General features: G+C 38.5%; 2 protein-coding genes across 7 annotated transcripts; one reads left to right on the top strand and one right to left on the bottom strand.

Moving 5' to 3' along the window:
- Positions 1 to 42,620: 42,620 nt before the first annotated feature.
- Positions 42,621 to 43,163, bottom strand: LOC131422972 (small ribosomal subunit protein eS17-like). Its single transcript, XM_058570592.1, has one exon. It carries the CDS (start codon positions 43,161 to 43,163, stop codon positions 42,756 to 42,758), a length of 408 nt encoding a protein of 135 aa, XP_058426575.1. The 3' UTR covers positions 42,621 to 42,755.
- Positions 43,164 to 73,627: 30,464 nt separating this feature from the next.
- ATF7IP2 (activating transcription factor 7 interacting protein 2) lies at positions 73,628 to 131,492 on the top strand. 6 transcript variants are annotated; one of them, XM_058570074.1, is made up of 12 exons: positions 74,376 to 75,237; positions 75,331 to 75,434; positions 90,430 to 91,277; positions 92,556 to 92,680; positions 96,908 to 97,042; positions 97,620 to 97,718; positions 102,692 to 102,852; positions 118,767 to 118,840; positions 119,947 to 120,008; positions 120,454 to 120,523; positions 129,261 to 129,346; positions 129,947 to 131,492. In XM_058570074.1, exons 3-12 carry the CDS (start codon positions 90,440 to 90,442, stop codon positions 130,358 to 130,360), a joined length of 2,064 nt encoding a protein of 687 aa, XP_058426057.1. In that variant the 5' UTR covers positions 74,376 to 75,237; positions 75,331 to 75,434; positions 90,430 to 90,439; the 3' UTR covers positions 130,361 to 131,492. The 6 variants fall into 6 exon arrangements, with proteins under 6 accessions (XP_058426058.1, XP_058426057.1, XP_058426055.1 ...); XM_058570072.1 differs by having other exon boundaries at positions 75,319 to 75,434; XM_058570075.1 differs by lacking the exons at positions 74,376 to 75,237; positions 75,331 to 75,434 and adding an exon at positions 73,628 to 73,691.
- The last annotated feature ends 12,687 nt before the right edge of the window (positions 131,493 to 144,179 follow it).

Genomic DNA, 144,179 nt, shown 5'->3' with positions numbered 1-144,179 from the left:
TTTTGGGAGCCCACCTGTATCACTGCCTTCTAAAATGAATTTAACTGGACTGACCTATCGTCAGGACTAAGAGACTGGTTCAATGAGAGGGAACAATCTCAACTTCTGGATTGTGAAACTTCTTCAAGTTACAAAGGCAAGACTTCAGGGGATCAGAATTGCCCACCCAAAATTTGTCTCTTTGGCTTGATTATTTTTAAGGACAAAAGACTTTGAGAGAAACTTTGATCTTCTCCCTAACCCTGTAAAAGACTTTAAGATAGAAGGCCTGTTCCAGGAAGGAGATAATAGTGTAAGATATGTATAGTATAATATAAAATAGTTGTGATAGACAAGGAGGAATCTATCAATGACTTTTTAATCAAAGTCCTCCCCATCTCTCATTGTCTTTGCAAGGTATAGTCAACATTCATTTATTGAACCTTTACTGTTCCATCTCCTTGTAAGTTGCCTTCCTCCCTTTTCAAGTCCCAAGCCACTACCAACATCCTCCTTGTTCTTTAGCAGAAGATGGTATTTAAGGTGGTGCCTCCAGCCATTTTGGCAAGTCACTCAGTTTTCCTGGGTTTCTCTCATGTATACATGTTATTAAACTTTGTTTGATTTTCTCCTATTATTCTGTATCATGCCAATTTAATTCTTAGATGAGCCATAAGGACCTAGAAGATAGAGGAATAGTTCTTCCTCTCCTATACTGTACTGTGAGGCAGCCATGCAGGCCATCTTCAGCCTGTGTCAAAATGACCTTGCAACCCAACACCTCAGGACTGAAATCACCAGCTGGAGACATCAGCTACGGGAAAAGATAAAGGGTACCTAGGTCCTGCACACCCAGATGCATTTCTTAGAGATTGAGGAATAATTAACAACCCTGGTTCCTGCTTTCCTCTGCTCATAGATAACATCGGCATCCCTGAACGTCTTTGATGTATAACCAAGGAATTCTTGTTTATGTTGCCTTTAATGCATAATCTAGAGAAAAACCAGATGTACCCTATCTCTTTCTGACATATATGAAATCTAGTTATAAGGTTTTTTTTTCCTCTTCCCTGCATGTGTGCTAATTTGTGAAAGAGATATAAGCTGCACTTAAACTCACACACTTAAGAGTAGTTTCATCAGAGCACTCTGTTAAACTATTTTCTCAAGGTTTGAACTCCTCACACTGATTATTGAATAAACTCCATCACTAATATCACCTAGATTCTTTATTTCAGCCAACAAAAGTATAATTCTCTTTCCCCCCAAAATGTAAGAAGTTTTGGTGGTTCTGCTTTGCAAAGCTGCCAGGAGTCCAGAAGTCTGTTATTTTACTGTGTTTTCATATCTAAGGTGTTGTCCTTGTTCCCATGGTCCAAGGCCCACAATCCAACCAGTAGAAAGGGGAAAATGACAAAAGGAAGGATCACAGGTATAACCTGGTAGCTGTCCACAGCTCTTCCTCTCACAGCTCATTGGATAAAATGTAGTCACTTGGACATACTTTACCACAAAGGAGGCTGGGAAGTATAGTTTTCGTTATGGGCAGGCTGTCTCGAAAAAAACTGGTGAACTTCTTAACAGAGAATAGGAGAATGGCAAGCAGTTTTTGCCATGGCTAGGGTGAATATTTGACAATTTACAGATCTGATTGATAATTTCTGATTTGCTAGGGACTTCTGTAAGAGAAATTTACCCAAGACAAAGTTGTTAAATGCTTGGAATCCTTTTATTGAGTTAGATAACGAGTGAAAAAGGTGAGTTCCTTTTGTGGATGTGTGTCTGTGTGTGTGTGTGTACATATATATTTATCTACTTAAATATATATATATTTATTCACCCTGGAAATTTCTGAAAGGATACTCAGGAGACTGTTAAAAATGGTTAACTTGTGAAAGTGGAACAGACTGTGAAGAGGAGGGAGGCTTTACGTTTCATTTTATTCCCTTCTCTACTGTTAAATACATTTACCATGTATATGTATCTCCTTTATAATAATGATAACTGATTAATAAACATAAGTGAGCTTCTGGCTTTGATTCAGAAGGATACAATTTAAAGTTGGAAAGGAATTTGGAGGAAACTCAAGTCAAGATATACTATCAAATGGAGGAAAAAAGCAGTTGAAGTTTCCTTTGACTACTATGATCCTGTTTGGTATTTTTAATTATATATAGGATATAAATATACATATGTAGGTGTGTATATAGATAGATTTAGCTACCTAAAAAGAGAAACAAGTTGGAGGAGTACACATCAAATTGTGAACTGTTCTTATCTCTAGAAGTTAGGAATGTGGAGGAGTTTCACTTCCTATTTTATTTATTTCTGTAATGATTTAGTATTATATTGACTCATATTTTAATAAGCAGAAAAAAACCAACATAGATAAAAATGGAAAGATCCCAAGGAGTTTTTTATTGCCTTCTGCAACAGTTCTAACATCCAGGCTCTGATTGTAAATAATTTCAATACAGGAGAACTCATTCATTCATAACAGAAAAATGTACTGAATATGGCCCACTGGGCTGGGCCCTAAGAATACAAAGATGGTATAAATCCAGAAAGGTCTTTTTATTGGAGTCCCAGGTAGTGAAATGAGGGTAAGGATGGAAGAGGAGGTGGACCAGGAGGAAGACAGTGATGAAACCGGGGGCCAACTTGCTTTAGCTATACTTACCTAGATGTCGGTTTGCAAAAGTAGTTACATTTTTAGTAGTAGTAGTAGTTAGGTGCGCATTACTAAAGCCCACCCTATAGATAACATCTCTGATACTTGGGTCACCATGGTAATGGATGGGGAGTTCAAGTTTTTCAGGAAATGAGACTCCTTGTCCAGTTTGGGCCAGTTGAGACCACCAACTCATCAACTAGGCCTGATAAATGAGCCTTTGATGTCAGGGAACTGAAAACTTCACCCTCAGATCATGGGAATGCCACCATTTTGTGAACATGCATCCTATGAAGAGCCATCAAGCTGGACTATGCTTGCGCAGGTCATCAATTACCTCATTTCTCCTTACCTCCAATCATCTATACCCACACTTCAGACCACCTTGCCCGCTACCCCATAAATATCGCTGAGTCCACATTTTTGGGGAGGTGGGTCTGAGATTGATTCTCCCACCTCCTCACTTGGCTGCTTTGTGATAAAACCCTTTCTCTTTGCAAACCCATTGTCTTGGTGATTGGTGTAACTGTTTGGCGGGCCAAAAAAAACTTAGTTCGGTAACAGTGAAGAGAAGAGCATTGTTAGGATGCATCACACCTGTCTTGTTCCGGGTGGCGTCCCAGCTCCTAGACTAGTGACTGGCACATGAGAGGTGCTAGTAAATATTTGTTGAACAAATGAGTACCAGGAGAGGAAGAAATGGCGAGTAATCTGATTTGTCAGATGGAATGGTCCTTCAACCAGCGGTGTAAAGAAGAATCAGAGATAGGATAAACTAAGGCAGTAGTGATGGTCAGTTGGTGGTGGGGTGCAGAGAATGTGGAACTGAATCTCTGAGAAGAGAAATGGAAAAGAGAAGGGGTGACCTCTAATTCTTAGGTTGCATCTTCCTCCTTGTACCTTCCACTCATTGGTATTTTGCTATATAAATGAAGGTGTTCTGCTGGTGTGGTGATTAGAAAGTTAATGATAATTATAATTGCTTCCTTTGGTTCTCTTGCAATTAGTCTAGATATGATATTTCATTTGGTATACATTTTATTCAATTATACTGAGCTGGCTTTGATGATGGAAAAATACAAAAGGATTTACTGTTAATTTTAACAGGATATTTACATAATTTCCTAGCAGTCTCAAATTAGTTCATCCTTTTAGAGTGAACCTCCAAGGGTGATTTTGAGTTCCCTTACAATTTTCTTTACTTCCGCAATTTCTTTACAGTGAAATCGCACTACCTTTATAATAATACTTTTTTGAAAAAACTAGACTGAAAAATAAAACCCCATAAATTTTATTTTTCTGTTCTAATCACTCCAAAAGTTTTGGGGGCATTGGGCATTGAGAGAAAAAAGAATTTTCTAGGCTGCTGAAATGGAAAGAGACCATTTTCCCCCTCCCCTTGCCAGAACATTTCCATGAGAAACCTAGTGGTTGTAAATCCTTTCTCTAACCTTTTGGTATGTCTATAAATCTCTTCAGAGGTAAGTAAGCCTCTTGCCAGTTTTACAACCCAGAAATGTTTTTCAAAGGTCTGGGATTCATCCCTTTTGAAATGTAAACTTCTGAGAAGATAATACCCCAGTCCCCCTGTCACTGTGGGCACCTTTCTCTGAGCTAGCAGGGGAGTGAAAGAAGTTTTACTATAACTTTTCAGCCCACTCAGGTGAGAAACCCAGTGTCTTCACCACCCATCCAAATAAAAGAAGAACTCTTCAGTTCCTCAACACACTGTCAAACTCTCGTATACGCAGTGCCATTTGGATACGGACAAGATTCTCCACTTTACATTGAGATGTTGGACCTTCCTGGCAAAACCAGGGAAGCCCTTCCCTTGGGATTTCCTAAATCTGAACTGGGAACAGGAGTATTAAATTGTTGTCTTGGCTGAACCACTGACAAGCAGTGGAAAAAGTCTCTCAAGGATTACCTAAAGGTCTTCAACTTCATCCTCCATAAAAGGGGCATTGGTTAATCCTTCCCATTTAAATTACCACGAGATGGGCCGGCCCCGTGGCTTAGCGGTTAAGTGCGTGCGCTCTGCTGCTGGCGCCCGGTTCGATCCTGGGCACGCACCGACGCACTGCTTCTCTGGCCATGCTGAAGCCGCGTCCCACATACAGCAACTAGAAGGATGTGCAGCTATGACATACAACTATCTACTGGGGCTTTGGGGGAATAAATAAATAAATAAATAAAATTTAAAAAAATAAATAAATAAATAAATAAATTACCATGAGCTTCATTCAGCCTTCAATGGGCAGTGTGTCTGGTATCTTTTCCTCCCACTTCAAGAAGACAATGGATCGAATCCCTAACCAACGTTAATATCCTACAAGCCTCTGCCAAGAATTTGATTAATGTCTGCCCCAAAGCACCACAGACAACTGGTGCTAAAAGTGTGCCTTGGAGTGTTTGAACAACTCTAATGAGTCCTCCTACTCTGGGTAATGTCTTTTTGAACACTCTGGGAAAATGAGGGCTTTATGCCAAATAAGATGGTAGTTATCCTTTCTTGTCCAAAACCCGAGACAGTAATTATGGGCCAAAGGACTCAGAGAGAAAGAGTGAAGGGTAGTATCATGCAGACAGATCCCTGTAGAGCCAGCACTTAGTGATAAGTGAGCTGGTTAATGCTGTTATAAATGTTCAGCGTGTTTCTGGAAAATTCAATCTAGGAGAAATACAAAAAAAGAAACCACACACAGTTTCTTAATTTCTTGTCTCATATCTAATTTTAGTGGTCTTTGTAAATAAAGAGAGTAACTTGGCAAAAGGAATAAACTCCAATACAAAGAGTGAGGTAAGATGCATCTTAACCAAAGAGGAAGACTCAGGTGTTCTGGGATGGGGACCAAATCAGGCCTCTGATGTCATTGGATGGTGTTATTTGGAATAATGTAAAAGAAACACGAGGTCTGTAAGACTCAGAGTTAACTTGCTTTGGCCAAAATTCACACACTCAACAAATGTTTATTGAGGATGTATTATGTGCCAGACATGGCATTTGTTGCTGGAGTGAAACTGGACACGATCCCTGTCCTCACAGAGCTTATTGTCAGATAAGGGAGAGAGACATTAATGAGACACACAAACAAATGTTTCATCTCATATGTACTGAATAAAAGGATCTCAAATAGGTGGTTTTAACCCAAACAGTGAGAGCAGAGGAGTCTCCCCTGAGGAAATGATGCTTAAGAAGGATGAGAGTTAGCTGGGTGCAGACAGGAAGGAAAAGGGATTAGGAGGAGAGAAATGGCAGGCAAGAAAAGTCTTGGCCTGAGAGAGAGGGGCAAGTATACAGAACAGAGGAACGCAGGCATGCGGGGAGGACAATGATAGCTGATTTGCATTTTTAAAAGAAATCTCAAATGAGCTATAAAGGCATGAAAAACCATGGAGGTAACTGAAAGTCTAAATGGAAGCAGCCAATTGAAAAAGGCTATACCACTGTATGATTCTAACTATGTGACATGATGGAAAAGGCACAACTATATGGAGCCAGTAAAAAGGATTAGTGGTTGCCAGGGCTTAGGAGGAAGGAGGGATGAGTAGGCAGAGCACAGAGGATTTTTAGAGCAGTGAAATTATTCTGTGTGATACCTTAATGGTAGACACGTGTCATTATACATTTGTCCAAATCCATAGAATGTACCACACCAGGAATGAACCCTAATGCAAACTACGGACATCAGGTGATGATGATGTGTCCACGTAGGTTCACGGATTGTAATAAATATACCACTCTGGTGGGGATGTTGATAAGGAGGGAGGCTGTGCATGTGTGGAGGCAGGGAGTATATAGGAAATCTCTGTACTTTCTGCTCAGTTTTGCTGTGAACCTAAAACTGGTCTAAAAAATAAGGTCTATTAAAAAAAAAGATACCTCTAGCTTCACAAGAAGAAAAGGATGGTGGGTTGGGGAGGAAGCATGTGCAAAATGAAGGTTAGAAGGGTGTCTACAGCAATCCAGGTAGGAGATGGCCACATCTTAGACCAGGAAGGTGGCAATGAAGATGGAGAGAAGAGAACTGATTAAAGGAGATGTTTAGGAGATAAAATCAATAGGACTGGGTGATTAACTGGACATGGAGGTGAGGGAGAGGAAGGTGTCATAAGCAATAGTGCTGGAGCCGATTCAAACTGGCTTACAAGAGCTGAGTGTTAAATTTTCAGAGATTTTGCAAGCTGTTTGTTAAACATAGTCACTATTAGAAATTATAATATTATAAACCTTACATGTCATATTAAAAAACAAAGGTAATACTCAAAATGTATCACTTTTGTTACTTCACTACATTTTAGCGGGAAAAACCCAGTCTTCCCTACTATATCTTTCTTTCCTGTAAGTCACCTGTACAACTGAAGGAGAAGAAGAAATATTCCTCTACACTCGAGGTCCTTCTGGCTGGTCTAAGAATTAAATTGACATGAGACAGAATAACAGAAAATCAAACAAAGTTTAATAACATGTATGCATGGGAGAAACCCAGGAAAACTGAGCAACTCTCCAAAACGGCTGAAGACACCACCTTAAATACTATCTTCAGCTAAAGACAAAGGAGGATGTTGGGGATAGTGACTTTGGACTTCAAAGAGGAGGAAGGCAATTTACACAGAGATGGAAAATATTTGTTTCATAAACAAATATTTGCTGGGCCATCTACAGACAATGAGACCCAAGAGACAACTTTGATAAAAATGGGCTTGCTAGTGCCTTCCTGTCTACCACACCTAGTTTATATTATACTAAATTATCTTACGGTATTAGCTCCTTCCTGGGACGGGCCTTCTATCTTAAATTCTTTTAAGCAGATGGGGGAAGGTCAAAGTTTCTTTCAGAGTCTTTTGTTCTTAAAAATAATCAAGCCAAAGAGACGCATTTTGGGGTGGCAAGTTCTGATCCCCCACACTACACACACGAAACACTTCACTTCTGATCACCAAATGTATGTAGATTTTTCCCCCCACACCATGAAGGAATTCTCTGACACCAGGAAGGTGTCCAAGAGTTCAACTCAATTCTGACACCATCTACCCAGAGATACCATTAGATTCCATAGGTTAAGGGTTCGGTCCAACAAGACTGCCCCCCTTTAGAAGCCAGTTGCAAGCCCAGGTTACCACTTGTGCTTCTGACTAACCAGCTATAGATTGTGGGTTCCAACGACCCCCTCCTTGGGTTCAATTAATTTGCTAAAGCAGTTCACAGAACTCAGAGAGACATTTTACTTACTAAATCGTCAGTTTATTATTGTCAATGCAAATAATCAATAATCATTCTATTATAAAGAAAAGAGGAGAGATTTATTCGAGCCAAACTGAGGACTATACCCGGGAGTCACCACCTTCACAAGGGAAGAAAGTGCTCTGGATAAGAGTGACTTTTAGCACAGTTATATACCACTTCAAAGCAAAGATACATACATCAAGCATGACAGGGGTATATTCCTTCAAGGGTTCAAGGAGATGTTTGTTACAGATTAGCATGTACACAGCAGGTCAACATGACCCTGGTGTCATGGAGAGACTTATCTTCAAAGAGCGCTGGAGTCATAAGGGAAGCATTAATTAATAAGATAATCTTATCTTCAAAAGAGCACATTCTTTACTTTAGGATAATGATTAAAACAGATGTACAATGTATGTTTGACAGGCAGTAAGTCAGGCTTCTTTTGTTCAAATAAAGTTCAGGCCAAATCAAATTCAAACTGGAATGGCTTCCCCATATACTTCAATATATAAAAAATTTCTCATATCATTATAAAAGGATATAACTCAGGAAAAGCCAAACAGAAGAGATGCATAGCACAAGGTATGGAGAAAGGCTGCAGAGCTTCCATGCCCTCTCCAGATGCAACACTCTCCCCAAATCTCCACGTGTTCACCAACCCAGAAGCTCCCTGAACTCCATAATTTTGGGATTTTATGGCGGCTTCATCACACAGGCATGATCAATCATTAACTCCATTTTTAGACCTTCTCCCTTCTCAAGAGATTGGGGGGAGGGGAGGCTGAAAATTCAGAGCTTCTAATCATGACTTGGTCTTTCTGATGAGTAGCCTCCATCCAGGAGCCATCTAGGAGCCCACTCAGAGTCACCGTATTCAAACAAGACACTCCTATTACCCAGAAAATTACAAGAGTTTCAGGAGCTCTGTGTCAGGAACAGAGGCCAAAGACCAATATTAGAACAAGAGATGCTCCTAGTGTTCTTATCACTTAGGAAATTAAAAGGGTTTTAGGAGATTTGTGACAGGAATGGGGGGCAGAGACCAAGATATATTTTCTATTATCTCACAATGTCTATAGTATCTGTGTGGTGGAAATATATAATGGGTTGCTATTGCATATTTCTTCTCAACTCCATGTTCCATTACATCATGTCAGTAGCTTGAAATTGGCTGTGGTGGAAATAATTACAGCACAGAAATTGGCAAATGATACAAATCAAGGCTTTATTTTCCCTAGAGAGCAAGTTATTAAACACTCACTGGCAGAGCCAGCCCTGATGGCCTAGTGGTTAAAGTTTGGGTCTCACTGCTTCAGCGGCCCGGGTTTGCTTCCCAGTCGTGGAACCTCACCACTCATCTGTCAGTTGCCACGCTGTGGTGGCAACTCACATAGAAGAACTAGAACCACTTACAACTAGGATATACAACCATGTGCTGTTGCTTTGGGGAGGAAAAAAAAAGAGGAAGATTGGCAACAGGTGTTAGCTCAAGGTGACTCTTTCCCTGCCAGAAATAAATATTTACCGGCAAACCACTTGTCATAGGTTTGCCATAAGAATAAAACAGCAACTAGGTTTTCTACAAGTTCTCAAGACAAAAGATCGTTACAGAGGTCTATTTACCAGAAACAAATTAGCATTACTATTATGAATTATGATTATGCTACCACCAAACATTTACCAAGCTTTTGTTTTTTTTAATTTTTTGTTTATTGCAGTAACATTGGTTTACAACATTGTATAAATTTCAGGTGTACATCATTATACTTCTATTTCTGCATAGATTACATCATGTTCACCACCCAAATACTAATTACAACCCATCACCACACACATGTGACCAATTATCCCTTTCGCCCTCCTCCCTCCCCCCGTCCCCTCTGGTAACCACCAATCCAATCTCTGTCTCTATGTGTTTGTTTATTGTTGTTATTATCTACTACCTAATGAAGGAAATCATACGGTATTTGACCTTCTCCCTCTGACTTATTTCACTTTGCATTATACCCTCAATGTCCATCCATGTTGATACAAATGGCTGGATTTCATCGTTTCTTATGGCTGAGTAGTATTCCATTGTGTATATATACCACATCTTCTTTATCCATTCGTCCCTTGGGTGGGCACTTAGGTTGCTTCCAAGTCTTGGCTATTGTGAATAACGCTGCAATGAACACAGGGGTGCGTGTATCTTTACGCAGTGGCGTTTTCAAGTTCTTTGGATAAATACCCAGCAGTGGAATAGCTGGATCATATGGTAGTTCTATCCTTGATTTTTTGAGGAATCTCCATACTGTTTTCCATAGTGGCTGCACCAGTTTGCACTCCCACCAGCAGTGTATGAGAATTCCCTTCTCTCCACATCCTCTCCAACACATGTTGTTTCCTGTCTTGTTAATTATAGCCCTTCTGACGGGTGTGAGGTGATATCTCATTGTAGTTTTAATTTGCATTTCCCTGAAAGTTAATGATTTTGAACATCTTTTCATGTGTCTGTTGGCCATCTGTATATCTTCTTTGGAGAAATGTCTGTTCAGGTCTTTTGCCCATTTTTTAATTGGGTTGGTAGTTTTTTTGTTGTTGAGATGCTTGAGTTCTTTATATATTTTGGAGATTAAGCCCTTATCAGATGTATGGTTTGCAAATAACTTCTCCCAATTGTTAGGTTGTTTTTTCGTTTTTTGATGGTTTCCTTTGCTGTGCAGAAGCTTTTTAGTTTGATGTAGTCCCATTTCTTTATTTTTTCTATTGTTTCTCTTGCCCGGTCAGACATGGTGCTTGAAAATATGTTGCTAAGACCGATGTCGAAGAGCGTACTGCCTATGTTTTCTTCTAGAAGTTTCATAGTTTCCGGTCTTACATTCAAGTCTTTAATCCATTTGGAGTTAATTTTTGTGTATGGTGTAAGGTAAGGGTCTACTTTCATTTTTTTGCATGTGGCTGTCCAGTTTTCCCAACACCACTTGTTGAAGAGACTTTCTTTTCTCCATTGTATGTTCTTGGCTCCTTTGTCAAAGATTAGCTGTCCATAGATGTGTGGGTTTATTTCTGGGCTTTCGATTCTATTCCATTGATCTGTGTGTCTGTTTTTGTGCCAGTACCATGCTGTTTTGGTTTCTATAGCTTTGTAGTATACTTTGAAATCAGGGAGTGTGATACCTCTAGCTTTGTTCTTTTTTCTCCGGATTCCTTTAGCTATTCGGGGTCTTTTGTTGTTCCACATAAATTTTAGGATTCTTTGCTCTATTTCTGTGAAAACTGTTGTTGGAACTTTGATAGGGATTGCACTGAATCTATAGATTGCTTTAGGAAGTATGGACATCTTAACTATGTTAATTCTTCCAATCCAAGAGCACGGAATATCTTTCCATTTCTTTGTGTCTTCTTCAATTTCATTCAACAACGTTTTATAGTTTTCCGTGTACAGCTCTTTCACCTCTTTGGTTAAGTTTATTCCTAGGTATTTTATTCTTTTTGTTGCAATTGTAAATGGGATGGTATTCTTAATTTCTCTTTCTGCTACTTCGTTGTTAGTGTATAGAAATGCAACTGATTTTTTTTTTATTGATGTTTTAATGGTTTCTAACATTGTGAAATTTTGGGTTGTACATTTTTGTTTGTCCATCACCCCATATATGACTCCCTTCACCCCTTGTGCCCACCCCCCACCCCCACTGCCCGGGTAACCACAGTCCAGTTTTCTCTGTCCATGTGTTGGTTTATATTCCACATATGAGTGAGATCATACAGTGTTTGTCTTTCTCTTTCTGGCTTATTTCACTTAACATAATACACTCCAGGCCCATCCATGTTGTTGCAAATGGGACGATTTTGTCTTTTTTTATGGCTGAGTAGTATTCCATTGTATATATATATACCACATTTTCTTAATCCAATCGTCAGTCGAGGGACACTTAGGTTGCTTCCACTTCTTGGCTATGGTGAATAATGCTGCAATGAACATAGGGGTGCATAAGCCTCTTTGGATTGTTGATTTCAGGTGCGTTGGATAGATTCCCAGTAGTGGGATGGCTGGATCATAGGGCATCTCTATTTTTAATTCTTTGAGGAATCTCCATACCATTTTCCATAGAGGCTGCACCAATTTGCATTCCCACCAGCTGTGTATGAGGGTTCCTGTTTATCCACATCCTCTCCAACATTTGTTGTTTTTTGTCTTGGTGATTATAGCCATTCTAACGGGCGTGAGGTGGTATCTTAGTGTTGTTTTGATTTGTATTTCCCTGATGATTAGTGATGTTGAGCATCTTTTCATGTGCCTATTGGCCATCTGTATATCTTCCTTGGAGAAGTGTCTGTTCATTTCCTCTGCCCATTTTTTGATCGGGTTGTTTGTTTTTTTGTTGTTCAATTGTGTGAGTTCTTTATATATTATGGAGATCAACCCCTTGTCAGATATATGTTTTGCAAATATTCTCTCCCAGCTGGTTGGTTGTTTGTTCATCTTGATTCTGGTTTCATTTGTCTTATAAAAGCTCTTTAATCTGATAAAGTCCCACTTGTTTATTTTTTCTTTAGTTTCCCTAGTCTGGGTAGGCATGTCATCCGAAAAGATTCCTTTAAAACCAATGTCAAATAGTGTGTTGCCTATATTTTCTTCTATGAGTTTTATAGTTTCAGGTCTCACCTTCAGGTCTTTGATCCATTTTGAGTTAATTTTTGTGAATGGCGATAGCGGATGGTCCACTTTCATTCTTTTGCATGTGGCTGTCCAGTTTTCCCAACACCATTTATTGAAGAGACTTTCCTTTCTCCATTGCATGTTCTTAGCACCTTTGTCGAAAATTAGCTGTCCGTATATGTGTGGTTTTATTTCTGGGCTTTCAATTCTGTTCCATTGATCTGTGTGTCTGTTTTTGTACCAGTACCATGCTGTTTTGATTACTATTGCTTTGTAGTATGTTTTGAAGTCAGGAATTGTGATGCCTCCTGCTTTGTTCTTTTTCTTTAGGATTTCTTTAGCTATTCGGGGTCTTTTGTTGCCCCATATAAATTTTAGTATTCTTTTTTCTATTTCTGTGAAGAATGTCATTGGGATTCTGATTGGGATTTCATTGAATCTGTAGATTGCTTTAGGTAATATAGACATTTTAACTATGTTTATTCTTCCAATCCACGTGCATGGGATATCTTTCCATTTCTTTATGTCATCGTGGATTTCCCTCAATAATGTCTTGTAGTTCTCATTGTATAGGTCCTTCACCTCCTTGGTAAGATTTATTCCTAGGTATTTTATTCTTTTTGATGCAATTGTAAATGGTATTATCTTTTTGAGCTCTCTTTCTGTTAGTTCATTATTAGTATATAGAAATGCAACTGATTTTTGTAGATTGATTTTGTACCCTGCAACTTTGCTGTAGTTGTTGATTGTTTCTAACAGTTTTCCAACAGATTCTTTAGGGTTTTCTATATATACAATCATGTCATCTGCAAATAGTGAGAGTTTCACTTCTTCGTTACCTATTTGGATTCCTTTTATTCCTTTTTCTTGCCTAATTGCTCTGGCCAAAACCTCCAGTACTATGTTGAACAGGAGTGGTGAGAGTGGGCAGCCCTGCCTCATTCCTGTTCTCAGAGGAATGGCTTTCAGTCTTTCCCCGTTGAGTATGATGTTAGCTGTGGGTTTGTCATATATGGCCTTTATTATGTTGAGGTACTTTCCTTCTATTCCCATTTTATTGAGAGTTTTTATCATAAATGGATGTTGTATCTTGTCAAATGCCTTCTCTGCGTCTATTGAGACGATCATGTGGTTTTTATTCTTTGTTTTGTTGATGTGATGTATCACGTTGATTGATTTGCGGATGTTGAACCATCCCTGCATCTCTGGTATAAATCCCACTTGATCATGGTGTATGATCTTTTTAATATATTGTTGTATTCGGTTTGCCAATATTTTGTTGAGGATTTTTGCATCAATGTTCATCAGCGATATTGGCCTGTAATTTTCTTTCTTTGTATTGTTTTTGTCTGGTTTTGGTATCAGGGTGATGTTGGCCTCATAGAATGATTCAGGAAGTGTTCCATCTTCCTCTATTTTTTGGAATAGTTTGAGGAGGATGGGTATTAAATCTTCTTTGAATGTTTGGTAAAATTCACTGGAGAAGCCATCTGGTCCTGGACTTTTATTTTTTGGGAGGTTTTTGATTACTATTTCAATCTCTTTACTTGTTATTGGTCTATTCAGATTCTCCATTTCTTCTTGGTTCAATTTTGGGAGGTTGTATAAGTCTAAGAATTTATCCATTTCTTCTAGATTGTCCAATTTATTGGCATATAATTTCTCATAGTATTCTCTTATAATCCTCTGTATTTCCATGGTATCCGTTGTAATTTCTCCTCTTTCATTTCTAATTTTATTTACTTGAGCCTTTTCTCTTTTTTTCTTAGTAAGCCTGGCTAAGGGTTTGTCTATTTTGTTTATCTTCTCGAAGAACCAACTCTTTGTTTCATTAATCCTTTCTACTGTTTTTTTGGTCTCAATATCATTTATTTCTGCTCTGATTTTTATTATTTCTCTCCTTCTGCTGGCTTTGGGCTTTGTTTGTTCTTCTTTTTCTAGTTCTGTTAGGTGTAATTTAAGGTTGCCTATTAGGGCTTTTTCTTGTTTGTTAAGGTGGGCTTGTATCGCTATGAGTTTCCCTCTCAGGACCGCTTTTGCTGCATCCCATATGGTTTGATATGGCATGTTATCATTTTCGTTTGTTTCCAGATAGTTTTTGATTTCTCCTTTAATTTCATCAATGATCCATTGGTTGTTCAGTAGCATGTTGTTTAATCTCCACATTTTTGTCACTTTCCCAGGTTTTTTTTCCTGGTTCATTTCCAGTTTCATAGCCTTATGGTCTGAAGAGATGCTTGTTATGATTTCAATCTTCTTAAATTTATTGAGGCTTGCCTTGTTTCCCAACATATGGTCTATCCTAGAGAATGTTCCATGCACACTTGAGAAGAATGTGTAGTCAGCTGTTTTTGGGTGGAGTGCTCTGTATATGTCTACTAGGTCCATCTCGTCCAGTTTTTCATTTAAGTCTAATATTTCTTTATTAACTTTTTGTCTGGATGATCTATCCATTGCTGTAAGTGGGGTGTTAAGATCCCCTACTATTATTGTGTTGTTGTTGATTTCTCCTTTTAGGTTTGTTAATAGTTGTTTTATGTACATTGGTGCTCCTATGTTGGGTGCATATATATTTATAAGTGATATGTCTTCTTGATGGAGTGTCCCTTTTATCATTATATATTTCCCTTCTTTGTCTTTCTTAACCTGTTTTATCTTGAAGTCTACTTTGTCTGATATGAGTATGGCAACACCTGCTTTCTTTTGTTTGCCATTAGCTTGGAGTATTGTCTTCCATCCTTTCACTCTGAGCCTGTGCTTGTCTTTAGTGCTAAGATGTGTTTCCTGAAGGCAGCATATTGTTGGGTCTTGCTTTTTAATCCATCCTGCCACTCTGTGTCTTTTGATTGGAGAGTTCAATCCATTTACATTTAGGGTAATTATTGAAATATGAGGGCTGAATGTTGCTGTCTTGTCACTTATTTTCTGGTTCTTTTGCATTTCCTTTGTTTCTTGTCCCATTTGTTTTGGACTGCCAATTCAGTTTGGTTTTTCTGTCTTATGATTCTTCTAGTTTTCTCTTTGTTTATCATATGTGGTTTTAATTTGATTATTTGTTTAGTGGTTACCTTGAGGTTTGGGCAAAAAATCTTGTGTATGAGATAGTCCATTATCTGATAGCCTCCTATTTCCTTATACTAAGTCAATTCAGTCACTTTCCTCTTCCCCTTCTAAGTTGCTCTTGTTATACCTTATTCTATCTTGTGTTGTGGCTGTGTGTTTACAGTGATGAGGTTAAATTTATTTTTGGTGAATTTCTTCCTTTGATCTTTGAGTTTAGTATTTAAGTGGTTGCTAACCTATTCTGGTAAAGATCTACTATTTCTCTGATTTTGTCTACCTACTTTTCTCCTTACTCCAAGCTTTGTGTTCCCTTTCTCTTCTTTTTTTCAGGCCTGAGGGCCTTCTTTAGTATTTCTTGTAGTGGGGGTCTCGTGGCCATGAACTCCCTTAGCTTTTGTTTATCTGGGAGAGTTACTATTTCTCCATCATATTTGAAGGATATTTTTGCAGGATAGAGTATTCTTGGCTGAAAGTTTTTGTCTTTTAGTATTTTGAATATATCATTCCAGTCTCTTCTAGCCTGAAAAGTTTCTGTTGAGAAATCCGCTGAGAGCCTGATGGGAGTTCCTTTGTACGTTATTTTTTGTTTTTGTCTAGCTGCCCTTAATATTGTTTCTTTGTCGTTGACCCTGGCTAGCCTTACCACTAGGTGTCGTGGTGAAGGCCTTTGTCTGTTAATATATATAGGCGTCCTGTTGGCTTCACTTACTGGTATTTCCTGCTCCTTCCCCAGATTTGGGACATTTTCAGCTATTATTTCCTTGAATAGGCTCTCTGTTCCTCTTTCCCTCTCCTCTCCCTCAGGAATACCTATAATTCTTATGTTACATTTTCTAATAGAGTCAGATATTTCTCGGAGTCTTTCTTCATTTCTTTTTAGTCTTAGTTCTCTCTCTTCTTCCATCTGGAGTATATCTGTATTCCTATCCTCTAAAGTACTAATTCTTTCCTCCATATTGCCAGCTCTGTTCTTTAAAGATTCCAGATTCTCCTTTATCTCCTCCATTGTGTTCTTCATCTCCATCAGCACTGATTGGTTTTTCTTTATGATTTCAATCTCTTTTGTGAAGAAACTCCTAATCTCATTTAATTGTTTGTCTGTGTTGTCTCGTATTTCGTTGAGTGTTTTTATGATAGCTATTTTGAAATCTCTGTCATTTAGTTTATGGATTTCTGTGTCTTCGGGGTTGATTTCTGGGTGCTTGTCATTTTGTTTCTGGTCTGGTGATTTCATATATTTTTGCATTGTGGTTCCTGTGTTGGTTTTGATTTTCCTCATCCTGGAAGTCTCTGGTTGCAATTTCCACCTGCCGCCACTGTCTGGTGGTAAAGGGCTGTGTAGTCTAAGCCCCCTGCGCTCTGCCCCAGTTTTTCTGCTGCGATCCGCAGTTTTGTTTTGTTTTGTTTTGTTTTTTCCCTGCTGTGATCCACGGGTCTAGTCCAGTTTGTTCAGGTCTGCCTCGGATCGCTAGGTCTGGTCGAGCTGCAGACTCCGGGTTGCGGGGAGGGGGGAGCTCTCTCTTTTGCCCTCTGGGTCCCTGACATGGGAGGCTTCTCGTTTGCCCCTCTTTATCCGCTCTCTGGGGTGCTCAGATGTTGATGGTAGCCCTGTGGCTCCCCTGAGCCCTCTGTGCGGGAGTTTCCCACTGGCTGAGAGAGCCCGAAGAGCTACAGTTTCCCGCCGAGGGCCGCCCCTCCCCCCTCTCTGGGAGCCGCGCGGACTGGGATCGCTGATCTGATGGGGAGGGAGCGGAGTTCTCCTTACCTCTCCCCACTTCCTCCGGGGGCCCAGCACCTTCCGCTCTCAGATGTGTGGCAGTGTGGATCCCTCCACTCTAGGTTTTCACTGTCTGGGATTCCGGTGTTGGTCTGTGGCTGTTGCTTTTGTTGTATCTTGTGGGGGAAGAATTCACGGGAAAGCTCACTCTGCCATGATGCTGACGTCACTTCGCCATGTGATTTTTGATAGGACAATTAGTTGCTCTGAGCTTCAAGTTCGCTTCGTCCGGCAGCCGCTGCAGGCAGAGCGTGAGGTTCCTCCGCCAGCCCCGCATCCCGGTGGCCACCCTGCAACTGATTTTTGTATGTTGATTTTGTATCCTGCAACTTTACCATATTCATTTATTACTTCTAAAAGTTTTCTGGTGGATTCTTTAGGGTTTTCTATATATAAAATCATGTCATCTGCAAATAGTGACAGTTTCACTTCTTCCTTTCCAATTTGGATCGCTTTTATTTCGTTCTCTTGCCTGATTGCTCTCGCTAGGACTTCCAGTACTATGTTAAATAGGAGTGGTGAGAGTGGGCATCCTTGTCTGGTTCCTGTTCTTAGAGAGATAGCTTTCAGTTTTTCACCATTGAGGATGATATTAGCTGTGGGTTTCTCATATATGGTCTTTATTATGTTGGGGTACTTTCTTTCTATACCCATTTTATTCAGAGTTTTTATCATAAATGGATGCTGTATCTTGTGAAATTCTTTCTCTGCATCTATTGAGATGATCATGTGATTTTTATTCTTCATTTTATTAATGTGGTGTATCACGTTGATTGATTTGCAAATGTTAAACCATCCCTGCATACCTGGAAGAAATCCCACTTGATCATGGTGTATAATCTTTTTAACGTATTGTTGTATGCAATTTGCTAGTATTTTCTTGAGGATTTTTGCATCGATGTTCATCAGTGATATTGGCCTGTAATTTTCTTTTTTTGTGTGTTGTCCTTGTCTGGTTTTGGTATCAGGGTAATGTCGGCTTCGTAGAATGAGTTAGGGAGCTTCCTCCCCTCCTCAATTTTTTGGAAGAGTTTGAGAAGGATAGGTATTAAGTCTTCTTTGAATGTTTGGTAGAATTCACCAGGGAAGCCATCTGGTCCTGGACTTTTATTTTTGGGGAGGTTTTTGGGCACTGTTTCGATCTCCTTACTGGTGATTGGTCTATTCAAATTCTCTACTTCTTCTTGATCCAGTTTTGGAAGGTTGTATGGTTCTAAAAATTTATCCATTTCTTCCAGATTGTGGAATTGGTTGGCATATAGCTTTTCATAGGATTCTCTTATAATCTTTTGTATTTCTGAGGTGTCTATTGCAATTTCTCCTCTTTCATTTCTGATTTTACTTATTTGTGCCTTCTCTCTTTTTCTTGGTGAGTCTAACTAAAGGTTTGTCAATTTTGTTGATCTTTTCAAAGAACCAGCTCTTGGTTTTATTAATTTTTTCTATTCTTTTTTTTGGTGTCTATTTCATTTATTTCTGCTCTGATTTTTATTATTTCCCTTCTTCTACTGATTTTGGGCTTTGTTTGTTCTTCTTTTTCCAGTTCCTTTAGGTGCATTGTTAGATTGTTTATTTGAGATTTTTCTTGTTTGTTGAGATCAGCCTGTATTGCTATAAACCTCCCTCTTAGAACCGCTTTTGCTGTATCCCATAAATTCTGGCATGTCGTATTTTCATTTTCATTTGTCTCCAGGTATTTTTTTATTTCTTCTTTGATTTCTTCGTTGACCCAGTCGTTGTTCAGTAGCATTTTGTTTAGACTCCACGCATTTGTGGCTTTTCTGATTTTCTTCCTATAGTTGATTTCTAGTTTCATACCGTTGTGGTCAGAAAAGATACTTGGTATTATTTCAATCTTCTTAAATTTATGGAGACTTGTTTTGTGGCCTAATATGTGATCAATCCTGGAGAATGTTCCATGTGCATTTGAAAAGAACATGTATTCTTCAGTTTTTGGATGGAGTGCTCTGTATATATCTACTAGGTCCATCTGTTCTAGTGTATCATTTAAGGCCAATGTTTCCTTATTGATCTTCTGTTTGGATGATCTATCCGTTGGCGTAAGTGGAGTGTTCAAGTCCCCTACTATTATTGTGTTACTGTCTATTTCTGTTTTTATGTCTGTTAATAATTGCTTTATATATTTAGGTGCACCTACATTGGGTGCATAGATATTTACAAGTGTTATATCCTCTTGTTGGATTGTTCCCTGGATCGTTATGTAATGCCCTTCTTTGTCTCTTTTTACAGTTTTTGTTTTAAAGTCTATTTTGTCTGATATGAGTATTGCTACCCCAGCTTTCTTTTCATTGCCATTTGCATGGAGTATCTTTTTCCATCCCTTCACTTTCAGTTTGTGAGTGTCTTTAGGTCTGAAGTGTGTCTCTTGTATGCAGCATATGTATGGGTCTTGTTTTTTATCCAATCAGCCACTCTATCACTTTTAATTGGAGCATTAGTCCATTGACATTTAAAGTAGCTATTGATAAGTATGTACTTACTGCCATTTTTTAACCATTTTCTTCTCAGTGTTTTAGTAGTCCCTCTCTGTTCCTTTCTTCTTCTATACAGAATTGATGATCTCTTTAGTTTGACCTCTGTCTGAAAGCTCTACTCTTTAACTCCCCTCCTCCCTCCTTTTATGTTTTTGATATCATATCTAACCTCTTTTTACCCACTTATCATGGAAATAGATAATTTTTCCTATTTGTGGTCTTCTCTTTTCCCCTTAAATCAGTCCCTTTAACATTTCTTGTAGCAGTGGTTTCTTGGTGACAAACTCCTTTAATTTTTGCTTGTCTGGGAAATTTTTGATCTCTCCTTCCATTTTGAATGATAAGCTTGCTGGGTAGAGTATTCTTGGCTGTAAGTTTTTTCCTTTTAGCACTTTAAATATATCATGCCATTCTCTTCTAGCCTGTAAGGTTTCTGCTGAGAAGTCAGCTGATAGCCTTATGGGGTTTCCTTTGTATGTAACTTGACTTTCTCTTGCAGCTTTTAGGATTCTCTCTTTATCTTTAATTCTGGACATTTTGATTATGATGTGTCTTGGTGTGGGCCTCTTTGGGTTTATCTTGTTTGTGGCTCTCTGTGATTCCTGTACCTGGATGTCTGTTTCCTTCCTTAGGTTAGGGATGTTTTCATCTATTATTTCTTGAAATAGATTCTCTGCCCCTTTGTCTCGCTCTTCTCCTTCCGGGACACCTATAACACGGATGTTAGTGCACTTGATGTTTTCCCAGAGGTCCCTTAGACTGTCCTCACTCTTTTTAATTCTTTTCTCTTTTACCTGTTCAGCTTGGGTAATTTCTTCTAGTCTTTCATCTAGCTCACAGATCCGTTCTTCTGTATCCTCTACTCTGCTTTTGAGTCCCTCTAGTGAATTTTTCATTTCCAGTATTGTATTCTTCATTTCTGATTGGTTCTTTTTTATATCTTCCATTTCTTTGTTGACATTCTCACTGAGTTCATCTATTCTTCTCCCCACATCAGTGAGTATCCTTAGCACTCTTAGTTTGAACTCTCTGTCAGGTAGGTTTCTCATTTCTGTTTCAGTTAGTTCCTTTTCTGGGGTTTTGCCCTGTTCCCTTGCTTGGAATGTATTCCTTTGCCTCCTCATTTTGCCTTTCCCTATGCTTGTGTCTACGTATTAGGTAAGTCAGCTATGTCTCCTGCTCTTGGATAGGTGACCTTATGTAAGTGATGACTTAGGAGGCCTGCAGTGTGCTTCCCTCACAGCCCACGTATGTGGGCTATGTGTGTCCTTCTGTTGTGACATGTTTGCTCTCCCTGTAGGCGCCCAGGGTGGCCGAGTTATGCTCCTGGCCGGCTGTTGTAATGCTCAGCTGCTTGTAGTTGTTGTGGGCCCTTCAGTCTCTTTATCAGGTGTGGGGAGCCCCAGCACAGTTGGCTGCAAGTTCTCATACCACATTTTTGTTGCAGTATTTCTTTTAAGTGAGTAGGCCCCCAGTGTGGCATGTTGTTAGGCTCAGGGCCTTACAATTGCTATAAGCCTCCAGCCTTTAGGTCTCTTGTCAGCTCTCTGATGATTGCAGCTGGGTGGGGCTGGCCTCAGGCATGGGAGCACCCAATTGTTTCAGGCTTTGGAAGGTGGGGCAAACCCCCTATGTGGGTCTTTGAGAAGCACAAGTCTTCTGCAGCTGACAAGCCCTGCCGCCCACAGGTCCACACACACAGTCAACACAGTCCTGCCACGTATGTGCACCCTGACCTCCCAAAGCGGACCCAGTCTCTCCACGACGGGAGCCCCACGCACTCCACCCCCGCCCACACTCTCCACCCACTCCTTGTGCACGCCCTGCCCCACTGAAGTCGGTTCAGTGGCCAGGCTGCAGAGAATACAGTCACCAATCTATGCAGTCCCACGAGTTGCCTGAGGGCTTCTTGTTGGGTGGGGCCAGTCTCTAGGGTGGGCTGCCTGCCCTGGCTGAGCTGGATTAAATTGGTGCTCTAGCTGGTGGGGCAGACCTGGGCTAGCAGGCCTCAGGGAGAACTCCAATGGCGTCTATGTCAGCACGCCCACACCAGGCCACAACAATGGCTGCCGCCAATGTCCCAGTCCCTGGAGAGGTCTCACCTCTCACCGAGATGCACACAGGGCCTATTAGGTGAGTCTCTTTTCACCAAAGCACTGTGCACCTTTCTTTCTGGTGATTTTAGGTTACTTTCTTAAATGGGTGAGTTTGTGCTTGGGCCCTTTAAGAGCCGGTTTTAGTTTCTTTGTGAACCAGCTTTTCTGGGGGTACTCCCCAATGTTTTAGTAGCAGGCAAAGTCAGATATTATGCCACTCATCTCGATTGTGCTGGGTCCACGAAATGCCCACAGCAGGGGCCCTCCCCGGCTCAGGGCCCCACGCCTCCAGGGAGGGCTGCGTACCTGTGGGCTGCTCCCAGGCAGCAGTGAAGCTGGCGGCTTGTGAAGGCAGCGTTTTTCCTCTCCAGAAGGGAGTTTCTGCCTCTTCTACCTCAGTTAGGATTGTCCGTTGTTGCAAGAGTTCCTCTTATCCAGTTTTCAGTTCTGTCTCAGGGGTAATTTTTCCACGAGTAGTTGTAAATTGGCTGTGTCCGCGGGAGGAGGTGAGTTCAGAGTCTGCCTATGCCACCATCTTGACTTCCCTACCAAGCTCTTGCTATGTGGCAATATTGTGTTCAGTGCTCAACCTGGAGTCTCTCTTTTAATCCTCACAGCAATCCTATGAGATTGGTACTCTCAATATCTCCACTTCAGAGATGAGAAAACAGAGGTTCAAATAGGTTGCCAAAAGCAACCTAGGGAGTAAGCAGCAGAGCCAGGATTGGAGCCCATGTTTGTCTGCCTGAAGTCCTGTTCCTTCTCTTCTCAAAAAGAGAATTAGAACCACCAAGACTAACTTGGTCTGAGACATCTCCAAAGCTGATCTAGGGCTCTGTAAATCAGGGATACAATGAGTTCTAGGGTCTTCTACTTGCCCTCCCCTTCTCTCTCCCCACTCTGTGTCTTTCTTTCCTTTATTCCACTCTCTCCCTACTCCTTCTCCATCTTTCCCCCATTTCTATCTCTCTGCCTTACAAAATAGCTTACAATTTCCTCACAGAGTAACTAAAAAATAAATACTATCATTCTTCTATTCAATTAATAATGAATATTACAGCTATAAATTATCAATGCAAATAACACTGAGAACAACTAAACATCCCAGAGGGTCAAATTTACTGCCAGTTAAAAATCGACAAAGGAGGGGCTGGCCCCGTGGCTTAGCGGTTAAGTGCGCACGTTCCGCTACTGGCGGCCCGGGTTCGGATCCTAGGCGCGCACTGACGCAACGCTTGTCCGGCCATGCTGAGGCCACGTCCCACATACAGCAACTGGAAGGACGTGCAACTATGACGTACAACTATCTGCTGGGGCTTTGGGAGGAAAATAGGAGGAGGATTGGCAATAGATGTTAGCTCAGAGCCGGTCTTCCTCAGCAAAAAGAGGAGGATTAGCATGGATGGTAGCTCAGGGATGATCTTCCACACACAAAAAAAAATCGACAAAAGAATGAAATTTTTCTCCACAAAATATGTATCTTTGCTAAATTTATCCCAGGAAAATTAGACTTGGCAGAAATAACGGTCTCAAAATGAAATCAATAGTAAGCTATAATCAGTATATGCAATGTGGGAATAATAGTAGATTAAATACAATTTGTTGCAAAATTTAAGTGGAAAACAATTGATTCCTACGCCACTAATTTCAGCAAAATAAAAAATGAAAAGATTCAAGGAAAATTAGAATAGTTTAATTAACCCATGTAGATAATTGATCACGGAATTAAATTGGCTTAATAGAGTTCACTTTGGATAATGCTTTCTCATTGACAATTCATCAATGTTGATATCATTCTGATCCCTACATTTGTATTCAGAATGTCCTTTGCATCAGATTAGTGAGTGAAAGAGGGTAAAAACATTTTCCAGCCCCTGTGGTCAGCTCTACCCCTCACCATCCTTACTTTAGTTCTTAGTTTCTTTCATCCCAAAGTGTCCTGACTAACCCAGAAGATAATGAAGACCTTTCAGCTTCCTGTAAAGGAATATTTCCATGGACCTATGCTAAGCGGGAGTGGCAAACCACCCAGGGTCTTGGGAATCAACTCTGAACCGTTGGGCTTTTGCAAGTTGTTGACTGAATAAGATACTGTCCTTAAAACAAGTAGACAGAGGGTCAACATGACCCTGGCTTCAGGGGAAGGGAGACTTATCTTCAAAGGGTACTGGCATCACAAGAAGGGAGGCATTGACTCTTATCTTCAAAGAGTACATTCTTTACTTTAGGGTAATGATTAAAGCAGATATGCAATGCATGTTTGACAAGCTATAAATCAGGCCTTTGGTTCTAATAAAATTCAGGCCAAATCAAGTTCAAATCAGAATGGCTTCCTCATATACTTCAATATATAACTATTTTCTTGTATCAATAATAAGAAATATATATTTTGGTCTTCATCCCCATTTCTGGCACAGAGCTCCTAAGACTCTTGGAATTTCCTAAGTGACAAGAGCCATAAAGGTGTCTTTTGTTATTCATAATAAGCCCCTTTCACCACACCTGAGTTTATGTTAATGAAGTGACTTTTGGAAATCCCTAAGGATGGGGACTGGTTGCCAGGGAGACCAACCAGGATTTGAAGGTTAGAACTTTCAGCCCCAAACTCCAGAGAGGGATAGGAAGTTGAATCAATCACCAATGGCCAATGATTTAATGCATCATGCCTATGTGATGAAGCCTCCATAAAAATCCCTGAACTATACATACGGTTCACAGAGCTTCTGGATTGGTGAGCACATGGAGATGTGGCACACAGAGAGGGCATGGAAGCTCTAGGCCCCTTTCTATACCTTGCCTTATGCATCTCTTCCACCTGGCTGTTCCTGTGTTATGTCCTTTTATAATAACCTGGTACCCTAGTAAGTAAATTCTTTTCCTCAGTTCTGTGAGCCACTCTGGCAAATGAATCGTTAATGGGAACTTCTGATTTATAGCCAGCCGGTCAGAACAGGTAACAACCTGGACTTGTGATTAGTGTCTAGGGGGTGGGGAAGACGCAGAGTCTTGTAGGACTGAACCCTTTAACCTGTGGGATCTGATGCTATCTCCAGTAGACAAGTGTCAGAGTTGAGTTAAATTATAGGACACCCACTCAGTGTCAGCTGAGAACTGGAGAATTGCTTGGTGGTGTTGGAAAAACACGTCAGAAAAGATTTGAAAAGCACTTGCACACCCTCTTGCGGTTCTGTCATCACCTGAGAAGGTTTCACATGGATAGCTGTTGCCACTTCAGCCTGGGCCCCAGAATGAACACACATGAAGCAGACCTAAGCCCAAGTCTCAGCAAGGCACTAGGCCCAGCCAGACCAGTTCGCAGCCTGAAGCAGAGCCACCCAATCAAGCTCACCAACCCCCAGCCAAACATACAGATGCCTGAGAAATAAATGCTTACTGTTGTATGCAGAAATAAATGCATACTGTTGTATGAGACTTTGTGGCCGTTTGTTACTCAGCAATTGCAGACTGATACAAGCAACATCATCATCTTCTAATATTATCTTTGCCATGCATTGATTTTATTATCAGACACCACATAGATTGCTTTATCTTACTTAATCCTCACTTTAGGAGATGAGTATTACTATTTCCCCATTTTATAAATCAGGAAACTGAGGCTCAGAAGTTTCCCAGAGGTTTGAAGAACAAGGAAATAAATGCAGTTTTATCTGACTCCAAAGCTACCATCCTTTCCATTATGGTTTCAAATAACAGTAGTACAACTTATTTGCGTTAACCTAAAGAGAAAGAGCCAAAATGAGAGGCAGATGAGCATTTATTTGGGATCAAAGAATTGTAATTTGGGGAGCACAAATTCAGGCAGAAACCCAAATAGTGTCCCTCTAGGAAGTAAAAGTCAGGGGCTTTGAAAGGCAACCAAGGGAGGTTTGCATTAAAAAGAATTTTAATTGGAGTTGTAGGCAGAAAGCTAGTCTTGGCTAAACATGATTGATTGCTAAGGCAATCACTAGAGGGAGGTAAATGTCCATTATTGTGACAAATTGCAGGCGTTCTTGTGTTCTCAGAATATTTGTAGTTTGGCCCAGTTCAAAAGTTCATGTTTTATCTGGTGAGGACGTGTATAAGGCCCACGTCCTTAACTGCCTCCCGTCTACATTTTAAAACCACTTGACATAAGTGACTCCATTTTGTTTCACATTTTACAGGTTACTGATTCTATCTTCAGAAAGAAAGTCCATAATTATCAGTCCTTGTGATCAGGATGTCCATTCTCCTGCTGATTTCTCGAACAACAGTTTGTAAAACGACTGAGGTTTGGCCCAGTCCAAAGGATCAGAACAAGACGAACAAGGCAGTACCTCTGGCTTGAATGGCTCTCTGGCTCCATTTTAAAACAGCTCCATTTATCTATTTTTCACACTTGCTATCTAACATACTTAACCTTCTTGAGCCTCAACTTTCACATCTGAAAAACCCAGGTAACACACATTATAAACTTAGCATTCCTCCGGGGACTAAATGAGATAATGCCTATAAACCATTAATTTCATTATCTGGCACAAAGTAAGTGGTAAATGGAGCTGCTGTTGTCATGTGGAAATTATTTTTAATAGTAATAGTACTGTCTACAAGTATCGTCTACACTGCTTCCTTTCCCTGCAATACCCTTCTTCCACATTCTTGAGTGGAATAATCTATTACTTGCCCTTTAAGTTTCAAGTTCTCTGAGCTCTCCTGGCCTCCTGGCCTGCTCACCTCACAACTCTTATTCCCCAATGCACTTGTGCAAGATTCTTTCTGACACCAGCCAACTCTCTGACACCAACTGGGTGTCCAACAATTCAATTAACAAGCTAAAGGAGCTTGATCCCATAAGACTGCCCCCATTTCAGAAGCCAGTCACAAGTCTTGGGCTGCCTGTACTTCTGACCAGCTGGCTATAAATCAGAGGTTCCCACAACCCCTTCCTCTGATTTGATGACTTGCTAGAATGGCTCCCAGAACTCAGGAAAGCACTTTTACTCATGTTCACTAGTTTATTATAAAGGATACAACTCAGGAACAGCCAAATGGAAGAGATGCATAAGGCAAGATATAGGAGAGGGGTGCATGGAGCTTCCAGGACCTCTTGGGGCATCACCTTCCCAGCACCTCAATATGTTCACCAATCTGGAAGCTTCTTGAGCCTCATTGTTCAAGAGTTTTTATAGAGCTCAGTCTCCAGCTCTGCCTTCTCTTCTCAGCGTTTGGTGAGTGGGGTTGAAAGTTCCAACCTTCTAATCACTTGATCTTTCTGGTGATGGGTGACCAGCCCCATCCTGAGGCTATCTTGGGGCCCCATCCTGAATCACCTCATTAGCATAAACTCAGGCATGATGGTGAGGAGCTCGTTATGAATAACAGAAGACGGTCCTGTCACTCAGGAAATTCCAAGGGTTTTAAGACCTTTCTGTTAGCAACAGGGGCCAAAAACCAAATATATTTCTTATTATGCCACACTTTGTCTATTACGCCCACTAAATTTCAAATGCCTGAGGAATAGGTCCAGGCCCTTTGAAGTCCCGCTCCTTGGCACACAGTAAGAGTCAATGCACAATTGCTGGTTTTGTTAATCTTGCCATTGGGGTGGTTGTTTTATTAGTAGTATAATGCTTACCTCATAGATTACTTAGCTCATTCAGTGACATGAGCAATGTGAAGTCATTTAGTAGATGATTTAACGAATATTTTTTAGTATCTTCTCCACCCAAGTCCAGAGAAGGCTACTATCTTGGCCAAGGCACCCTAACTCTTCAGAATAAAATTCAAATTTCCTGACTCTGGAGTGCTCTTTCCATCTCATCCTCAAAGATACCCAAAGAACCTTTTAGCTTATTGGTGATTGAGACAAAAGAATTTCCAAGCCTAGAGACAGATTCCAACTCTGGCTCCCTGACTCCCTTTTTCATCTTGTCTTCCCAGGTCATCCTTTCCCCACGGCTGCATAAAATAGATTGAATCAAATGGACCCCATCACACCTGCTGCTTCTCTGCTGGGGCCAGGAGCAGCCCGGCCGTGTAGCGCCAGCTGAAGACAGAGCAGTCAGAGCACCATCCTTCTCCTTCCCAAATAAACAGCCACGCAAGGTCACAGAGAGACTCTATAGTGACCTTAAAGTGACCAGAGTAACTTTACAGTGAGAAACCTGACAAACACTACTTTGAGGTCATCATCAACAGTGATGTCAACATGTGATGAAAATCGCACTTTACCTCCACAGTCTTCCTTCCAAAAACCCATTACCCCAGTCTAATCATGAGAGAAACATGAGGCAAATCCCAATAGAGGGACTTTCTACAAAATGCCTGGCCAGTACTTCTCAAAACTGTCATCAAAAACAAAAGAAAGTCAGCTGATAGCCTTATGGGGTTTCCTTTGTATGTAACTTGACATTCTCTTGCGGCTTTTAGGATTCTCTCTTTATCTTTAATTCTGGACATTTTGATTATGATGCGTCTTGGTGTGGGCCTCTTTGGGTTTATCTTGTTTGGGGCTCTCTGTGCTTCCTGCACCTGGATGTCTGTTTCCTTCCTTAGGTTAGGGAAGTTTTCATCTATTATTTCTTGAAATAGATTCTCTGCCCCCTTGTCTCGCTCTACTACTTCCGGGAGGGTATAATGCAAAGTGAAATAAGTCAGAAGGAGAAGGTCAAATACCGTATGATTTCCTTCATTAAGTAGTAGATAATATCAACAATAAACAAACACATAGAGACAGAGATTGGATTGGTGGTTACCAGACGGGAAGGGGGGGAGGGAGGAGGGTGAAAGGGATAATTCGGTACATGTGTGTGGTGATGGGTTGTAATTAGTATTTGGGTGGTGAACATGATGTAATCTATGCAGAAATAGAAATATAATGATGTACACCTGAAATTTTTACAATGTTATAAACCAATGTTACTGCAATAAACAAAAAATTAAAAAACAAAACAAAACAAAAGAAAGTCTGAGAAATTGTCACAACCAAGAGGAGACATGACAACTAAATGTGATGGGGTGTCCTGGATGGGATCCTGGAACAGAAAAAGGACACTGGGTAAAAACTAGGACATCTGAATCAAGTATGGACTTTAATTAATAATAACGCATCAATGTTAGTTCATTAATTGTAACATATGCCATACTAATGTAAAATAACAACACAAGAAACTGAGTGCAGGGTATATGGGTACTCTCGGAACTATCTTCAACATTTTTCTTAAAACTATTCTTAAAAAGCTAAGTTTATTTAAAAAACCTAAACCAAAAAATTGACCATATTTTAATCTCTGAAAAATACGACATTAACATAAAATATTTCTGAAAATATTTGCATTCAAGAAGGAGCTTCAGTATAGACCGCATGAATAAAATATAGCAAAAGCTGCAGAGAAATTGATTTCTCTAGAGAGTAAGAAAATAATACCCAGCACCTATTCAATGATTCGAGGGATCAAAGGAGCAACATGCGGAGAGGAGGGAAATTATTCCAATCAGTCTCCTGCTGCAGACATATGCTATGACTCTCTCTTTGAGAAAAGGAAGGTGATCAATAGCTTACATCTAGTTTCACTGCCACACGGAGATGATACTGGTTCCAATGGGAACAAATAAGCTGCCAATGAGAAATCGCTCAGATGACTAAGAAAGACATCATCTCAGGAACTTCCAAATTGAGTTTGATTGTTAGTCGATGTGCCGAGCAGTTGTTATATGTCATTCTTCTCCAGAAGATGGAGCTTTAGTCCAAAATATGGATGCAAGACAAGTCGGCAAACAGGGCCCGGAATGATGGGCAAAGAAAATGCATGAAATTTGGTCTATATCAAGGAAGGTTTCAAAAGCATTTGACCTGATTCTCCTACCCAGTATCAACATCCATTGCTTCACCTGTTTTGATTCAGGCAAAAAAGAAAATTTCAGTGGGAGTCATAAAAATGATTATGTATCATCTTGTTTTAATACGGCATTTCTCTTCCCAGAAGTCCAAAGCCTCACTATTACTTGTTCAGTTTGTATGTTAAGGGAGGAAATGTTTAAATTCACTGTTTTGGTAAATTTATTGCACAGATATGAATTTTCTCGAAAATATTCAGATGTAAAATTCATCTCTCATGCTTTCTTCTAAAATGGATCAATCTGACTTAGCACCCATCTCAGTCATATTTTTCTCATTTCTAAAGCCCATATATAAAACCCTACTGAAGAATCCTGATTGACACACTGTTATGGAGTGAATGTTTATGTCCTCCCAAAATTCATATGTTGAGATCCTAACCTTGATGTAATTGTATTAGGAGGTGGGAACTGTGGGATGCGATTAGTGCCCTTAAGAAAGAGGCCCAGAGAGCACCCTCTCTCTTCTGCCATGTGAGGACATGGCCATCTATAAATGAGGGAGTGGACTTTCACCAGACACTGAATCTGCCAGCACCTTGATCTTGAACTTCCTGGCCTCCAGAACTATGAGAAATAAATGTTTGTTTTTTAAGCCACCCAGTCTATGGTATTCTGTTATAGGAACCCTAACAGACTAAGAAAGATATTTTGATTCACATGCTCATCCTGAGTCATAATGACAATAGGGATGAATGGCTCATGTTCCCATCTCTATTTGTATTCTATTTGTAGGATAATGTGATTGGCCATCGAATACCTTCTCTGAGGTCAAGGAATCTGAACAAAATTTACATTCTTTTAGCTAGGAAGAACAGAGGGAAATAGATGTTTTTTAGGCAATAAAAGTTTGCCATGCTATATGTATCATTTAGCTATTGCTACATAACAAACTACCCCAAAACTCAACAACTTAAAACAATAGGCATTTAGAGTCTATAGGTCAGCTGGGTGGTTCTGCTGGTCTCAGCTGGGTTCACACACACATGTGTGTTAGATGTGGTTTAGGTAGGTGCTCTGCTAATCTAGGCTGGGGTTTTTCACATGACAAGAGGTAGGCTCGCTATAGGCTGAGGTCCCTTGACTAATTTCCCAACGTGGTCTCTCATTCTCCAGCAGGCTAACTTGGGCTTGTTCATATGACAGAGTCAGGGTTCCAAGAGAAAGAACAAAAGCTGAAAGGTTCTATTGAGGCCTAGGCCCAAAACTGGAAAAGCCTCAATTCTGCTGCAAATGCAGAACTGGCCTGAGCAAGCCATTAGGCCAACAGATTGAAGGGCTGGGAAAACAACTCTATCTCTTGATGGCAGGAGCTGCAGAGTTACATTGTAAAGGGTGCTGTTAGAGGAAGAGATAAAAAATTATGATGGTTTTGGCAGTCAAACCACCATATAACGTTTTTGGCATGAAGTAAACTTTGAGCATGCTTGTAAGGCTTGATCACCTTAGTAAGTGCTGATGGATCACAACTGAGACGGAGAGATTGATCGTGCAAAAGTGAATTTCATTACCCTCACAATCACACAACCCACATTTTATGCAATCAGTTCATTTGGACCATTGCATTTTGGTGGGGGTTTTATTGCATTTACACACCATACACACACAGTACAGTCATGTACCGCATAACAATGTTTTGGTCAATGACAGACCACACATATGATGGTGGTCCCATAAGATTAGAACCATAGAGCCTAGGTGTGTAGTAGGCTATACCATCTCGGTTTGCGTAAGTACTATAGGGGAGGAAGAAATTTTCCTCTACCCTTCTAGGTTCTTCTGCTGGTCTAAGAATTAAATTGACACGAGACAGAAGAACAGGAGAAAAACAAAAGTTTAATAATATGTATACATGGGAGACACCCAGAAAAATCGAGTAACTTGCCAAAATGGCAGAAGCCCTCACCTTAAATATCATCCTCAGCTAACGACAAAAGATGTTAGGAGTGGGGTGATTCAGGGACTTCAAAGGGAAGGAAGTCAATTCACAGGTAGGTGAAAAGGAGCAAACATTTGGGAAACAAGTGTTTGGCCACCCAGAAACAGAAGAACATAGAGGGGAGCCCAGCAAACAGGCTTCCCAGGTTCCTCCCTGTCTCCCACTAATTCGCGTTATGCTAAGGTGATAGGTCGCCTCCTGAGACAGGTTTTTTTTATCTGAATTCTTTTAGACCATTCGGGGGAGGTAACAAGAAAAACTTTCTGAGTCTTTTGTTTCTTAAAAATAATGAGCCAAAAATAATCCTCATGTTAGAGACACACATTTAGTGGTGTCATATTTTGTTCCCCTTCAGTACATTCTATGACATTCACACAACGACAAAATCACCTAACAACGAGTTTCTCAAAATGTATCCCCATCATTAAGAAACACGTGACTGTACATATAAGTTGGCTATTGACTTTGCAAGGATCTCTGATAAAACATGTTGATCAAGCAAAGCTAAGTTTACTGGATTTACTACAGTAAGAGAGAGCATCACCTTGACAGGGTCTTGGTAATATCTCAAAATAGGGAAATTAGTGTTTGGAGGAACAAATTTTCCTTTATCCTCTTAGGTTCTTTTTCTGGGGACCTGTGAATTAAACTAGCAAAAGACAAATTAACAGGAAAAAAGTCACACAATTTTTATTAATATTTACACACATGGGAGTTCACAAGAAAGAAGTGAAACTCAAAGAAGTGGTTAGACTCAGGCACTTATATACCCTTTTAACAAAGGAGGGAGGGTTTGGGCTTCAAGGGACAATAAATTATGGGGAAATTACTTTGAAATATATGGAGAGAACTAATGGCAGAAAAAGAGTTATTTTAGTAAGGTCTATTTATGCAAACTTATCTTAGTGTAGATTCCCCATCTTCAGTGATACCGTAAGCGAACATAAATGAGGCCATCTTGTTACAGTAAATGGCCTCAGCCCCTCCTCTGTGTGACTACCCGCTTTTCTGCACATACTCTAAAATAATTCACATGCTCTCCTGATTTACAGCCTCTGCTTACATATGTACTCCCCTATAGCTTGATAAGTTAAATCTTTGTCCTATGAGTTTCTCTCCAGGAACAGGCTGAACACAGGCAGGAAACACACCTACAAGATATTCATCATCACTGACAGAAGAAAGGAACAATGAAAGACCCTGGAGTCTGTCATGCCTGAAGGCTGACATTTCTAAACTCCCTCCTTACTGCCCATTTTCCCTATATAACTACCTCAAGCTTCTGTAATTCTTGAAGATGGGTTTTTTGAGATATCAGTCACCTGTCTTCTGATTATGCCAGCTAGTCGAATTAAAGCTTCCTTTCTCGATCCCTAACTCATTGTGATTAATTGGCTCAGACCGTGGTGAACAGAGCGAGCCCATTGCTCGGAACGAGAAGAGTTGCTTGCTTTTCTCTCTTGGTACTGGGAGGGGGAGGGCACCTTTCTCAAAGAGCAATGTATGCCCTGCTTTCAGTCAGATAAGGGGAGGGCGGAGAACTCTTCCCGCGTTTGTTGATTCTTAGTTGACTTCAGTGCAAAATAATTCTTACACCAATTCTTGAGGTGGCATATTCTGATCCCTTTCACTAGCAAAGAGTATTTGTAGGATTTTAGAGCCTAGGCTGGGCGATTTTAATGTGGGTTTTGCAAGGTAGGGAACCACCTAGGATTGGGCATATTTTATGACATAATAGCTTTGGCTAGATGGGCCCAGTGATTAGAAAGTCTTAAAGCAAATCTTGATGAGCAAACTGTTTTCACTGGTTTATAGTCTTATCTTTCAAAAGCAAGTATTTCCCAGAATCAGCAGGTAAATGTTTTATGCCTGGCCTCTGTATTCTTTAATATAAGCATGGAAAAGTATTCCCGGTCCCAGTATGGTTAATTCAAGGACAGGAAATTATGTCAGTTTCCGTTCTCATATATATTCAACGTGTTTATTTAGCCCTTACTTTTCTCCAACTCAGGCTGTTCTCTGGGTGAAATATCCTACGACCTTACTTCTTAAAAGCACGAGATGATCTTGAACTGCAAACAAAGTGGGTTTAGATCCAGGCAAAACAGTCAACACAATGCTGAAAAGGCTAGCTCAGTTCTAAGCAGGGAATTCGTTGAAAGGCCTGATTTCACTATTTTTGCAAGCAGGACACAGACTCCCACACAACCTTTTTTAAAAATCACTTTATCTTCAGAAAAGCCAGTTTTCTCAACCAAGGTTCAGCACATTTTAACAGTAACACTGTAAAAAGCTCTGACATTGACAAATTCCAAAGAAAACGAGGCAAGATAGGAAACTTAGAATACTACTCATTGAACATATGGCTAGACACTTTATTTAAAGGAAAGGACAAAGAATTCAGAAGGGCTATAATTAGAAAGAGATTTCATGAACTGCTCACAAGAACAAATAGCTTTCCTAAGACCCTGAATGTTCAAGATAATGGCCTCTGACATTTTGAAAAATAGCCATATTGTACAAAGTCGATAAATGTGAAAAGGCACACTCCATGAGCAGAAAATCGTGTGATGTGACATGCTGTTTGTGGCCTATTGACAGGCTAAGATGATGGACTGTGTTTTCTTTGTTACTATGACAATGATTTCCCTCTGTAGGATGGACAACTGCTCCATGATTTGGTGAGTCCAGGCAATGCTGTAACAGGCGAAGGTGGGTGGAAATCAGCCTTCTTTTGCTGGTATAATCAGGAAGGCCTTCTATTCCCACCCTGATTCATTCCATTCTTCATGCAGCAACAAGCACCATCTTCGACAAGATAAATCATTATCACTGTAAGCCACACTCCTGTTTACAAAACCCGTAGGTGTCATCCCCCTGCATTAGCCTAACTCCATAACCTGGCCGCTGGCTCCCTGGCCAATTTTACCTTGTGTCAGTCTCCTCAGAACCAGTTTGTCACCATTAGGAGGTTTTGTCTACCTCCGCATAGCTGTTCCTTCTGCTTGGAATGCTGTCCCCCCAGATCCTTGCGTGGCTGACTTCTGCTCCTCCCTCAGGTGGCAGGAAATCTCGCCTTTACAGAAAGGCCTTCCCTGCCACCCTAGATCCATAAGTCTTCCTCCAGCCTTCTCCTTTTCGACGCTCAGCTCCTCGTTTGTTTTCATCACAATTACCCCAAACTATAAGTATATTTCGTATCTGTCCATTCACTAATTTATTGTCCTTCTCTCCTAATAGAACATGACTCCCATGAGAATGGGCACCCTGTCAGTCTTATTTATTGAGATGTCCCTAGTGCCTGCCACATCTAAACTCAATAGATATTTGTTGAATAAAATGAATGATAAAAGTCAAGCCAGCAAAGAAATGGATGGAGAAAGGGTAGAGGAAGGAGAGAGAAAGGGTTATCTAATCATGTCATTTGAGCACCTAGATCCAGCTGTGCCTGAACACAGTGTCTCTAGACTTTGCAATTGTGTGAGTCAGAAATTCTGTATTGGAGCCGGCCTGGTGGCGCAGTGGTTAAGTGCATGCGCTCCGCTGAGGTGGTCCGTGGTTCGCAGATTCGGATCCCGGGCGTGCACCAAAGCACCGCTTGTCAAGCCATGCTGTGGCAGCTTCCCATATAAAGTTGAGGAAGATGGGCATGGATGTTAGACCAGGGCCAATCTTCCTCAGCAAAAAAGAGGAGGATCGGCATCGGATGTTACCTCAGGGCTGACCTTCCTCACACACACACAAAAAAGAAATTCTATATTTATTGCTTAAGCCAGTCTGGCTTTTGTTTCTGTTCTTTGCATTGAAAAATCATTTTAAATATATGTTTTTTGTTGGTGGTAGTGGTGGTGGTATTGTATATCCTTCAGTTTTAATATCTTTCTATAGACTTTGCTTTTAAAATGGCCAGTACTGAATTCCTATGTGCAGGCAAGTTTTTTGTCTGGTTATAGGGTCTTTCCGCAGAAACTCTCCAGAACTGGTTACTGATAATGATCATGCCTATAGACTTTTGTTAACTCTGATTTTCTCTGTACAAATACACCTGTGGTCAAAAACAAGTGTGTGTGGGTAGAGTGGTGCTCTGGGGAGGGGAGAGAAATCCGTGGCCCTGTCAGCTGTGAAAACTTGAAAAGGAATATAGAATTGTTATAAAGTCCTTGACTTTCCATAAAACCAAAGACCCCAAAGATTTACTAAACGGGGTCCCCAATTTTGAACCTTCTCGGCCCCCCCTTCTCTCAAGCCTCTTTCCTTAAAGCTGCATGAGAATTTAGTGACTCTATTTAGGGGCCAGCTGCTCTGCACGGGGAAAAGGATAAGGAGCATGTCTCTGAAGATAACAAATGTGCTTGGCCTTGGCTAGAAGGGAGTGGAGCAGATAAATGTCCTTAAAAGAGGAATAAGGAGCTGAAAAATACCACGTGTCTTTGGGAAAGAAAGAGATCATTATAGAACAAGATAAGGAAACACTCAGAGCCTGGGTTGGGGTAGAAAACAGGGCCCCACCCCCATGGGCAGGGAGAGGAGGAGGTGGCCGGGTGGGTCTGCGGGGCCCAGGGAAGAGGGGCTTAGAGAGAGAAGGCAGGGGGTCAGGGATCTGTAAGCACATCTGCAGCTGCTTCGTGGATCTCCGTGGCAGGATGTGTCTTTACTCCCATCACTTGGGAAACTGATGTGAAAGGCTTCAAAATAAACCATAAAGCTAAGATATAGAGGACTTACTGTGTGCCAGGTACTATGCTAAGTGCTTTTCATACATTAACCCATTTATCCCTGTTAAAGAAAACGGAGAGCCAGACAGTAACGTGGCAAAAACAGATTTTACTCAGGAACTATTGCAACAAGGGAAAAGAGACCTCAGTGTAGAACTGGGCTCAATTCCAAATACAACAATGACAAGGAAGTGGGAATTTATAGCCCAGGAGCAGGTTGGGGGTCGGCAGATGGAAAATTACTGAGAGGAAACGTCAGGGGTCGGGGGGATGCTGGCTAAAACCACCTGACAGGGTTCTTGGTGAAGGCAGGCCAGGTGATCAGACATCAGCTTGAGGATGGAGGGTGAGAAATTTGGTCAGATATCGATGGTGATCAGATATTGAGGGTGGGGGATTCTGGCTAAACTGATTGACAGGATTCTGGCTAAAATTGGGCAATGCAGAGAACATAGAAGTCCAAAAGTCAAGGCCTAATTGGGAAGAGAGTTCAGAGGAACCCGACTGCAGGAGAGAGTCTTTGTCAATCCTTAAAGCAACTTTATGAGATAGTACCATCATGTGTCACTTAACAATGGGGACACCTTCTGAGAAATGTGTCATTAGGCGATTTTATTGTTGTGCGAACATCATAGATTGTACTTACACAAACTTAGATGGTATAGACTACCACACACCTAGGCTCTATGGTACTAATCTTACGGGACCACTGTCCTATGTGCAGCCCATCGTTGATCAAAATGTCATTATGCAGCGCATTACTGTATTCTCCCTTTTACAAATGAGAACACTGAGGTCTGCTGGCCGTGGGTTCAGCACACCACGCTTAGGCAGGGTAATTTACAGAGGGAGTGACGGGTGGATGTTAATCTATTGTATACGTGGAGACTGCCAATCAGCAGTCATGTGACCCTCTCCTTGTATCAATTTCAGCTATTTGGAAGATGACTAACTACCTCTCTGAGGTACCCTCCAAGGCCTACCGAAGTGAAATCCATATATTCCTCATCGTCTATTTTTCAAGTGAAGGAGATTAGGATATGCCACCCTAAAATATGACACTTTGGCATAAGAATTATTTTGAGCTGAAAGCATTTGCATTCTTGAAATCTCTTATCTACCTAAAAGCAGAGCCTCCCAAAAGAACTCACTTGTCTTAAGTCCCCTCTCCAGGAGGAACTATAATCTCCTGAGGTGAGAAGTTCACAACACACCCAAACAGACATTGTCACAAGATTATCTTATCTCCCATCTAGTCTCCTAAGAGCCCATTTATCTTTCCAAAAAGCCATTTCTTATCCATAAACACTTTTTCTCTCCCTTCTCTTTCCCCTACTGTTAGCAACATAGACCCCAAATTCTAACCACCCCTTTGAGCTACTCATCTCTGGGTACTCCCATGTGCATGGTCAATGCGGATGCTAATAAACTGCTGTCCGATTCTTCTCTTGTCAATCTGTCCTTTGTCAGTCTTACTTACAGATCCCCAGCTGGAGAATCTAAGATGAATAGATGAAAAAGACTTTTTTCCTCCCCTACACAAGTCAGACCATCTGAAACACACCTTCCATGTTTGGTGAAAATCCATCCAGTTTTTTTTTCACAATGAAGCAACAAGTAATTTCAAACCTGATTTTATTTATGTGGATGACCACTCTCATGGTGTGGTCACATTTCCTGATGACTCAACTCTTCCATTCAGAGCCTAAAGGGTTGAGAGAATACATTACACTGGGTAAAATGCAGTTTATTTCTTCAGATTTTAATCACACCTGCTATCCAAACTTCACAATGCCTTTACATTTTAAACAGTCTTCTCAGCAGAACTGATCTGGAGAACTGTCTCAGTTATCTATTGATGTCTGAGAAACCATCCTAAAATTTAGTGGCTTAAAACAGCAATGATTTATGATTTTTCATGATTTTGTGAGATGGCTGGGCAATTCTTTCGGCTGGTCTCACCTGGGGTCACTCATGTGGCTGCATTCAGATGGAGGGTCAACTGGGCTGGATGATCCACGATGGCCTCACTTACATGTCCAACAATTGGTGCTTCTCTTAGCCGACGCACCTTCCACGAGGTCCTCCTCATGGCCTTTCATCCCATTACAGCCTCTGCAGTCTTCCTTACATGGTAGGGTCAGGGCAGCATTCCAAGAGAGCAAAAGCAGAAGCTGCAAGACCTCTTGAGGCCTGGGCTCGGAAGTTGCACATCCTTTCTACCACATTCTATTGATCAAGGCAAGTCATAGGGCAGTCCAAATTCAGGGTCAGAGAAATAGACCCCACCCATAGATGCAAAGAGCGTCCTGTTGCAAATGTGCATATACACAGGAAGGGGAGGAATTGTTGTAGCCATTCTTACAAACTACCACAAATCAACTGTCTACATGATAGTGGACTTGTTAACAAAAGGAACCAACAAAAGCAAAAGGATTATCCAGCCATAAAAAAGAACGAAATATTGCCATTTGTGACAACATGGATGGACCTCAAGGACATCATGCTAAGCAAAACGTCAGACAGAGAACGATAAATACCTTATTGATCTCACTTATATGTGGAATCTAATACAAAAACAACCGAGCTCATATGGGGCCGGCCCTGTGGCGTAGTGGTTAAGTGCGCGTTCCGCTGCTGGCAGCCCAGGTTCGGATCCTGGGCGCACACCGATGCAGCACTTGTCAGGCCATGCTGTGGTAGCATCCCATATAAAGCGGAGGAAAATGGGCACAGATGTTAGCCCAGGGCCAGTCTTCTTCAGCAAAAAGAAGAGGATTGGGATGGACTTTAGCTCAAGGCTAACTTTCCTCACACACACACACAAAAAACAACCGAGTTCATAGACACATAGAACAGAGTGATGATCGCCTGATCCAGGGAATGAGGAGTGGGAGAAATAGGCGAAGGGGGTCAAGAGGTACAAACTTCCAGTTACAAAATAAATAAGTCATGGGGATGTAACGTACAGCATGGCGACTACAGCTAATAATACTGTATCGTATATTTGAAAGTTACTCAGAGAGTAAATCTTAAAAGTTCTTATAACAAGAAAAAAACTATATAAGGTGACCAACGTTAACTACACTTATCATGGTGATCATTCCACAATGCATACAAATATCAAATCATTTTGTTGTACACCTGAAACAAATATAATGTTATAGGTCAATTATACCCCAATAAAAATTTTAAAAAGCAAAAGAAAGCTGACACAGAGTGCTTTTAGAAAGGGAAATCTTAATTGAAAAAAAAAAAAGTGGGAGGAGGATTATATTGCACGATTAGGTTCCAGAAAGAAATACCTGGTTAAACATTGTAGGTCTAGTCACAAGGCTAGTTAAGGATTGTTAGGCTGTAAAACTCATGACTTTATTAGTTGTTTAGGGTAAATTCTAACTTCACAGACAGGGCTGTTAACCAAATATATCATCAATTAACAAAGACACCAAACAACAGAACTCTCCTTCTATCAACAAATAGCTCAACTTTGTTACCAGTTATCTGCACAATGTAACTTAACCATTTCTCAGTTTTTGGCTAATTTTTATCTTCTCAACACATATCCCTCCTTACATCCCCAGCCACATCTCACATCCTGGCTTCTTGGATAAATACATCACTGTGAAAATTAAATCTGGTTGAACACATAACGTATAAAAGCTTTCCTACCAAGAAACTCTATTTGCAGCATTTTTTGACTCTAAGACTACACAGACATAACAGCACACATCCGAATTTGAATCATAATTGCCTTGCCTTTCTGGCTTTTTTCTTGGTCTGTTTTCAGTGGTTTTCTTGTCATTACGTCAAATGTAATGGCTATAACTGTTAGGATCCTCTGAGTAGCAAGCAATAAGGATCCATACTCACTGTCTTATACAATAATGAGGATGTATTGCCCCACAAATTTAATAAGCCCAGCGATAGAGCAGACTTCAACTGAGACCTAGTATAGCAGCTCAGCCATGTCACCAATGACCTGATTTCTTCTGGACTCTCCTCACCTTCTCTAAAATTGGCTTCAAACAAAGGTTGTAAAGGGGTTTAGAAAAGGCCATCCCAAAATATGCCACTTTGGTATTTGTTTTCCTCCCCAAAGCCGCCAGTAGATGGTTGTATATCCTAGTTGTAAGTCAGTCTAGTTCTTCTATGTGAGCCACAGCCACAGCATGGCAACTGACAGATGGGTGGTGTGGTTCCATGACCAGGAAGAAAACCCAGGCTACCGAAGCAGTGAGCACCGAACTTTAAGCACTAGGCCATCAGGGCTGGCTCTTTGGCATATTAATTACCTTGAGCTGAAGGCACTTGAGAAGCAGCAGATGCAGGAAGGGCTCTCTGACCAAAAGTAAGTCATAAAATTTCCCATGAGAAAGGTGCTTTTTCTGCATCAGGAAGAGAAGAACATTCTGTAGGAGAGCAGAATTTGCCACCCTAAAATGTGTCACTTTGGCTTGACTATTTTTAAGACCAAAAGACTCAGAAGAAACTTTGACCTTCCCCCTAACTGCCTAAAGGAATTTAAGATAGAAGGCCTGTCCCAGGAAGGAGCTATCACCACAGATAATTATGTATAACATGAACTAGTGTGGTAGACAGGGAGGAACCTGGCAAGGCCCATTTGATCAAAGTCCTCTCCATCTATCATTGCAAGGCGTGGATAACGTTTGTTTACCAAACATTTGCTTTTCCATCTCCATGTGAATTGCCTTCCTCTCCTTTGAAGTCCCAAACCACTACCCTCAACATCCTCCTTTGTCTTTAGCTGAAGATGGTATTTAAGGTGGTGGCTTTAGCTATTTTGGTGAGTTACTCAGTTTTCCTGGGTTTCTCCCATGTATACGCGTTATTAAACTTTGTTTGATTTTCTCCTGTTATTCTGTCTGACATCAATTTAATTCTTAGACCAACCAGAAGAACCTAGAAGGGTAGAGGAAAATTTCTTCCTCTCCTACAATTCTTATCACCAAAGATTGGGAGTCAACACCAAAATGGATCTGTACAAACCAACCTGCCAGCATAACCCTCGTCTTCCATTAGTTTCCCCGTATATTTCCTAGTCATTGTCCCACAATTTACTGCCCCTAACCCAAAGCCCTTTGTCTCTTGTTACATCTCCACAATTTGTTATTCTTTGTAAGCTCTTAGGTCTAATGGCTTCTTCAGGTCTTCATTTTCCTTTTGAAGACTTCTATGTAAACATAAAAATATTACATAAAATGCGTATGCTTTTCTCCTGTTAATCTGTCTTATATGAATTTAACTCTTGGGCTCAGCTACAGGACCTATGAGGGTAGAAGAAAGTTTTTCCTTCCCTACATCTGCCTCCCAGGGTGGTCAAAATATGGCTGCCGGGAGCTCCAGGACTACATACTTCATCCCTTTTAGAAGAAGCAATGTCTTTCTCTCAATTTTCCTTGGGAAAGGGAGGAAACGTCTTTCCCAGGATTTGCCAGCATCTCATTGCCTCTCATAGGCTTGAATCTGGTCGTGTGTACATACATTCTTAAGACAATCATGAGTTCTGGGGAAACCATTTACGCTGATTGCCTTAAACTGACAAGGTACCACCCCTGAATCTGTAGGTGGGATCAATCCCACCTAAAGTGTTTGGCTAATTTTGTTCAAAGAAATCCAGTAGACTGATGCCAATGGGAAGGAATGGGTGCTAATCAGCAAGCAATAAGGTTCAATCTTAATGGCTTAAACTTTTTTTTTCTTTTTTTGAAAAACAGTTTTATTGAGAAATAGTTCATATATCATACAATTCACCTATTTAAATTGTACAATTCAATGGATTTTAGTATATTTGCAGAGTTGTGCAACCATCACCACAATCTATTTTGGAACTTTTTTAAAAAATTATTTTATTAAGGTCATATTGACTTTTAACTTGTGTAAATTTCAGGTGTACATTATTATATTTCAGTTTCTGTATAGACTGCATCATATTCATCACCAATAGTCTAGTTTCCATCCATCACTATACACATGTGCCCCTTTACCTCTTTCACTTTCCCCCCATCCCCTTCTTCTCTGGTAACCACCAATCTGTTCTCCTCACCTATGTGTTTATTTGTTTATCTTCCACATGAGTGAAATAAAACGATATTTGTCTTTCACTGTGTGACTTATTTCGCTTAGCATAATACCCTCAAGGTCCATCTGTGTTGTCACAAATGGCATGATTTTGTCTTTTGTTGTTGTTGTTTTTGTTGTTATTGCTGTCCAAGGTTTATTGAAAATATTACAGCACAGCAGATAGATTCAAACTGCTCCACGTGGTGTTTTGAAATTCACCCCAACTGCAGGCTGAGTGACATGAAGTTTGGACAGACTGTCAAAGTCCAAGAATTTCAGCATTTCCCTAGTGTCAGAATCTACTTCAATGATCTCCTGATCCAGGGCTGAGACCTCAGGAACATAATTATCTCTCCTTTCTTTCTCCTCCTCCTGCAGCTTGAAGGAGATACCTCTCACCAGGCCTCTCTGAATCCGCTTCATCAGATGCATGACATAGCCTGTGAGGTTGTTGCAGACTTTCTGGTTGGGAATAAGGGTGATCTCCTTGCACATGTGCTTATTGGTGTGGAAGTCATTGCCCAGGAGAATGTAGTACTTCTCAATGATGACCCAGGCTGCCCTCTTCATGGTTTCGGTGTGAACACAGCCCATGTTGACGGGTCCCTGGTAAAAGAGTGATTTTGTCTTTTTTATGGCTGAGTAGTATTCCATTGTGTATATATAACCACATCTTCTTTATCCATTCGTCCATTGATGAGCACTTGGGTTGCTTCCACATCTTGGCTATTGTGAATAATTCTGCAATGCACATACAGCTGCATATATCTTTTTGAATTATTGATTTTATGTTCTTTGGATATATATCCAGTAGTAGAATAGCTGGATAATATGGTATTTCTATTTTTAATTTTTTGAGAAATCTCCATACTGTTTTCCACAATGGCTGTACCAGTTTGCATTCCCACTAGCAGTGTATGAGGGTTCCTTCTTCTCCACATCCTCTCCAACAATTGTTATTTCTTGTCTTGTTAATTATAGCTTAATGGCTTAACTTTTAATTGTGACATTCTATAGAGGGTATCTCTGCCATCTAAAACATATTGAGACAAAAAATTTAAATATTGGTGGAAAGCTTTATAAAAGTACTTTTGTTCATATCACACGTGAATGAAGGAGAAATACTTTTCTGGTATTTACCACATATTGCCGCTCATTTCCTCCTAGAACATGCAAATAATAAAAGTTTTTTTCTATTAAGTCTTCAAATGACCCAGCTGGCCCTGTGCCCTTTTCCTCTGTTAAATCCGTTTCGATGCCATGTGGACATGCCCTTTTCAATGTTTTTCTACTTAATTTATTTGGAGGAAACATCTCATATCATTTCTCATGCATGAGAAAGGTTAGATGGGTCTTGGCTGGTTCTGAGATGCCAGGAATTCAGGATAAAGGTGAGAAATGATTTTATGGGCATTATTGAGCAAACAGGGGTAGACAGCTGACAGTACATGCACCAAGACTGGAACAGTGTTTATGGAGGAAATAACAGAGATGGGACAGTGGCAGGTGTGTGACCCCTCTCCCCTCCAATGCCCATTGCAGAACACAAACTTAGCAGAGCCAGATAAGAGTCCAGGAGATGAACCGTAGCCTCTGGGTTTACGAGCTCTGTGATTGAGGATGCATCGACTTCACCCTGATGTGACCTTGGGCTGTGGTCTGAGTCTTGCATATACAGCCATTTGATATGACATACCTCCTCAGCCCTGTTCCGCCACATCAGCATTCTGCCAGAATGTTTCTGCTTTTGAGTCTCACCTTTACCCGGCTTCTGTAACCCAAACAGGCTCTTTGTACAGGAAGCCAACTTCCTCCCTAGGATGCCAGTCTGCAGGGTAGCAGTCTCCAGGCAAGCTAATCCTTGCCTCTCAGTCCACCCCTTGGTTTCAAAGGATAACTTTATGTGTCATATTCCACTCCACTAGCAGATTTGTACCTGTACCTGCTGAACCCATAAGGATTGTGAAGCTAGTCTCTGGCTTTGCTGTAGGAGACAATGAAGGATGGTTAGAACAGTGAGCAGGAAAGGAAGGCCATGAATAATACCCGAAGCCCTCCCCAAAACCAGGGGCCAAGGGATCCCAGACCAGAAAATTGAAGAGGTTCCAGGCTGCTGATCAGGGCACCTTAGTCAGCCATTCTACCTGTTTCTATCACAGGAGTCTGATTGCTCTAACTTGCCATCGGGGTTAACCTAAATACAACACAGTTTAGTCAGGGTAGAGTCTAGCCCCTGGCTGGCCAACAGATAGTAAGGAACAATTCTGTTGTCTAAGACCACTCTGACCTAGGCCTCCAGACTGAGTTGCTTGGACCCTAGGACTTGAGGCACTGGCTATTTGGTCTGGTGGGGTGAGAGATCCCATATGCATCTCACCAGCTCATTAACACCTCAACGCAGAAATGAAGCCTCACGTGAACTTGTAGCATCATGTTCCACGTACAACAACCACTTCCAGGCCCCAGGATGATTGTGGATCTGGGAGAGAGTCCTGGAAAACTTGGAGTGGCACCCCAGGGTGAAGATCATATTCACTAAAAGCAGACTGGAGACGGCTATTTGTTTAGACAGAATAGCCCAAGGACACACAGTCCGTTCCAGGAAATCTTAGTCATTCATGGTCATTGTCAGAGGTCTTTCTACTGGCGGGCATAAGCTTTGAGTGTAGTCAAATGAGACTGAATCTGTTGCTGTAATTGGGTAGTGTGCACAGTCTAGAGAGAAGACAAGGCACTTTGTAGGACCCACTATGTCCTGGGATTTGGGTCCATTCTTAGTGGTTTCACTAGCAGGCATTGGGTAGGGTAACACAGTGGAGTATACCAAAGGGTCATGAGTGCTGGGAGCAGACCCCTGGTTGGTGATGTAGGAGAGAAAAATTTGCCACCCCAAAATATGTCTCTTCAGCATGAGGATTATTTTAGGCTTGTTATTTTTAGGAAACAAAAGACTCAGGAAATATCTCTTTTTACCTCCCTCTTAACTGCCTAAAGAATTTAGATAAAGGGCCTGTTCCAGGAAGAAGAGCTATCACCAGAGATATCTACAAAGAATATGAGCTAGGTGTGGTCGACTGGGGGGAAACTTAGCAAGGCCTGGTTGATCAAAGTCCTCTCTATGTCCCATTGTCTCTGCATAGCAGATCAAACATTTGTTTGCCAAATATTTGCTTTTCCCATCTATCTGTGAATTGTTGTCCTCCCCTTTGAAGGTCCTATAACCCTACCCCCTTCTCCTTAGCTCAGGATGGCATATAAACCTCAATTGTCCAACTGTCAGGGAGCTTCACACCTTGGGTTCCTGTACATACAAAATTAAATTTGATTTTCTCCTGTCAATCTGTCTCATGTCAATTTAATTCTTAGACTAGCCAGAAGAACTTACAAAGAGTAGAAGAGAAATTTTTCCTCCCCCAACAGTGATCAACTCTTCCCTTCCACATCCGCTTCCCGACTGATGAAGGAGATGGACATACCTTCTCTCAAAACAATCAATACGAGTCTTTTCTCCAACTTTAGATTAGGTTGTACTTTCATGTACACCAGACAAAGTGCTTGACTCATGTTTGGAGGCATGCCAAATAAAAACGGCTGCTTTTCACATATTAGAATTACATTCAGGGCGATGAGATGCTCATTCTGTGACAAGCACCACTTGGGAAGTGAATCATGGGAGAGAAGAGCAGACTCCTGTTTCCCATTCAAACTCAGGCTGGATAGGACACAGGTCATTGAGTGGAAAGTGGGGCAGAATTGTCAGCAATGGTTACAGTACTCTTGTTGATACTTTCTATCTTTTTCTCCTAAGCTCTATCCCCTTAAATTGAATATCTATTGTATAACTTTTCCTGACAGTCTTGCTTTCACTTAATTAGCTTATTTTACAGTTCACCTATCAATTTGGGGGGAAATAAAACAATCCTGCCAACCAAAGACCCTTCCATACCAATCTTGGAACACAATTTAGTATAGAGTAAGCATTATAGTATTTACATGCATATAAAGTAGCACAAAAGTGACTACAAATTCTGGACAGAATTTCACACAAATTTATAGAGAAAAGTAGAAGAGAGAATAATGAAAATGTCTCTTACGTCTGTGATTGTCCCCATATACTTTGTGAGAGATTTCTAAGTTAGCTCTGGAGGCAAGATTTTATAGCTCCAAGGATCAGAAAGCCCACAGCATTGTATTGCAAAATCAAAAGGCTGGACATCTTATGGGGCCTATTATGTTTTCAAGGAGACATCCTAGGAGGATAAGGTAAGGAGGTATAGGGGAGGAAAAAGTTTTCCTCCACCCTCTTAGAGTCAGTCCCTGGCTGGGTCTAAAAATTTAACTGACAAAGAGATTAACATGAAAAGAGCATACAGATTTATTTACTATAAGTTTTACATGACATGGAGCCTTCATAAGGAAATGAAGACCCAAAGAAGCAGACCTGTGCCCTTTCATGCCAGATTTGACGAAGAGTGGGCAGTCGTGGAGGAATATGATAGATCAAGGAGTATGAAGTAAGTGCAGTAAACTGGGGGAAACTTAGCAAGGCCAGTCTGTTAAGATTCTGCTCTCTGTCCCTTTGTCTTCAGCAGTAAGGATGCTCTTTTCTCTGGGTAGAGGGAGGGCTCTTCTCATGTGAGAGTTTTATGGCCCTGTTTCAGGGAAGAAGGGCAGGAGAGAGAAGGAAGTCAGTGATTTTTCTGCTTCTGCTTTTTCTCAAACTCCTTCAGCTTAAAATATTGAATATGCCAAGATGCCATATTTTGGGGTAGTGTGTCCTGAACCCCATCAGAGGCATCACCTCCCTCCTCTTTATTAAACAAAAGAAGCTGAGTCACCTTACCCTGACTCTGGCCTGCTCTTGCCTTTCCTGCAGCTGTCATTAATCATGCTGTAGAGCAAATCATAAGAAAATTGCAGAACCTATTTCATATGGTATTGTTGTCGGTTAGTGATGTCGAGTGGATTCCAACCGCTAGCAACCCTGGGAACAGCAGAGCGGAACCCTGCCCAGTCTTTTCACGCCACGCTCTCACCTTCCGGCACTCTATCAGACAATATTCCACTGCTATTCATAGGGTTTTCATGGCTGGTTTTTTTCGGAAGTGGGCGGCCAGGTCCTTCTTCCTAGTCTGTCCTAGTCTAGAAGCTCTGCTGAAACCTGTCCACCATGGGTGACCCTGCTGGCAATTGAAATCCCAGTGGCACAGCTTTCAGCATCCCAGCAACACACAGCTGCCACAGTCTGACAACTGACAGATGGGTGGTGTGGTTCCCTGACTGGGAAACAAATCTGGGCCACAGAGGTGAGAGCTCCGAATCTTAACCACTGGACCACCAGGGCTGGCTTGTTTCATATGGTATATGTTTTTATATATTTACAGAAGTAATACACCAATAAATTCCTGTAAAAGTTTTCAAAAAATACATGAGTATATAGAATTTCAAGATAAAATTTCCTTCTTTTCCCCCTCTCTACTCGCAGCCTGCCCTGCCCCCACTTCTTCCTTCAGAACCGATGCTGATCTTTTTTTATGCATATCCAGAAACTAAGACCAAAGTGGCCTGACTGGTTGGGTAGATCCTCTGGCTTCCTGGGTCTTTTGCGCCTCAAAGATGGTCACGGCCCTCAAATCAAAGCCATCCCGGCATTGAAGGCCATTTATTGTATGAGAATTTTTATTTATTTATAAGTAACTTTATCTGAAAGTCAAATCTCTCTCCCTGCATCCCCTTTCTTCCCCTTCTTTCTAGGCAGGCCGAACTACAGGTCCATCCATCATTCCTTAAGTGCAATTCCAAAATCAAAATCCAAAATAGTTTTAACAACTAAAAATTTTGTTTTCTTTTCTTTCGCAGCAAATTCATTTGGTAGCAAAGCCTGACTTGTGGCTATTTATAGTCTTAATGTGTCAAATTTAGTGAGCATATTTATACATTTTCCTACAGATGAATTAATATTTTGCATTACCCACTGGAAATGTTATGAAAATATGGGATAGGAACTATATTATCATTCTAAAACCAAAAATTCTGAATTCTGAAATACTGCTCGCCTTAAGGATTTTGGGCCCGGAATACCCATCCTGTCGCCACCCTTTTTATCTGGCTAACTGATCGGTTGTTATTGCTACATAACAAACCACCCTAAGACTTAGTGGTTAATAACGACAACAGTCGTTTATTTAGCTCACACATTTGCAGTTTGGTCAGCGTTCAGCAAGGAGAGGTTGTCTCTGCTCCACATGGTGTCAACTGGGGCAGTTTGACTGGGGACTAGAGGACCCATTTCCAGGATGGCTCACTCACATGGCTGGCAACTTGGGCAGGCCATTGGCCAAGAGAGGGTGTCTTAAGGACAGGAAGTGGAAGCTGTCCATTTCTAAAGCACAGCATCACTTCCACCTTATTCTAGTGTGGGAGATCAAGATTTGGCCACCCTGAAATATGTCTTTACCTTGATTATTTTCCCTGATGGACATTTGACCTCCCCCACTAACTGCCTAAAGGAATTTAACTCTGGGTATGGACAGACTGGCGGGGTCCTCGCTAAGCCCATTCTTTTCCAAGTTCTGTTTACCAAATATTTACATTTGGTAAATGTAACTACACTTACCAAACTACACTACATCTCCCTCTGTGTAGTGGGAAGGGGGGGGATGACCTTATCTGTGAAAACCCTTATCAGGACGGAAGAAGAAGACTTAAATGTACATACTCTTGATTACTATAATTCCTGTCTCTGGCCACATTCTCTATAGGTGGCCCTGCAAAGCACTGTCTGACAAACATTTATATTTCCCTCTTCATGTAAATTGTCTTCTTCCCCTCTGAAATCCCCAAACACCACCCACCCCCAACATCCTCCTCTGTCTTTAGCTGAAGATAGTATTTAAGACGAGAATCTCTGCCATTGTGTTGAGAAACTCAGTGTCCCTGCTTTCTCCCATGTATACATATTATTAAACTTGGTATTATTTTCTTCTGCTAACCTGTCTTGTTAATTATTTGGCCAGCCATAAGAACCTTAAGGGAAAGGGTGAGGGGGATTCTCCCTCTTCCCCCACACTAGTGATCAAGTAGTTACAGGTCACTAGTCACAGTTCTTGATGGGAGGAGTATCATAGAATTTTGAAACCTTGTTTTAAATGACCATACTACTCTACTCATTCTTCACATAGCAGCTCTAACAGTATCCCCTCTGAGAAGTTTCCCCATACTCTTGAAACAGTACAAAGTGCCCCTCCTTTGTATTTACCTAGAGTGTGTAGAGAATTTCCTTTTTTTAAATCAACTTTAATGAAGTATATTTACATATGCTAAAAGTGTCCTATTGTATGTCTGCAGTTTGATGGGTTTTGACAAATGTATACACCTCTGTAATTGATGAGGGGCCACTGAGTCACAAGTTGAAAAAGAATTTTCAGACATGAGCCGCTTGTTTGTTCATGCACCTTTATTTTGTGTTCAGCATGGGGACAGGACCCATATGCAGTAAAGAACTGCAGTGCAAGTGTCTGTGTGGGGCCATTATATACGATTTTAACTATTTTTGCTACTCTAAAGAAATGTCAAAGGAAAAGGTATTAGGTGATCTGGTCAAGCCAGTTGATGGGTTCTGGTTAGTCTCAAAGATTAGGGCATGGGGAAGGATGAATGAGATGTGTCCTTGCATTCCAAGGTAAAGTTTGCCTCAAGGAACACGTATGCAGGAGATTAAAGTCATTGATCACCTCCTGAGGTAAATCCCTTGACTCCTAGCCAGAGTCAATGGAGTAAGTAGGGGCATGCTAGACTGAGTGGAGTCTCATGGAAATTGTAAAATGAGTCATAAACAAGGTTTCAATCACATCATAATCACCACCACAGCAAGATACAGAATACTTCCATCATCTTAAAAAGTTCCCTCAGGCCCTATAGGAGATTTCCTGAAGAGCTCTGTTGAAGCTTTCATTGTTGTTGGTGGTGCTGTCTTTTTTTTCGTTGTTTTTGGCTAGGAAAGGGGGAAGTGAGAGTTAAGAGAAACTGATTAGAGTCTACTCTTCTGAAGTAAGGAAGTAGATATAACCACGCCTTTTTCAGCAACTGCTAACCACAAAAGTTGGGTATTTCTGACCAATGCTGCACTTTGCCTCACTAAGGAAGTCAGATAAAGTGAGCAGTGACAAGTAGTCCCCACCTCTGCGAGCATGATGCAAGTCAGATCTGATCTCTGCTTAAGGTACTCCAACAGCATCCCACTGCCTTTAGAATGAAATCCAGTCTCCTTGCCCCAGATTACACCACTGTGATCTCCTTCTGCTCTCTCCCTCTCAGGCTCCGGGGACTCCCTATGCTGTGGTCACATGGCCTTCTTTCAGCTCCTCTCACATTCAGTGTGTTCCTCCCTCAGGGCCTTTGCATTAGCTGTTCCCCCTTCTTGCCAATCATATATCTCTTTGAATGTCATTGTAATGAGCAGTTAATAATGGATTGTCTTCTCACTTTTTTGTCTTTCCATAATGCCAGAACTTATTACAATAAATTCAAAGGATCTCGTCACAAGTGACTGAGGTTCGGGAATGGCAGTAATAAGCTAGCATCCCTTTACAGAGACTCAATCCGGGGGCCGGCCCCGTGGCTTAGTGGTTAAGTGCATGTGCTCCGCTGCTGGCAGCCCGCGTTTGGATCCCGGGCGCATACCGACACACTGCTTGTCCGGCCATGCTGAGGCGGCATCCCACATATAGCAACTAGAAAGATGTGCAACTATGACATATAACTATCTACTGGGGCTTTGGGGAGAAAAAAGCGAAAAAAAAAAGGAGGAGGATTGGTAATAGATGTTAGCTCAGGGCCGGTCTTCCTCAGCAAAAAGAGGAGGATTGGCATGGTGGTTAGCTCAGGGCTGATCTTCCTCACACACACAAAAAAAAAGAGTGTAAAAAAAAAAGTTTACAGAGACTCAATCAAACATCACACATTAAATCACCTGAGTATCATAAGAACATATTAATTAACACCAAACACAGCATTCAATATGCAAAGGGTTACGAACCAAAGTCCACAAAGTCCTTAGCATGGTCCAGCGAGTCGGAACAGGAAATCAGTCCAGCCGAAGGGAATGGCGAGAGGCGTGGGAATCAGCAAGGTGATCAGCAGCGTGTTGTCCTCTCTCCGGGATGGCTCACCAGCTTCAGTCTTCCTTCATCTCTCCCTTTTATGCTGCTTCCACATCTTATCCAGCTCTGCAGTCATGCTGTCTGGTTATCTCTGGGTGCATCTGTGGTTTTTGTGGGTGTTCCTTTAAGTCATTGCCAGTCACACCCATCACTTCATTTTCCTGTGCCACGTCCTTAGCATGAGTTCTTCCATTTTGTTTTCTCTCTACAGTCACCTCCTCAGAGATTCACCTCCCTGAATTCCTGATCCAAATACATTCGTTGCTTATCAACATATCGATATTAAACCAAAGACTCCATATCTGAACAGGGAACATAGAAAGATCTGGATCTCACACCTTCTGTCTACAGTGTTCCTCTACTGTGTGTTTTGGCAGTGAGCTCTATATCACAGGGCTAAGGACCCCTAGTGGCACTCTATTAGTGAAATCAAACCTGTGACACATCATGTGATCATAGTATTGATCACACTGTACTAAAATTACTAATTTACATATCTACCTTAATTTCAGATGACAAATCCCTTGAGAACATGGACTCTTTTTTGTTCACTGTGACCCTGGCACACCACAGATGCTCATTAAATGTGTGCTGAATGACTAAAAGAATAAAAGAATGAAAAAAAACAATAATTCTAAAACTGATCAGTACAATGTGAGAAGCCATTGTCACTGGGTGAGACTTTGAATTATATCATAACAAGAATCTTTACAAGTTCCTCTTCTGGTCTGTTACTCTTCTAGTTGCTCCATGGGATGGTTAATTTTATGTGTCAGCTTGACTGGGCTAAGGAATGCCCAGACAGCTGGTAAGATATTTTTTTGGCCTCCTAATAAACAATTTTCGGCCCCTTGGCCAGATATCTAGAAGTGGAATTGTTGAGTGGTATGATAGATATATGTTTAATTTTATATATACAAAAAATACTGCCAAGCTGTTTTTCAAAGTGGTTGTACCATTTTAAGGCACCAGCAGTGTATAAGAATCAGTTGCTGCACATCCTTACCAACACTTGGTATCGTGAGTCTTTTTAGTTTTTGTCATTCTAGAGAGTGTATAATGGCATCTTATCATGGTTTTATGTGGCATTTCCCTGATGGTAAGCTATGTTGAGCACGTTTTCATACATTTATAGGTCATTCCTAGGTAAAGTGGAATAAGTTAACTTCAATCCAAAGGCAAAAAATAAACAAACAAACAGGGCCAGCCCAGGTGGCCTAGAGGTTAAGTTTGGTGCACTCCACTTTGGCAGCCTGGGTTTGGTTCACAGGTGTGGACCTACACCACTCAGCAGTAGCCATGCTGTAGCAGCGGCCCACATACAAAATAGAGGAAGATTGGCAACAGATGTTAGCTCAGGGTGAATCTTCCTCAGGAAAGTAATAAACAAACAAACAAAAAAACACAAAAGAACACAAGCTTCCAACTTGTGCCCTGAAGCCTCTAACCAATAGGTTTGAAGATCACATGCCTCTACTGGATAGCTTTGCACACTTCCTGAAGTTCAGGGGTGTGGTGAACCCTTTCCTGGTTCCCTGACTCTCAGAAAATATTATGCAATTTCTACCATTCAGATAACAATATGGCATAGTTATAGTTCTGTACCCAAGATGCTTAGCAAAATGGAACCAGATGTAGAACAAACAACCCCCTTGTTCTTGTTCTGCTGCCCTCACTACCACATAGACCAAGACTTGAGAGCAACATCTAGAGTTGTCCCATTTATGTGGACATTGTGAAAATATTCCACTTAAAAATATTTATGCAGTATAAGTGAAATCATTGTGTTGCCTAAATATTGTCATATTCCAAATGTATTTCAGAAACTGATATCTTTTTTTGAAAGAATCTTTTTTTTTTTTTTTTTTTTGCCGAGGAAGATCAGCCCTGAACTAACATCCGATGCCAATCCTCCTCTTTTTACTGAGGAAGATTGTCCCTGGGCTAACATCCGTGCCCATCTTCCTCTACTTTATACAGGATGCTGTCACAGCATGGCTTGACAAGCGGTGTGTCAGTGGGCGCCTGGGATCCAAACCTGTGAACCCTGGGCCGCCAAAGCGGAGTGCGCACACTTAACTTCTTAAGCCACCGAGCCGGCCCCCTCTTGAAAGAATCTTAAGTGCTAAGATTTTTTTCATGTGTTTCTTGCATTTAATCAGCTGAAGATGCATCTGAATTCTTAAGAAAAATTTCAAACTTCTTCAAAGAAGTGGGCTCTGACTGGATTGAGAGAAGAGAGGATACTGTTGTTACAGTTCAGTTACAAAAAGAGGAATGACTATAAATTAACTAAAAACAAAACAAGACAGGAATTGAAACAAATTAACTCTTAACAGGAACTCCATGACTGTGAATTGATGCAGGTTTTGGACAAACACAAGCCTGAGGCAGGAACTCGTGACGCAGAGAGAGTTACAGCATGTGATCAAACTTGTCACGTAATCGAACCTAACCCATGCCTCATCTGAACGGATGTTTTGAGAGCTATTGTTTATTCCTGCCACAGGAATGGCACATGCTAAGTAGGGGCCCCTCCTTTAGTCTGGATCCAAGAATGGAAAGACACATACGGCAGGAGCAGAGCCACCACTCACCTGCAACTGTTGTGGGTTGAATTGTGTCCCCCAGAAAGATAAGTACTAGACGCCAACACCTGTGAATGAGACCTTATTTGGAAATAGGTTCTTTGTAGATGTAGTTAGTTAGTTAAGATGAGGTCATACTAGATTAGGTCATATTGGATTGATCCAATTGGATCCAATTGGATTGGTCCTTACAAGAAGAAAAGAGAACACACAGCGAAGAGGTTCATGTGACAATAGAGGCAGAGGCTAGAGTGATGTAGCTACAAGCCAAGAACTCTAAGGATTGCTGGCAACCACGAGAAGCTAGGAGAGGGGCATGGAACAGATTCTTCCTCACTACCTCCAGAAGAAACCAACCCTACCAACACCTTGGTTTTGGATTTCTGGCCTCCAGAACTGTGAGAGAATAAATTTGTTGTTTAGCCACCCAGTTTATGGTACTTTGTTATGGTAGCTCTAGGAAACTAATATAGCAGCCAACGCAAACATGAGCAAGTGAGTAATTAACTTCTGTTGTTGGACATCATTGGGATGATGGTGTCATTTTTTAAACTGTTAAAGGTTAATATGTATATTATAGAAAACTGAAAAACACAGGAAGCCAAGTACCCAAACGTCATCCATAATCATAAACACTTTACAGTTTGATGTGTCCTTCTAGGTCCTACATGTGTATACACAGAGATAAGCAAACATTTTTATGTGTCTGAGATTGTATAGTACTATCAGGTGTTTTCACACATAATGATCATGAATAATTACCAATTCAAAGTCCGAAAGCCATGAGTATTTTGATAACTAAGAATACACTACACCAAATCAATCAGAAAAAAAAAGAAAGAAAAAAAAAGAAATTCTGCTTTTCTTGGTGTGATGGTTAATTTTATGTGTTTAACTTGACTGGTCATGGGGTGCCCAGTTAAACATTATTTCTGGGTGTTTTCAGAACCAATTCCAATCAATCAATCCTACTGGTTCTGTTCCTCTGTAGAACCCTGACTAATACACTTGGGGACAAAATCGTCATAAAAGACAAAAATGGCAACAGGCCTCTAGATAAAGATATTGACAGAACTACAGTTAAAATACTACATTCCCTTGTGCTCAATATTAAATGAGAAATAAAGCAACAGAGTACAATGATTTTAAGAGAATTCATTATCAGATATATTCTATTAAAATATTATCAAGAAGGCATTTTTCCATTGAGTTATTTAACAATATATTTCCACAGTACAGTCAAAAGAGTTGTACACACACATTAATGGTTATCATCAAAATGTAAATGTGAACACATCTGCCTACATCCCTCCCCACCACCAAACTAATGGAGGAGTCCTGACATTCACGGCTCAGAGGTGGTTAAACAATTCCATGTCCAAGATGCTTCTTTTCTATTAATTAGTTTTTAAAAAGATATTTACAAATTGGTTAATTCACTAGCTCTATTTTTTGTCATACATTGTCACCTCAACACATCCAAAAAGCTTAGATGTTGCAAAATAATGAGCTTTATCCACGATAAACACAGGCACTTTATAAAAATCCACATAGAGAACTATGGATATAATCCAAAACTATCTTCCAGATATGGAGATACTAGCAATGAGCCCCTCCGTTCACTCCTCCTCTTCTCCCTCTTCCCTCTCTTCCCCCATTTTAATGACTAAGTACAGAAATTCATTCAGCGCCAAGAGGTGGATTAACCAAAAACTAGTTTACTAACTCTACTTTTGTCACACACTAGCAACTGCTTTAACATTTGTAAAGACTAGATATTGTAAAATTTGAATTTGTTTGTCCTTTATATACACGATATACATGGCAAAATAAAGCAAAATGCAGAGAACATAAAAGGATGATGGTTAATATCGTCTATCTACAAACGGACTGGCATCCAGCACTGTGCACTTTCTTCTCCTCCCTCCTCCCTGAACCAGCACAAACACGATGAGTTCTGCTCAGAGAGCTGGTTTGACCATTCTATTTCCAAAATACATTATTTCATGTGAATTTTAACAAAAGGATATTTACAAAATGTGTTATTTCATTACCACTACTTTTAACATACTTTATGTACTTCTAAACTTCACGAAAAGCTGGATGTTTCAAATAAGGACTCAAGTTTGTCTACCACGTAGATAGCAGTATTGAATAAACTACACTCATGTAACAACGGTTATATCTGAAAGTAACTTCGAATTAGGAACATTATAGTCTAGAATACTTTATTTCTCTCGATTCCTTCTCGCCAAAAATGACCCACTTAAAGAGATGTGGTTTTACAATATCATTCCCAAAAACATTTTCAGAAGATAATCTTTCTATAAACTTGAACACAAAGTGAATAAAATGTGTTAGTTTACTAACTCTACTTTCGTCACTGTTGGGGAAATATAATTAAAAACAAAAATCCTCTCCTAACCCAGAAATCCTCTCCACAAAAGTTACAGAGAAAGAAAACAGTTTTGTTATTGAATAAGGATTAAACCAGAATGTGATGCTCATCACAGGGAATCCACTAAGAGATTGCAAAGACAGGAAGAAATCTCACCTTTCTTCCTGGTGTCCATTCTCATGCCAAACAGATACAACTCATTACATACACGTTGTCAAGATAAATGATAACTAGTGTTCAAGCAAGAGGACTTGACAGTACCACTTGTCACACATAATCCATCCTAAATTCACCTGGTAATTGAGGTGGCCATCTGTGTTTGCTAACTGGCTTTATCCAAAGGAAAAATAAATTTCTTACTTTGAGCATTTATGACAGAGGGTAGTTTTGCAACTTGGTAGGCACCCACTGAAGCTAGGTTCCCACCCTCCCGCAGAAACTGGGAGATAGAGGCCAGCTATCTCCCTTAATGATTACATATCAAAGAGATGGTTCCCAGGCCCTTGAGAAATATATTCCTGGATTTATATACAGTTCAGCAAAGTTAAATGAAATGCACATAACATACCGGTCAACATGTAATATGAAATCTTCTAGTACATGCCAGCAAAACACCCTTTGTAATTTCTTCCTTCCCACCTCCCTCAACCCAATCAACAAGTACAAAGAGTATACTGTTCACAAAGGTGGTTTAACAATTCCATTTGAGGGGCCGGCCCGGTGGCCCAAGCGGTTAAGTGCGCGCGCTCCGCTGCAGCGGCCTGGGGTTCGCTGGTTCGGATTCCGGGCGCGCACCGACGCACTGCTTGGCAGGCCATGCTGTGGCAGCGTCCCATATAAAGTGGAGGAAGATGGGCACAGATGTTAGCCCAGGGCCATCTTCCTCAGCAAAAAAAGAGGAGGATTGGCGGATGTTAGCACAGGGCTGATCTCCTCACAAAAAACAAAAAAAAAAACAATTCCATTTGAAAAATGACATTTCTCATCAATTTCTAAAAATTGTTTACTGTTACTGTTTACCACTTAACGATTTTTAAGGCTACAGTTCAGTGGCATTAAGTACATTCACATTGTTGTGCCACCATCACCACCATCCACCTTCAGAACTTATCATTCCAAACTGAAACTCTGTACCAATTAAACAATAACTCCCCATTAGCACCCTCCCCCCAACCCCTGATAACCACCCTTCTACCTTCTGTCTCTCTGAATTTGACTATTCTAAGTACCTCATAAAAATGGAATCATACTATATTCTCATCAATTTTTCAAAACTATTTACAAAATGTTATTCTACTACCTCTAATTTTAAATACATGAAGTACTTCTTTTTTTTTTTTTTTTTTGTGAGGAAGATCACCCCTGAGCTAACATGCATGCCAATTCTCCTCTTTTTTTGCTGAGGAAGACTGTCCCTGGGCTAACATCCATGCCCATCCTCCTCCACTTTATATGGGACGCCGCCACAGCATGACAAGCGGTACATCAGTGTGCACCCGGAATCCAAACCCGGGCCGCCAGCAGCAGATCGCGCGCACTTAACCGCTATGCCACAGGGCCAGTGCTCAAGCATTTCTAAACATCCAGAAAGACTAGATATTTGAAATAAGAACTTAATTGTCCACTATATATACAGTACTGTTAAAACTGCACACACATAGGAATGCTTATAATTGAGGTATCTTCTAAATATGCCCATTTTGGCCTTGAACCATTCCCTCCACACTTCCTTCTCTCCACCACAATCCAATGGGCAAGCACAGACATGTGTAATGCTTAGAGGTGGTTGAACAAATTCATATTTAAAGTCATTTACAGAAGACAAGCTTCCCTAAGAATCTCAACACGAATATACAAAATGTGTTTATTTTACTAACTCTACTTTGTCACACATACTTGTCATACACTGGCAACATCTTTACCATCTAGAGACTAGATGTTACAAAATTAGGACTCATTTGTCTATGATACACACTAAATACACAGCTAAACAAAATGCATATAACATACAAAAAATGGTTTTGTCTGAAACTATCCAAATATGAAGACGTTAGCATATTACATTTTGCATTTCCTTCCCTCCCACGTCCTCCAAACCACTGAACAAGTATAGACAGCAGCATACTGCTCACAGAGGTGGTTTAGCAATTCCATTTCCAAAAGACAATATTTCCTATGAGTTTTAGCACAAGCATATTTATAAAGTGATATTTCACTACCCCTACTTTAAACATACATCGGACACTTCAAAACATTTAGATAGACCAGATGTTTCAAATAAGGACTTCATCCACCATATACACAGCAGTCCTGAATAAACTGCACACAGAGAACAACAGTTATCATCCGAAAGATCTTCTAAATATGAACATTCTGGCCTAGAACCCTTCCTTCTTCTCTCCCTCCTCCACCAGACCAGTGGGCTATAATGCTCAAATTTTCAGGAGACAATTTTTCTTGGAATTTTAACACAAGGCATACAAAACGTATTAGCTTAACATCTATAATTTTGTCATAGACTGGCAAGCTCTTTAACATCTAGAAAGGCTAGATGCTGTAAACTAGGAGGGTCTATTATAAGCACTATTACATACATAGCAACATAAAACGAAATGTATGAACGTAAGGGATAATGGTTAATCTTGCCTAAGTGTAAACACACTTGCAAAGAGTCTTTTGCATTTGCTTCTCCTCTCTCCTCTTCCAAATCAGTGCACAAACACAATGTGTACTCAAAGAAGTTGTTTGGCCATTCTAAAACAAACAAGCAATACTTCTCATAAATTTGAACAAAAACATATTTACGAAATGTGTTATCTTGCTACCTCTACTTTCAACTATCTATCAGACATTTCGGAACATCTAGAAAGACTAGATATTTCAAAAAAGTACTGAGCATTGTCAATTATATATAGTGAGGTACAAAATTCATGTAAAGGACAACGGTTTTAATGTGAAAATGTCTTCTAAATATGACCAGTCTGGCATAGAAGCTTCTTCTTTTCCTCCTCACCGCCTTCTGCTCCATGTCCTCTAAACCACGGAACAAACATAGACATATGTGGCACCGGATGTCGCTTCTAGAGGTGGTCTAACAATTCCATTTCAAAAAGTCATTCCAGAAGACATTTCTTTTCCACGATTTTTTTTTTTTTGACAAATGGTTATTTACAAGACATTTGATTTTCTAACTCCACTTTATCATACGTCAGGCAACCTCTTTACATCTGGAAGGCCTGGATGTAGCAGAAGGTTTCTTTTAAAGGTCGGGGTGAAAGTGGAGAACAGCTTTTTCATAGTGTATGCACAGGCCTTCCATAAATGGCCAGCAAATCTTCCCCAAGGATGGTGGGCACTCCTATGGGCCCAATGAGCTACGTTATTCTACCATTTCTGCCTTCCGGTGTCAAGACCACCCGCCAGACGGCCACCAACGGTTCCAACCGTCGGTGTCATGGGCTCCGTTCACTTCCAGGCCCTGAAGGCCTCTGTCCATGTTTTCTGGGAGAAGGGTCGTTTTTGTCTGATTGGGACCCAGAGGTCACCCCCGGTGCTGGATTTGCGCGGCTCCTCGGCCTGACACCGAGGCCGCCGAGCTCGCGTCAGCCTGGACCCGCCTTCCACGCCCTCCCTGCTCTTCCGGTGGCCGCCATGTTCTCGCCTCGCGTGCGCGCCACCCAGAGGCTCCACGCCGTCTGGGGCCTGGAGGGGTTCACGGCGGCCCAGCTCAGAGAGGGCCGCCCGAGGTGCTGGGGGCGGGCTCAACAAAGCCGCCGAGGCCATCAGGCCATCATTTTTCCCCTTTTTTGACCCCACCAAAGCTACCACAGTCCCCTGTAGTTGTTAGCACTAAAGAACATTGTGTTTCCACCCAACATTTTCAAGTTACTCCAAATCCACAGGATCTTAGTCACTGCACTGTGGAGGCAAAAGTAAACACTGTTTTGCAATCGCTAACTTGTTCTAAAAGTTTGGGCTACTTTGGATTGTTTTCTGTTACTTGCAAAACATTCTAACTGATAAAAGTCTGTCTTTTCTTCCTGAAACAACTTCCCTTTTAGAGCAACTTCCCTGTGAACCCACCATTTGGCAATTACTATCAAAATTTAATATACAACCTTACACCATACACAAAAATTAACTCCAAATGGATTAAAGACTTGAATGTAAGACCTGAAACTGTGAAACTTCTAGAAGAAAACATAGGCAGTACGCTCTTCTACATCGGTCTCAGCAACATCTTTTCAAACACCACATCTGACCGGGCAAGAGAAACAATAGGAAAAATAAACAAATGGGACTATATCAAACTAAAAAGCTTCTGCACAGCAAAGGAAACCATCAACAAAACGAAAAGACAACCTAACAATTGGGAGAAGATATTTGCAAACCATACATCTGATAAGGGCTTAATCTCCAAAATATATAAAGAACTCATGCATCTCAACAACAAAAAAACTACCAACCCAATTAAAAAATGGGCAAAAGACCTGAACAGACATTTCTCCAAAGAAGATATACAGATGGCCAACAGACACATGAAAAGATGTTCAACATCACTAACTATCAGGGAAATGCAAATCAAAACTACAATGAGATATCACCTCACGCCCGTCAGAATGGCTATAATTAACAAGACAGGCAACAACATGTGTTGGAGAGGATGTGGAGAGAAGGGAACTCTCATACACTGCTGGTGGGAGTGCAAACTGGTGCAGTCACTATGAAAAACAGTACGGAGATTCCTCAAAAAATCAAGGATAGAACTACCGTATGATCCAGCTATTCCACTGTTGGGTATTTATCCAAAGAACTTGAAAACACCAATTTGTAAAGGTACGTGCACCCTTGTGTTCATTGTAGCGTTATTCACAATAGCCAAGACTTGGAAGCAACCTAAGTGCCCATCAAGGGATGAATGGATAAAGAAGCTGTGGTATATATACACAATGGAATACTACTCAGCCATAAGAAACGATGAAATCCAGCCATTTGTGACAACATGGATGGACATTGAGGGTATAATGCAAAGTGAAATAAGTCAGAGGGAGAAGGTCAAATACCGTATGATTTCCTTCATTAAGTAGTAGATAATAACAACAATAAACAAACACATAGGGACAGAGATTGGATTGGTGGTTACCAGAGGGGAAGGGAGGAGGGAGGAGGGTGAAAGAGATAATTCAGCACATGTGTGTGGTGATGGGTTGTAATTAGTATTTTGGTCGTGAACATGATGTAATCTATGCAGAAATAGAAGTATAATTATGTACACCTGAAATTTTTACAATGTCATAAACCAATGTTACTGCAATAAACAAAAAATTTTTTAAAAAAATTAATATACAGATACCATTTAACAGAGCACTTTTTTCACTTCTAGGTCTTTAATTTATATAACTAAGAGGACAAAACTGAAAAGATATTAATTGCAACAATTTTTATAATAGAAAAAAGGAGGGGAATCATCCTATGTCCTCCAGTTGGGAACTGGTTAAATAAATTACATACTGTACATCAACACAATAGAATATGGTGCAGTTTTTAAGAATGAGCTTGTTCTATGCTGACCTGGAAAGAGCTTCAAGACATGTTATGTCTTAATGGATAAATGGAGTGGTAGGATGAGCCCATTCATCTAATAATCAAAACTCTAAATTTGTATGTGCGTATGTATAGGTATATGTATTTGTGTGTGTGTGTAAATAGGAAAAAGTCTGTAAAGTCATGCTAGGAAGGTTAGAGTGGGGGTGTGGGTAAGTTTAGTTGTGAAGAAATTTCAATTTTTACTGTATAGAATATGCTTCTATATGGTTTGTGTTTCATAAGGATGCTATAAAGGAAAAACAACTCAGTTTTTTTCCTTCCTATGTGGGGAAAAACCTAGTTCTTCCCTACTGTGTGTTTCTCCCCTGTATGTCTCCTTTACGACTCACACAAAATACTTCACTTCTGTTCACCAAATGTGTGGAGACTTTTCCCCACACCAAGCCAATTTTCTGTGACACTAACTGGGTGTCTTACAATTTAGCTCAATTCTGACACTGTCTACTCAGATCCCATAGGTTAAGGGTTCAGTCTCATAAGATTGCCCCCCCACCACACTTCAGATGCCAATCGCAAGTAGTAGGTCCCCAGGTTACCCACAACTTCTGTCCAATTTGGCTATAAATTGGAGGTTCCCATGACTTCTTCCTTGGGTTTGGTTAATTTGCTAGAGTGGCTCACAGAACTCAGAGAAACACTTACTTATGTTTACCAGTTTATTAAAGGATATGACAAAGGATACAGATGAACAGCCAGATGAAGAAATACATAAGGCGAGGTCTGGAAGGGTACCAAGTGCAGGAGATTCTGACCCCGTGGAGTTGGGGTGCATCACCCTCCCAGTGTTGTGTTTGCCAGCCTGGAAGCTCTCTGAACCCGCTGCTATTGGAATCTTATGAAAGCTTCCTCACATAGGCATGATCAATTATTAATACCATTTCCAGCCCCTCTCCTCTCTTTGGAAGATGGGAAGAGGGGCCGAAACTTCCAAGCATCTAATCATAGCTTGGTCTTTCTGGTGACCAGCCTGCATCCAGGAGCCCACCCAGAGTTGCCTCATTAGAAAAAAAGATGCTCCTAGTGCTCTTATCACTTAGGAAATTACAAAGGTTTCAGGAGCACTGGCCAAGAACCCAGGGCAGAGACCAATACGCGTATTTTCTATCATCTTATAGATGCATATAGATAATAATTGGGAAATTTTTTTGTGTGTGTGAGGAAGATCAGCACTGAGCTAACATCTGCCAATTCTCTTCTTTTTGCTGAGGAAGACGGGCCCTGCGCTAACATCCATCCCCACCTTCCTCCACTTTATATGGGACGCCGCCACAGCATGGCTTGAGAAGTAGTGCGTTGGTGCGTGCGCCCGGGATCGAAACCCGGGGCCGCCACAGCAGAGCGTGTGCACTTAACTGCTACGCCACTGGGCCGGCCCCTATAATTGGGAATTTTTTAAAAAATCAAAATCATTTAATTGATTTGTAGTGGTTTTAAAACTATGCCCACAAATTCTAGAATACTCCTCCATTTAAGATCTAAAATTTAATTCCCCTCCTCATGAATGTGGGATGTTCCAGGTAAAGTTGTACTTTCCTGCTCAGACCTGGAATCAACTATTTCTCCAAGCAGCTCTGGTTTCTTGGAGTGGGAAATAATATGTAGCCTGAATCCTGGGGGAGTCTGTTGCCATTAGATTAGTCATTGTTTCTTGGCTTTTTCAGTGGGGAAAGTTAGAAATACAGATTTCTTTTGTTTTCAGAAGAGAAAATAGATTATGAATTCACAGTGTACAAAAAACAGTTCTTTGGATGAAGGTACTTTTATGATGTAGGCGAATATGCAGTTTCCCGTTCTCTTTTTTTCAATTATCTTTTTAAAGTTTAGTTGCTAAGGACACACCATGAAATAATTTTTTCTTTTGGTAATGAATTTTCTATTTTAGTTGGAGAGACAGAAACAATTATCTTCTCTATTTCTAATATAGTTACTTGTCTCTGAATCATTCAAATTAAACTGAGCTGTTGCATAACCAAAATTAGTATCTTTTTTTGGTCTAGCTAAATATTTTTGAAATAATATTTTTGAGGCAGAAGAGTAAAAAGGACAAAAGTATTCTATAATCCAAGCACTCAGAGGATTACTATTAATATTTTTAATAAAAATATACATATACATGATATGATATACATATACAGTACATGTCAGAGTGTTAACTACTCATGGATTGGAAGACTTAATACTGTTAACACGTCAGTTCTCACCATATTTCTCTATGTATTCAATAAAATCAAAATCACTGCAGTTCTTTTTTTATGTAAAGTGACAAATGGATTCTATAATTTATATGGAAATGAGAAGGACCTAGAATAGGCAAAACAATTTTGAAAAAGAAGAACAAATTTGGAGAATTTATACTCTCTGAATTCGAGGCTTACTATAAGGCCACAGTAATCAAAACCATGGGATATTGGGATGAGGATAAATAGAATCAATAGAAACAAATAGGGAGTCCAGAAATTGATCCATATGTATATGGTCAATTGCTTTCTGATAAAGGGGTCAAAGTAATTCAAAGAGGGAAAGAATAGTCTTTTCAACAAATGTTACCGAAACAACAAGTAAAACAGTATGAACAAAAATGAACCTTGATCCTAACTTCACACCATCTACAAAAATTAACTCAAAATTGATCTAGATCTACATATAAAGGTATAGCTATAAAACGTCTAAAAGAAAACACAGGAGTGAATCTTTCCAACTTTGGTTGCCAGAGTTCAGCCAACTATGGACTACAGACCAAATCTGACCCACTACCCATTTTTGTAAATAAAGTTTTATTGGGACACAGCCATGCTCATTCAATTATGCATTGCCCGTGGCTGCTTTCACACTATAATAGCTGACATGAGTAGTTGTAATAGTAGGCCCATAACGCCTAAAATATTTACTTTCTGGCCCTTAGAGAAAACTTTTGCAGACCCTTGAAGTTAAGCATGTGCTTATTATATGACCTCCCAGGTGGAAAAGAAACACGTGTTCCCCAAAAGACTTGTACACAAATGTTCAGAGCAACTTTATTCATAATAGACAAAACTGGAAAAAACCCAAATGTCCATCAGTAGGTAAATGGTTAAACAAAGTGTGGTTCATCCATACAAAAAAATGCTACTACTCATTAAAAAGGAAAAAACTACTAAACACACAGCAACATAGATGAATCTCGAAAACATGCTGAATAAAAGATATAAAAGACTATATACTGTATAATTCCATTTATATGAAATTCTAGAATAGGTGCAACTAATATATCTTGATTGAAAGCAAATCAGGGGATTCTTGGGGCTGGGGATCAGAGGCTGAGGATGACTGCAAAGGGCACAAGAGAATTTTGGGGGGTGATCTTGACTGTAGTGGTGGTTACATTTCTCACAACTCACTGTACATTTAAAATGCAGACATTTTATTTTATGTAATTTTTGTATCCATCAAGTTGATTTTAAAATTTAAAAAAAAGATTTTGAATAAATCATATTTGAACTCCTACAATGGAAACAAATATTACAGCAAAGTCTCACTTGAGTACAATACTTACAATAATCTATGCAGAAATGGACCTCTGCTCTGAAGCCTACTTCTGATATAAGCACCTTGGAGACTAACCTTTGAGCCCTTTAAGTAAACAGTCAGTAATGTGCTGAGTTGGTTTGTGCTGGTTACTAACTGACAAGCATAAAGTAATGTAAACGTTTTGGGTTGTGCTGTATAGATTTCCCATCAACATACTGGAGACCAGAGACTTATGACAGCATCTGGTAAATGGGCAGATATATAAACCAAGTCTTCCCTCTAGTGAGAAGCAATAACTGTATAAAGACTCGCTCAAATCAGGAGAGGGAAAAGCTTCTGTAGCCTGGCAGAATCCTCACTCAAGTTGGACCTTATTATCAATAGCCATACACCCACTGGGGAAGTCCAGGGAACCGGAACCTGGCATCTTCACCTGTTTGCATAGTTATCACCCTGTGGATGTTCCCATAAACTTTGCCCTCAAAGACACCTTATATGCTGTAACACTATCTGTAGACATCTTTTAACCACATCACTCTCCCCAACTCTGATACCCACGTGTTGTGAATCCCCAAAAGCTAAACCTTTGATGAGAATGGAATAATTTCAGAGTTGGCAGGCTGAGTGCATTCTAAACATATATAAGCTCTATTTTAGTTGCTAAACAGACAGAGAATCCTTTATCAAGTTTAGACTTGAAATATGTATGCTTCATTGTCTGCAAATTCAGTAGAAAAGCATAAAATAGGACAATCTCATGGTCCTAATAGCCTTCACCAGCTTCTATTTTTTCACAATTCTGGAGGCTGGGAAGTCCCAGATCAAGGCACCGGAAGATTTGGTGTCTGGTGAAGGCCTGCTTCCTGGTTCTTAGATGGCTATCTTCTCGCTGTGTCCTTACATGGCAGAAAGAACGAGACAGTTCCCTGGGGATTGTTTTATAAATACCCTTTATCATGTTGAGGGTTTTGCCTTCTATTCCTAGTTTGTAAGGGTTTTTATGAGGAGAGGATGATGATTTTGTCAAATGCCTTTTCTGCATCAGTTGAGGTGATCATGTGGTTGGCTGGTTGTTTTTTCTTCATTCTATTAATGTGATGTATTATCTTCATTGATTTTCTTATGTTGAACCACCTTTGCATTCCTGGGATAAATGCCAATTGGTTATGGTGTATCATCCCTTTAATATGCTGCTAGATGCTGATATTTTATTGAGGATTTTAGCACTTATATTGATAAGGGATATTGGCCTGTAGTTTTCTTTTCTTATGATGCCATATCTGACTTTCATATCAGAGTAATTCTGGCTTAGAATGAATTAGGACATAATCCTACACGTTCTTTTTTTTTTTGGAAGAGTTTAAGAAGGATTGGTGTTAGTTCTTTGAATGACTGGTAGAATTCATCATCGAAGCTATCTGATCCTGGTCTTTTCTTTGTTGGGAGGTTTTTTATTACTGATTCAATTTTTTTACTTCTTGTAGGCCTGTTCAAATTTTCTATTTCTTGTTGAGTCAGTTTTGGTAGTTTGTGAGTGTCTATGAAGTTGTCCATTTTATCTAGGTTATCTAATTTGTTGGCATACAATTTTTCATAGTGTTCTCTTATAATCCTTTTTATTTCTATAAGGGCAGTAGTAATGTCCCCACAATCATTCCTGATGTTAGTAATTTGAGTCTTCTCTGTTTTTTCCTTGGTTAGTCTAGCTAAAGATTCGTCAATGTGGTTGATCTTTTCAAAGAACTAAGTTTTTCTTCTGTTTATTTTCTCTATTCTTGTTTTCTATTTCATCTGTCTCTGCTCCAATTTTTATTATTTCTTTCCTTCTGCTGTCTTTTGGTTTCATTTAGGAACTTTCTCTAGTTCCTTAAGGTGTAAAGTTTGGTTATTTTTTTGAGATCTTTCTTCTCTTTTAATGTAGGCATTTACAGCTATAGATGTCTCTCAGAGCACTGTTTTTGCTGCATCCCATAATCTTTGATATATTGCATTTTCATTTTCATTTGTCTCAAAGTATTTTCTGATTTCCCTTGTGATTTCTTCTTTGGCTCATTGGTTGTTTAAGAACATGTTGTTTAAGCTCCACATATGAATGAATATCCCAGTTTTCCTTCTGTTATTCATTTCTAATTTTATTCCATTGTGGCCAGAGTAGACACTTTGTGTGATTTCAATCTTTTCAAATGTTTTGAGACTTGTATTTTGGCCTAACATATGGTCTATCCTGGAGAATTTTTCCTTGTGCACTTCAGAAAAGTGTCTATTTTGCTATTTTGGTGTGGAATGTCCTACATATTTGTGTTAGGTCTGGTCGGTTTATACTGTTCTTCAAGTCTTCCCTTTCCTTATTAATCTTCTGTTTACTTGCTCCAAGCATTGTTGAAAGTGGGGTGTTAAAGTCTCCAATGATTATTGTAGAATTATCTATTTCTCCCTCAATACTGTCCATTTATGCTTCATATATTTTTTAGCTCTGTTGTTAGGTGTGACTATGTTTACAATTGTTATACCTTCTCCATGGATTGACCCTTTTATCAATACACAATGTCCTTCTTTGCCTCTTGCAACAGTTTTTGACTAATGATCTCTTTTGTCTGATATTAGTATAGCCACCCCACCTCTCTTTTGGTTACTATTTGCATGGAATATCTTTTTTAGTATTTTTATTTTCAACCTACTTTTGTCTTTGAATCTAAAATGAGCCTTTTATAGACAGCATATAGTGATATCATTTTTTTTAATCTATTCTGTTAATCTATCTCTGCTTTTAATCGGAGAGTTTATCCATTTACATTTAAAGCAGTTACTGATAAGAAAGGCCTTATTCTGTCTTTTTGCTGTTTTCTCTTTTTTTTTTTTTTCTTTTTGGCTAGGAAGATTCACCATGAGCTAACATCCACTGCCAATCTTCCTCTTTTTGTATGTGAGCTGCCACCACAGCATGGCCACTGACAGACGAGTGGTATAGGTCCACATTTGGGAACTGAACCTGGGTCACCGATGCACAGAGCACCGGACTTAACCACCCTACTCTGTATTTTTTTTTTCTGGTTGTTCTTCAACTGTTCCATAACTTTCTTCCTCTGTGTTTACATCTTTTTTTGTAATAGTGTATCATTTTTACTCCTTTCTCATTTCCTCTTCTGTGAAAATTTTAAAAGCTATTTTCTTAGTGGTTACTCAGGGGGGTTACAATTAGACTCGTAAACTTGTAACAATCTATTTTGTATTAATACCACCTTAACTTCAATAGTACATAGAAACCTTGCTCTTATACAGCTCCTTCCCTCCTCCTCTATGTTGTTATTACAAATTTCATCTTTACACATTGACTGTATTTAAACTCAACTGATTTGTAGCTTTAATCACATCTACAAAATACCTTCACAGCAACATGTAGAATATTGTTTGACTAAATAACTGTGTACCATAGCCTTGCCAAGTTGACACATAAAATTTCCCATCACAATAATCATACCAAAAGAAATCTTCAAGATAATACTTTTATCCTATAATTTAATGTTGCATTCATAGTCAGCAATTATGTTGTTGTCTGTAATTTTCCCTTAAATAATATCCAGTTGTTCTATTTTGATATATGCTAGTGGAAATGATACCATAAATGACATATGTTGTAAAACTCTTTCTGAATGAAATCATTCATTCATTTTCATTTTATGAACTTTTATTGAACACTTATTATGTATCAGATAATGAAGGGAAATAACGATAATGAGAGGTGGCAATGATGATTTTATTAGTAATAAACTTTTATTAGTTACACACTACTTACTATCAAATTAGTTATAAACTTTTATTAAGCACTTACTATGGGTCAGGAACACCTTGTTTAATATAATACATACAAGATGAATCACTGCTCTCAAGATGCTCATAATCAGTGGGAAGAGACACACGAGAAAAGAGGCAACACAGTATAATAAGCATTATGCTGTGGGTAAAGGTAGAGTCACTTGACTTAAAGTGTGAGTAAACATTAGCCAGGTGAAGAAGAAGAAAAAGATTTTCCCAAATAGTTGGAGCAACAAATGCAAATTCCCTAGTCTTGATATAATATGGTATTACTATATCAGTAATAACATAGCTCTGGAGAGGCTGGAGACCAAGGGGCTAGAAATGAGAACGGTAAGCTAGGCAGGGGTGATTTTCCAGAAAGTTACCATAAAAGTATTTTTGCTCTCTGCAATTGCTGTATTTCCAGATTTCTCATATGGCTTTTGAAAAAGATCCAATAAAGACTAGTATAAAATAAACTGCCTAACCCCAGAGTTGTTTTTCACAGTTGACAGTGCTGAGAACTGTATATAATCATGACTTCTTATGTTATAAAGTATTTTGTGGCTGCTAAAACTCCCCAATAGTAGTAACAATGTGTATGTGTTTTCAAGGTAGGAATGTCGATGATAGGTTAAGAAAAAGGTAGAATGAACTGGCATTTGGTAGCGCCAATTTGTTAATCACATGAATATAGCCCTTTAGAAAAAATAGTAACAAACATTTATTGAGCACCTACTGTGTGTTAAATACTCTATTAAGCACTGCACATGGATTTAATCCTTGTAACTTAATCCATGCAATAATTCTAAGAGGTTACTTTTTACTCTGTGTCATGCATTATTGGTAATTTCACTTTACAGATGAGGAAACTGAGGCATGGAGAAGTCTATCAGTTAGGATGCAGTCATGAAAAATAGAAACCACTCCAGATATTTCAAGCATAATGGTATTTAGTACAGAGAATTAAGTGCTTAAAAGCCTTTGGCAGGGCTAGAGGAGCTACTGTCACGTTGGTTTTCTTTCGTGCCACTGCTTCTGTGGTCCAGAGAATAGGGAAGATGATGATGATGGTGTCGATGACGATGATGATGATGACGATGTCGCCACTCAGAGGCCAGAAAAGTTCAGAGAAGCATTGTGGATTGTCACAGCAGCCTTATATCCTGAGGCAGGGACTGACAGGGAAGAATGCCAAAGCCCAAGCGAAAAACACAGAACAATAATTTATGTCTTTCTTCCACTTTTCAGATCTCAGAATGTGCAGCCCACTTGGCAAAATGTAAATGAATTCACAACACTGGCCATAAGGGCACCCGGGAAATTTGGTTCCCAGGATTCCGTCCTGCCTTAGGGATAGCTGAGAAGAGTATGAGAATGAATGCTAGTATTAGTTTTCTATTCTTGCCATAACCAAGTCCACAAACTTAGTGGCTTAAAACAACACCTACTTACTATCTCACACTACTTACTATCAACACCTACTTACTATCTCTTATTATCTTATCTTCTGTAAGTCAGAAGCCCAGTGGACTCAGCTGTGAATTCTGTTTAGGGTCTCAGAAGGCTGGAATCAAGGTGTCAGCCAGCCAAGGCTCTGAGGAAGAATTTGCTTGCAGGTTTGTTCAGGTTGTGGGCAGAATTCATTTCTTTAGTTTGTTTCCCACGTGGTCCCTTCCAGCTTCAAGCTGGCACCCACGGGTTGAGTCCTTCTCATGCTTCAAATCTCTATGTATTTCCTTTCTGCTGTATCTCTCTGACCTGCTATTTTGCCTTAAGGAATGCATGTGATTACACTGCGATCACCTGGAAAATCCAGGCTAATCTCTCTATATTAAGGTCAGCTGCTTGGAAACCTGAACTACATTTGCAAAGCTGTTTTTGCCACGTAACATAACATAACCGTGAGAGGCATACCAGGGGACAAAGATCATGGGGGGGGGGGGTCAAAATTCTGCCTACCACAATCCTCATTGGAAGAAAACAAGAAACAAAAAACATTCCAACACAAAAGGCTAAGAGATTTGCTCAAGATCATTCATGTTACTCAGCTTTATCAATTTTAATAATAGTTACCATATACCAAGTGTTTACTATAAGGCTGGAAATATACAAGGAATTGTATCTCTGGTATCTCTTCTATTTCTTTTAAAAAAATCAAATAGAAAATGGAGAGACTTCGTAGTAATTCATGTAGTATGTTACGAGAATTAATTTATATAATATGGATAAATGCTTAGTGCAGTGCCTGAGACAATTAAAAACTCAATAAATCATATATTGTTGTTATTACGATTTTAGATATAAGATCATTGTGGCTCTGAGAGGTGACCTAACTTGCCCAAGACCACATGGCTAATAAGGGGCCTAACATGGCTCCCAATACAGATTGTCCAACTTCAAATGTGGAAATAAATAGAAAATATTGCATGCAATGAAAGTGGTTAACACAATGCCCAGTAAATATCATTATTATTGTTAATATTAAAATTACACACAAGATATCCTGTTACCCTAAATAGACATGACATTTCTAAAAGCTACTTACTTGTTGACTGAATTAAGCCCAAATCCCTTATCTGGCTCCAATTTACTTGCCTCCCACACCATCTCTCTCTCAGCAACCCTTATATACCCATCAATTATAATCAAAATTATTTTCCAAAACAAAACAAAAAATGTGTGTAAAGATTGTCATTACTTTACATTTTTACTAATTTCCTTATTGTTTGACTTAAGACAGCTGGATACTCATATCTGTTTTTGCATTCAATCTGTTGCAATATCACATGTCAATTTTCCAGAAGCTTCTGGAAAATTCCATTGAACACTCCTGAAACTATGAGAATGAAAAAGTCAAACAACATCTTCCTATTATTATGAAAATAGTACTGACCTCCCAGACTCCAGGGATCCTTGGACCATATTTTGGGTACCTACTAGGTTAGAGTATGTTATTCTGTTAATGACCTAGACTTCTGGATTGTACTCTTTGTCTCAGTTTTCTCGTAGCCAGTAGTTACCAATACAAAGCAGGCAGCTCTACCCTCCATGATGAGGAGGGTTTCGATGAACTAGTTGACGGTTATATTTCCTGTGCCTAGTACAGAGGAGGCACTCAAAAACTATTGAGAGAATGCACGATAATCACCAAGAGGGCGACTATCTGGCACCAGGGTAGGTCTCATAAAATCTGACCCAGCCTAGGGTGGCAAGTAATTGGGACGATTTAGGAAACTCAAGAAAACACAACTGGGCCAGGACCACTCGCCTGTGGAGCAAAATTTGAGGAGCTGTCAAAAATATTCTTTAATCAAGATAAATGATATTTTCAGGCAATATTTTAAAAATTCAAATGGGGACCGCCTGTTTTTGTAAGTAATTTTGTGTGTGTGTGAGGAAGATCAGCCCTGAGCTAACATCCATGCTAATCCTCCTCTTTTTGCTGAGGAAGACCGGCTCTGAGCTAACATCTATTGCCAATCCTCCTCCTTTTTTTCCCCAAAGCCCCAGTAGATAGTTGTATGTCATAGTTGCACATCTTAGTTGCTGTATGTGGGACGCGGCCTCAGCATGGCTGAAGAAGCGGTGCCTCGGTGCAGGCCGGCTATCACAACGCGGGCTGCCAGTAGCAGAGGGTGCGCACTTAACCACTAAGCCACTGGCCAGCCCAATAAAATTTTATTAATGATGATTTTCGAAAATTTTCCAAATCTTTACACAGTCTCTCAAAAGAAAAGCCTAGCTCAGGCGCTTGGTGGCGCGACCTGGCGGGAAAGCCCAAGGGGCTGACGGGAAGAAGCGCCCAGGGAGGCGAACTCTCGGTGTCCCTCAGTTAACTTCCATTTCCTTGCCGCCCTTCTCCCCGCCCACTTCACCCGGTCGTCTCTGATTGGCTGGGCTGCCGCACGTTCGTGCTGCCATTGGCCCGGAGTCCGTCGGGGGTGGACGCAGGGCGACTTACCCCCGCGGGTCCTCCCGGGAACGTTAGTGTGCGCAGCGGCCGCGGTCTGAGGAGGTAGTGTCGAGAGTGGCCGGGGGCGCGGCGCGCGCCGAGCCGCTGTAGGTACGTTGGACCGGGCCGGGTGGGAGCCCCACGCGAGCGGCGGTTGGCCGGGTCGGCGGTTGAGCGGGCGCCGCGCGCCGCTCTGAGGGCCGGTCGCGGAAGCCTCGGAGCGCCGCGCGAACAGGGCGGCTGCGGCGGGGCTGACTGAAAGGCGGCCGCCGAGTCGTTAGCGCTCCGAGCCGGCCGGGAAGACGCCGCTGAGGGCGAGAGGCGCGTCTCCCCCTCTTCGCGGGCGGGCCGCGGGCGAGGCGGGCCGCGCAGGGACGTCGCCTCAGGGTTTGTGTGGGCCGGGGGAGGAGATGCTTCGGGCCGGCCCGACGACGTTTACAAGGTAACGGGTGAAACGGAGTCCGCAGCCCCGACTTGGGGATTCCGTTGCCACTTTTCCTTGAGTGGTTTTAGTCATATATCTCTGAAGAAACCAGGTGCCACAACAGTTAAGCGCGTTTCGCCAGGCGGCGGGGAGGCTTTCCTTGATATCTATGGTCTAGAGCATCGGGGGTAATATGAAATGGAGCAATACGTCAATTTTACAGTTTTTAATGAAGGGACCTGGAGCGCAGACGTGTAATGCACACCTGTTGAGCTTACCGGTACAGGGATGCTGTAAGTTAACGTGACAGCCGTGTGCAGAGAGCGAGTCCTTGAACGTAGAAGTTCCATTTTAAGAGTAAGTTTAAAAAAGAAAGAAAAAAATTTCCTTCCCATCGCCCCTCCCGGTTCCTCTTTCTCCGATTTTGGCGAATTCAAGAACGCCGCCAGTACAGAAGAGGTAATTATTTTTGCTTCGTCTCTGACTAAAGCCGTGGTGTACTTGAAAAGTTGACTTCCGCCTCTCTGTGTGACTGTGTTGAAGATGGAGTTGCTAGCGTTATCAGCCAGCACGTGTGGCTCGCTCATGATAAGCTAGCTTTACTGCTCTGAAGACTTATGTAGTCGTCCCTGGTTGTCCTCAGGGGCTTGGTGCCAGGACCCCGGCAGATACCAAAATCCGCGCGTGCTCAAGTCCCTCGTATAACACGGCGTGGTATGCGCTTATGACCTCTGCGTGTTCTCCCGCATACTTGGTTAGCTCTTGATTGCTGATGACATGTAATACAATGTGTATGCTACGTAAAGAGTTGCTATATTGTATTGTTTAGCGAATGACGACAAGAAACAGTGGTATGTACATTTTCGCTACAGGCGCAACCTTGGTGGGCCTTCCGATTCGAGGTGGGTTGAATCCGCCCAGCAGATACGGGGTTCCAAGTGTATATGGGCAAGATGATTGTGTGAATAATTCCTTAGAAATGAAACATTAGAAGAATTATGTCATATCAGTTTAAACAGACGTATTCTAGTTTGGGATTTAATACTCTTTTCGTTTTTGATTTTGTCATATATTTACTTGTAGCCAGTAATGCTCCGCGACATAACTATTTGCCAAACAAATGGGGAAGAACATTCAAGATAAAGATAATTTATGTCACAGGAAAGCTATTGAAAATACAAAAATGAAGCATCTGTGTGAAGGACTAATTACATTGAATTCAGCTTTTGTGAAGTATGCCTTCTTTGTTTATCTTTCAATTCGCCTTTAGAAATGTTGTCTGACCCTAATCAAATTAATCTACTTAACTCTCAGTCTTATCTGCAGATTTGCACAGACCACATCCTAAGATTGACTTCTGCCTCAACAGAAATGCATGAACAGTGTTTTATTGGAAATGATTTGCATCTTTTAAGAACTGTTATATCTAGGTACATCTTGAATTTTCTGCTCTGCTTATCTTATTGACTTTTGTACTTCCCCTCAGCCTTCAATTCCCCTGTATTTCGTTGCTACTTAGTATCTTGAATTCTGGTATGAAAATACGGCATGTTCCCTGCATCTTTGTCACTGCACATCATGTGGTTCTCTTGTAGTGGGCATGTACAAGATGTATTCATTTGATGTAATCAAATTTTAAATAATATATTGGATAGTTGTTAAAAATAAACTATAACTTTAAATACACAAGAGTATTAGTTCTCATTAAGTTGAGTGAGATTATATTAAATATAAAATACAAAGAACCATATTCTATCATATTCCATCTCATATTCTTGCATTATTTAAATACTTAACAGTCATGCACCACATAACGACGTTTCAGTCAACGACAGACCACATATAGGATAGTGGTCCCATAAGATTAGTACCTATAGCCTAGGTGTGTAGTAGGCTATACTATCTAGGTTTGTGTAAGTTCACTCTGTAATGTTTGCACAAACAACAAAATTGCTTAACGATGCATTTCTCAGAAGGTATCTTCATTGTTAAGTGACGCATGACTGTATTCTGTTCTCTGAGGCTTAGTTAAACCTTGACTGATACCTTTAAAATGCATTACCATAGACTCAGGTAACTTCTTATCATCTTTTAGCTTTACGAATCTAAGTAGGACAGAAAGACTGTAGTCAGGCAATATCTAGAGAGAAATAACCATGTCTTTCTGGGTAGGGGAGATGATAGGATATAATTTGAATTTTTAAACTCCTGATTAAATTTCTAGGGATGTAAGGGATGTTTATAAACAGATCTTACTAAATTTAACCATTAATTATGTAGAGTCACTATATGTATCTGCTAAATGTGCCATTTGTATACCTCTGAGGCTCTACTGTGTATAGCGCTGCTGATGTGAAATAGCTTATGGGATAGCTGTGGCAAAAGTTGCCGAGGCCTGTTCTGGTATAAGGAAAGAATAACCCTGAGTGGTTTTCCAGAGGTTCATTTTTATAAATTGGTTATCCATATAAGCAGCATTTAATAAAACTTCTATATGAAAGGCATCTTGCTGAGGAGATACAAGTGAATAAGACATATCTCTGCCCTCAAAGCTCATGACTAAAAATAATATATTTCTAATGGGAAATTCAGATAAGGAAGTAGTTCTCTTGGGGGAAGGCTTTCTTGAAGAGGTGATCTTTAAACGTGACCTTGAAGGAGTGGAGAATAAGGGAAAATGTTGATATGTGACAGTTCTGATGAATTTGAAAAAGAATGAAGGATAGGTTTATAGGAAATTAGAAGATAAAATTTGATAGCGTCAAGAAAAAATATAACCAGATACTCTGTATCTCATTATATAGAGAGTATTTGCCTGTAACAACTTAAGTATTGATTTAACTACAAATGTGATGAAAAGGCATATAGGATATAGAAAAGAGCTAAATCCTCATCTGTGAGTATAAGAACTTGATAGATAATGGCTAAAATTTGTAACTCAAGAGAGAGTAGTGAGAACATATTGTTTTAAAGTACTGAGATTTAAAAAAAAAGTTGTTTTAATTAGTTAAAACTGATTGCCACTTGGCATTAAGGAGTGCTGACAAGCAGCTACTTTATTATGAGCATTTTATACTGCTTTGTTTTATGCTATTACATTGATAGTTTTTTAAAGTAAAGGCAAAATTCTGCCAGCACTTAGAAGATGCTGATGCTGCTGGTCCATGGACTACAACTTGAGTAGTAGGATTAGTTCATGCTCATCATGAGATTGTCACCTGGCACAAGTTGGTCACATTTTTTCATTTTATTGACCACTATATACCCCTTAAGGTTATCCTATCTCTTCATAATACCTTATCCAATTTGTACTTGTAATGTGAGATTTCTTTGAGTCTTAAGATCTTGGGTTTAAATACTGGCTCTGAACTGCGTTTCCTCGAACGAGTTAAATAACTTAGCGTAGATTCTTTTTTTTTTGTTTTTACTTTTTAGAAAAAGTAGAGGTAAAAAAAAGATTTGCTTCAGTGGATTTTAAAAAAATATAACAAGAATTGCCCATGAGTGTTTATAATGTATGAAGATACTGTCTCAGCAAGAAGCATTGCTAGAAATAGAGATGTTTTGTAAGGAGGAAAACCAGTCCACTACCAGAAATAGTGAAACTCAATCAGTATGTACTCATAGCTTCAAACTATGTAAGAGGAAAAAACAATTAAAAGAAGTAGACAAATCTACAATCATAGTAATCTCACACTCTTAACACTCCTGTTTTAATAGCTGGAAGATTGTGAACAGCACGACTAAGAAATTTGAACTAGCTAGTACTGACATATAATAACACTGCACCCAACAGTGTTCGAATACGTGTTCTGCTCAAGTACACGTGGAGCTTTTGGCAAAATTGACCATGAAGCTGGCCTCAACAAATATTACAGTATTGAAATCATTTAGAGGATATTCTGATCACACTGGTTGTAAACTAACATTCAGCAACAAAAATATAACTAGATCTGCAATTGCCTGGAAATCAATCAATATATTTGTAAATAATCTACAGATCGTGGAAGGAATTACAATGGAAATTTAAAAATATTTTGAACCAAATGATAATCAAGATAGCATTTATCAAAATTTGTGGAACTCAACTAAAGGAGAACTTAGAGGAAAATTTATAACTTTAAATACAAGTTAGGGAAAAAACAGACTGAAAATTATCATCTGAGTTTTCATCTCAAGCTGGAACAAGAACAACAAATCAAGCCTAAAGAAAATGGAATTATAATATAACAAAAAATGGTGCAATGGACCACTACATACAATAGCAAGTCAGCAAAGCCAAGTCAGTGCTTTGAAAGGATTGATTAAATGGATAAATTTCTAGTAAGAATGATCAAGACAAAAGAGAAAAACATGTCAGTAATATCAAGAATAAATAGAGACAGCACATATCTTGCAGATATTACAAATACAATTTTAAAGAACCTTTTAAATTTAAAATTGTATTGAAATGGAGGAACAGCTAAAATTAACAGAAAAAGATATGGAAAATGTGAATGGTCCTATATCTTTTTAAAAATTCATTAATTATGGGGAAAACCTTTATCACTAAGTTAACTCCAAGCTCAGATGGCATTGTGCTGAATTATTTCTAACATTTAATGAAGAAGTGATACCATTTGCAAACACAAACTCTTCAGAGAGTAGAAAAAGACTTTCCGGTTTTATGAGGCCAGCATAACCTTGACATCAAAACCTGGTAAAGGAAAATTACAGACTCGTCTCTCTCATAATATTGATACAAAAGTCTTGAACAAAATATTGGCAAATTGAATCCAGAACCATGAAAAAGAAAGGCATGTTATCACTAAGTGAGGTTTATTCTAGGAATGAGCTAGATTTAATATTCCCAAAGATGAACCAATATGATACAAATTAATTGGAAAAAATGAGATTATATGATCATCTAAATAGATATGAAAAGGCATTTGAAAAAATTGAAAACACATTCATGATAAAATCTTTAGCTAGCAATAGAATGGTAATTCATTAATCCAATACAGGGTATCTACAAAAAAGTATAGCAAAAATCATATTTAGTGGTGAAATAGTGAAACCTTACACCAAATCCAAGATTGGTAATGAGAGAAGGATACCCACTAACAGCATACCTATTCATATCATACTGGAGGTTCTAGCTAATGCAATAAGACAAGAAAAAGAAATGAAATAAAGATAAGCAAGGAAAAATTATGACATTATCTACATGGAAAGCTCAAAAGAATCTATAATTTATTAGATTTAAGTGAATTTAATAAATTAGTTGGAGATGTGCTCCACAAAAAAGCACTGATTATATTTCTATATAATAGACAGGAAAGTGAAATTTTAAAATGATGCCACTTACAAAGGATTAAAAAACTAATACCTAGGGCAGTAAGAGAATAGAGGAACAAAGACATGAAACATATCAAATAAAAAGTAAAATGGCAGACATAAAGCCAACTATATCCATATTAATGTCAAATTTGAATTGATTAAACAATCCAGTCAAATAGCAGAGATTGTCAGACTGAAGGAAAATCAGCATCCAAGTATATGCTGTCTCCAGGAGACACACTTTAGGCTGAAAGATACAAACATGTTGAAAGTAAAAGGACAGAAAAAGATATATCATGCAAACAGGAACCATGAGAAAACTAGGCTGGCTATAGTGATTTCAGACAAAATAGACTTTAAAACAAAAAATATTAGAGGTAAAGAGGGATGTTTTATAATATAAGGGCCGGTCCCTCAGGAAGTTATAACAATTGTAAACATATATGCACTTAATAACAGCACCAAAATGTATGACACAGATATTGACAAGAATTGGGAGAAATAGATAATTCAACAATGATAGTTGGAGACTTATTCTAGTACTTTCATATTGGATAGAAAACTAGGTGGAAGATCAATTTTAAAAGACTTGAATAACACTACGAACCAACTAGACCTAAGAGACATCTTTCAAATACTCAAACAACAACAGAATATACATTCTTCTGAAGTGTACATGGAACATTCTCTAATATAGACATGCTAGGCCATAAAATAAACCTCACCAAACTTAAAATGATTGAAATCATAACAGTACATTCTCTGACTACAGTGAAATGAAATTAGAATTCAATACCACAAAGAAATTTGAGAAATTCACAACTATGTGAAATTAATATACTCTTCGATAATCAGTGGGTCAAAGAAGAAATCACGAGGGAAGTTAGAAAATACTTCAAGATGACTGAAAATGGAGACATAACATACCAAAATTTTCGGGTGCAATTAAAGCAGTTCTGAGGAAATAGGTAGTGATAAATGCCTATATAGTCATGTGTCACTTAACAATAAAGATATGTTCTGAGAAATGCAGCGTTGGGCAATTTTGTTGTGCGAACATCATAGAGTGTACTTATACAAACCTACATGGTATAACCTACTATGCACCTAGGCTATGTCGTATCGCCTAGGCTACAAACCTGTATAGCATGTTACTATACAGAATACTGTAGGCAATTATAACACGATAAGTATTTGTGTATCTAAACATATCTAAACATGGAAAAGGTACAGTAAACATACAGTATAAGATAGAGAAAAAATGGTACACCTGTATATGGCACTTAACATGAATGGAGCTTGCAGGACTAGAAATTGCTCTGGGTGAGTCAGTGAGTGAGTGGTGAGTGAGTGTGAAGGCCTAGGACATTACTAGACACTACTGTAGACTTTTTAAATACTGCACACTTAGGCTACACTAAATTTATAAGAAAAAGTCTTTCTTCAATGATAAACCTTAGCATACTGAAACTTTTTTACTTTATAAACTTAAATTTTTTTAACTTTTGACTCGTAGTAACACTTAGCTTAAACACAAACACATTGTACAGCTATACAGAAAAATTTTCTTTATATCCTGATTCTATAAGCTTTTTTCTATTTTAAAATTTTTAATTTTTTTTTGCTTTTTCAGCTTTTTTGTTAAAAACTAAGACACACACATTAGCCTAGGCCTACACAAGGTCATGATCATCAATATCACTATCTTCCACCTCCACATCTTGTCCCACTGGAGGGTCTTCAGGGACAGTAACATGCATGGAGCTGTCATCTCCTATGATAAAAATGCCTTCTGAAATACCTTCTGAAGGACTTGCCTGAGGCTCTTCTTGAGGAGGTATCACTCTTTTCAGAAGTATGTCCTTGGTGGTTTGCTTGGTTTGTTTCTTTTTTCCACCATAGATTTGCTTGTAAGCAGATAATGTACCGTGAACTTTCCTCTCTGTTAATGAAAACCTTTCAGTGTTGGAGTCCATCTTTTCAAACTTTTTAAGGAGCTTGTCGAGGTCTGCAAAAGCTTCTGCTAAAGACTTCACTGTGAATTTTCTTGGGGGTTCTTTTTTTCTTCTCTTGCAATTTCCTTTTTCCTAGCCTCCATTTTAGCTATGCGTTCCTGTTCCAGTTCCAACAATTCCTCATTAGTCAATTCCTCTGGAACCAACTCTAGGAGCTCCTTAATGTCATCCTTATCCACACCCAGGTACAAATTTGCCGTTTCAACCACAGTCTTGTTGATTTTTACAATCTCCTCACCCTTGGCAAATCCTTTGAAGTCACGGATGAACCTCTTGATTGGATTCTTCCAGGTGCCATTCATACACTCCTTGGTGACATTACCCCAAGCAGGCTTGCTGATGCAGTCATAGACGTTGTAATCATTCCAGGTTTACATCAATCCTTGCAGGTCTTCTCAGTGTCATCCTCAGTTGAAGCAATAGCCTGAGCAAAGGTCCTCCTCAGGTAGTAGGCCTTAAAAGCTGCTATAACTCCTTGATCCATTGGTTGGGTCAAAGAAGTGGTATTTGGAGGGAGAAACATGGCTTTGATATTGGAGTGAAGATTACCAGTAAAGGGTGGATGTCCAGGAGCATTATCAACAATAAGCAAAATCTTGAAAGGTATGTTATTCTCCAAACAGTACTTCTCTGTTTTGTTGGCGTAGCAATTCAGGAGGGCATCTTGGAAGAGGAGCTGGGTCATCTATGACTTCTTATTGCTCCTGTAGTACACTGGTGGTGTGTGCTTATTGATATGCTTGAAGGCCCTGGGGTTCTCACTGTGCCAGATCACAAAGCATTTCAATTTGTAGCCTGCAACATTGCCCCTAAGCAAGATTGTTATTCTGTCCTTAAAAACCTTGAAGTGTGACATTGACTTGCCTCCTTATGGATGAAAGTCCTTTCAGGCATTCGTTTCCAGCATAGGGAGGTTTCATCCGTATTGAATATTTGCTCTGGCAAGTAATTTTCCTCCACAATCAGCTTATCTAGAGTTTCCAAAAATTCTCCAGCCAGTGTCACATCAGCACTCACAGATTCACCACTCACTTCCACATTATGTAATGAATAATGATTCTTGAATCATTTAAACCACCCAGAGCTAGCAGTAAATTCAATATCATAGTCGAGTCCAGGCTTTTCTTTCAACATTGTAAACAGACTTTTTGCTTTGGCCTTGATTGTCATGGTGCTGAGAGGGATACGCTACTGTGTGTGGTCTTCAGTCCAGGTCATTAGAAGTTTCTCCATGTCTGATATAGGCCCTTCTCGAATTTTTGTTAGTCTCATTGCCTTAAGTGAAGCAGATCCTTTAACAGCTTCCTTCACTTGGTTCTTGTTTTTCAAGATCATAGCTATGGTGGAATGGGGCATGTCTAACTGGTGAGCAATAACCATCACTGATTTTCCACCTTCATAGTCCTTAATCACTTTTAATTTTGTCTCCACGTCAGTCACTTGGTGTAGCCTCTTACTGGCAATATTAGCAGTGGGTTTTGTATACTTAGGGTCCATAATAAACAAAACAACATGAGATTAAATAAAGCACCAGAGAAAATGATGCAATCGAGAGATGTGGTAAACATGAGATGTTTGAGGCTGCTGCCAGTGTAACGCAGCACACTTTTTTACAGTAAACTTTTTTTATATATAAGTAAAAAGAGTACGTTCTAACAATAAAAAGTATAGTATGGTAAATACATAAAACAGTAACATAGTTGTTTATTATCAAGTATTATGTACTGTACATAATTATATATACTATACTGTTATACGACGGGCAGTGCAGTAGGTTTGTTTACACCAGCATCACACAAACATGTGAGTAATGCATTGTGATGTCTAGGACATCACTAGGTGATAGGAATTTTTCATCTCTATTATAATCTTATGGGACTATCTAGTATATGTGGTCCATTGTTGACTGAAATGTCATTATGTGGCACATGACTGTATTAAAAAAGATCTCAAATCAATAACTTTTAACCTTAATACAAAAAGAAGAGCAAAGTAAATCTAAGCAGAATGAAGGAAATAATAAAGATTAGAGTAAAAGTTAATAAAATTGAGAAAGAAAAAAATAAAGTCAGGGAAGCAAAAAGTTGTTTTTTAAAAAGATCAACAACGGGGCTGGCCCGCTGGCATAGTGGTTGGGTTCACGCACTCCGCTTCAGTGGCCTGGAGTTCATGGGTTCGGATCCCAGGCGTGGACCTATGCACTGCTTATCAAGCCATGCTGTGGCAGGTGTCCCACATATAAAAGTAGAGGAAGATGGGCACAGATGTTAGCCCAGGGCCAATCTTCCTCAGCAAAAAGAAGAGGATTGGCAATAGATGTTAGCTCAGGGCTAATCTTCCTCACAAAAAAAATAAAAAAAATCAACAAAATTGACAAACCTTTACTTAGACTGACCATGAAGAGACTCAGAGTACTGAAATCCAGAATGAAAGAGCATTTCTACCAACCTTCCAGAAGGTAAAAAGATAAGAGAATACCATAGAACAATTGACTGTATACCAATCAATTAAATAGATGAAATAGTTAAATTCCTAAAAAGCCCTAAATGAACAAAATTGACTCAAGAAGAAATAGAAAATCTGAACAGGCCTATAACAAATAAAGAGATTGAATTAGAATGCAAAGAAAAGCCCAGTATCAGATGGTTTTATTGTTGAGTTCTATCAAACATTTAAAGATACCAATTCTTTACAAATTCTTCCAAGAAATAGAAGAGGAAGGAACACTTCCCAAATCTTCTGTGAGGCTGGTATTATTTTGATAACAAAATCAGACAAAGACACGACAAGAAAAGACAAGGAAAAAAGTACAGAACAATGTCTCTTATGAATATAGGTACAAAAATCGTCAACAAAATACTAGCAAATTGAATCCAGCAACATATAGAAAGGATTATACACCATGACTAAGGGGGATTTATCGCAGGACTGCAAAGTTGGTTTCACATCCAAAAATATATTAATGTAATGTACCATATCCATAGAATAGAGAACAAAACCATATGATTATGTTAATAGATGCTGAAAAAGCATTTTCTGACAAAATCCAATGTTCCTTCATGATAAAAACATTCAACAAAGTAGAGATATTTGGGAAATTCCTTAACCTGATAAAGGGCACCTGTGAAAAATCCACAGCTAACATCATACATAGTGGTTGAAGACTGAAGGTTTTCCCTCTACATCAGGAACAAAACAAGGATGTTCACTCTTGCCACTATAAATTCTATATTTTACTGGAGGTTCTAGTCAGGGCAATTAGGTAAGAAAATGAAATAGAAGGCATAAAGATTTGAAAGGAAGGAATAAAACTATATTGACAGAGGACATGATACTTCTATGTAGAAGAGCCCAAGGAATCCACAGAAAAACTATTTAGAAATAAAAAAGTCAACAATGTTGCAGGATGGATATACAAGATAAATATACAAAATTCTATTATATTTCCATATACTTGCAATGAACAATTCAAAATTGAAATTAAGAAAAAGTTTCATTTACAGTAGCATCAAAAAGAAGTGAAAAAGTTAAACTCGGACAACTACAAAACATTACTGAAAGAAATTAAAGACCAAAATAAATGGAAAGACATCACATGTTCATGAATCAGAATATTTGATAGATTTAAGGTAGCCATACTCCCTAAATTGATCTACAGATTCAACACAATCCCTATCAAAGTCCCAGCTGGCTTTTTTGCAGAAATTGTTAATCTGATTCTGACATTCATATAGATATTCAAGGAACTTAGAATAGCCAAAACAATTGTCAAAAAGAACAAAGTTGGTTGGAGGACTCACACATCCTGAATTCAAAACTTACCAGAAAGTTACAGTAATCAAGACAATGTGGTACTGGCATAAGGACAGACCTATATATCAGTGGGATAAAATTGAAAATCCAGAAATAAACCTTCACATTTATAGTCTGTTTTTGACAAGAGTGTCAGAACAATTCAATGGGGGAAAGAAGGGCCTTTTCAAATGGTGCTGGAACAACTGTATGTTCACATGCAAAAGAATAAATGTGGACCTCCTACCTCACACTATATAAAAATTAACTCAAAATGGATCAAAGAGGTAAAACTTTTAAGTAGGGGTAAATCTTCATGACCTTGGATTAGGCAGTGATTTCTTGGATATGACATCAAAAGCACAAACAACAAAGAAAGAAATAAATTGGACTTTACCAAAATTAAAAATCTGAGTTTTCCAAAGCATGCCATCAAGAAATTGGAAAGAGACCCACAGAGTGTGAGAAAAAGTTTGCAGATCATATCTGATAAGGGACTTAAATCTAGAATATATAAAGAACTCTTACAAGTAAGTAATAAAAAGGCAAATAACCCAGTTTTAAAGTGGGCAAATGATCTGAATAGACATCTCTCCAAGAAGATATACAGATGGCCAATAAGCACGTGAAAAGATGCTCAACATCATTAGCCAAGGAAATGCAAATTAAAATGACAGTGAGGTACCACATTACTTGAACCAAGATGGCTATACTAAAAAAGATAATGAGTGTTGCTGAAGAGGTGTTAAAATTGGATCCCTCGTATACTCCTATTGTGAATGTAAATTGGTCCAGGCCCTTTGGAAAACAGTTTTAACTGTTCCTCAAAAGATTAAATATAGAGTTACCGTATGACTAAGCAATACCATCCTTAGGCATATACCCAAGAGAAAATGAAAACGTGTGCACACAAAAACTTGTACATGAATGTTCATAGCAGCATTATTCATAATAGCCAAATTTGGCTCTAAAGCAGAATGTAAATATCCAAAATTATTCTTGAAAGTGTATATAATGTAAAAGTAGGGTAAAATCTGGAATGTAAAATTCTAAATTCAGTGAAAAAAGACACTAAAAGGGGTAAAGATGAAAGTAAGGAAAAAACTCTTTAGATAGGGTATACTCAATATTGTTTCACTCTTGACCTCAGTGGTTAATGAAATGTTGGCTGAAGAATACTTTTAGAAAATCTTTAAATATACTAGAATCCATGGAATTGTGAAGCATGTCGTCCTTAAAAAATAAAAAGGACATTTTCATATTAAAGTAATATGGAGATAACATAACAAAAAGTTAAACATAACAGCAACAAAGTGTAAAAATCAGAAAGCATAAAACCAAATGTAAATTAAAGCTTCAATATGTCATTTATAATAAATGTAATTGGATTAAATTCTATTAAAAGACATTCATTAGGTTAAAATATTTTAAATAAATTTTACAAGAGACATCAAATAAATTGATGAGATAGACAACAGTATATATCAGCAGGAGTCTAATCTAAGGGACAGATTAGATTTTTTTTTTTTAATTTTTTTGTTTATTGCAGTAACATTGGTTTATAACATTGTAAAAATTTCAGCTGTACATCATTGTACTTCTATTTCTGCATAGATTACATCATGTTCAGATTAGATTTTTAAAGTTTAAAATTAACAAGATACTGCCAAACAATTATACAAACAAAATTAGATCCCTTCTCACTATATGCTAAAATCAATTCTAGGTGGATTAAGGACTTAAATTATAAAAGACATCTTTACAACTTGAGAAAATATAGATGACTTATCTTTCTGACCTTGTGCTGCAGGACAGTACCATGATTCCAAGATCTCTGTGAAATGTGGCTTGACAGCAAAGGATTCAAGCTGGTTGAAGAGAGTCAAGAGTTCTGGTGGTACTGGGGATCCCCCAATTAGACTGAGCTGTTGCTTTTTATTTTCCAAGTAATAAATTTCACTAAACCTCTCTACAACACAAACTATCCCTGAGACTTTTAGGCAGTTACTAGTACTTAACTTCCCTGAGCCTTTTACTGGCAGTTTTACTTGCTCTGCCTAAGCATTCCAATGCAGAGGTTTTCCAGGTGAAGTACCTCTCTTCAGTGCCCTTAGTTTTATCAACTAGCAAGTTGCACAGTTATGACCAATTATCTCATGTTGTTTTTAAACTTTTTAAGAATAATTCACTCTGAGCAAGCATTCACTCTGAGTTCTGCATTTCTATTATATATTTTTATCATTGCCCAACCATGGTACAGCTCCATGTCCTCAGATAATCTAGATCAGAAGAAGGCTTCTCTACTACCAGTAGGCCTCACTATTTCACACATTACCATGGGATTAGGGAAGGATTTCTCAAGACAGATTAAGCTTTAGCCATAAAAGTAAAACAATGGATAAATTTGTCTGTATTAAAATTAGGAGAAGACAAGGCACAGAATGAGAGAAGATACCAGTAACTCATATAACAAAGGATTGACAAAGAATTATTCTTCATAATACATTTTTCTCTTAAAAAATGAGAAAAGACAACACAATAGAAAAAATGAGCAAGATATAATCAGGAATTTTGCAGACAAGGAAACATGTATAGCCAGTAAACATGAAAAGATGCTAGTAATTAAGGAAATGCTAATTAAGATAGTGAGATATACATCTATATCCAAGTAGATTGGTAAAAATTAAGTCTGGCAATACCAAGGGCTCAAGAAGATGTGGCTAGCAGTAACTCATGCACATTGCCCATAGGGATATAAATTGGTACAACTGCTTTGGAAAATAATTTGGCTATCCTGAAAAGTTGAACATTTGTGTACCTTATTGCTACCCCACAAACCCACTCAAGAAATGTTTACAGATAGGGACCTTGAAACAAAAATATTCACAGCAGCAATGTTAGTAAGAAAAAGAAAAACAAAATTGGAAATGACTCAAATATACTTCATAGATAACTACATAATCAAGTTTTGTTATATTGACCCAATGGATTATGAATATGCCATGGATTATGAACTTAATGCCATGAAAATGTATGAACTATTACTATACACAACCACATGGATGAATTTTGAGAATATGAGTGAAAAAACAAGTATTAGAAAACTGTATAGTTTGCTCAAAAACAAGCAAAATTAAATCGTATATTGTTTACATATGACAATATAATAAACACTATAATTTACAAAAGGTAATGGAAGTATAAACTCAAAATTTAGGATACAGATTACCTCAGGACAGGGAAGAGGAGGAGGGGGTGTGGTATGTGGAAACATATAGGTAAATGCAAGTTTCCGATAGTATCTGGTTGAATGGTGGGTGGTTCAAAGATAATCAGTATTTTTAGTATGTTGTTAAACTCATGATGAACGGATATTACATGTCTTTTATATACATCAAATGTAGAGGCATATTAACCCTAAAGTTTTCAGGGCCTTTCATTAGTTTAGGCCTTTTCCAAAGGCCCCGAGAAGGACCATAGCAATGTGCTCACATGATTGGATGTTTTTCTAAGATTCACAAAAGTAAGATATTTTAACTATAATCATTTAAGACTGCTGTCTCTCTTCATGTTGATTTCTCCTTACCTTTGTGTCACCTGGTGGTAGAATGGCTTCAGGCATTTTGTGATTGGGGATATACTTAGTGTAGGTTTAATAGGATACATTTGTGGTTCACAGTCACTTTTGAGTGTAGTAATTATTGCCTATCGGCCTGATTGTGATGGGAATGTGGTTTGCAGTGCCTGGCACCTGAAATGTGTGAGTAGTGAAAAGGCCAAGGATTAAAATTTATGAAGCCGGAAAGTAGTCAGGAAAAAATTTTCCGATTATCTGTGTTAAAAATTGTTAGAGGATTTAGTTCTCATGATTTCAGTCAAAAGAGAACTTTTCTCTTGTTAGAAATACTCAATAGCAATTCAATTAGAAATTCACTCTACATTTTTTTTGATAGGAATTCTGCCTTTGGAATAAAATAAGAATTTTTATGTTTATAGGGCACAAAGCTGTAGCAGTACCAAGAAGTGTGTCTTTAGGTGAAGCTGATTGTTTTATGCATCCTGACTATCAATTTTAAAAAAGTAATGAACCATGGTAGAGGAAAGACTTGGTTTGTCCATTCTCTCTATGGGAAATATTACAAAAATTTTACTCATGAAGAGGCAGTCAAAATATGCAGTCATATAGGAAAAATAGAATTCTGTATTGTATGGGAGCCCTTAATGAAACTATGCCATTTTTTTGGATTTTGTGATGTTTATATATAAATGACAGATTTTTAAAATTTGAAGTTGATTTCTTGTTCTAAATAAATATTCAACTCAACCTTCAAGTCTCACAAATTCTGGAACTGTTCCTGCAAATGATATATTGAATCAAAAGAATATAGTAAACGAAAGCTTCAAGTAAGGAAATAGATAATAATAAATGAAAAAATTATTCAGGTAGCTTTGACTGGGTTATTTGTGCCTTAAAAGATCCTACTTTCTGTCTGACCTTGAGTTTAATAAGTGCTCTATAGTTTATTAGATAACTGATCTATCATGTCACTATAATTCTTTTTTTTGCTCATATTATGCCTTTGCCTTGTAATCCATCAGTATTCTTTTCTTTTAAACCATTTACCTACCTACAGTTCAGATCAAACCTGATGTGGATACTGAGGGATGAATACTGAAATATTTTTCTTTGCAATCCTATAGATTCTTCTTAAATTATGAGAAATAATTAAGTGTTAAGTATTATAATGCCTAAATTGGCTTTCTCACTTGAACTGGCATTATGTGTTTCTTAGTGCTCATTTTATACTCATGACTACTGGGAATTACTCCTGCAGTACCATTTATTTTGGAAATTTGAACACTAGGAAAGCTTTAGAAAGCTACCACTATGTGTAGAAAATAGAATGTTCTATACAAAACATTGTTTTTTGTTTTTATGAAGAAATGAAATTTAATTTTTAGATTATCTAAAGTATGGCTTGTTTGGATGATTTAAACCAGAAATTAGTGGTTATAGTAGTGAGGTGATATAACAAAAAGTGGCCAGATAGATTATCAGGCTTAGTATCAAGTAGAGGCTCACTGGCAATATAAATTTTGAATTCATATAGTTTAAATTTATAGAAAAGAAATAAAATTATTTGTACATTTTCAGTGACAGATGAAAATGGATGTAATTTTCAAAAAAAAATAATTATCTAAATCTGGAAAGATAGTCTCAAGATTATTTTAATATTGGAAATAAGTTAGCTTTTGTCTGCTGGAGAAATGCATTTAAATATGGTATCTTAAATTCTAGGATATGAAAGATGGCAAGTCCAGATAGAAGTAAACGGAAGATACTAAAAGCCAAAAAAACAATGCCTGCAAGTTGCCGCAAGCAGATAGAGATCCTGAATAAGTCAAAGAATGTTGAAGCACTAAAAACAGCTGCAATTGGGAATAATGTGTTAAATGGTAATCAGAATTTAAGTACTGGTGTCATAAGTAGCAAATGTAAACATTCTGAAAATGATGCTTCCTCATTGGATGCTAACAAAAATTCAGTATGCTCACAGAAAAGTGAAATATTTTCTCAGAATTTAATAAAACCACTAGAAATTGTTGATTCGGAAGCAAGGTTGGACTACATTGAAGAACAAGTTGTGTGCCCTTACCAAAAGCCAAGTACAATAGAGTCTTCCAGGAAACTCTTTACACGGGAGGTAAAAGATTCACAAAACGCTTGTGAAAACCATCTTGAATGTCAGGCAAATATAACAAGATCCTTTTTTGAACAACATGAAGAGAATTGTAATCTGACATCCATTTGCCGTCCATCCGGTGTATTGAGTGGTATAGTTCAAACATCAAAGTTTACAGTAATCAATACCTTGGATGATAAGAGAATCAACAAGATCATTTCCTATTTAGAAACGAACTCCAATTTTGAGTCAAATGATAAAAGGCAAAATGACATTTTAACTTCAGACACCTGTACTGTGCCTCTTGATAAAATACCTAAAGTGGTGAATTCAGTCATTTCCAGTAACTGTGCTGCTGACATTTTGAAAAGTGAAGAATCCTGTGGAACCTGTCATTCCAGCATTGATTGTGAAAGTACAGGCTTAACGTGCTTGTCCTCACTTGATACTGATTGTGATAACAGTAAGTGTATACGCATCTTTTGGAGAAATTAAAATAGTCACTTTCCTTTGGAGGATTTTATAGTCTCAGATATAGAAACAGTAGAGTACATATAGACAGGAGAAAAGTAAGTGATGACAATAATTATTTCAGAGTATCTTGTTTCTGAACCATTCTTGGTGGGGAGGGGGAGCAGAATCGCCATTTGCAAAGGGAAGTAAATTCTGGCAAAGAAGGAATCAATCACTTTCCCCTGAGAGTACAAAAAAATCAAAAGGTGGTTTATGGCAATTATTTGGTTTATTTCATCTATATTTCTTCTTATTTTGGAGTTTTGTTTATTAGATTAATAAGGAGGCTAGTTGAAAGTGGGTTTTTTTAATTGTTGGTGAACCCATTTCTTTCCAAAGAATTGACCTATAAGTCACATGACGAGTATAAGCTGATAGATAATAAGAATATATATACATATACATACATACATGTGTGTGTAGAGTGAAAAAGAAACACATCAAATAATTAACCAATGAAATTCTGGGGTTATAAGATCTTTAAAATAGCAAAAGTGAATTTTATTAAAAGTGGGTATCAGTTAATGAAATGTAAGAAAAAACTGATTTCATAGGATAAATTTTATTTGTGTTCTTGTCTAGGCTACAGAGTGATCATTTAACAAGATGAATTTAAAATTGCTTAAAAATAGGGGGCCCGCCTGGTGGCATAGTGGTTAAGTTCGCGTGCTCCTCTTTGGCGGCCCAGGGTTCGCGGGTTTGGATCCCGAGTGTGGACCTACACGCTGCTCATTAAGCCACGCTGTGGTGGCATCCCACATACAAAATAGAGGAAGATTGGCACAGATGTTAGCTCAGGGCCAATCTTCCTCACAAAAAAAAAAAGATTGCTTAAAAATAATAATAGGATCACCTATAAAAATGTGGAGGACTGCCTAAGTAACTGTTTATAAAAATGATGTAAGACTACTTAACTAACTGTAAATAGAGGATTAAATGCTATTATTTATTCAGTTTTTGTTGCTATGAAATAGGTATTAAATGTGTATTAAATAAGATGGAAGGGAAAGTGATTCTGAGACCAGAATCCTACCTAAAATATACAATATACATTGTTTTTTAAGGTTTAGTTGTTGGGATTTTTTTAAACAACTACATTTTCTAAAAAATGCTGCCATTGTCACATTTTAGGTTTTCCATTGGCTTAGAGGGTCCCTATATTAGAGAATTCCCCTGTTTCCTTCATTAGAAGGAATATTTTTATGTCTGATCTTTTCGTCTCCCCAAGGCCATAATGAAAAGAAGAGGATGTTTTCAGAAAACAAAGAAAATGTTAAGCGCATGAAAACGTCAGAGCAAATTAATGAAAATATTTGTGTAGCTCTGGAAAAGCAAACAGCATTGCTGGAACAGGTAAAATATTGGGGCTTAAACATTCGCTTCAGAAACTTACTTTTGATAAATAAAAAATGGTAAAAGTTAATTGATCTCCACAATGACTTAGTACAGATAACTTTGACTTGATGCAAAGCTGGTATATGAAAACTGAATTAGCAGATGGGCATATTAGGGAAAGGTAATTATTTACATTACCAAAACATCTCTAGTTTCTTGAGAATGATCTTATGCAGAGTAACCTAGAGAATCATGTGTCGGTAGAGTGCTGTGATAGAAAGAGAATGGGCTTTTCAGTTGATATTATGCTCACTGCATGACCTTGAGCTTTGCAGAGCAATCCGGTCTCTTGAACTGGTCATGGGGTTCTTTGATCTGCAGCTATAGCTGTTTGTAGACCTCATCACAATTGACCACTACATCATAGACTCAGACAACCCAGAAGTCTATTGCAAAGTCCTGCTGCATTCAGGTTTACTTGCCCTAATTTCCAATGGGGCCAGCCTGGTGGTGTAGTAGTCAATTTCGCACGCTCTGCTTCGGCACCCCGGGGTTTGCAGGTTCGGATCCTGGGTGCTGACCTGTGCACCGTTTATCAAGCCATGCTGTGGTGGCGTCCCACATATAAAGTAGAGGAAGATGGGCATGGATGTTAGCCTAGGGCTAATCTTCCTCAGCAAAAAGAGGAGGATTGGTAACGGCTGTTAGCTCAGAGCTGCTCTTCCTCACACACACAAAGATTTACACAGATATGCTGCATTTTCTGATATTTTGCTTTATAGCATCATTAAATGCATGTTTTGCTTTCATTTTTGCCCTATTTTCATCTCCTTGTACTAGAGTTTCCATACATGTTTGATCAACTCTGAGTTTGTGTAATGAGCTTCAATTTTAGTAGGTCCTGTAATCAGGACCTATTTTGATGATCATATTTTGTTATTTTATTATCACTAGAATGCCACAACCAAAAGTCATTATGTGATAGATTAATGTCTGTCAGCTGTAATGGACCAAAATGCCCCAATCCAAGCTATCATGCTATTTCAGAAACAAAAACACTGCTGTTTTCTAAAACAGACCGTTACAATTATATAGTTACATATTACATGAATGTGTACTCACATAATAAATGGAAACCTTTTTGAAAGACTCATGCAGAACCAGCTTAAAAGGTGAGTCAACAGTTTTCCCCTTTCTATCTCGTTTCCTTCCAGGAAGACCAAAGGAGACACTAATAAAAATTATGTAAATGTTCTGTTGTTTGCAGGGAAGGGGTAGCAGAATTATGGTAAGCATGGATGTAGCTTAAGAAAAAAGTTGGAGATTCCACCTGTGTCTTATTCCCAATAATTACTAGCTGAGTTCAGAAATAAGTTCTGATATAGACATATAAAGACAAAATTTAATCTTTGAACATTTTGATTTCACTGGCATGGAAAAATCAGGGTTTTCATTTACTACGTTTATCTACCTCACAAAATACTTGGTCCAAGTTAACACAGAAAGTGGTCCTTTAATAGGAGCCTTTAAATAGGAGCTTTAGGGAATGCAGTTTATTTTGTTATTCCTCCCCACCACTGGAAGTGTCTTGCACATTCTCCAGAGACAACTTGGGTTTTACCTAATTCTTATCTTTTTACCTATCTCTAAATAGCTAGCTTTCCCTCACTTGATGTTTTAGTTCCTGTTCAGTTAGTTAACTCTCTCCGTTTGTTTTTCTTGTTTGAATCCCAGTGGAATAGGGCTTCCCATTCTGAAATTGTTCTTTCCTACTGAGAGAGTCCCAGAGCTGTTGACTCTTATCTTTTGAGGTTTCATAAGGATCTTGGCCTAGCTGATTCCAACTAAGTTACTCAAGTAGAGGGGCTATTCTTCCAAAGTCCAAGTTATTCACTTACCCATCGTCTTAGAAAGTTGAGGCAAATTGGGGATATGTAATTGCCCGTCTTTTTCCAATCTGTAGGCCACTTTGGCTGCCATCTGTAAATCACAGCTAGGATTTACATCTGGTTGCATAAATTTGCACACGTTACCATCAGCAGAAGATATTTATGAGGTATTTGGTGGAAGTTACCATGTCTTCCTTCTGTATGAGAGACATCACCACTAAGTGAGAACAAATGTTGACTCTAACCAAGAGGAATCACCCATTGGTGGGCGTTTAATCCAAAATAATCAAGCTTTAAGAGTCTGCCTCTATCTGAATCACCAGGAGTACTTGTTTAAATTATGGTTTCTTGAACTCACTAATAGTTGAAGACTGTTGTTTTAGGCTAGTCTTTTCTCAAACTCACCTGATAAGACTCATTTGTGGTGCTTGTTAATTATACAACTTTCCAGGAAATTCTGTTTTGTGAATCCATGGTAGGGCCTAGGAATTTGCGATTTTAACAAGTATCTCATGTGATTCTTCCTCACCAGGGAAGTTTGACAAACACTGTGTGGCCTTTGCTTGTTAGTAAAACAGTATTTCCATTTTCAAAACACTTAGATATCTTTCTCCAGGCTTCATCTGGGTATGAGCTTCGCATATTGACCCCAGCCAGTGAACTAGCAAACATGCAATAATCCTTAAAAACCGCACATGGGTGGCAGATAATGGCTGTCAGTAAAAACAGTATGTGTTTCTGAGCATCTATTTACATAATCTATTTTGAGCACATATTAATTTAATTGAATATTTAAAAGTTGTGAAAGTAAAAATGACAGTCATGTTTAATGTTGAGAAACCACTGAAGAAATGTTAGTTAAGCATTACAGAAGAAATGAGGTAGACGGTAATGCTGCAGAGCAAGAACAATTGGAAATGAGAAGGAAAAACCTTGGGAATGATCAGATAAAATTACTGAATATGGCTAATCATCCAGATGATATTAGTATAAAAGAGTTTAACATAGAAACTATGCGTTCCAATTTTGAGCACCAAGAAGCGAGATATTAGGGGAAAGATATAAATATCACTAATAAATACTTTAAATGTATCATGAAAGGTTTCGTTATTAAGAGAGACCACCTACTCTGTTACACAAGTTGCTTACAGGAGGATACACATTGAGTAGAAAACTGTGGAGGATGTTTCTGAATGTATGGCTCAGCAGAGCTCTTCATATTAGTGGGCACTGAGATTCATTATGCTCTCTGCAAATAGGCCAGTCTATTTTCAAAAAAACAGCAGATAATGAAATGCATTAATGTTTTATGTGATAGCTACCACAGTCTGTTAGAATAGCATACATTAAGCCAGGTAGCCATTAGTCGCTACATAATTGTCCTTTGCTTCTTTCAATTTTAACAATATGAAAGTCACCCCCTAAAAAAACTATGCAAGTAAAGGAGATTATCTTGCATATTTATTTCCGTCATATCAATTCAGTGTTTTCCATTTTGTGGAGCTCTTTCACATGTTATCTTTTTATGTTCTTTTTTGTGTGTGTGTGAGGAAGATCAGCCCTGAGCTAACATCCATGCCAATCCTCCTCTTTTTGCTGAGGAAGACTGGCCCTGAGCTAACATCCATGCCGATCTTCCTCCACTTTATGTGGGACGCCACCACAGCATGGCCTGACAGGCGGTGTGTCGGTGTGCGCCCAGGATCTGAACCCGGGCCTCCAGCAGCGGAGCGCGCTCACTTAACCACTACACCACAGGGCCAGCCCCATCTTTTTATGTTCTTATAAAAATCCTATGAGCATCAGTTTTCAACATTGTATCACCCATTTGTGGACAAGGGAAATGAAGCTCAGAGATGTGACTTCCCAAAGGTCATACAGCTTGTTATTGACCAAGTCAGGGCTCAAACTTGCATAATTTGTTCCATATCTACTACAGACCAACCATTTTCATTGAGCTCTGGTTTTCAGATAAGCAGAGTTCCTTTTTATGGAATACTAGGTTTCAGTTATGGTCATTGAAAAATATAAATGGGATATAGGCTTTTATTGTTCTTTTATATATATGTATTATGGAATTCAGTTGAAACTATAGGAAACTAAAATTAGCACTAGGAGAATAAATTTAATTTCTAAGATTTGTATAATTAAATATTAGGTGTGTTCTGCTGAATTTAATATTCAACTTTTATAAAACTTACCGGTACAGTAATATAAACATAGAAATATAAGTAAAGTATATTTTATTAGTTACAATAAACCCAGAAAAGAGCAAAGCTATTTTTAAGAAGTAGAAAATAAAATTGCTTTTAAATTTGAAACGTGGGGTGTTTTGGTTTTTATTTTAAAATTCTAGGTCAAACATTTGATTCGACAGGAGATCTATAGTATAAATTACAAACTATTTGATAACAAACTGAAAGAATTGACTGAACGCATTGGGAAGACACAGTGCAGGAATAAACATGAAGCAATAGCTGATGAACTCTTCGTAAGTTTCTAATTTCATTTAATTTCATTTCAGTCCTCTTAAAAAGTAGAATTTGGTGATATTTTACATGTTAGGAAAGGAAAACAAAGGCAGACCCAAATCTGATCCCTGTCCACAAGCCTGATATACTATACAATAGGTAATAAAATTCATTACATCTCAGCAATATTGGCCTTTGAGAAATACTTTTAGAAATATCAGCCATTCTGTGTCAATTGACAAACTTAGTACATAGGAAGTTTCTTTTAATTCAAAATATATTCTGTATTTGAGCTTGTACAACCTGTTTCAAGCTTTTTGGGGTTTTTTTTGTTTTCTAGGGTTACTTACTGGTTGGTGTTTCTACCAACAGTTTTATTGTGGACCAATTGAAAGTTTGATGTTGTTATCGTCCATTCTTGAATGTCATACTAGCATCAAATGTGATTTATATCTTTGGCTTATTTAAGAATTTCTTATTTATTTGGACGGATGCCTAAGTCTCACAAAACTACTTTGCGAATAGTTTTCCCTCCATCTCTATATGATATTTAGTACCCTGGTTTCGTATGTATTTGTTTTTCTCTTTTTCTTCTAGGCAAAAATAGCAAAACTTCGAAGACGTATTAAAACAGTATTGTTATCTCAAAGGAATTGTTTGGAACCAAACGTGTTATCCAGTAATATAGCCTGTAAGGTTGGTATAAACACACAGGAGTTTTAATAACTTAGTTGACCCCCATTATAAGTAGTTAGATTGTAAGAAATGAATATATTTCCAAACTAAGACAGAAGGCTTAAAAGACAGTAAATTTATGCTTAGAATGTTCCTGTGACTGTGTCTCTGGAGAAGACACCCTTAGGTAGCCAAAAGTAAATGCCACTTGCATTTCTTTCATAAAGTAAGTATAGAGAGGTGACTTGTGATTGCCTCCCCACCATTGTGTCATGATGAAAAGTTTCAAACATGCAGCAAAGTGGAAAGAATTTTACAGTGAACACTTGTATACTCAGCACCTAAATTCTGCCTTTACTATTGTAATATATTTATTTTTGTCATATATCTGTCAATCTACTTATCTCCTAAGCCATCTTTATATTTGATACATTCATAAGTACTAATATATTGTCTATCAAAATACACTTTGCAATGCACACTTCCAAAATATTTCAGCATGGGTATCATTAAGTATCTGTTTGTATTTTTTATATAAAATTTAAGTATAATCTTCAGTATACGTTCACTGAATTTTTTTCTTGTAGTGTCTTTATTCACTTTGGTATCCTATTTATGCTAGCCTCAATAAATGAATTGGGAAGGATTCCCTCCCATTTTCTGAAAGGTTGTGTACAATTTTTATTACTTCCTTAAAAATTTGATAGAATCCACCTCTGAAAACTATCTGGGCAAGGAGCTTTCTTTGTAGGAAGACTTTTTCTTGAAAATTAAATTCTTTAATAGGTATAGGGCAATTAAGATTTTTCTATTTCATCTTGTATCAGTTTTGTAAGTTATCTTTGCAAGGAATTTGTTCATTTTATCTAAGTTGAATTTGTTGGCATAAAGTTATTGATAAAATTCCCTTGTCCTTTTAATATTTGTAGTTCTGTAGTGATATACTCTTATTTCATTTCTGATACAGATTTCTGGTAATCTATGTTTTGTTTTTTTCTTGATCAGTCTTGCTAGGGTTTTTAAAATATTGTTAGTTTTGTATTACTTGTCTCTTTTATATTGATTTCTGTTTTTTATTATTTCCTTTCTTTTACTTACTTTGGATATAATTTGTTCTTTTTTTCCCAGCCTCTTAAGAGAAGGAGCATTAATTTTTAACCTTTTCTACTAGAAAACATTTAAAGCTATAAATTTCCTTCCAAGCGCTGCTTTTTCTAAGCACCTTCTCTGTGCTTAGGTTATGCACTTCTTTTAAAGATTATTTTATAAAAATCTTTGATATATTGCATTTTTGTTTTCCATCAGTTCAAAATAATTTCTAATTTCCTTTGCAGTATTGTTATTTTGACCCATGGGTTATTTAGATGTGAGTGTTTAATTTCCAAGCATTTAGAACTTTTTAAGTATCTTATTTTTATTGATATTGAATTTAATTTTATTTTAGTCAGAGAACATACTGTGTAAAATTTCAATCTTGAGAGTTGTTGACACTTATTTTATACAAGCATATACAAGATATGCTTTTCCTTGGCAAATATTCCATGTCCACTTGAAAAGAATGTTGGGTGTAATGTTCTATAAATGTTACTTGTGTTAATTGTGCCAACATGATTGACAGTGGTAAATAATGACCTCCAAAAGATGTCCGTGACCTAATCCCCAGAACCTATAAATATGTTACTTTACATGGTAAAAAGAAGCTTGTAGATGGGGAGATTATCCTGGTGGGCTCAATGTAATCACAAGGGTCCTTATAAAAAGGAGTCAAGAAGGTCAAAGGCAGAAGGAGAGGGGACAATGGAAGCAGAGGTTGGAATGATTGCAGTGAAGGTGGAGGAAGGGGCTATAAGCCAAGAAATGCTAGCAGCTTCTAGAAGCTGGAAAAAAAGGAACAAGATTCTCCCCTGAAGCCTCCAGAAGGGATGCAGCCCTGCCAACAACTTGATCTTGGCTTAGTGAAACTGATTTCAAACCCCTGGCATCCAGGACTGTGATAGAATAAATTTCTGTTGTTTTAAACTACCCAGTTTGTGGCAATTTGTAATAGCAGCCTTAGGAAACTAATACAGAATGTGGTACCAGGAAGTGTGAGGTGCTGCTGTAACAAATACCTAAAAAATGTGGAAGTGGATTTGGAATGCGGTAATGGGTAGAGGCTGGAAGAATATTGAGGAGCAAGATTTTTAAAAGCCTGGGTTGCGTGGAACAGACTTTTAGAAATATAGATGTTAAAGACTGCAAGTGAGGGCTCAGAAGGGAATGAGGAACACCCTAGAGAAAACCTATATAGTCCAAGAGAATATCTAAATCTTCATAAACAGACCGTTGATAGAAATATGGGCATTTAAAAGCACTGTTGGTGAGGACTCAAAAGGAAATAAGGAATATGTTAGTAGAAATTGGAGGAAAGGGCATTCTTGTTACCTAGTGGCAGGAAGCTTAGCTGAATTGTATGCTACAGTGATACAGAAAGCAGAACTTGTGATGACTGGGATTTTTATAGGCTGACGAGATTTTTGAACAAAGTGTTGAAGGTTTGGCTTGGTTTCTTGCTTCTTATAGTAAAATGTGAGAAGGAAGAGAGAAATTGAAGGAGGAACTGTTTAGCAAAAAGGAACCACGACGTGATTTGTGGAAATTCTGAACCTATCCAGATTGCAGATGATCTTAAAATTAGGAGGTTCATTGTCAGAAAAGCATGCTCTGGAGAGAAAGCCAATGGTGTGTCTGGGCAACCTTTTACTTGTGCCTCGGAAGAGTCAAAAGATCACAGTATTCATTCACACAGAGGGCTCTTTGAAGAGATTCTGCGGTTGATGCTTTTTCAGCAGGCAGTTACCCTGTTTAGATTTAGTGTGTAGGTCTTGGACTCCTTTTGCAAGCTGTAGTTCCAATGACAGTTTACTTTTCAAAGCCCTCGCAGTGTTGTTCTGGTTGGCTTCATTCTTCTGGCTTCGCTGGATCTCCTGTTCAGTCCCTGCAGGTGCTGCCTGGGCTCCCTAGTGATGTGAGTGGGAAGTTCAGGAAATGTTGGCCTAGGGTTGCTGCCACTGCAGTGGATTGGGCCTGCCACTGCCCCAGGTGTGGAGCACAGACATTGCTGATTCTTCGGTCGTCCACACCCACTGCCATCCCAACTGTGGGATGGTAGCCCCACTGACACTGCACTGGAGTTGGCCCACTGCTGTTCCAGGTGTGGAGTCCTGGGATTTGGTTCCTGACGGGGCTGTGCTAACACTGCTGCTGCAGCCAGTTAGGAGCACTGCTGCCTCAGGTGTCAGGTGGGGACCCATCTGACACTTCTCCTGCGGGGAATCTGGCTGCTGATTCTGCAGATGTGGAGTGGGGGTTAGTCACACCTGCTCTAGGCTTAGGAAGAAAGATGGGTCCCTGGCCTTCCTGGTGCCGCGTGCAGGATATATGGATAATAAAAAAAAACTCAGGGAACTCACTGTGGTGTTGCTCCTTAATTTTGAGGTCCCCAGGTCTGCCCTCTTCTTTTCACCTTTCAGAGGCGTTTTATGATTATCTGTTGAATTATTTCCAGGATATTTTGTTGTGCTTACAAGGGAGAAGGGAAAAGTGAGTCTATGCCACCTTATCCTGGAACTGAAAGGACACCAAATATTTTTTGCTATTGTTTTCCAATGTTGTTTAAACCTATTTCTACATATAAAATCTGTACCCTTAACATAATAACATTTCAGAATTCTGCCTTTGTGTACCTGCATTTTTGTTCATGCTATCTGTTGTAAGAGGTTCGATGGATTCGATCGGAGACGTAAAAGGAACTTTCCAACCCAAACGAATGGACTGTTTGCACACTTTATTATATAGGGAAGGGTAAAGGCGAAAGTTAACAAATAGATATGGAGAATACAGGAAGTAACTATATACAAAGAAACATCAGACTGGGTACTTATAACATCCAAATAAGTCAAAAAAAAGAGGAAACAATATCAGATTGATCGAAAAAGAGAAACATCAGATCGGGTACTTACAACATCCACGCTCTTACACTGGGGAGAGTCCCTTTAACTGACACGGCTAGGTGGGAGTGCCGATGGAAAGAAGTCCTGGGCAAGGTGTCCCCCCGACAGGCAAGACTCTCACTAGGCCTCAGTTTCCAGCAGCTTATATAGTATGAGTGATCTCCAGAGTAAGCATTTGGTGTTCTCATGTACCAATGGTTATCAGTTGTGTACATGCATTGAGCTCCTTGGTTATCATCCCAGCCCGGCACTGATGGCCAGTCCGTCCCAGGCTTCACGCCCAAAGAGTCTCGTAATCTTACAAATTGCAACTATCTCTGTGGGAGAAGGGCCAGTTCCCACCACACAGAAATCTGCTTTATATTTCTTTGTGTGCTGGTGGCTGTAGGTTCATGGACCAGCCAGACATGGCTGTACTCATGTCAAGACACTACCCATCAGAAAAGCCCATGTGTTAGGCAATCAATTGATCCTTTTGTATTGATTAATATACACATGTATTTTCAATACTGCAAGTTCTCAACTGAAGCATGGACTAAATGTTTCAGCTCCAAGTTTTAAACAAAACTCATTCAGTGAAAGAGCAAGTTGGAAATTTGATTTATTTCTGGTCTTCACTCATCATTAGAAGTATAACAAAAGTAAGAAGTCTCCTCATTAAGGCCTGATGTTTAATAGTTCCTAAAACTTAGTCTAATAGGAATAGAATGTTGTGTAAGTACTTAGATATTTGTTTTTCCTTCCTTCCATCTAAGCTAAGAAGTTGATTTGTACTATCATTATTTTTATTTCTTTGAAGTATTTTTTTAATTCATTTTGGCAGAGTAACTACAATCATAGGCTTCAGCCATTGAAATACATACAATTTAATATATGTTTTGCCACATATATGCGAGAATACTTTGAGAACATTTTCAAGTGAAATTTTACCTATCAATTTTGTGTGGAAGAACACAATTGGTAACTCTCTCCTCAACTACTTTTTCCTCACCTAATTAACAGGTTGCAAATTCAGAGACCATGAATTTGGATAAGAATCCAGTGTCAGTTAATAGTCCAGATGAAAGAAAAACTTCAGTGAACTCTGAACCTTCTAATCCTTCAGAAAAAGCAAGTGAAAAGATTAATTTATCACGGGAACATGATGAGGCGGTTTCTGAAAGGTAGGCATTTCTATAAAAATGCATAAATTTATTTAACTGAATTTATGCTTGTAAACATATACCCTTTTCTCAATTAAGCATAAAATAGTTTAGGGTTGGGCTGGTGGTGTAGCGGTTAAGTTCACACATTGCACTTCGGCAGCCCGGGGTTTGCCGATTCGGATCCTGGGTGCAGACCTACGCACTGCTCATCAAGCCATGCTTAGGCGGTGTCCCACATAGAGCAACTAGAAGGATGTACAACTATGACATACAACTTTCTACTGGGGCTTTGGGGAGAAAAAAGGAAAAAAAAAAAGGAGGAAGATTGGCAACAGATGTTAGCTCAGGGCCAATCTTCCTCAAAACAAAAAAAATTAAAGCTTCACATTCATATGAACACTATTTATGTCTGTTATGAAGGAATGGAGTTGGTTCTCAAAGCTTTTATCATTGTTGTTTTAACAGTACTAAATAAAATTTTGAATTGGTTAGGTGATCAGGTTTTTCATTGTGATGCTTTCTGCCTTTGGTATGGTGACTGGAGTGATCAACTCCAGTCAAGCTGATCACTCCAGTAGTTTTCCAGCTCTACACATGGGAAAATCAAGGCCCTGTGAAACAGTGGTTTAAAAAATTACACAGAAGAGGAAGACTATGAAAGTAAGTAAGATTAGGAAGAAAATGCCTTAAATTAGTTCCCTGCATGTTGCATGTAATATGATAACTTCAGATTAGAGTGAATAGGTTAACTTATTTGTCCCATTGAGGCACAAAGCAGCTGAGACACCTCATCTCCGATCTAGGCTAAAAGATTTGGGTCTGATAGGGAAGAAGTAGTTTAGTTTAACAAAGAAACACGATTAGTGATTCCTGGCCTGGATTGATGTTCAAGGTGGAGGGGGACACTGAAATGAATTCTTTTCTCATCACTAGTGATTCTCAACAGTTTTGGAGCTTTATAATATTATTTATTTATTCTTAACATCCACTCCTTAAAATGTTGTCTAGTTCTACTTTTACATGTGAAATTATACCTGAGCTTTTAAAAAGAGGAAAATACACAACCAAAAATAAGTGAATTAAAGGATGGCCGTTCTTTGAAGAACAACACTGTTCCCCCGAAATAACTTTGCATACTCAAGGATGCTATAAAACAAAGGAGAAACAATCACATCTACACCATTTACAGTAAATTCTTAGTATTTGGGAATTTACATGCAGTTTTGATTCTTCAGAAAAATTCCCTAATATTCCAGGATATTGAAGCCCACATTTTAGTTTTGAGCCAGGAAGCTGCTATGAAGAAGGCATTTATTTAGTTGGTGAAGGGCAAGAGTCAAATTTCACTGAGTCTTTGTTGTTAACACTTGTTCATGCGTGTTCTAAAATTCATAAAGTGACAAAAAAAAAAATAAAATGCTGGTGATGGAAGTGAAAAAGTGAAGATACCATTAAAATAACATTTTATAGACTAATATGTCAAATTTGTCAGTGGCTTGTATCTATGATATGTACAATCCACCTTATGCTCTATAATGAAGGAAGAACCTGCAATTTATGAAACTGTTTCAAGCAGTACTCTCAGCCCATGGTAAGTGTGAGAATAGGTGTAAAAAATGTGTATTGTGACCCTGATGGGTGGGTTCAATGGTGAGTTTTATAAAACATTTAAGGATGAAACAACACCAATTTTAAAGAAATTCTTCCAAAGAATTAAAAAAGAGGGAATATTCTTTAGTCTTCATTTTATGAGAGTAAATGCTAAATCTAGTATAATTCTGATACTAAAATCAATTTAAAAATTTTACAGAAATGGAAAATTACAGTCCACTTTTACTCATGAAATAGATGCAGCTATCCTAAACAAGATGCTAGTAAACCAAGTTCAACAATCTATAATAGTTGAGTTTGTCCAAGGAATGCTGCAAGGTTGGTTCAATAATAATAAATCAATTAATGTAATTTTCCAGGAAAAGAATCATTATCAGCTCACAATAGATGTAGGATTTATAAAATATCTGTTTATAATTAAAAACAAATTTGTGGCAAACTTGGAATAGGAGGTAACTTCCTTAATTTGATAGAGTATCTACAGAAACCCTAAAACAAATTTGACAGTGAAATATTGGAAGTATTCCCTTTGAGATACAAAATAGAAGGATACCTACTGTCACCACTTTAACATTATACTGGATATGTTGGCTAATGCAAAAATTCAAGAAAATGAAAGAAAAGTAAAAATATAAAGGATCCAAAAAAAGGAACCATAAATAATATTACTGTTCTTGGATGCTTGAGGTGTGTATGTAGGAAATCCAAAGGAACTTACAGATAAATTATTAGGATTAACAAGAGTTTAGCAAGATTGCCAGACTCAAATATATAAGAAATCAATTGTATTCCTATATACCAGATATAAACAATTAGGAACTGAAAATTTTAAAAAGATATAATACCGTTGCAATAGCACCAAACATATCAAGTACCTAGGAATAGAATTAACAAGACATGTAATAACTCTGAAGAAAATTATAAAACTTTGAGAAATATTAAAGAAGAATTCAATGGAGAAATATACTATGTTTATGGTTTACACAATGCAGTATCATAAAATGTTTTCACTTGTATTCAGATTATATAGTACAATTTCAGTTTCCCAGTGTGTAATTTTATGGAACTTGACAAGCTGAAGTTAAATGCAATGAGTTAAGAGGCCAAGATATCCTTTAAGTAGAGAAACAAAATGGAAGAAATTTGTCATCAGATGTCAGGACGTTACAGCAGTAATTAGGATAATGTCATATTGGCAAGTGCTATACAAATAGAGCAGTGTAAGAGAGTCCAGAAACCTCTGCATATGTGTATATGTGATATGTGATGGAGATTGTATGGCAGATCATTTGGGAAATGATTGACTTTTAGTAAATGGTATTCTTAATTTGCTATTCATGTTGGGAGAAATATGAAAGAAATTGTATGCCTATGAAAGGCTATATATAAAAATCAATCTCATGTGGATTAAGGAACTAAGTATCTAAAGGAAAATTATCAAGCTTTTAGAAGGTAATATAGAATGTTTTCATGAACTTCGGATAAGGAAAGATTTCTTAAGACACAAATACCCTTGCCATAAAAGAAAAAATTGATCAATTGTACCACATTAAACTTAGAAACTTCTTTTCTTAAAAGGCACTATAAAGATAGTGAGAAGACAGGCCATCGAGTGGGAGAAGATACTCGCAGCATATATAACCTGTAGAGGACTAGTACCCAGAATATATATAAAAAGAACTTCAACAAATCAATGAGTAAAAGCCAGATAATATAAAAGAAAAATGGGCAAAAGACTTGTACTTCTGCTTCACAAAAGAGGAATTCCAAATGGCCAGTAAACATATGAAAAGGTGCTCATTCTCATTAGTAATCAGGGAAATGCAAATTAAAACCGCAATGAGATACCATTTCTTATCAGGTAAGGAAAAGTAAAACATTTTAAAATCTGACAATACCAGGTATTGATGAGGTTTTGAAATAAAGAGAATTGGTTTTATTTAATATTTTGTTGTTGGGTGAGTAAATTGGTATAGTACTTCAGAAAAAATTTGGCATTATCTAGAAATATTGAAGATCTGAATATTCTTTGACCTAGCAGTCCCATCCCTTGATATATACCCTAGCTAGAGACATGTACACATGTGCAATAGGATATATGTATAGGAATGTTTATTACCAGCATTTTCCATGATAGCCAACAACTGGAAGGAAAAAAATGTCCATCTGCTGTTGAAAAGAAAAATAAATTGCAGTAAATCCATACAATGGAATTCTGTACATTAATGAAAATGAAGGAACTGTAGTCACAGGCAACAGTATGAGTTACTCCCACAAAAACATCATTGAAAAGCAGACACGAGCTGACCCGGTGGCATAGTGGTTGAGTTTGTGTGCTCTGCTTCAGTGGCCCAGGGTTCACAGGTTTGGATCCTGGGCGTGGACCTATGCACTGCTTATCAAGCCACACTGTGGCAGGCATCCCACATATAAAGTAGAGGAAGATGGGCATGGATGTTAGCCCAGGGCCAATCTTCCTCAGCAAAAAAAAAGAGGAAGATTGGCAACAGATGTTAGCTCAGGGCTAATCTTTCTCACCAAAAATAAAAAAAAAAAAAGCAGACATAAGAGTATGATTCCATTCAAATGAAGATCAAAAATAGCCAGAAGAAAAAGTATATTATTTAGGAATTCAAAGCTAGATGGTAGATCTAAAGAGTATAACAAGGAAGTTAGTACCACAAATGTTATTTATGGAGGAGATTTATAATATAGTATAGAAGCATATGAGTTTCTGAAGTGCTGATAGTTTAAAATGTGTTTACCTGATTGGTGGCTATGTGGTACTAGCTTTGTAATTATTTATTAAACTGAACATGTATTTTTAATTCAGTTTGAAAATTATCTATTAGAAAATTTAGGTTGTTTGTGTTTAATGTAATCTTACTGATATATTTGGGTTCATAACTATAATCTTATTTCTTGTTTTCTATTTGTCCCATCTGTTTTTTTGGTCCTTTTCCCCTATCTATCTGTGTCTGTTCATCTGTCTCTTTATTTTAGCCTTCTTTTGGGTTAATCCTTTCTTTTCCATTCCGTATTACCTTGTTAATTATACATCTTTCATTGTTCCTTTATAAGTTATTCTAAAGATCATGATATGGATTCTTGACTCTAATATTAGAATCTAATATGAACTGCTACTTTTACCATTTTATAGGCAATGCCTGATGTTGGAACACTTTAACTCTATTTACTGCCCCCCCCATCTTTTGTGTTTTCATGCATTTTAATTTTATGTTATTTTAAATCTCACAAGGTAATATCACTATTTTGTACAGTCATTATTCGTTTAGAGTTACCCACATGTTTAACCTTTCTTTTGCTCTTTATTTCTTCCTGTATTTTCATCTTTCCATCTGGGATAATTTTTCTTCTGCCTAGAGAACTCCATTTATTATTTCTCTTTTTACTTCTGCTCAGGATTAATTCTGTCAGTTTTCATTTGTCTGGAAATAATTTCATTTTGTCTTTATTTTTAAAGGATATTTTAAATGGGGATTGAATTGTAGGTGGGCAGTTCTTTTCTGTCAGCACTTTCAAGGTGTCATTACATTGTCTTCTGACTTCTATAACCTCTGTTGAAAAGTTAGACATCAGTCTTATTGTTGCTTCTTTGAAGAAAATGTCTGTATTTCTCTAGCTGCTTTTAAGATATCTACTTTGGTTTTCATCAGTATACTATATGATGCTAGTTTTTTGGGAGGAGGTTGTTTGTTTTGTTTTTTTAATTTTTCCTGATTGATGCTCTTAGTCTTTCTTGAATCTGTGATTTGATGTCTTTCATTATGTTTGGAAAATTCTTGGCCATCATCTTTTCAGATATTGCTTCTGTGCCATTCTGTCTGTTCTCCTCTTCTGGTATTTCAATTACATGCTTCTCTGTACACTCCATATTTTTTGTTCTCCTTGCTTCTGTCTGGATATTTTCTTCTAACATATTTTCCAGTATATTAATCCTCTCTTCAGCTGGATCCAAGTGGCTGTTAAACCCATATATTGAGTTCCTAATTTTAGTTTGTTTAATTTTCAGTTCTCCCCTTTCCATTGGATTCCTTTTTATAGATTCAAGTTCTCTTGTGAAATTCTTCATCTTGTCATCCATGTGTTGAACATTTTAATCACTGTTATTTTCTGATCTATTTCTTATGACTCTTATATCTGGGTTACTTTGAGCTCTGTTTCTATTTGCTATTTTTCATCCTTGTCCTGTTTCTTATTACACCGTTAATTTTTGTTTGAATCTTGGACATTATGTATTGAAAATTGTAGAGGCTTTAGATGATGTTATCGTCCATCGAGTAGATTCACCCTATACTGTGTCAGGCAGCAGAGAGAGGGACACAGCCTCTGTTGATGGTTTTTAAATATGCCCACAAATTATTTGATACTCCCTTTAAAAGGCGGAGCTAATTCCTGTCTTGAGCTGTACTTAGTGACAGCAAATAAAATACGACAAAAGTGATCATAAAGATCATAAAGGACATCGCAGCTTTCTTGCTTTCTCTTGGGTTGCTTACTCTGGGGCAAATTAACTGCCATGATTACATGGCAACAAGCATAGGTAACTTGAGGATATCAAGAAACCTATGTAGAGTCCCATATAGTGAGGCACCCTGCCAACAGCCATGTGAGTAAGCAATTTTGGAAGTAGAACCTCCAGCCCTAGTCATGCCTTCAAATGACTACAGCCACTGCCAACATCCTGACTGAAACCTCATGACAGATCCTGAGCTGAAACCCCCCAACTATACTGCTCCCAACTACTTTACCCACAGAAATTGTGATATAGTAAATGTTTATTTTTTTAAGCTATTATGTTTTAGGGTAAATTGTTAGCAATAGGTAAATAATACAACATTTCAATCCAATTGGGAATTGAACAGAACTGGGGCTGATTTGCAGTCTTTATAAGACTCAGTCTATTCAGATTTTCTCCCAGTCCTATGGTGTAGCCCTCCAAAGTTCCACTGGAAAGTCAGAGGTGTTTCCTATGGCTCCTCCTCTATTGCTGGTTTTGTATTCCAATTTTTGTCTCCCCAGTGCAGTCCACTGTGATTTCAGCCACTTTCTACTTGGCTTCTTAGTATTCCTGAGTGGCATAGTTGATAAAGGCCTTGAGAGGAACACCAATGGCAAGTGTCTAGCCCGCTTCTCTATATTTTCCTCATTTCTGGGATCTTAGTTCCTTAAGTCCTGGCTTCCACCACAGCTTTCTAATGTCTTCAAACACATATTTTTATTTTTTCTTTCTTAAAAAAAATTTTTTAATATACTTTCTCCAATTGTTCAAGTGCAGGGGGCTCCATCATAGTTATTTTACATAGCAATTTATGTACTTTTCTATACATAGAATTTATTAAAAATTTTTTTGAATATTAAGAAATAAAGGAACTTTTTAAGAAAGAAACATGTTGTTCCCCCTGTTATTGTAACTCTGGAGAAAGCCAGGAGGTTTTATAATTGTTTTTTCTGATATCCCAGTACTGAAGGTATTAGTGCCTCTACTTTGTTTGGATTTAGAAGTTTAAGCATTTTTCTTTTTAGAATGTGAAGAAAATGGGAAGGCAGTAACAGCTGAGCTGAAGAAGCTCGTAGAAGAGGTTTATGGACCAGAACACATATTTGATGAAGAAGTAACTTATTTAAACAGGAAGAAAATGCCTTTATGTGCAGTCATTTCCAAAGATGAAAAGTAAGCCTCAAGGTCTAAGGCAACCAAGAACAGACCGCTTCACTAGTGTTGATTGAACAAAACACTAATATTGTCTAAAAAATAAATCTTGCATTGAATTTCACATGAAGAAATGTTTAGAGAGATATAGAGGATAAAAAATAGTTACCAGCCACAGTATTTTAAGAAATTTTCTAGTGTTTTGCATGTGCCCCTTCCTACTCATTCTTTATTAACATTCATTTAATTTTAATAATAAACTTATCCCTCTTTTAAAGATGAGGAAACTGAGAAAGAGTTTCTTGCCCCAAAACACTCAACTAGTAAATGGCAGAGCCAGGATTTAGACCCAGACAGTTTGGTCTCCAGAACCCATGTTCTTAAATTACTATATTATAATATTACCTGGAGAATTTTAATTACTAATTTTAGACAAGAAATTCTTCTCCAAAGTAAAATGCAAGTAGAAAACATAATGTTAAATGATCCAGATGACCATGAAAATTATCATTGTCCTCAGTTTTCCTCACAGATATGGTGCATTAAAAAAAGAGCCATCATTTGTAGGCAGTCAGTGGAACAGTTTCATGAAACTTACATATCATTAAATGTTCATGGAATTCCAATCTTTAGTTTGCAGATTTATAGATGAATTTCTCAGGATAAGCAGTAAAAGCTTTACACACACACACGCACACACACACATACATAATTTTTAAAATGAAGTTAATTGACATATACCTACTGAAAACTGTACAAACAAGTGTATAGCTTGGTGAACTTTGACACAGTAAACACATTGTGTAAATATCACCGAGATCAAAAAACAAAGCCAACAGCATCCAGTCTGCCTCATGCTTCACACTCAGTCACCAATCCCACCTCTACCACACTGACCTAAATAACCATCATCCTAACTTCTAACACCATAAGTTGTTTTTGTTTGCTTTTAACGTTTATATAAATGGAATCATACTCAATGAACTCTTTGGTGGCTTGCTTCTTTTGCCCACCATTATGTGTTGTGAGATTCAGCCATGCTGTTGCTTAGCAGCAATAATTTGTTCATTCTCATTGCTATATAATGTCCATCATATGAATATACCACAGTTTACCCATTCATAATTGTTGACGGGCATCTGGGTTGCTTGCAGATTGGGGAAATTATGAATAGTGCTGCTATGAACATTCCTTTACATGTCTTTTGGTGAATGTGCATATGTACATTTCTGTTGGACATTTGCATGAAAATGGAATTGGTAGGTCATAGGATATGTGTATTTTCAGGATTAATGGATACCACCAAACACTTTAACAAAGAAGTTGTACCACGTTACACTCCCACTGAAAGTACATGAGGTTTTTGTTATTGCCTATCCTTGGCAACACTTGGTATTATCTGCTTTTTTTCATTTTAGCCATGCTGATATGGTTATAACATTATGTGTTGGTTTTAATTTGTATTTACTTTTAATAATGAAGTTAAGCACAATTGTATGTTTGTTGGCCACTTGGATATCTTCTTTTGTGAAGTTTCTCTAAGACTTTTGCATGTTTTCCTTTTCAGTTGCCTGTCTTTTCTCAAGTTTTTTGTCAGATATATTTATTATACATATCTTTTTCCACTTCAGGTCTTTCTGCTTCTGTAATAGTGTCTTTATATGAATTGACTCTTCTTAATTTCAGTGTCGTCTTTTTTCCATAGATTCTACTTTTCTGATGAATGTTCCATCTGGTTTTAACTATTTTCTCCATCTTTCCACAGTATTCTTAAAACTATTAATTAGAGGTTTTTTTAATGCCCTTGTTTTATAACACCAGTATCTGGATCATCTAAGCTGTTTCTTTTGTTTTTCTGTCAGTTTCTGGTGTTTCTATCTGTTGGCATGCCTGATAATTTCTGAAAAATTGGTGAGGCTCTGAATGAGAACGTCTTCCTGTAGACAAGGTTCATTCTCTCTTATGGCAGATAGAGTAGGTCCTGATCATCTGGTCTACTCAGGGAATGGTATAAATTGAGGCTTATTGCTATTTTAGTAAGGTTCCTTCTACCTCTAGTTCATCTGGCTCTTAAGACGTAGCCCTCCATGAATTCCAGCTAAAAGCTTGGAGTGTTTACCAGGGCCCCTCTACCATCTCAAATCTTAATCCTTACCTCCTCGGCCCAGTGAGATTGCCAGAAATTTCACTCTACTTTTTAAAGTGTTTCTGCTTAGTTTCTTAGACTCCTAAATAACATTATATTTGATATACTATAGCAGCAAATTAAAATATTAAAAACATTAGAAATATAGAAATATTCAATGAAGAATTTTGAGATTGATAAGAGATTTTGACTATAGTATAATAAACATTTGAAGAATTGCTTGTGGTTTTCCTGTAGGTAAATGACAAAATATAGCTGTCAGTCTTTCATCCATATGATGACTATTACTAGTAGAAAAAATATAGATAAAATAAACTTTTTGAGTTTTGTTAGAGGCCAAGAATGGACAGGAGAATAAAATATTCTTGATAAAATTTAGATCTGAACATTTGTTTTTCTTTATTGAACTTAGAAATATGGCTATTGTCAGAATCTCTTGTTGATAAATTTGATATGGGAAAAATATTGAATTAAATCTGTCTTTAAAAATGTACATTTAAAACAGTTGATTCACAAAATGAATATGAATGTGTAGAAAATGTCTCCTTCTGCCCTTGGAATATTAACTGCTACAGGAATTGTTCTTTTGCTGTAAACAACTAGAAAACCAGACTAAAAAAGAAAAAGAATTGTGGTCAGATGTTGTTCAACAGAGAGCACAAGACTATGATTTCTGGGAGAAGGGAAACAAATGCACCCTACCATTGTCCCAGCTTACAGCGTGGAGGCATTTCCCGGGTTGAAGAGCAGAGGCAGAAGGAGCCCAAAGAGCCTAGTGGTCTTGCTGCATTTAGATCAGATCAGAGATTGGGGATTCTGAGTTGGCTAGAATTTGTGAGGCAGGACAATGAAGAGAGGAAATTGTATAAAGATAGAGCTCCGAAGATCCACAAAAGAAACCCTTTGAATCATTGGCTGAATACAGATCTATACATGCAAAGGGTGAAACTACAATAGGCTATGGAAAGAACCATTGAAAAGAAGGCCAAACATTTCCTGGAGGTTGCACAGGGCTGGGAACATTTTGCTTTCCCACTGGCTATAATGAAGAGACTTATAATATTATATCATGGAACAACAAGTAGAGTCCTTAGGTGGGTATAGCTGTAGTGGGGCTAAATTAGTCCTAAAGACTGCAATGGACCTACCCCAAAAATCTAAAAAGACTCAAAGGAATCAAACTAATCCTAAGTAATATAACTGCATGCCAGAACAAAGTCCAACACTCTTGGAAGGAATGAAACATCATCCATCATCCAACAGTGTAAATTTTATAATGTCTGACATCTAATCAAAAATGACCAGGCATGTAAAGTAGCAAAAAATATCACTCATAACAAGGAAAAAATTGAAATGATAGAAAACAGAAATAATATCGTTGATGGACTTAGCAGACAACAACATAAAATAACTATTATCAATATACTCTTAATGTTCAGGAATGTAGAAGAAAATGTAATCATCATGAGAGAAATGCAAGATGTAAAAAAAAGACCCAGATTGAACTTCTAGAGATGAAAAAGACAATAACTAAAGTGAAAACTACATTGGATAGGATTAACAACAGAATAGATAATTATTGATTTTTGTTTAAAAAAAATCAGTGAATTAGCAATAAAATCTGTTCAAACAAAAGCATGGGGGGAAAAAGACTAATAAAAAAATGAACAGAGCATCAGAGACCTGTGACATAGTATCAAGCAGTCTAATATATATGTCATTGGGGTATCACTAGATAGGGGAGAGGGGGCCAGAAAAATATAATGTCTAAAAATTTTTCCAAATTTGGTGAAAATCCTAAACCCGTAAGTGTAAAAAAAAAAAAAAAGGTTAACAAACCTAAGCAGAAGAAGCATAAAGAAAACCATGTTATAATCAGATTGCTGAAAGTCAGTAGTGACAAGAAAATCTTAAAAGCAGCCAGAGAGGAAAGACACATTACATAGAAAGGAACAAAAAATAAGATCAGGAGACTTCTTGCTGTCAACTGTGCAAACTAGAGGACATCTCTAAAGCATTGAAATGGAGAAACATCTCTAAAACATTGAAAGAAAAACTGTCCATTCAAATTTCTACACTCAGTGAAAATATCTTTCAAACGTGTAGGGGAAAACAGACTTTCACACTAAAAGAAAAGTGAAAGAATACATCAGCAGCAGACCTGCACTATAAAAAATGTTAAAAGAAGTTCAGGCAGAAGAAAAATAATACCAGATGGAAATTTGGATCTATGCAAAGGTAAGATAATGAAGAGTGCTGGAAATTATAAATATATGGATAAATATAAAATACTTTTCTGTGTTCCTATATGGGGTATGTATCATACTGTTCCTCTATACTATGTGGTGAGTGTATATATGTCTATATTATATATTTCATACTATTTTTCTGTAGTATTTTTATGTACCGGCAACAAACAGTTGGAATTTGAAATTTAAAATCAATACCATTTACATAATATCAAAGAACATGATATACGTAGGGATAAAATTACCAAAATATCTATAAGACGTACTTCAAAACTACAAAGTAGGTTTCTCATTTCTGGTTCAGCATGTAGAGAGTTGTTACTCCAGTCTAATAATAAATAAAAAGCTGAACAAACTGAAAAAATCAATGACTCTTCTTAGATCCATTAGAGAAGTAAGCCACAGAGTAAACTGCTGCCCCCAAAATTGGAGAGATAAACAGGCAGAAACAGAGAATCACAACATACCGGAACTGGAGCAGAAACCACTTGTGAGCAGAAATCTCCATGGGAGCCAGTGCTGGGGTAGGAAAACCTAAGCTGTGATTGCTGGAGGCTCAGATAAATCTGAGAGTTAAAAACTCCAGGGGGCCCAATTACGGGGGTGGGGGGGGCACAGTTTTGTGAGTTTTATCTCCAGAAGCTCTATCAGATCCTCACAGTGAATATTGGAGAAAAATCCCCTCATGCTTCCAGCGGGGGAAGGTAAAAGGAACCTTTTGAACAAAGAACACCACAGCACTCTGTTTTTAACAAGGCCTGCCCTCAAGGGAAACTATTGCCAGAGCTTAACCTACCTGGGGGAAAGGAAATACCAAATTCCTGCTCCCTTTAGCCTTCCACATGGAAGGAGGGAGATACCTAACTCTAGCCCCCTCTAGCCATCGTGTTCCACCTGAGTGAGGTGGGGGGAATGAGAAGCACTAGTGAAATTCACACTCCAGGGGCACAGGCTCACTAAAAGACTGAGACCTAATCATAGGACTAGTAGAATGCTTCCCCTCCCCCACATCTTACCATTACTTTACTAAAGGCCTGTATACCATAGTTCCTTTTACTCAGTACATGTCCACCTTTCAACAAAATATTACAAGACATACTAAAGGCAACAAACACAATTTGAAGAGACTGAACAAGCATCAGAACCAGAGTCAGATATGGCAGGAATGTTTGAATTATCCCACACCAGGAATTTTGAAAAACTATGATTAATATGCTAAGGTCTCTAATGGAAGAAGTAGACGAAATGCAAGGTCAGGTGGATAATGTAAGCAGAGAGATGGAAATGCTAAGAAAAGAAATGCTTGTGATAAAAAACACTAACAAAATTGAAGACTGCCTTTGATCGGCTCATTCGTAGAATAGACACGGCTGAGGAAAGAATCCCTGAGCTTGAGAATATGGCAGTAGACCCTTCCAAAACAGAAAATCAAAGAGAGAAAAAGAAAAAAAGAAAACAACCCAGAATGTCTGAAAAGTTGGGACAGCTACAAAGGGAATAACATATGCATACTAGGAATACCAGAAGGAAATAAAAGAAAGGAACAAAAGCAATATTGGAAGCAAAATATCTAAGAATTTCCCCCAAAATAAATATTAGACACCAAGTCACAGATCCAGGAAGCTCAGAGAACACCAAGCAGGATAAATTCTAAGAAAACTACACCGAAGCATATCACATTTAAACTTCAGAAAATTAAAGATAAAATCTTGAAAGAAGCCAGAAGGAAAAACACCTTAACTAGAGAGGAGGAAAGATAATAATTACGTCTGACTTCTCCTTAGAAACTATACAAGCAAGAAGAGAGTGGAGTGAAATATTTAGAAGTGTTGAGAGAACAAAACCACCAACCTAAAATTCTGTACTCGGTGAAATTATCCTTCAAAAGTGAAGGAGAAATACTTTCTCAGACAAACAGAAATTTAGGGTATTTGTTGCCAGTAGATCTGCCTTGCAAGAAATGTTAAGAATTCTTCACAGAAAAAGAAACTGATATATCAGAAAATCAGATCTACATAAAGAAAAGATGATACAGAGAAGGAATGAGTGAAGGTAAAATAGAAACTTTTATTTTTCTTATTCTTAATTGGTTTAACAGAAAAGAGTTTATTCAAAATAATAGCAATAATGTATTTGATTATATATGCTTGTGTGTGTGTGCACACGCTTGTATATAAGTGAAGTGAATGACAGCAATGATACAAGGAACAGGGAGGAGGATTAGAAATATTTTATCATTATAAGGTACTTGCACTACTTGTGAAGCAGTTATAGTGTTATTTGAAAGTGGACTTGGATTAGTTGTAAATGTATGTTGCAAACTCGAGGGCAACTGCTAAAAACGAAGTACAATTGATATGCTAAGAAAGGAGAGAAGATGGAATCATATAAAGTGCAATTTCATTCATAATTGCCAAAAACTTGGAGGCAACCAAGATGTCCTTCAGTAGATGAATGGATAAATAAACTGTGGTGCATTCAGACAATGGAATATTGTTCAGTGCTATAAAAGAAATGAGCTATGAAACAACATGGAGGAAACTTAAAAGCATATTACTAAGTGAAAGAAGCCAATCTGAGAAGGCTAAATACTGTATGATTCTAGCTATAAGACATTCTAGAAAAGGCAAAACTATGAGGACAGTAAAAAGATCAAATATAGTCAGGAGTTAGTGGGGAGGGATGAATAGGTGGAGCACAGGGGATTTTTAGGGCAGTGAAACTGTTCTATATGATACTGTAATGGTGGATACATATTATACATTTGTCAAAACCCACAGAATGTACAACACTAAAAGTGAACCCTATTGTAAACTATGGACTTTGGGTGATAATGGTATGTCAGTGTAGGTTCATCAGTTGTAACAAGCATACCAGTAGGGTACAGGATTTTGATAGTGGGGGAGGTTGTGTGGGGGCAGAGTGTATATAGGAACTCTGTACTTGCTACTCAATTTTTCTATAAACCTACAACTGCTCTAAAAAAAAATAAGTTAATTAAAAAGCACAAAAGGAAAAAGAAATTAAAGGAGACCTAAATATATGATGAGATGTGCCATGTTCACAAATCAGAAAATTCATTATTAATGCCACTTCAACCAAATTGTTCTGTACATTTGATGCAATCTCAGTCAAAATCCTGGTAGCCTTTTTTGTAGAAAGTAACAAGCTGATCGAAAATTTATGTGATATGCAAAAGACCTAGAAGATGAAAACAATGTTATAAAAGAAGAACAAAGTTGGAAGATTTACACTACTGCGTTCAAGACTTATTATAAAGCTATAGTAATTAAGACAACGGTGTTGGCATAAGGATAGACATATAAATCAATGGACAGATTAGAGAGCATACATGTAGTCCATTTGTTTTCAACAAAGATGCCAAGGTAATTTAATGGGGAAAAGATAGTCTTTTCAACAAAGGTTACTGGAATAACCAGAGGGGAAAAGTGAACCTCAACTGTTACCTCACACCATATGCAAAAATACCTTGAAATGGATCATAGACCTAAATACAAATGCTAAATATTAAAAACATCTATAAAAAAATGGTATAACCCTGTGTATAGGAAATTCATCTAGCAATTTTATGGGCTTAATGAAATTTGTACCAATATTTTCTTAACAAAAATTCTGATTAAATGTCATACTCATAAAAGTGGAGTCAGGGTCAAATGGAAACCGAAGACAATCTTCTGACTCAGGATATTCTGTAACCATAATCAGCATCATGTACCATCATTGCCTCAGTTTAGTAAATGTCTGGTAAATACTGAGACTATAGTGATATAATGTAGATAGTGGAAGAAATAATTTTTTAATAGCTTTGTTTGTTATAGTCCTGTATTTGTAAGAGTCAAAGTGTCTTAGTGGATTTCTTTCAGTTATATGTTTTTTCATTTTTGTGAAGGCAAGTATATGTGCTAGAGTGACTTTTGTATATTTTGTACATTTATGTATATTGTATACTTATAGATTGTATATTTGGGTTCATTGTAAATGCATCTCTACTAAGTTTTAAGGGTCCCTTGTTATTGGATATCCATGAACTTTTGGTCATATCGTTAATTGGTAATACATGGGGTTTCTTGGGTATTTGGTTTTATCATCTCCATTCCACCTCCCACAATTGTTAGATTAAAACATGTCAGGTATAAAATGTTAAATTAGAATAATTCTAACCATTGTTTGCTTGTTTAAGCTTAATATGCATGTTTAGTTTATTTTTGTTTTTAATTTTTTATCATTTTAGTAACAATGATGATGTTATGTTGATTTCTGTGGAAAGTCCTAATTTGACAACTCCAATTACATCAAATCCAACAGGTATCTTAAGTTGATTAAAATATGATCTATCAAATTAGAAAGCCTCAAATCAGTATTTTTTTAAAATAGAGAATTGAATATTATCTTTTAATAAAATGAAATTTTAATTCTGTTCTCAAAAATGTTTTAATTTATATCTGTGATTAATATTACCTGAATAAATAAATGATTCCTTAATATAAATGAAAGTTTCTTTTTAACCTTGTGTTTATCAGTTTATGGCCTTTTGTTTCTTTACTGTGTTTGTTTAATGACTTTGTAAGTTATAAAACTGCTTACTTTTCATATGCATTATTTTTGCTTGTTTGCTCTGGCCTGTGTTGGTGGTAGTGTTGGGGTTTTTTGTTTGTCTTTTTGTTTTATCTGTTATAATCTGCTTAAGATGTAAAGTTTCGCTATTCGTTAGTATCTTTGATTTTTTAACTTTTGGTTTTTTTAATAATACTTTGTTGCTCTTTAGAGTTTCTGTCTTATTATGTTTCTGTAAAAATCTTTAACAGATTTCCAATAAATTTCCTCTCTATTGAAATAGCTGTCTTGTTGGTCCGTAATTTCTCATTCAAAATTCCTCATTTTCTTTTCATTTTTTACCATATTAGAATATTTGCATCTTAATTTCAGAAAGCTTTGCCTCTATTTATATAGCTACTTAATTGCCTCCATGGTGTGGGCTATTAAGATTGTAAATCAAATAGTTACATTTATCTGAGGCTTTCTACTGGTTCTAGGAAGAATGCTACTTAGTCATCTCAGGTAGTTTAGTCTAAAGGTACTGTGATTAAAAAATGTATAGATGTCCAGGTTTATTTCTTCAAATGCTCTATTAATTTACAGATAGAGTTTCAAAAAAGTTACTAATATAGTTGTAAAGTTACAGAAGGACGAAATGTCTTGAACCAAAATTAGATTTTGTTTTTTTTGAACTGGTTCATCAGTCTTTGGAATAGGTAAAGTCAATTGAGTTACTTTTTATGATTATATAATAAACGCTTAATTAGCGTCCCCATTATTTTCGTGTTTCAGCATTCATATGTTAAGAAAGTCCATAAATATTTAATAGTTTAATAAACTTGTCAAATGTTCATATTTGAATAATTTTCTTTCAGATAGTGGAAAAATTACATCAGGAAATTTTAACTGTTCACCTGATACTGAAACTAAAGTTATGGTAGGTAATAAATATTGTCTCTGAATGCTACTTATTTGAATGTGTTAGTTCTAAGAACTTTAGTGTTGCTGCATGTTGGAGGACTCAACTTTGTCATTCGTTCTTTGGGAGATTCACTCTCTGAGAAATTAATGTCTGACTGGGTGGCATAACCAGGCTCCAGTCCAGCTTAAACATTAAAAAGCAAACAGCTAATGATAAACATATTTCACAACCATACTTATTTACCAAATTAACTCATTTAGACTCTGCTTAGTCATATTTTCAGAAACCATACAGTATTTCATAAGCTTCTCTTTCATAGTAGAGTTAAATTAAACCATAAAGACTTATAGAATGTTCAATCTCTAGCTTCTAAATGGTCATTTAAAATATGTGTTTTATTTTTAAAAAATATTTTCTGCTATTGAAGCAAAATCTTATTTTTTTAACAACAACTTTTCAGGCTGTAGAGAAGAAGAAACTTGATGCTGTGATTGATCTGACGACAGAAGGCCTATCAAACTGCAACACAGGTAAAGGATTTATCTTTCTTTTTTAAGAAAGAGGAAAGGGTGATGATTCAAAATGCATTTGACCCTTGTATGAAGTTTGTTTTAGTGTATTAGTGTGTGCGTGTAGTTAGCTCTATGCAATTTTATCACATGTTGATTTGTGTAACTGCCACCACAATCAAATTACACAACAGTTCTGTCACTACAAGGCTCCCTCATGCTAACCCATTGTAGCCACACCTACTTCCTGTCCCCAATCCCTAAACCCTGGCAACCACTAATCTGATCCTCACCACTATAATTATGTTATTTCATGGATGTTATATAAATGTAATGATACAATATGTATCCTTCTGAAATTGGCTTCTTTCACTTAGCATAATTCCCCCTGAGGGTCATCCAAGTTGTTGTGTGTATCAGTAATATTCCTTTTTATTGCTTAGTAGTATTCCATGGTATGGAAGTATAATAGTTTATCTGTTCACTCGATGAAAGTCATCTGGGTTGTTTGGGGCTATTATGAATCTCTTTTCTACCTGTGGTACCTTTTGTCCTTAACTATAACAATAGTGGCTGTGAGAGGACACTAGGGCGTAACATGAAAATGTAGAAGGAGAGTGACAGCAGTGCTCTCTTTCTCAGACTTAAACAAAAAGAAGTAAAATACAGTTCTCTGGGGCTGGTAATCAGTTATAGGGTTTCATCTCTTAATAACTGCACTTGAATGTCTATAGTACTCTTTTGATAAAACATTTGAATTCCACTTATTAGCATTAGTAAAAAAAAAATGTAATATTTTAAAAAACGGAGATTAGTATAGGAAATATATAGTCCAATTCCTTCTCCCCTTTTAACCGGATCCAAACAAAGGTTGGAAGCTTTGGAATCTCCAGGTACATCATGATAGAATTAAAAAACCCATCAGTTTCCAGTTTCATGATGAAGATTAGAAATATAAATTTGAAAAATGAATTGGAGTCCATAATGAAGTAATCAGTTACTTCTTTTTTTTTTTTTTTTATAATTTTTATTTATTTATTTATTTTTCCCCCAAAGCCCCAGGAGATAGTTGTATGTCACAGCTGCACATCCCTCCAGTTGCTCTATGTGGGACGCGGCCTCAGCACGGCCGGAGAAGCGGTGCGTCGGTGCGCGCCCGGGATCTGAACCCGGGCCGCCAGCAGCGGAGTGCACGCACTCAACCGCTCAGCCACGGGGCCAGCCCCAGTTACTTCTTAATGATTAAGATTACTAAATTGTTTCTAAACTACATGATACAGGATTTTAGATACAGTAAATTAAAAAGTAAGAACACAGATTCATTCAGTGCTTAACGAAATAAGTCATACCTCTAACTTGAGGGGCTTCAGTTTGAAATCCAGCCATTGGAAAGATAGATTATGCTAATTCATGATGCTAACTCATGATAATGTGAGTCTATCTTTTAGAATGTCCAGTTCTGAATAAGAGTATAGTTAATCAAATCAAACTTGGGCTATTTCCCATGTTCACAGGCTTGAATGATATCACCAGCTCACCCAATTTCCCAAGCCAGTTGTGGAAAAGTTACTGTTGACTCTTCAATCTGCCTCATTCCACTATCTAGTCAGTTTTCAAGCCCGTCAGTTCTGTCTCCTGAAAAGCTAATGTTACTGAGCAAGGGCTCAATCTGCTCACCACAAGACAAAAACCAATCAGTCAAGAGGCAAGGTGGTGGTAGAGAAAGCACTTTATTAAGCAATGAGCTAGCTGATCAGAAGATGGCAGACTGTCGTCCAAAGAAAACCATCTTAAAGGGAACTGATTTGGCAGCAACTTATATAAGGCAAATAGGGGTTGAGGAGGGGGCTCAGGAATGTCAGGTGATGGATGACTGCAGACTGTTGAGCACCTCTCCATAGACAAAGAGTTTCAGATCTGCTGACAGATGATGAATATGACATTCCTGAGGAATCTAAGAAAAGATCAGTTACTTCCTTATCTGAGACAGAAGTTATAGTTCTGGGCAGGGGTCATAAATTTTCTAACAAGTTATTCTTTCTACTGGTTGCTGATTAGCTTGCCTACATGCAATTCTAAGTGTTTCTACAAAGCACATTATGAGAATAAGACAGGATCAGAAAAAGTTCAAAGCATGGAGTCCTGCATGCTAACATGGAGACTCAGTCTCACTAACAGATCTGGTCCATATATTTCCTTATTTTAGAATTCCATCTCCTTTAGCCTGGTCTATTGTCATAATTTAGTAACTAATATTTCTGCCCTAACTTATGGCTTTTAATGAATCTTCAAAACTGCCTCTAAAATATTATTTCCTATATACAAGTCTGGTTATGTTTTTGTCTTCAGGATACAATCAAAACTCCTTAGGGCCGGCCTGGTGGTGTAGTGGTTGAGTTCCTGCTCTCTGCTTCGGCAGCCTGGGGTTTGCGGGTTCGGATCCCAGGCGCAGAACTACATACTACTCATCAGGCCATGCTGTGGCAGCATCCCATGTACAAAATAGAGGAAGACGAGCACAGATGTTAGCTCAGGGCTAATCTTCCTCAGCAAAAAAGAGGAAGATTGGCAGTGGATATGAGCTTGGGCCAATCTTCCTCACCAAAAAAAAAATATCAATTTCTTAGCAAGATATACAGAATCCTTAATGACTTAAACCCTGGAAACTTTTCTAGCTTTATCTTCTACAAATTCCTTGCCTGCACCTTAATAGCTTCTCAATAGGTGGTACTTCTTTCTCTACCATCTCTCCATATGTATTTCTCTTTGCCAGGAATGCTCTCCCCTCTGTACCTCCTCAGGCTTGTCTGATGACCCCACTTCTCATCCTTTAATATTCAGTTTAGACACTTGTGCTGAACTGTTCCTTCCAGGCAGCAATTGGCATTCCTTGCTCTGCTTACCCTTGGTATTTTGTGCATACCTATATCATAGCTTTATTACATTGTTCTGTAATTGTTTCTTTACGTATCTTTCTTCCTAAAAAAACTTGGAATTCTTTTCAGCAGCATTGCTATCTTTATTAACCTGTATATTTCCATCCTTTTAGCATAGTGTGTGGCGCATAGTGTGTGGCACATAGTATACTTTCCAAAAAAATGTTGAATTAATGCAGCAGATTTTCCACTAATGAGTTTTAGAGGAAATGTACCTTTCTATACTGTGAACGGGAGTATAAATCTTTCTGATATTGACAAATCTTTTTGATATTGACAAAAAACATTTTGTCAATATCAAAAACTTTACAAATATGTAAGCCTTTTGACCTAAAAATTCTTTGAATAGTTACCTGAAGAAACTAAAGTCAAGTGTATAGGGAAGTATGCCGATGTTCATTACAGTGCTATTTGTGAAAATAAAACTTTGGAAAACCTCAATTTTCTAGAAATAAGGGATTACTCACACAAATTTGGTTTATATGGCATAGCAATATTCAGCTATTAAAAATAATGTTGGAGAAGAAGTACATGTATTGATGTAAACATGTTAATAACATAACAAGAGAAAAAAGTTATGAAAGTATATATGTAGAGTCATAATGGAATAAATGGGACCACACTTAACTTTTCTGCAGTAAACAACTAGAAAACTAAACAAGATATAAGAAAAAATTTTTCAGATATTACAGTACAGGACTGCAATCACAGAGAGAAGGGAGATGAATGAAATGAGCCCTACTGGATCCTCCAGCTTTCTTCCTAGACTGTGGTGCAATGAAGGAGATCCCAAGTAGAGGATGGCTGTCTTGCTGAGGTGAGGAGACACAGATAGGCGTTCAGAGAGGCTGAGGCAACTGGAATGAAGGGAAGAGGACTATCAGAACGAGGAAACCACTAAGAGAAAGAGCTCCAGGATGTTAGCATAGTAGTCCTCATGAGTCTTTGCCAAAATATTAAGCCACACATGCATAGAGTGAAACTCCATGAATCTAGGTAAAGAATGACCAAGGAACTTTATGCTGAACAATTTCCGGAGCTCAAACAGAGATGGGAAATGTTTCAATTCTGACCAGCCATAGTGGCAGATTCTTATTGCATATCTGGGTGTGAACTCATCTTAGAGCAAAGGCAACTCCAGCCTTGCCCTAATAAAACCTAAAAACAAGCTTTGAAAGGATCACGCTGAACTGCAAGTAACTCACTGGCTTATCACACAAAGCCCACTGTCTGTTAAAAGAGGACAAAAGAATTCAACACACAACCATGTAAAATTCGTAATATCCATCATCTGATTTAAAAAATCACTGGGGATATGAAGAAGAAAAAATGGAACCATAACCAAGAGAAAAATTAGTCAATAGAAACAAACTTATAAATGACAGAGATGACAGTATTAATAGACAAGGACTTTAAAAGAGCTGATAGAAATATGCTTAAAGATTTAGAGGGAAACAGGAACAAAAGAAGAGAAATAAAAGATACAAAATAGAACCAAATGAAAAAAAAGAAAATACTTAAAGTTCAGTGGATGGAGTAAACAGCATGTTAGACACCAAAGAAGGAAAACAAATTGGTGTACTGGAGGAAGTAGTACCTGATCCAAAGAGTCTGGAAAGAAACTATCCAAAGTAAAGAAAGATTAAGAAAAGAAAAAAATGGTCTAAGGGGAAAGCAATCAGACCTCTAGTGAACTGTGGGACAATATCAAGTGGTCTAACATACATGTATGGTCAGAAGCTTTCCAGTTTAATGAAAAGTACAGACCCACGTAACCAAAAACTTCAGTAAACTCCAAGCAGGATAAATACAAAGAAAACCATATCAAGGCAAATCATAATCAATTCCTGAAAAGCAATGATAAAGAGAAGAATCTGAAAAACAATGAGAAAAACAAGATAAATAGAGAATATATAGAGAAGAACAAAGAATTCACAGTTTTCTCAATTGGAACTGTGCAAATCAAATGACATCATTAAAAAGCTCAGGGAAAATGATCGTCAACCTAGAATTCTATATCCAGGAAATATAGCTTTCAAAAATGAAAGCAAAATTAAGACTTTTTCAGATAAACACAATTTGCTGCCCGCAGACCTTCACTATCAAAAATAAATGAAGTTCTTCAAGCAAAAGGAAAGCAGTATCAGATGGAAAGTGGATCTACACAAAGGAATATCACACCATATTGTGGAGTTTATAATATATGTACTGTGTTAACGTATGACAACAATAGTGCAAGAGATGATCAGAGGAATGGAAGTATGCTGTTGGTAAGGTCTTACGTTACATGAGTAGTATAATGTTATTTGAAGATAGACTATAATAAGCTATTAAAGATACATATGATAATGCCCAGAGCAGTAATTTTTTTTAAGTGGAAGTATAGCTAATAGACCAATAGAGGAGATAAAATGGAATTTTTTTTGTGTGTGTGAGGAAGATCAGCCCTGAGCTAACATCTGCCAATCCTCCTCTTTTGTTGCTGAGGAAGACTGGCCCTGGGCTAACATCCATGCCCATATTCCCCCACTTTATATGGGACGCTGCCACAGCATGGCTTGACAAGCGGTGCGTCGGTGCACGGCTGGGATCTGAACCGGCAAACCCTGGGCCACCACAGCAGAGCATGTGCACCCAACTGCTTGCACCACTGGGGTGGCCCCTGGAATTTTTTAAATAGTCAAAGAGAAGCCACAAAAAAGCAAAGAACAAACAAGACTAATAGAGAACAAAAGGCAAGATGGTAGATTTAAATCTGACCGTATTGATAATTTGCATAAGTGTAAATGGTCTAAACACTCCATTAAAAAGCAGACATTATTGGACGGGATAACAAAAGACCCAAATATATGATAACTATATGGTGCACTTTAGATCTAAATATGTGGATAGGTTAACATTAAGAGAATGGAAGAAGATAATGCAAAAACATGCAAACACTAATCATAAGGAAGCTGGAGTGACTATTATCAGACAAATAGACTTCAGAACAAGGAATATTACCAGGGATAAGGGCCGTTTCATAATGATAAAGCACTCTTTTCGTCAGGAAGACATAGTAAACCTACATGTATATGCAATTAATAGTAGAACTTTAAAATTCCTGATGCAAAAACCAATAGGACTGAAATGATAAACAGAAAATTATAATTGGAGGTTCCAATACTCCCTTCTCAGTAATTGATACAATATGTAGACAGAAAGTCAGTAAAGTTATAGAAGCTTGAGCAACACTATCAACCAACTTAACCTAATTGTCATTTATGGAACACTCAATCCAACCACAGCAGAATACACGTTCCTTTTAAGTGCATATGAAGCATGCAATGAGATAGATCAGGTTCTGGACCATAAAGCTAGTCTCAGTATATGTAAAAGGATTCTAATCATTCAGAGTATGTTCTCTGACACAGCATAATTAAATTAGTCATCAATAACAGAAAGATAGCTGGAAAACCCTAGATATTTATAAACTAAACACGTTTCTAAGTAACCCATGAGTCGAAGAAATTGAAAGGGAAATTTAAAAATATTTTGAACTGAGTGAGGATGAAAACGCAGCATATCAAAATTTGAGCGATGCAACTAAAGCAGTGCTGAGAGGGAAATTACTAGCATTAAGTGTTTATATTAGTAAAAACAGAAAGTCTAAAATGAATAGTCTAAGCCTCTACCTTAAGATGCTAGGAAAAAAAGAATAAGTTAAACCCAAAGTAAGTAGATGATACTTCACTAGAGAAGATAGGGGGAGGGCAAATAAGCACAAGAAGACATCCTCAAGATCAATATTCATTAGGGAAATTAAGACCATAATGAGATACCACAACATATCCACTAGAATGGCTAGAATAAAAACAACTGAAAATATGCAAAGTGTTGGCAAGGATATGGAGCAACATGGAATTCTCATACTTTGCTGGTAGGAATGGGAAAACCACCTTGGAAGTAGTTTGGCAGCTTCTCAAAACATTAACTATAGTCTAACCATGTGACACTATTCCACTCGTATGTATTTACCCAAGAGAAATGAAAACCTACATCTACACAGAGACTTTTACATAAATGGTCATGGTAACTTTATTCATAAAAGCCCCAAACGAGAAACAGCCCAAATATCCATCAACAGACAAATGTATAAATAGGTTGTGGCATATCTCTACAGCCAAATACTACTTCACAATAAAAATGAATAGAATATTGTTTTATGCAACAACATGGATGAATCTCAGACACATTATACTGGACAAAAAAATTCTACACACTGTGTGATTTGATTTACATGAAATTCTAGAAAAAGCAAATCTAATCTTCAGTGACACCAGACCTGTGATTTCATGGGTCCAGAGGTGAGAGAGGGATTGACTGAGATGGGGTACTAAAGAACTTTTGAGGTAATAAAAATATTCTGCGTCTTGATTTTGGTGATGGTTTCACAAGTGTACATTTGTCAAAACTCAAAGAATTGCACATTTAAAATGGGTACATTTTATTGTATGTAAATTATATCTGAATAGTTCATTTAAAAATTCAAACTCTAAAAGTCATTTTTATAATATTAATATTTACATGGGTGAATATGTGTGTTTACATGTTTATATTCATGCAGCAAAGGATCCATAAGGTCAAACACCAAAGGGTTCAGTTGAAACAAGTGGCCACAGTTCTCACCTAGAGATTTAACGAGGAACCTTAAAATAATGATGTACTGGCTCTATTGCTTTGAGAATACAAAGCACTGAAGTAATCATTACTCACTTTTATATAGATAAGGATAAAGGCTGGAGAGTATTTACAAGACACTGGCGTTGGTAACACAAAGGATGTAAACACTAACTGGTTTAGGATAGAAGTCCTATTTTGTCTCTTCTTATCATCATAAAATTGAGTTTCTCTCCTAGCCTATTTTAATTTGCCAGGGGCCTGTTGACTTATTACCTTGAAAGATGGAATGTTAGTTATGGGAAGTTATATTTGTTAGATTTTTTTTTGGTACGAAATTGTTCACTTGAAAATTTAGAGAGGTTATTTGTATTACCTCTTGTATGATGATTAACCTGCAGATTATGATTTCACAAATCTAGTTCTAACTAATTAAACCAGTTAAAAAGGCTGTACAGACTGTCTTACAATTAAAAATATAAAGTCATTACCTCTTCTAAAAAACTGTTTTAACACCAGTAAATAAAGTTAGTCATAAATCAACTTTGAAACACAATGCAAAATCTTGATTATCCTCATCAGTCAAAAGAAAAATACAAGTAAAAGAAATTTCATTTGGGGACATTCACAAACTAGATTAAACAGTTATATCACTTCACACACAATGGTTCTAAAATGGTTTTTACTACTTACTAGATATGTTTAAACTTCTGAAATTTTTGGCTGCCAGCCCTACTACTTCACAACATGAAGTCCCCTTTCTTACCATTGCCATCTATATTCTCCCCAGTTGTTTTCAAACCATTCTTGTAAATGGCTCTATGTTTACAAACATCCTTGTTAACCTAACAGAGCAGAATCTACCTGTAAGACCACTGAGTGGGGATCCCTCTTCCATGTGTAACTTTTCCTAGTTTCCAGTTGCATAATGACTTAAATGTTTACCTTAAGAGGGGAATTTTTGTCACATTAAAGGAAAATTCTCTATACTTGGTACCTTTGGGTCTTAAACTTTTATCACAAGTTTTTCTTCTCATTTCACAGTTTTGTAATTTTAGTTCACATTTAATTACCACCCAAGACGAAAACTATTCTTTGTTTAAAGGCTGTAGGGTTGATTATTGCAGATAAATTTTACTTCTTAAACCTTGTGTTGTTCACAGGAAGTCCAGTATCCACCCTGGAGTCACCTATGAAAGCCGTTTCAATCTCAAAAGAGAGAACTCCAGTGGCACAAAATGCAGCCCAGGTACTGATTGAAATGCTCTGTAAGGGATATTCATTCCAAATTGAGTAGAAGTACCCATGTTACCCATGAAGAAACATTTGGGTCACATTTCAGATTAGAAAGCACTTTAATGTGCCTTTTTAAATGTGCCATTGTGAGTCTACTTATTTACACAATTAAAATAATTTAACTGAATTTTCCAGAAACTACAGAAATTAAAACAAATACATTTTTTAACCCAACAGATTCAAAAAGATTTTTGTTTTAAGAGTGATAACCATTGTTGATGAAGGTGGAAGGAAATGGATATTCTCGTTCACTCACACTTTTCATGTAAATTAGCACAGTGTTTGGGAACACAATGTATCCAGAATGTCTAGGACCTAACACACTGTGGATTAGTGATATTCCAGAGTGCAGAAATCTTAACTCCAAAACAAGCTTATGCTTGAAAAGACTGGGTCTAGCCTCACAAGTTCTTGAAGCATCCTTCTGTTCTTATAATTTTGAGAACTGGATTGAGGAATGGGAAATACACATTGTAGAACTGAGGTTGATCACTTTAAAATAATCAGAACCCACCAATCCAACTCGCTAAACTTTTTATAAATGTGTCTTTAGGTTCTTGAGTCCTTTGAGCACCTGCCACCTCTTCCAGAACCACCACCACTCCTGCCTGAATTGGTAGACAAAATCCGGGATACACTTCCTCCTCAGAAGCCTGAGCTCAAAGTGAAACGGGTGCTGAGACCCAGGGGCATCGCCCTGACTTGGAACATCACCAAAATCAATCCCAAGTGTGCTCCTGTGGAAAGCTACCACCTCTTCCTGTGCCATGAGAACCCTAGTAATAAGTTGATTTGGAAGAAAATTGGAGAAATTAAAGCATTACCACTCCCAATGGCCTGTACTTTATCTCAGTTTTTGGCTTCCAACAAATATTATTTTACTGTCCAGTCAAAAGACATTTTTGGGCGATATGGACCATTTTGTGATATAAAGTCTATCCCTGGGTTTTCTGAAAATCTTACCTGAAAGAAAAATCTTCAATAATTATATATTGTACTACATTTTGTTTTGTTTTTCCGTATTTGAGTTGTTTACAATAGTCCTCTAACACTATTTGCCATCTTAAAGGGCCGGTACAGATTGTGAACCCTTTGTATAGGGACAGTCCCTTCCCTGTGTTGTAAGTGGCCTCTAGTTTCATGAATTTCTGATTTGCATTCAATAAGTGCTTCCAATGGATATATTCTAAAATATACACTCCCATGGACCCATATCGCTAAGCTGTGTGTGTACAATACCTTTGGTGACTGTGGAGCTGCTGCTTAGATCAGAAACCCAGGATATAAGCAGCCACCATTTCCTCTGTTGACAGTCGGCTTTCGGTGACCTGCCTGCGGTCAGTATAGCTACAGGAAAAATCTGCTTTTCACTGAGGCCAGGTCATCCCTGGAGTGTGTCTCCACCAAGACTTTATGAAAATAAATGTCTTCTCATTCTGTTCAAATTCTAAGGGCTATTAATTTTTGCTCCCCCCCCCTTTTGGCTATGTCAATCATTTGGGGGAAATAGTCTGCAGGTTTTCCCTAAATCTGTTTGTATACTTATATATATATAATAAAATTAACATTGTGTGCTGTATACACAACACATATGGTATTGCTTAGGAAAGCATTATCCAACCCACTATTTCAGTTGAGGAAAATGGCGTTGTCTGCCTTATATTTAAGGCTTTAATTTTCTGATTCCTTAATGCAACCCTTTGCTCATTTCCTGGCTGCCATCATTACTCAGAGAAAGATCATAAACTCTGAGGGACTCCAGTAGCTGTGTCCTATGCATACCTGCATCTGAGGGAGCACTGAAGGGAAGCTGTGGCCAGCACAAGGAGCCCAAGAAATTCAACAAGCGGACAGACGTGATAAGTATAAGTCAGGGCCCAATGGGACAAACTGGGTAACTAATACTGAGACGTTGAGAAAAACAGAAAAATAACTGTAGTATAAAAGATATTATGTTCAAGAGAAGCATTCTTTCCTGGTACATAGTAAAAGTTCAGACTTCAGAGGCTCTAAAAAAATGAACAGGAAACTGTTTTCCTTGGCATTTTGTGAATGCCTTCACTTCTTCAGTCATAAATAAAGCTGTTATTTTTTGGTCTCCTGTGTCTTTACTTCCTAAAAACATTACGACTGAAAGAGCCAGATTTGAACTGAAGGTGATGAGCTGAGCTGCCCTCTGTGAGGTCCCATTCAAGCTCAGGGCAATGGAGGGCATCCTGCAGCACAGAACAGATGGGCTTCACTCGGGAGAGGACGGCACCCTTGGGTTGACGTAGACTAGACATTTACTCGCTAAGCGAAGCCCAAAGACTTGACCCCACAGGCAAGATTTTGGTGTGCATCTCCAAAGTGAAACTAGATCCCCAACCAGCAGGTCTTCTGGAATATCTATAGGTACACAAGTCTTAAGGAAAAGAGCTTGCATGATAATGGGAAGAGGGAGGAAGGCTGATATTAGGCCTCTTGGAGGTGATGGCTAAAAAAGCATTAATGTTTCTTGCCATCTGGAGGGGCATGGGGCAAGATTCTCAACTGTCATCTATCAGTGACACCAGAAGAGAGCCAGCCTAAGAACAAGAAAGATCCAGTCCTGCTAGACACAGTACAACTATCTAGTACAGAGAGCAAACACCCCTCCCCCACCCCGTGAAAGGCTTCATGTGCTTTTGTTGGGAAATCTTTATGCCCCCTTTAAGCAACAGAACCAAACTGACGAGCTAAAATTGCATTTATTGAGAAAAGACTATGGGGTAGCTCATGGAATCACCAGGAAGCAAAAAGATTCAGGCTTGGAAAACAGGCAGGAAAAAAAGATAACCTTGCAATAAATCCATGAGGTTTCAAACCTGAGGCAGTTTATGCAATTCATATTCTACCATGTGATGTAAGACCTTTTCTGCCCATTTTAAAGATGAGGAAACAGGCCCAGAGAGCTTAGCTGGCTTGCCCAAGTCACAGAGACCCAGCCCATTCAAACCTAGCGTCCTGGTCCTGGGTTCCCGTTGTATGCCTCGTGGGGACTGGGTAGATGGCACGGGAAGAATTCACCACTGACTTGCCGCCTTGTGGCTCCAGACCCACATCTGATTGACTTATCCTAGGACGTGTGTCGAAGCTGCAAGGTGACCTAGGAAAGCAAACCTCTGGCATTTTTGGTCAATGAGAGGTGCACTCTGCCACTCTTGAGACTCATAAGGTGGGCCTGGCGGCTTTGGATCGTGTCCATGTGGCTCAGCTGGAACTACTTTTCCCAGGATATTCTTCCCTGGCTGGTTCAAGGTTAGCGTTGGTCATGAGACGTTGCCTGAGATTCAGAAACAAGTGAAAATAGCAGTCATGTTTTACCTTCTGAGGATGGATACAGGGCAACAGAGCATGGTGGCTCGTGCATGCTGTTGCTGATCTGTTGGCTCACGAACTTGCAGCTCCTGCAGCTTCTGCCCAGAGCCCTCCTTCAGCCTGTCCAAGTACAGGGCACGTGTGTGCCGCTCTGTGCCTTTCCGACAGGCCCCTGATTCCCACAGCTCCAAGGGTGGAGGTGGTGACATGCAGATGCACTTCCAGTTTGTGCTTGGTCTTGTCCACATCCATCCTTCCTTCCTAACTGCTACCTGGCTGACCTCTGATGACTCCAAGCTCAACACTAGACCCAGAGGGAGCAGTTGGCATAGCTTTCTCCACCAGCTCTCCCAACGCTGGGCCAAGTCTTGCCCCTATAATAAATTCCTTGTTCTATAGCATCGATGCCTCCCTCACTGAGACTGTGGGGAAACCCCAGACAGAGGAGGGGCATCCTGGCTCTGGGCAGTTGAGTAGGGCAGTAGCTTGTCAGACTGTCCTGGAAAGCAGCACGTCTCATACGTTGTTCTCATAGAATGTGGACATCGAACAGACCCTCGGGTCTGAAAGCCAGTTGCAACACTTACTGTGATTTGGGCAACCCATTTCATCTCTCTGAGCCTCCTTTTTCTCAATGTGTAAAATGAAGGCAGCTGACTCCTACATTTTGTAATAGGCTCCCTCCCTCTTCCCCTCCCCCTCCACCTCTTTCTTATTTAACTGGTTCCCCTGCATGAGACCAAGAACCCTGACAGATAGGGCCATTGTAAAGAATTAAGGCGATAACATAAAATACCTAGGACAAAGCAAGTCCTTATTAGTAAATGGTAGAAAGCAAAAAAATAAAACCTTTGCTAGGGAACAGGGGCATTAGAAATATCTTGCTTCCCAGCATAAAGAGAAATTAAGAATACAATCCCATTTTACAATTGCAACAAAAAGAATAAAATACCTAGGAATAAACTTAACCAAAGAGGTGAAAGATCTGTACACTGAAAACTATAAAACATTGCTGAAATAAATTGAAAAAGACACAAAGAAATGGAAAGATATTCCATGCTCTTGGATTGGGAGAATTAACATAGTTAAGATGTCCATGCTTCCTAAAGCAATCTATAGATTCAATGCAATCCCTGTCAAAGTTCTAACAACATTTTTCACAGAAATAGAACAAAGAATCCTAAAATTTATGTGGAACAACAAAAGACCCTGCATAGGCAAAAGAATCCTCAGAAAAAAGAACAAAGCTGGAGGTATCACACGCCCTGATTTCAAAATATACAACAAATCTATAGTAACCAAAACAGCATGATACTGGCACAAAAACAGACACTCTGATCAATGGAACAGAATCGAGAGCCCAGAAATAAACCCACACATCTATGGACAGCTAATTTTCAACAAAGGAGCCAAGAACATGCAATGGAGAAAAGAAAGTCTCTTCAACAAATGGTGCTGGGAAAACTGGACAGCCATATGCAAAAAAATGAAAATAGGCCATTATCTTACACCATACACAAAAATTAACTCCAAATGGATTAAAGACTTGAATGTAAGACCTGAAACCATGAAACTTCTAGAAGAAAACATAGGCAGTACGCTCTTCGACATCGGTCTTAGCAACATGTTTTCAAGCACCATGTCTGACCGGGCAAGAGAAACAATAGAAAAAATAAACAAATGGGACTACATCAAACTGAAAAGCTTCTGCACAGCAAAGGAAACCATCAACAAAATGAAAAGACAACCTAACAACTGGGGGAAGATATTTGCAAACCATATATCTGATAAGGGGTTAATCTCCAAAATATATAAAGAACTCATACATCTCAACAACAAAAAAACTAACAACCCAATTAAAAAATGGGCAAAAGACCTGAACAGACATTTCTCCAAAGAAGATATACAAATCGCCAACAGGCACATGAAAAGATGTTCAACATCATTAACTATCAGGGAAATGCAAATCAAAACTACAATGAGATATCACCTCATGCCTGTCAGAATGGCTATAATTAACAAGACAGGAAACAAGTGTTGGAGAGGATGTGGGGAGAAGGAAACTCTCATACACTGTTGGTGGGAGTGCAAACTGGTGCAGCCACTATGGAAAACGGTATGGAGATTCCTCAAAAAATAAAGGACAGAACTACCATACGATCCAACTATTCCACTGCTGGGTATTTATCCAAAGGACATGAAAACACCAATGCATAAAGATACATGCACCCCTGTGTTCATTGCAGCATTATTCACAACAGCCAAGACTTGGAAGCAACCTAAGTGCCCATCAAGGGACAAATGGATGGAAGAAGACGTGGTACATATACACAATGGAATACTACTCAGCCATAAGAAACGATGAAATCCAGCCATTTGTGACAACGTGGATGGACACTGGAGGGTATTATGCTAAGCGAAATAAGTCAGAGGGAGAAAGTCAAATATCGTATGATCTCACTCATAAGTAGAAGATAAAAACAACAACAATCACAATCAGACAGATATTGGATTGGTGGTTACCACAGGGGAAGAGGGGAGGTAACAGGGTGAAATGGATGATTGGGCACATGTGTGTGGTGATGGACTGTAATTAGTCTTTGGGTGGTGAACATGATGTAATCTATGCAGAATAGAAGTATAATGATGTACACCTGAAATTTATACAATGTTATAAACCAATGTTACCACAATAAAAAAGAAAGGAAGGAAGGAGGGAGGGAGGGAAGGAAGAAAAGAAAAGAAATACCTTGCTTCCTGGGTAACTACTAATTTACTGAGGCAAGAGCGTCAGCAGGAGAGGGCATGTCACTCAGAGGTGGCCATGGAGATAGAAGAAAATCCTTTTAAAAAAAATCACCATATGACAGCCTGCCTGGTAGCCTAGTGGTTAAGTTCACACGCTACACTTCGGCGGCCCAGGGTTCATGGGTTCAGACCCCAGGCACAGACCTATGCATTGCTCATCAAGCCATGCTGTGGCAGGCGTCCCACATATAAAATAGAGGAAGATGGGCACAGATGTTAGCTCAGGGCTAATCTTCCTCAGCAAAACATAAAAACAAAAAAAATCACCATATGTGAACATGTTCCCAACATGAAGACAGAAGCAGAAACTGGAGTGATGCAGCCACAAATCAAGGAAAACCCAGAACCACCTTCCAGAAGCTCGAAGGGGCAAGGAAGGATTCTCCCCTAGAGATTTTGGAGGGAGCACAGCACTGCCAACATCTGCATTCAGACTTCTAGCCTCTAGAGCTGTGAGAAAATACATTTCTGTTGTTTTAAGCCACCAAGTTTGTGGTAATTTGTTACAGCAGCCCTAGGAAACTGATACAGTCACTCTTCACTGGGGACCACAATTTGTTCAAAACAATGACCCCAGGCCCTCACACAATATGCCATGGAGGTGGGTCCTCCTGGGCTCTCCTAGGCACATTGGCTGGGAGGTGGCTTTATCCACCAATGAGGAAGATGCAAAGCCCCCATCAATCACCTCCAAGGATCTTCCCTCAGGGAGATGTGCCCAACATCACGAGTCAGATCGAGGCCTTTCTTTAACTTCCAGATGGCAGCTGACCTGCCAAAGCACTTACATAGTACCCATCACACAAATCCAGGGGATGAAGTGCAAGAACCTAATTGGAAAAAAAAAAATCCCTATAATGCAGACAAATCCAATTCAGTCAGTTCCTACCTTTCAGCCTCATGAGATTTTTGGGGGAAAGGGATGCAGATACTTAATTTTCTACCCATGTTGAGGAGGATCAGAATACGCCACCCCAAACATCCCACTTTGGCATACAGATCACGTTGAGCTGAAGGCAATTAAGAAATGGCTGACACAGGAAGAGTTCTCTGCCCTCTCCCTTTCTGCCTAAAAGCAGGGCATAAACTTCCCTTTGTAAAGGTGTTCCCCTCTCCCATACCAGGAAGATGGCACTGAGATGAGTCTGCATAACAAACCCTACTAAACAACCCCTATCTACCAGACATTTCCTAGTCACCTTCCCATAACTTACAGCCCCCAGGAGCCCAAACTCCCTTTCCTTTTTCTCATCGCTTCTCCATAATTTATCACCCTTTGTTAAAATGGTACATAAGCCCCAAGTCTAACCACTTCTTTGGGGTTTCACTTATTTTCTCTGAAGCCACTGTATATGTAAAAATATTAAAATTCGTGTTCCTTTTCTCCTGTTAATCTGTCTTTTGTCAGTTTAATTCACAGGCTCCAGCCACAAAATCTAAGAGGAAAGAGGAAAAGTTTTTCCTCCCCTACACTGTGAACTACGGATGGGAAAACTATATCAGGGTAAAGAGCCCCACCTACTGGGATCTAAGCATCCAAATGCACAGGCAAGGTCTAAGAAGACAGTGACTACAGGAATTACAATGGATGGTAGGAGATCTTAACAGATTAGTTGAAAAGGACAAAAGTTAGTTAAAACTCAAACTGTCACTGGTCAACAAGCAAGACCCTTCCAAATAGATAATGAAATAATAATTCATACAACGGGATACAATATTTTTCTCAAATCTCTTTGAAAGGAATGTTTTCTCATAATTTTAGAATTCAAGCCAGGGGGTTTACAGGTTGGACAATCATTTGTCAGTGCCAGTGAAATAAAATTCTTTAAAGATTACAGTAAGTTGGATCAATAAGGCTGGTATCAAGGAACATATGTATGTTACTGCACAAAGGGCATGATCTGCTTGCCACAAGACTAAAGCCAATCATCAAGAGGCAAGATGGTAGCAGAGAGGAAGGGCAGTTTATTACAGCTTGCTAGCAAGGGGGAAGATGGCTGACTAATGTCCAAGAGAACCATCTTACAGAACAAAGACTACAGACCAGTTATATAGGGTGCTGGTTTCCCGATGGGGGGGGCATCTGGTCTCAGGATGGGGGCATCCATCTGATCTCCGGGTAGAGGCAGACATTTAGTCTCAGGGTGGAGGCAGATATCTAGTCTTAGGGTGGGGCATCTATCTGATCTCCAAGTGGAGGCAGACATCTGGTCTTAGTTCCTGAGAGTCTTTTGTTTTACTGGATATGCATCAGAGACCAGAGCAATACCCCATACCCTGATCTTTCAGTTGTCACGGATGATGGCTATCAGCATAGACTCTCTGCCCAGGGGTCACCACATTCCTAAGGAACTCAAAAGAACAAAGTTATCGACTTATTGCAGCTGAGAGGGGCCATAAAATCCACAGAGCATGTATATCTCCTGGAGGGTGCATAACCAGCTGGCTGGTTAATCAGAGATCATTCAAAGTTACAATATGGTTTCTTTTCTACAATATGGCTTCCCTTATATCAACCTTGTGTTGAGCCAGTATCCATTCCCCCCTTTTGTTTTTCATCCTCAATCTTAAGGGATATCTTGTTGATGAGGGGCTTAGGTTGTTCCATCTCATTGAACCAGTCTCTTGGTAAGTAAGACAGTGGTGCAGGTGGGCTCCCAAAGTTAGGCCTATATTGTGGAAGCAAGCAAACAGGTATTTAATAAGACCAAAAAGAAAAACAAAGTTAATGGTGGGAGAAAATTATAAACCATATAAAGTTTCTGAGGATAGGGCACAGCCAGTCCAAAAGATTTCTAGATGTCAGAGTCAAAGCATCCTTTTCAGTTTGAAATGTCTCTGATAATGTCAGGTGTTCAGTTACCTTTCTGAGTGGCTTACATGGCAACAGACATGAATCTCTCTTAACTTTATATCAAGTCCTCCAGCTTCAGTTTGCAAGGCTTCAGGAAAAAGGGCAGGTTCTGTTCTCAGTGATTCCAAATGAAAATGATGGAAAAAACTGAAAATGTTAGTTTGGAGATTTGCAGCCAGATATTTCAGGAGACTAGCAGAATTCAGGATCCAGTCCAGTTAACAGATATAAAACAAAAACCTCAAAGACAATTAACAGAACTCGAGTCTAATATCCACGAATGTGTTCTATAGTTTCTATTGAAACACAATTTTTCTTTCTAAAATCACAAATTTTTATCAAAGATAACCAAATTAAGACTAACTGGTTTGTAAAATAAGTCTAGTTTCAATAAATTTGGCCCAATTATTTACATAAGTACAGCAAGAATAGCAACTGATCATATAGGCTCTTTTAAATCTGCTTTGCTGCAACTTTTTATTAGGAATCTCAGATTGAACTTTAAAGGCCTCTTGAGGCCAGGAAAGCCAAGCCAAGGACTTTGTCATTAGACTTGCCTGTAATACTTGCAGATTTGGGTGAATTCCTCTCTTTTAGAGGTTTCCCAAAATATTTTGATGTTCTTGCACCTGCCAGATAAGTGACATTCCTTACTTACCCAGGTAAGATTGCTTGGAAATCCATAAACAAGATATCAGGCCAATATTTCCAAGTGGTTTTATTCCAGAAAGTCAACCTTTATTCCTCAAAAGCTGTCTTGTCATATCTGAGTCTGTATGTTTCTCTCAAAATATGACATTCCAGTCAAAGCCTTGGTAATATAACCAGTGTTTCCAATCATGTCCTGTTATAAGGAGAAAAGATTCTTATTGGACTTTTACAAATAACTCTATTGCCACGAAAACAATACTCATTCACTAAGAGTTTCCAAATTCTGGAGGGATCAAGTAGGGAGAAAAAATACGTTTCAATTCTGTTTACAATGGTATAATTTACCAAATTGCTATAAATCGTAGTTAACTTGAGAGAAAAGAGATAAAGATTTCCTTAAATCTGAAAAAACAAAACATTAAAAAATCAGGAATATTTCAAACAAAAATCATAAAAATTATAATCATCCTCATCGGTTCATTCAGTCCTGTGTAATTGATTCTTGATCTTAATCTTCTGTTAGCAGTTTTATTGGGCCATCAGTTTCTCTGTCAGAGTTCTGTAATTTCTTACCCAGTTCAGTTTTATAATCTAAAAGTTTATCAGAAACCTGCATTCCAGAGTAAATGTCAGAGCCCCTTTCCATGAATCTCTCTGAAGATGAAAACATTTGCAAAAGCATCAGAGTAAAACAATTAACTGTCTGTAAACAACAAAAGACTTAAAAATGACAATTGACAAAGAAATTTTATTAATTTCTGTGACATACAACACTTTAAACTAGAATTATGACTGATAACCAGGACAGATCAGAATTCCAACAATGGTATATAATTTGTAAAACACTTATATCAATAACATTTAACCACATAATACCATCTAAGAAGGTTTAGCATCACTTATTTGACAATGCTTCCCATGTAATTTAACATACCAAATAAGCCTAATAAGTTTATTATCTTCTTCCTTATAGGAAGAGAGCAAATTTCTTTGAGAAGTCCCAGGGGACCTCTGAAAATCCTCAAAGGAAAAAAAATTTCTTTTTTTTTTCCTTCTTCTTCCAGGTCAAAAGAAAGACTTCATTCAGGATTTGAATAATTTTTAGGGGGGAAGCTTGTCAAAAATATTAAAAGGCTTTAAAACACTTGATCAGGTAGGAAACAACGCTCACTGTGAAATAATGCTCAGTTATCCATTCAATCAAAGTGACAACAGAAACAGGTAAGGGCAAACAGAGAGTTAAAACAGTCCAAAAAATCGTAAAAGAGAGACCTCAGTCTTTTTGAGCATAGGAAATTTTTTTAACAAAACATAATTTTTCTGTCTTTTAGGTAGACTTACTCAAAAGTAAAGAAAAACCTTTTATCTCTTTATCAAGAGCAAATGAAAATTTCAAGAAAATTATCCTTTTAAGAGAAAGATGACCAAATTTTAATTTTGCACCAGCTTACTTTTGACATTAAAATTCATTTACTTACCCGGATTTAGTTTAATCTTAGCCAACTTGACCGTGCATAAAACTCCTCAGGGTTTTACTTTCACAAACTTTCTGTCGCTTACTTTTTTACATTCAGAATTTGTCTCATGCCTTCCTTTCTTCCCTTGTAGTACTTTAGGACAAATTTATCTTTCTTAATAAAACAAAACAAAAATATTTCCATTCTTTATACCTTCTTTACAGCTTGCTAGCAATGGGGAAGATGGCCGACTAATGTCCAAAAGAACCATCTTACAGAACAAAGACTACAGGCCAGTTATAGAGGGGGCTGGTCTCCAGGTCGGGGAGGCATCTGGTCTCAGGGTGGGGGCATCCATCTGATTACTGGGTGGAGGCAGACATCTAGTCTCAGGGTGGAGGCAGACATTTAGTCTTAGTTCCTGGTAGTCTTTTGTTTTACTGGATATGCATCAGAGACTGGAGCAAAGCCCTATACCTTGATTCTTCAGTTGTCATTGATGATGGCTATCAGCATAGACTTTCTGCCCCAGGGGTCATCACATTCCTAAGGAACTCAAAAGAACAAAGATATTGACTTATTGTGGCTGGGAGGGGCCATAAAATCTACAGAGCATGTATATCTCCTGGAGGGTGCATATCCAGCTGGACTAGTTAATCAGAGGTCATTCAAAGTTACAATATGGTTTCTTTTCTACAATATGGCTTCCCTTATGTCAACCTTGTGTTGATCTGGTATCATTTATAGATGCTGTGACTGATCACTGGGGCAAGGACACATCTGGAAGTTCTTTTCTTTACTTTGATGGAGGTAAATGATGTCTGATCTCTGAAGACAATATTTCTACACTCAAGATTTATTTGAAACTATTTCTAATCCAATTATATTCCCCTGGATTTTGGCTCTAGGGGAATACAGTAAATGCAATTTGGACAAGTTGGGGTGGAATGGATTTAGCCAAGATAATACAAGAGGCAGATTATATCTGATTTTTGCAATTCAGAGCTTTAACTATTCACATTCAAGAAAGTATTGAATTTGGGGGTGTTCCTAATGATATGAGTAGTCTGTGGGATTGATGTCCAGAGTGCCTGTGAAGGAAGGGCACAGACACAGCACAGGTGGTTCTGCCATGGAAGCAAATGATCAAATCAAACCCACCCTGTCACTGTGGAAACCACACATGGTGTAATTATTTAGGATCATGGGGAATTTTTTGGACTACCCACAAATTACCCTGATCATCACCACAGCTTGCAGTCAGTTCCCTTTGGGCTAATCATATTTATCTACCACTTATCTCTCCATGAAAAAGAAATTGTCATGTAAGCCAGGGACGCCCACCCATCTCTTGCTTACAGATTGGGACCCACGTGTAGCAAGCAGATATTTGGGGTAGTCTAGTAGTAGCATTGGAAGCCTTATTTCAGGCCAAGCGGGCTCTGTATCAATCCAATTTGGTAAATTTATGGGCAGCGGTTATTCCTCTGCGCAAAATAGAGGCCAAGCTTGGGTAGGCTGGATTGCAGCCCAAGACACATACAGTTGTGCTGAGAGGTTTATGACATGGTAAAGGCTTGGGACATGCAGCCCAGGCAACCCAAAACTATTTTCACCCATTTGTTAAATGTCCCCGGTGAAATGTTCATGTATTCATTTGTCAAGGAATTATTGAACATCTATGCAAGGCCAGACACCATGCCAGGTGCTAACACAGAGAACAGGACTAGACACTGGGTCTGCCCTCTTGGAGCTGACCTAGTGGAGGACACAGGAGATTAACAAGTAAAAAGTGTACACATGGGATTTTCAGAGAGCAATGCAATGTGGTCCAAGAGGAAGATGAGCAGGGAGATATGGTGAAGTGTGATGGGGGCAGGAGGAGGCTATATGAGACAGGCTGGTCAAGGAGAGCTTCTTGGAGGTGGAGGCACAAACTGAGGCCTGAAGGATGAGAAGGAGCAAGGCATGAGAATCTGGGAGAAGGGCTTGTGCCAGACCAAGGGGTTTATCACACATCGGGAAAGTCCTCTGAAGGAAAAGGATTTGAATGTGCGAGGGGATCCCAGGGAAAATGCAATGCGTACATGATCCTCAGCAGACCCTTTTATTTTTTTTATTGTCAAATTTTTGTTGTACATTATTGTTTATCAGTCACCATATAAGTGCATCCCTCCACCCCTTGTGCCCATCTCCCACCCCCCTAGCCCCTGGTAACCACCAAACAGTTCTATCTGTGCGTGTGTTGGTTTATCTTCCACAAATGAGTGAAATGATGCCCTGTTTGTCTTTGTCTTTCTGGCTTATTTCACTTACCATAATACCCTCCAGGTCCATCCATGTTGTTTCAAATGGGACGATTTTGTCTTTCTTTATGGCTGAGTAGTATTCCATGGTATATATATACCACGTCTTCTTTATCTATTCTTCAGTCGAGGGACGCTTGGGTTGCTTCCATGTCTTGGCTATAGTGAATAATGCTGCAGTGAACATAGGGGTGCATAAGCCTCTTTGGATTGTTGATTTCAGGTTCGTTGGATAGATACCCAGTAGTGGGATAGCTGGATCATAAGGTATTTCTATTTTTAATTTTTTGAGGACTCTCCATACTGTTTTCCACAGAGGCTGCACCAGTTTTCATTCCCACCAGCAGTGGATTAGGGTTCCCATTTCTCCACAGTCTCTCCAGCATTTGTTGCTTTTTGTCTTGGTGATTATAGCCATTCTAATGGGTGTAAGGTGATATCTTAGTGTGGTTTTGATTTGCATTTCCCTGATGACTAGTGATGTTGAGCATCTTTTCATGTGCCTATTGGCCATCTGTATATCTTCTTTGGAGAAGTGTCTGTTCATTTCTTCTGCCCATTTTTTGATTTGGTTGTTTGTTTTTTTGTTACTCAGTTGTGTGAGTTCTTTATATATTATGGAGATTAATCCCTTGTCAGATATACGGTTTTCAAATATTTTTTCCCAGCTGGTGAGTTGCCTATTCATTTTGATCCTGGTTTCATTTGCCTTGTAGAAGCTCTTTAATCTGATGAAGTCCCACTTGTTTATTTTTTCTTTTGTTTCCCTTGTCTGAGTAGACATGGAATTCAAGAAGATCCCTTTACGGCTGATGGCGAGTAGTGTACTGCCTATATTTTCCTCCAGGAGTTTTATAGTTTCAGGTCTCACCTTCAGGTCTTTGATCCATTTTGAGTTAATTTTTGTGTATGGCGAAAGAAGAGGGTCTACTTGCATTCTTTTGCAAGTGGCTGTCCAGTTTTCCAAGCACCATTTATTGAAGAGACTTTCCTTTCTCCACTGTATGTCCTTAGCTCCTTTGTCAAAGATTAGCTGCCCATAGACATGAGGTTTTATTTCGGGACTTTCAATTCTGTTCCATTGATCTGTGTGTCTCTTTTTGTACCAGTACCATGCTGTTTTAATTACTATCGCTTTGTAGTATGTTTTGAAGTCAGGGATTGTGATGTCTCCAGCCTTGTTCTTCTTTTTCAGGATTGCTTTAGCTATACGGGGTCTTTTGTTGTCCCATATGAATGTTAGTATTCTTTGTTCTATTACTGTGAAGAATGTCCTTGGGATTCTGATTGGGATTGCATTGAATCTGTAGATTGCTTTAGGCAGTATGGACATTTTAACAATGTTTATTCTTCCAATCCAAGTGCATGGAA

Source organism: Diceros bicornis, chromosome 26 (assembly GCF_020826845.1).
Source record: "Diceros bicornis minor isolate mBicDic1 chromosome 26, mDicBic1.mat.cur, whole genome shotgun sequence".
In the NCBI taxonomy this organism is placed as follows: Eukaryota; Metazoa; Chordata; class Mammalia; order Perissodactyla; family Rhinocerotidae; genus Diceros; species Diceros bicornis.
This window is presented reverse-complemented; position numbering and strand designations above follow the sequence as displayed.

What these genes read in the sequence shown, in the direction of transcription:
- LOC131422972 (XM_058570592.1), bottom strand. Translation starts at nt 43,163, where the DNA reads ATGGGCTGTGTTCACACCGAAACCATGAAGAGGGCAGCCTGGGTCATC.
- ATF7IP2 (XM_058570075.1), top strand. Translation starts at nt 90,440, where the DNA reads ATGGCAAGTCCAGATAGAAGTAAACGGAAGATACTAAAAGCCAAAAAA. An exon ending in ATACTGAAACTAAAGTTATG is followed by an intron (nt 120,009 to 120,453) that starts GTAGGTAATAAA and finishes ACAACTTTTCAG; the next exon opens with GCTGTAGAGAAGAAGAAACT. An exon ending in TGGCACAAAATGCAGCCCAG is followed by an intron (nt 129,347 to 129,946) that starts GTACTGATTGAA and finishes ATGTGTCTTTAG; the next exon opens with GTTCTTGAGTCCTTTGAGCA.